At 37.5% G+C, this 130,582-nt stretch overlaps 4 protein-coding genes across 10 annotated transcripts in view; 2 read left to right on the top strand and 2 right to left on the bottom strand.

Annotated features, from left to right (window-relative positions):
* Window positions 1–4,945: 4,945 nt before the first annotated feature.
* On the top strand, window positions 4,946–81,574 carry LOC108673510 (thrombospondin type-1 domain-containing protein 7B). Its single transcript, XM_018161354.2, has 28 exons — window positions 4,946–5,228; window positions 18,087–18,451; window positions 42,041–42,199; window positions 46,203–47,019; window positions 48,191–48,323; window positions 51,273–51,400; window positions 54,174–54,356; window positions 63,869–63,972; window positions 66,153–66,361; window positions 67,882–68,077; window positions 68,616–68,811; window positions 69,093–69,214; window positions 69,694–69,897; window positions 70,383–70,589; window positions 71,218–71,878; window positions 72,226–72,361; window positions 72,878–73,050; window positions 73,329–73,482; window positions 73,779–73,937; window positions 74,415–74,524; window positions 74,905–75,029; window positions 75,447–75,595; window positions 76,081–76,233; window positions 76,716–76,809; window positions 77,213–77,386; window positions 78,023–78,250; window positions 79,112–79,196; window positions 79,502–81,574. The coding sequence occupies exons 2-28, from the start codon at window positions 18,352–18,354 to the stop codon at window positions 79,794–79,796; spliced, it is 5,454 nt and encodes a 1,817-aa protein (XP_018016843.2). The 5' UTR covers window positions 4,946–5,228; window positions 18,087–18,351; the 3' UTR covers window positions 79,797–81,574.
* Window positions 81,575–83,342: 1,768 nt separating this feature from the next.
* LOC108673498 (vitamin D3 hydroxylase-associated protein) lies at window positions 83,343–92,574 on the bottom strand. The gene is made up of 11 exons (XM_018161340.2): window positions 92,206–92,574; window positions 91,612–91,819; window positions 91,224–91,280; window positions 90,169–90,407; window positions 89,587–89,663; window positions 89,085–89,252; window positions 87,082–87,323; window positions 86,382–86,622; window positions 85,873–86,034; window positions 85,301–85,440; window positions 83,343–84,123 (listed from the first exon to the last, which is right to left on the bottom strand). The coding sequence occupies exons 1-11, from the start codon at window positions 92,310–92,312 to the stop codon at window positions 84,004–84,006; spliced, it is 1,761 nt and encodes a 586-aa protein (XP_018016829.1). The 5' UTR covers window positions 92,313–92,574; the 3' UTR covers window positions 83,343–84,003.
* Window positions 92,575–95,971: 3,397 nt separating this feature from the next.
* LOC108673522 (probable G-protein coupled receptor B0563.6) lies at window positions 95,972–98,854 on the top strand. Its single transcript, XM_018161367.2, has 4 exons — window positions 95,972–96,127; window positions 96,667–96,773; window positions 97,023–97,164; window positions 97,456–98,854. Exons 1-4 carry the CDS (start codon window positions 96,115–96,117, stop codon window positions 98,655–98,657), a joined length of 1,464 nt encoding a protein of 487 aa, XP_018016856.1. The 5' UTR covers window positions 95,972–96,114; the 3' UTR covers window positions 98,658–98,854.
* Window positions 98,855–99,000: 146 nt separating this feature from the next.
* The window catches only part of LOC108673523 (forkhead box protein P2-like), a 34,470-nt gene continuing 2,888 nt past the window's right edge, over window positions 99,001–130,582 (bottom strand). The window contains exons 2-14 of one of the 7 annotated variants that reach the window (XM_047879592.1): window positions 126,361–126,501; window positions 123,955–124,108; window positions 123,303–123,470; window positions 121,769–121,943; window positions 120,790–120,904; window positions 119,809–120,006; window positions 119,044–119,275; window positions 115,804–115,848; window positions 114,296–114,372; window positions 113,614–113,715; window positions 107,262–107,554; window positions 103,344–103,422; window positions 99,001–103,149 (exon numbers count right to left, since the gene is read on the bottom strand). In XM_047879592.1, coding sequence (XP_047735548.1) covers window positions 102,244–103,149; window positions 103,344–103,422; window positions 107,262–107,554; window positions 113,614–113,715; window positions 114,296–114,372; window positions 115,804–115,848; window positions 119,044–119,275; window positions 119,809–120,006; window positions 120,790–120,904; window positions 121,769–121,943; window positions 123,303–123,470; window positions 123,955–124,108; window positions 126,361–126,501 — 2,685 coding nt within the window. In that variant the 3' untranslated portion in view covers window positions 99,001–102,243. Of the gene's footprint in view, window positions 103,150–103,343; window positions 103,423–107,261; window positions 107,555–108,173; window positions 108,299–113,613; window positions 113,716–114,295; window positions 114,373–115,803; window positions 115,849–117,698; window positions 117,768–119,043; window positions 119,276–119,808; window positions 120,007–120,789; window positions 120,905–121,768; window positions 121,944–123,302; window positions 123,471–123,954; window positions 124,109–126,360; window positions 126,502–130,582 lie in introns of all 7 variants that reach the window. The other 6 variants (XM_047879596.1, XM_047879591.1, XM_047879590.1 and 3 more) reach the window with 6 other exon arrangements.

The following is a 130,582-nucleotide window of genomic DNA, read 5'->3' on the forward strand; positions in this document are numbered from 1 at the left end:
GACCTACGTTCAGACCAGACTACAGACCAGCATGCAAATTGGCATGAAGACCTACGTTCAGACCAGACTGCAGACCAGCATGCAAATTGGCATGAAGACCTACGTTCAGACCAGACTACAGACCAGCGTGCAAATTGGCATGAAGCCCTACGTTCAGAGCAGACTGCAGACCAGCATGCAAATTGGAATGAAGACCTACGTTTTGAGCAGACTGCAGACCAGCATGCAAATTGGCATGAAGACCTACGTTCAGACCAGACTGCAGACCAGCGTGCAAATTGGGATGAAGACCTACGTTCAGACCAGACTGCAGACCAGCGTGCAAATTGGCATGAAGACCTATGTTCAGAGCAGACTGTAGACCAGCATGCAAATTGGCATGAAGACCTACGTTCAGAGCAGACTGCAGACCAGCGTAGGCTATTAGCGCGCCCGCAGGGATCACAGGGAGGTGCTGCGGTGCCGCGAGTTTCAAACGATTCCATTACGCTGCGTCTCTCGTAGCTGCTGTGACCGCTGTAAAAGCTACGCCGGCCTCTGCTGTAGCAACTTCTAAATAATATTTTATAATATTACTGTCTCTAAATAGTGAACAATGTTAATTGAAGCTATTTTTATGGAGGATTTATGAACACAGACATGCCGACATTTTGCTGACCTATGAAATGCAACAGCGTCCATGATGCTCAGAAATGGTGCAAGCAGGTAAATTGAAGAGGCTTGTTAAAAGTTAGGGTTTGGTAAAAATTAATTTCTTATGCCATGTTTTCACAATTTTCAGCCTCTACCATTAATTTATCCGCGGAGTATGAATAGCTCGGCAATAAGTCTTCGTTGGTCGTTGTTTCGTATAAAGGCCTCAGTCGTATTCGAGGCGCGTTCTAAAGGCAAATCAGCGAGCATTTTACGCACGGAAAATGTTCCCCCTTGCGAGCGCTAGGTTGTAAAATGCAGTCGTAATGGCCGTGAAATCCTAGCGTGTCCGTTTAACTCAATTTGACTCCATTACGAGGCAATGCTTCGCTTGTGTTCACTATGCAACAATCGGCCAGCTGGAACATTCTTCTCTTCAAACGTTGTTTTTATACATTGGATCAGTTTCATGATAGGACGATTGCAAATAAATTGTCTTTTAAAATGCCACATATTTTATTGTTTAAAACAAACTTTGTCTCTTTTCAAACCTCGTTCTTCAGTTCATAAATATTAACGGTAAATGTATAACATTGTATTTTAGGCTTTTACTTGATATCACACGTGCTTTTTCTAATGCGTAACTTACTGGTATGCCCGTATAAAAAGCCTAGTAGTTTGAAAACTTCGAATTGTTTTCAATTCCGAAAAATGTTCGGATTCAATAAGATTCTGTGTTTCTGTAATGGATTACTTGTACAATGACAGAAAGCAATCCTTCTCATGGCGACACATCTGTCAAATACGTTATTGATTTAGAGTGCTCCTCTTTGGCAAACGGTGGACCGGAACAAATTTATCTCAAAAGCGAGTCCACTTTTGCCAGGGCTAACTCGAGCTCGATGGACTGGGAATTGCATTTAAAATGGCTTGCTCGCATATTGGTGCCGCACTTTTCACAATATTAGACCGGAATGTTTCACTCAACTAGATTTTCCGTTTATAAATCATTAAAAGACAAATTCATCGAAACACGTTGTTGAGAACACAATTAGAATACTCATGCTCAACCTTAATGTCAAGAATCGTTGCAAAAATTGTAGATTTTCAACAACTGGGCTTACTGATATAATAAGTTAGTGCTAAGCTTCTGAGTAACATTATTGCTAAATCGCAAAGAACAGGAAAGATATATTCGCCCAAAATTTTAGTTATTTTTTTTAAAGCAAAATTTCGACCTACACGGAAGTGGTTACTATTGAATGCACCTGCAAAAATTATGCGCTAATAAACTTTTGTCAGAAGCAGCCGTAAAAGTGAGAACTTTGGCGTGTAAAAGTGCAAGTTTAGCGCCGTGTAATTGCCCGCCAAGTTAGTAATTTATTCACTTGGGAGGAAAAGACGCCATTTTCGTGGCTTGAGTTCTAATGGAGGTCGACGAGCTTGAAATGAGACCATCTTGTTGTTGAAAAAGGCTCAAAATGTGCTGAGTAAAGAGGCTCAAAATATGCGAGCTAAATATGTTTTCTAACTGCTGGCTAAACAGTCTGGGGGCTAAACAGTGTCTAAACAGTCTGGTAGTTAAACAGAGGTTAAAACTATATTGCTATGGAGACTCACAATCTGCTGATTATCAAGGCTGTCCATTTTCTGGTTAATTAAAGAGACTCAGAAGCTGCTGGCTGAAAAACTCGCATGTTGCGCGACTAGTATGCTGGCTAAAGAACATCACAATCCACTGGCTATACGGAGGCTCAAGATATGAAATAAAGGCAATCAAGGGAAAAAATATAGTGGCTAAGGAGGCTTTCGATATATTGGCTAAAGAGGACTTTGATCAGCAAGCGTTATAAGCTCATTACTACAAAAGTAAAGAGGCTTCTGATTAGCTTGCTTAAGAGGCTTTTGATCGACAGGGTAAGAGGCTTTTAATCTGCTTTCTAAAGAGGCTTTTGATCAGTAAACTAGAGAGCCTTTTTATCTGCAGGTTAAAGAGGATTTTGAGTTGCAGGATAAAGAGGCTTTTGATAAGCAAATTAGAGAGACCTTTGATCTGCAGGTTAAAGAGGTTTTTGAGTAGCAGGCTAAAGAGGCTTTTGATCGGTAAACTAGAGAGCCTTTTTATCTACAGGTTAAAGAGGTTTTTGAGTAGCAGGATAAAGAGGCTTTTGATCGCCAGACTAGAAAGGCTTTCGATCAGCAGACTAGAGGGGCTTTTGATCAGCAGGCTAAAGAGGCTTTTGAGTAACAGGCTAAAGAGGCTTTTGAGTAGCAGGCTAAAGAGGCTTTTGATCGCCAGACTAGAAAGGCTTTTGATCAGCAGACTGAAAAGACTCATGATCGGTAGGCTGTTAAGGCCTCAACAGATTATCGGACCATATCGTTAATTTTCTACTGAGACCTCATGATAGATTGGTTTATGAGACCCTGTTAGTACATTGGTCACTGAAGTCCATGATAGTCCTCTAATTTTATGATGCCTGATTTAATTTTAGTTAGTTATTTCAAATAAATTACTTGAATTATTTAGCCTCTACGGGTTGGAAGTTCTCTTAGTATTTTTTCTTAGTAAATGATCGGAGGCAATTAATTAATTGAACTTTATTTTTTCTGTGATTCTTGCAAGCGGAGAAAATCAAGAACGAGACCTTTGAGCGTTGGCTTTGAGAGCTCAATCCAAAATGTTCACTTTATAATTCCAGACAATTAAAGTTGCCTTTAGAAATCTATCCAAGCTGATCTACCCTTTATTAACTATTGAATATAATGAAAGAAGTGCAATTTACTAATCGCGTCGTCCTGGGTTGAGAACCAAGATCGTTTCTTCCGACGACTCAGAAAGAGACGTATGATTTACGTGGATCTTTCTGGTCATTCGTCCATTCTGGGCTGCTTCTAAGCAAGCTAGATTGTGAAGAAGTTTGATGTGGCTGGCATGACTCAAATTAGAGATAATAGCTCCATTAAAATAATGGTAATCGATATTTTAACCACTAACGTATCCCATGGAAACGAGCCTAAACATACAACGAATACGAATATTGTGAACGTATTGGGTACGTTGCAGCGTTCTTGACTAAGCATCTCATTTCTCGCGAAAAAACGTTGAATAATGTGCATGCAGAATAATGTGCATAAGACGTATCATCTATGACGTATTATCGCAGCATCATCTATGACGTATCATAGAAGTATCATCTATGACGTATCATAGAAGTACCATCTATGACGCATCATAGTTTTGCTCAAGGTAAAGCCTCTATCGATTCGTTGCAGCCGCTGCGTTATCTCGCTTTACTGAACGCAATTAGACAGTTAGCTGCAATTGCCGACCAGCCAATTGAGAGCGGGAAGCCGTTAAGGCGTCTGATTTGCTCCTGATCTCAATTTGAGCGCGATATCCCTTCATCATATTTAATATAGGAGTTACTCTTTTCGCATACTTAATTGACTTTTGATCTCCATTTGAGATTGCTATCTCCTCGTAATATTAAAGTTAGAAGTAACACGTTCCATCCTCGTAATCCATCCTTTTGATTGACTTCAATTAATTTCCATTTGAGCTCGATATCCCATCATCATAATTTATTTGAAAGTTACATGATAAACCCTTTTTATTGAATACGTATATATAATAAAAATGATAACTGGGAAATTTGGATATCGAAATGATTTTTTTCTCATAAATTAGTAGACTTTTAGAGCCTACATACTTTTAAGCTAAGTATGATATTCACCGAATAGCCATAATAATCATCCATAATTCCGGAAAATAATAAAAACATAATATAACTATTTTAGCTTCATCGTATCACTTAAATAAAAGTGAAAACTTGTACGTGTCCTATTAAAAACCTATAATAAATTCAAATTCTTAGTAGTTGAGTTGAAATATCTGAGTTCACATGTGGGGTTGAAAAGAGCCTGGTTAAAGGCATGGAAAAACCCAATGCCATAAATTGATGGTAAATTGAATGCTGGTTCTACTGTCCGAAGACTTTTGCTAACTCCACAGTTGAAATTTTATGGCACGTATCTCAAGTGTTTTCGTATAGATTATATCAAGACTAACATTCGTTCTTCAATGCTTGAAACATATGACGTTCAATCTTTTATTTATATAAGCAACGAACGAATATTTTGTTACATTTTAACAATTTCGAACATCGTCGATATCGTAGTGACTTTATTCACGGTCAATGTCACAGAAATTGGAATGACACACACGGGATCTCCTTTGAAGAATTTCTTTTGAAGAACGCGGTCTCTGAACTGGAGTGCTGCTTAGTTTGGCGGTCAGTGCCATCTCAGACGCGGCAGTGAGAGGTAGCGTCGCATCGAACCTGCCGTCCTCCCTGACAAAGTGTGCTTTGCGCCCTGACTCTACCGCTCCAGTTAATTTTAACGAAGAGCTGCTTGCTCTTTTTTGCCGGATAACAGTTAGCATAGGCGTACAAGACAGAGGTGAAGTGATTTAGGTTATATCAACACGACGTGAAATCCATGTTGATGAAGTCAATTCAAGAGTCAATCACATTCGGGTGTTGCGTTGCCATGTAGCTGAGCGCTGCGACACGCCTGGCTCTACGTAGCAAGTGAGTCACAACTACATTAATACCTAAAACGAATGTCCAAGTTTAAGTTTATGCTTTATTATAGCACTTTGCTTCGATTATGGTTGTCATCAATATCAGGGTAATGTTTTCTTCGCATATAAGCAGTCAAAGATGTATATACAGAAAAGAATTTTCTTGATACTCAAAAGTGATTGCATTTAACTTAACTCTGATCATTTGCTGGTAGTTCAATACCTGAAAAATACAGCGCAGAATGTAAATTAAATTTTCGAAGTAATATCCTTAGATTTTCTTCACATCCACATTGAATAAATTTGCTGTGAATGTTCCTTTCATTTTTATTTTACAAATTATTACGAATATGTGTATATGATCTTTGATCATTAGCTAGAATTTGCCAATATTAAATACCGCAATATTATCATCATCAACTATCCTTATCAGCATAACCAGAACAACGATAAATCGCTGTCAGCATTACCAGTACAAAACATAATTTTTTCCATCAGGAAAACATCATATAATTGTCAAAACTAAAAATATAATTTATTATTAGCCTACCAACACAGAATATCTCTGACAGCATTACCAGCTCAACACATAATTTCTAAAACATTGTCTTTTGTTTGTCTAAAATATTATTCTTTTATCTGGCTGCTTAACAGCTGCGTAATTGACGTTAACCTGCCTCACAACTGAATGCTATTGAATTTTACTTTAATTTAGTCTAAACGAATTAAAAATAAATAAAATTTAGTAAATAAAAATGTAATTTATCTATTTATTTAGTAAATAAATAACATTTAGTCTAAAAATGGCGCATGATATAATTAGTTGTTTTAATTTTAATTATGTACAAGTACAACAAGAGCGCAGGTCTTCAATTCTAGCTGTTCATACCATTTTGATCAAGTGAAACCTGATGCATAAGTATAAATAAGTTTAAATAAGTGTAAATATTTTAAATCACGATACAATTCTTTCCGATTGGCTTATCTACATTGTTTTTCGGGCTAAATAATCGTTGGTAATCATTTTGACTGGTTTTCTGTTAATCTCAATAATAAATACAAGTTGCTACTGTAGGCCTATTTCCTGTAACAGGAACTATCTTATCCTAGTATGAGCGTCAAGTACTCTCCTCTCTCTTTCTCAATCTTTGCAATCCTTTAATCAAAATAATTTAAGGCCATTTTCTGGCTATGACGCTACTTGTAGAAAATTTGTTTATCCGATGCGAAATATGCGCTCGTTATTTAATCTACAGAGCAACTTGCAATGCTCTTCAACAAAGTCAATACAGCAATAGTTTAAAATTTGTCGTAATTTGATCGTGTCCCACTTTCAAAAAGGATGACAGTGTTCGGAACTCTCACTGGACTCCAACAATGAAAATTTGTTAATCTATTATTCATTAAATTTAAAATTTCAAATAAAAATGGTAACAATTTTCATGAGACTGACCATCCTGCACCACATATTTCGTTGAAAAAGTTTGAAAGACCCTGAATAAATCATGCGTCTATAATACACGGAGCTGTCTTACTTGACCCATGGCCGTCTAGTAGCCTAGCTACATCTTAACCCTTTCGTGACTAACGGGACTTCTCGGACCCAAGCCACTAGGTACGAATAGCACTTACGACGGTAAATGTGTCAGTGACGAACGGGTTTGCTTTGAGTCCATCGAAGGGATTATTTGGATTTTTGTATCAGATTAAATCATGGATTTTTTGAACGATTAAATCTTTCGTGTCAGAGTTTGAGTAGGAAGGGCGTTGAGATCAGTGAGCTGGCCTTCGATCAGCCGCCGGCTGCGCACGGCGCACAATAATTGATGATCCTGAGCCTCTGTCACTCGGTGAAAAATTGACGCGTGAGCGCCTCAATTTCCGAGTGTAATGCGCGATAAGCCGAGCGCGGCCGTGGGCTGTAACACACATTAGTGGACAAATCAAGGTTTCATCAACTATTTTTTAGCGGATGCTGGGAAGCGACAGATTTAATTTGAAGCCGAGGCTTGTCAAGAAAGATGTTATGCGGAAAAAGAGTTTTTTTTGCGGAAATTTATTCGAGTGATTGCTGTCATTTTCAGTCTAGCTTGTGCTTTATAAAATATGAGCGCGGCTATGGATACAGCGGCTGACATTTTTAATCAGAGAAAATACTATATACATAGTAATAAAAAATTACATACTTCATGTTTTGGGCTAATTTATGATGGAACCATGACATTCGCAGCATAGACTGTAATCATGACAAATATCATAAAATGGGCACAAGATGAAAATCATTATATAAAAATTAAAATGGAGTGAGCATGCAATGATGCATTTTTCTATAGTTGTTTTGTGAATCGCTGAAGGTAGTTTATAGAACCAGATCATTCATAAACAAGACATTTATATAAATTAGATTGGAGGGAGTTTAAGTAAAACTGAGAAGCTTATCATGACACGATTTGATTCTTCACGTCTACTTTAGGAAAACTTTCATCTTTAACTATTAATTTTTACATGTTGTTTGATAATTTGTGACAGAGATTTAATGTGTTATTAACAATTAATCAGCTTGCGCTATGGAGAAAAATAATGAATTAGTGTTTAAGTGACACTATTGATGCTGATGAATAGAATTAAACGAAAGAAAAACATAGCCTTGTAATTACAAATGGTAAAATGATTGTGTCAAAAATACTGTAAAACTTGCATTTTTAATGGAACACGTGACACATAAATAACTGATGTCATTACTTTACATGAGCCTCTAGTTATAATAATGCAAGTTGGTGTATTTCACGCTTAAAATAATAACGTTTTCATCTAATTTCGTTTCGAACCCGAACAGTTAAGAGCAATAAATTACACACGTAGACGCGAGTTTCGTAATGTCATGATAATGCCTTAATGGAAGCATTTTGTTCTGATTTTTTTCCGTTCTGACATTTTTCCTGTCTTAATTAATGAGTTAGAGATTCGTAACTACATATAATGATGCCTGTTCCTAACATATAATATCTAATGAATATTATGAGGCTGAAAAAAATAATAAGGATTATACTAAAATACTTCAGTCTAGCAAAGGACTTAATGCAGAAAAAAGTAAAGTTTCATATTGTCGAACTTTGAGCTGCTAATTAATACCTTAACTTCAAACTTTGTTTCCAGTTACAGCAATTATCGTATTAAGGCGATATTTTGCATAAGTTTTATGTTTTGTAACTCATCTGAACTCAGATGAAAATTTGGGTGTGATCGTCCTCGCATTTACATTTACATCGCCACTTGAAGAAAATTTGCTAATGTGCGACAAAGGCGTTGCTAAGATGCCTGCTGATATCATGGATATTTCTTCGTGTATGTAAAAATTAAGGAGATGAGAGAGCATCGGAGAAGTGTTGGTTGGACGGCATGGGCAGACACTTGTAGGGATACGTGGCATGAGTAGACACTTATGACACATGACAGAACACTTGCATGACACTTGCTGGAATACGTGGCCGGTACAGACACTTTCTATTATACACAGCCTTCAGATATTCTGCAGCAAATGCCACTCACCCTAAAGCAGATAGACTAGAGATGGGAGCATCACAGCCTGCCATTGTTTTGCCCTGAACTCTACAGTATGCACTCAGTAATAAGTAGCATGACTCTTTAGCATGCTTCCTGTATGCTCACTGTGTAGCATGCCTCCAGTAAATGCTCACTCCGTTATACGTAAGCCCCTAATATTGAATTCTGTCATTACTAACGCCTCATTTAGTAGCGCTTCAACGTTCTTTTATTTATATGTATATACTTCTTCACCAGCACTTCGTCATCTATATTACTTCTTCTGCACCTCCACAAATACATTGCTTCATCAGCTTTTTCATTTGTACTTCATTTGTACTCCATCATGTTGCATTGTCTTTAGATTCCATTATTCGCTTAGCGTGTAATTTTAATTCTTTTACTTCACCTTTAATATTCTCAGCGCTCTGTCTATTTGTTCGTCTCTCCTTCTCTCTCTTTTATCATTGACGCTCCATTCGTCAGATATTTTCTACACTTACACTTTGAACTTGCGTAAATATCTACCTATTTTATCTATCATTCCCGTAAACACAAACTTCCTTCCGCTCTTCACAACGACTTTTCAGATACTTATTATACCAGGAGTTCTTCACAGTTTATATTACAAATGAAGAGTTGTCGGCTTATCACTGAATCGCCACATGCACAGGAATTTCCAGACGACTTAGGCATGAAGTTTCAAAAAGTTTTCATTGAACAAAACTGGACGACGCGTCGCCTCTCGCTGCGTCTCAAAATTCAATTTGTGCTCAGGGCAGCTGGGCAAGAGGCTTCCTCGCTACATTGCCGGCCATTCGTCTCGTGGGGACACTAAACTAATTACCAGCGCTGCCCACTAAAAAAAGAAGATGCTTGGGTGCTCCTTTTCATTGTTGGTGGTGCTGATGCTACAGACGTTGCTACATTAGCAGCTGATGCTACAGACGTTGCTACAGAGGCAGCTGATGCTACAGACGTTGCTACAGTAGCAGCTGATGCTACAGACGTTGCTGTTGCAATCAGTAATGAAGTAGCTGTTGTTGCGCAGTTTACTAATGCAGAATAAGTGGCTGTTGTCTCTGCGGTGGTTGGTGCTCTTGATATTTAGGCAGCTGTTTCATCTGTTCTACTGTTGTCTGCTGTTGCCATCGGTACTTCTACTGTTGTTGTGCTGTTAATGCAGTTACTGCAGCTGGAGGGCGCTGATGCAAATAAAGGTCTACTGGAGCAAATTGAACTAGGGAAAAAGCATAAATCAATTTGATGTTAATTGCTTGTTGCAGTCGATTCTTCAATTCATTGAAATTTTACGTTTAACAAGTATGTTGCTCACATCCGACTCTTGTAAACTTGAGTTCCCTGCATGTGGAGCAACTGGATAAGTAGCTTTTATCGAATGTACAGTTTCAGCGTTACAAAGAAAAAATTGCCTACTTCCAAAATAGTTATCTCCATTATCACTATCTCCATAGTATATCCTAAGTTAGTTCTGCAGAGGAATAGAATTCTATTACATTTCATATCACTAGACAGGCCATACAAGTGTGCGTAGTCAGAGATCTTGAGATTAATAATAACCTGACACAAACATACTATGAATTAAGACGCTAACGCCATATACTCTATATAGTCAGTCAGATGCATTGACACATTACGTTACTCTGGACGGAAACAGAAAGTTATCTCTGGTGTACGAAATATTTTCCATCGGTATTTCGTCTAGGGCAATAATATTGAAGAAATTTTATTTCAGTGCAATATAGGTTTATAATATAGGGGTAATTTCGTTTCTCACGCAATCGTATGGCAACGCTCTAAACCGGAAATACAGAACGCAGTGGCAGCGGCAGCTGCCGGATCAAGATTGCATCTTGCCTGATTTGTAAGCGAAGTGCAGTTCCTGGGAGATAAGGCGTCTGCAGCCCACCCTTCCGCCTTAAGTCCCCTTGTAGTCTTGATAAACACGGCCTCATCCACACGTCTGATGGCTGCTGCTCTTAAGGCGGGTGATGTGGGGTGGGTTCGTACACTCTGTGAGGTCAATAAGTAACGCCATTCAAATGTGCCAGTTATACCTTATGTCTGGATAGTGGCAAGACATAGAAAGCCACTATACAGACATCCACTTAGAAAGCGCGGATGCTGCAGTTAACTTGATTGCGGTTACTGAGTGGTTTTTCATGCATCGATACATATGTTTTAATGTGCAATGATATATCATGTATTTCTTGGACACGGTTGCAGTTAATTGTACCACTGATGATGTTACTTGTTACATTTTCTTCATTATACGTAGCTCTGTTTTCTTCCTTCGCACCACTTCTGTAATTGTTGGTAACTTTGTTGTTGCTGTTTTTACAGCTGTTGGTGTTACTTGTACAATTATTGGAGCTACTTATACCTGTGTTTTAGTTGTTTTTACCGCTGCTACTTCATTCTTCCTATACCTCTATTGTCGTTATTTCTACCACTTAATGTCTCTGTTTGTACCACTGCTATTATTGCTCGCACCACTATTCTCTTCCTTGTTGCCACTATACACGCATTATTTGCATCCATGTTCTTCCTGTTTGTAATGCTGTTGGTGTAGCTGTTGCTAATACTTCAATCATGCGCACTGTGCCCCACAAAGCCGCCTAAGCAAGGCCGATTTAAGGCGTCCGTTAATGCAGTGCGTCAAGGAAAATTCTAAGCCTGGGATTGGCGCAAAGTGCGTGAGCCGATTAAAGGACTTTCACAGATATGGACGAGCAGTAGCTTAATTGACTATAAATCTGAGTGTTACGTTCATTTTAACTCAAACGAAATGTTAATTGTTTCATTCAATTTAAATGGATTTAAATTTTTTGATTCAGTGTATAACACGAAATTTTAATTCTGAGACTGATTTTTTTTTCGTTAAATATTGAAATTCTTACAAATAATTGGCTTTTCTACTTTCAATGATACAAATGATAGGTGTTTTAGTTCTCGCAAATGCATTTATTTTCCGAAATATCACCTAACGTATTTAAAGATACGCAAGATAAATGCTTGAATTACAACGATAACAAGCAACCACGATGCTTGAATTTTCCGTCCACAAGTTCGTCTCAATTTTTGGCAGTCATTGGTGTTCATCTGAGGGAACAAATAAGCTTTGAAGGCTTGGAGCCCGAGACGCTGCAGTGCTCCTTAGAGACTCAGAATCCATCCGAGCATCAATACCCTCAGGACAAATCGTTCAAGGCTCAAGCCTGGGACCGCATTTGAGGCAATAGCCTTCATGAGGAGTTTACGAGGCCGCTTTAGTTTTGATGGCTGGTTTTAAGTGCACACCAACGACTCACAGTCCGCCGTTCTAGATACTAATTGCGAATGCCCGCAAGCAAGTCTTTGTCTGCTTCTGTTTTGGACACGATGATTAAACAGCAGAACTGTAGAGTTCTTAATGAGTCAGCTTTTTGCTTGCGCTAAATATTCAGAGCGCTTGAATTTTAATTTCCGGGTTTTTGAGACGATCATTCAACCGTTTGTGAGCTTTGATGTTTGTTAAAGAAAAGCTCTCGTCGGTTAGATGATGAAAATAAAATCCTTTTCGCAATAACAATCCTGGGCAAAATACAAGGGTGCATCCCTCAGGAGTCGAGGTTTCTTTGACTGCGAGCTTTCATTTATTTTGTGCACGAATGCTATTGAACAACTTTTATTTGCTGTGGCTGTAAACGAGCCGTGCGTGAACTTGCAGCTCATTAATGGTGCACGTTAGGGAGGCTTCACCACACCTAGCATCCGCGCTTCATTTCACTCTAGTCCTACCCAGCCAACACACCACTTTTGGAGGAAAAACCTTACCTAACATCCACGCTTCATTTCCCTCTAGTCCTGCCCTGCCAACACTTCACTTTTGGAGGGATAACCTTACCTAGCATCCATGTTTTATTTCCCTCTAGTCCTGCCCTGACAACACTCCACTTTTGGAGGGATAACCTTACCTAGCATCCATGTTTTATTTCCCTCTAGTCCTGCCCTAACAACACTCCACTTTTGGAGGAATAACCTTACCTAGCATCCATGCTTCATTTCCATCTAGTCCTGCCCTGCCAACACAGTACTTCTGGAGGAATAACCTTACCTAGCATCCATGCTTCATTTCCCTCTAGTCCTGCCCTGCCAAAACACCACTTTGTAGGAATAACCTACATGCTTCATTTCCCTCTAGTCCTTCCGTGCCAACACTCCACTTTTGGAGGGATAACCTTACCTAGCTTCCATGTTTTATTTCCCTCTAGTCCTGCCCTGCCAACAGAGCTCCACGCGCGGCACTTCGATCGATAAGGGGCGAGTCTTGATTCCTACTTCTTATGATTACGTAATGAGGGGAACATCCAGTGCTTGTCTCGCGTGGCCACGTATACTTGAGGGAAGCCTCACTTATATTGCCAAGTTTGTGTATAATTTTATATAAGTAGGAACATTTCGAAATATTAATAAATATTAACAAAATTGACAATCTATGAGAAAAATTATTGTTTGTTGTCATGCAAAGCTGATCATGTTTAATTTGTTTCTTACCATCAGTTATACGGAATTATATTATTTAGACCGAAAATAATGGACTGGGTCCTCACCATAGTTTTCAGTGCTCATAATTTCCGAAGTCAAAGTATTAGTTATTTCGGCGTCATTTACCATGGCTGCAGCATCATAGTTCTCTGAATGAAGAATGGTTCATTTCTCGCTGATCAGGCCTCTGTTTCAGCTGCCGGGAGCTGTTTTGTCATGAATCCTGCAACCTTACAGCGTCCAAGTTTACACAATATTGGTTCAAAGTTCTGCCATCGATACTGCACTAAAAGTTTCATCGATGCACAAGTTCCAACGGCATGAATTATGCGCAACTTGTGCATGTTTGTTGCTTAATGTAACACAGCAAACGTTTACGAGTATAATGGTGCTCATTCTGAACTGAATACACCGCCGTGAATGCGGCTGTAATTTACCGAAAGAAGCCAGATAATATCGTTTTCAGGTCATGAAAGACCATTTTTTATTATTCTTATTCTCTACCTAGGTTATGAAACCAAAGTTAGTTTTTAATTAAGCTTCCATTACAGTACATATCCACACAGTCATTCATTATTCATTACCGCACATGTGCATAGTATTTTCCTTATTGCTGTATTTTATTTTACACTCACCACTACTCGTCATCCTCACATTCCTATTCAATGATGATCATTTTTCACCGCCTTACCACTCAATATCAGATTGAAATTTCGCGCGTCCATAACTGAACAAAAGCAAGCAATTCAGCCACCAAGCGGCATTGAGTAAAGCAAGTCGATGGATATGAGGCGAGCTGAGTAAGCAGTGTAGACTCTGTCTCTTATACACATCTAGATNTGCGCGCCTGTCTCGGAGGTACATGCTGCGTATTATTGCGCGCCTGTCTCGGAGGTACATGCTGCGTATTATTGCGCGCCTGTCTCGGAGGTACATGCTGCGTATTATTGCGCGCCTGTCTCGGAGGAACATACTGCGTATTATTACGCGCCTGTCTCGGAGGTACATACTGCGTATTATTGCGCCAATGTATCACAAGTGATGGTGACCTGAAAGCATAACGTAGAGAAGTCGATATTGGATGGGGAATTAGTACGTTTTTTGGTAGCAATATTAGTCGTGTGTAAGAAACCTGATCGGCATATAAATGAGATGTGTTATTAATTAGGGATGTTCTTTTGAGATAATATACTGAAGCGAGATACTCAAAATAATTTATACGAATTGAAAAATTCTAGGAAGATTGCTTCAATTTTAAGCTGACTATCGATATACAGTTTTACTTAAAATTGAAAGAAACGCATGCTAAGTAGCTGTCATGAGCCGCTTCATATTTCAAATTTATTTAGAACGGCATCATATTTTGCCGAAAAATATTATTTCTGATATTATTTTTGAAGTTGTGTAAATATATTGTTCCAGAAATTTGTACAACTGTTTTTGCTACATGAAAATCATGGAAAAGATATAAACGGTAAGTTAAACCCTAATTTCAAGCATTAGAAGTCGGGAAACAAGGCTATTTAGACACGTGCGTAGAATGTTGATCCCCCCATCTGGCGCGCTGAGCCAAGGATTTCCGCAAGAGTTGGTCGTGTCTGATCCATCCTTCCACGCCGGAGGAAGGCAAAGCAAACTCCGGGTCGCCGAACATTGCGATTTCCATGACAAATATTCCGGGGGCTGGGACGCGTCGGAAGCCCCTGGCGCGGTCCGCAGAAAAGGACACACAAAGCTGTTTCCGGAACGCGGATGAGGAATTGGGTCACATTTACAAGCTCCCTCTTACCTATAGGCTCGTTTGGTTACCAAATATATTACGGATAAAGATACGAGGGAATGTTTTGTAAGAAATGTAGTCGGGAAATCGAGAGATAAATGGAAGTAAAATTCAATTAGTTATTTATCGACTTTCATAAAGGCCAAAAGTATTGGGACATGAAAAATAAAAATCCCTCGCAACAGAGTCTAATAACAAAGTTCATGATATGGTCTGTCATGATGAAATTCCAATTAGTTTTTTAAAACAGCATTGCGGCAAGTGTTGCCAATACGTACATTACTTGAAAAATTATCTCTAGTATTAAAACAGATCATTGCTACAAAACGGGGCGCACATTCGTAATTATTTCCAGTACCTCACAGCGAAATTCGTACAGAAACTAGCGAGGCTCGGTGTCGTGTCGGTCAACACTTTCGACAATTGTAAGTGCAGCTCGGCACGCAGCACCGGCTGCTGGCTACGCTGCCTTAATGTTGATTACCTTGTAACCTTTCCACTAGGAAATGAACATTTTTTATTACAGTAATTGTCTGAGTGATTTTCTCCATAGTTTTGCTAATTTTATGATTATGTCAGACTACGATGAAATCAGAAATTGATTAAGGAGAGCATTGAATGTTGAGTTATCGTCATTTTCCATACAAAGTTGTAGTTTTCTTGCAAGTTCTTGTCAACAGAATGCCTAGAGATTAACTAATTTTTCGTTCGATCTAACACAAGTTAATAATAACAATCTATCGTGATTTGTAAAAGCCAGATTTAAGGTTAATTAAAATGAAATTTTGGGACATAGAAATTTCTTTATAATTTTATTGTTAAAGGAACTGTTATTGAAGTAAGAACCTGACTTTTTCAATGACGTGAATCTTAAAAAATAATTGATGAGCTTTTAATAACAGAGACCGCCAAGTCTAGTACGGGAAGCCCTTTTTTTAAGCATGGTATATTTTTTTCTTTACTCAAGCTTTCTAGATAGCTCAGGCCGAGCGGTTTTCAGAGATGGCTTAAGTTTTAATTGGAGACCATCTAATTGAGGCTCGTTTGCAAATTGTGAAGCAAAGTTTTTTTTACCAAGTCTGGCTTTTTTAACTTTTCTGTGTTAACTGCTTCTCAGAATTAGCAGGAGTGCCATTGAAAAGTTATTTTTACAAAGCCAAATTCAAAATAGAGTAGAATATAAACTTGGTTGTGTTCAAAATCTTATCATAGGATATATTTGACAATTTAAAAGCTATTCTAAATCACTTATTTAGAGTCGGAAAACGTCTTTTTTCAGCCCTCTGATGTGATGAATAACACCGAATTCGTTACTTTATGTGAAGCGGGATGGTTGATCATGAAATTTTATACATTGTAGGCACTACACATGAACCCACTATATCCAAGCTAGTAAAAAATTATATCTTGATTTCGCGGCTCTAATTCACAGCAGGAAAATATAATTTCATATTTCGATTCAGAGGATGAGATTTAAACGAGTAAAATTGAATACGAGTACACTACTTTCCAGCGAGTAAATAGCGAGAGATTTTCTGGAGGGCACTTAGATGTAGAATTAGCAGCGCGTTTCACCGGAGCTCAAGACGAGGTCCTAGACGATCTCGTTGTAGGTCTTCTTCAAGCTTCCTGTTATCACTGGCAATAAATCCATTTAATGGTGAGCTGAATTGCTGCATTTCACGACGAACTCACGCTCGGAAAATTTGTTCCATTTCCTTTCAAGTCTAAAGAAATCCCATCACGTTTATTATGAGGATGTTGTAAGAAGCACTCTGCCGCTCCGGCTTTTAGCGTAGCGGCTGAAATATTCTTCTCTGAATTGGGATGAAGAAATTACATGCCCTGGGTTAGGCACTGAATTTCGTCAGAGCGTGGCATGGTCGGGAATTTCCTTCACATCCAAGTAAGGAGAAGAAGGAACTTAGAAAAGCTGCAGCTACTTTATTCAAATGAATCTCTAATAACGTGGGTGTTGCTGCAATATTGTAACGATTATATTTGATCACTAATAGGATAAATATTATTTTTTATAGGGATCTCAGGATCTTCAAGAACTGTTTAGGTGAGAGAGACTGAAAACTCAAAAAAAAATTTTTTTGTAACTTTGAGATATGGCCACAACACTGTGCAGAGTTGTACAATACTTTAAGAATATTACATACTTTATTTTGAAATGTAACTTGTATCCGAGAAATAATGCTTGTCATACAATCATCCAACAATCTCTTGATAAACTTTTTTTTACACGAGTCTAAGCAACCTATTAGGTACTGGCTAAAAATATATTTTTATCATAAGAGTCGGACAATGCAGCGCTTAACAAAGCTGTTCAAACAAACGAAAATCATTGGGTGTATCAAATGACCCTAGTTCTTTAAGACTTGCAAGTGCGGACTTGCGATGGAGCAGAGCGCAGACGCAGTGAGTTGTCGAGAGGCTCTTGAAGACGCTAAGGATAACGCAGCATTTGCTGTACGCACAACGATGTTTGTTGTCATACAACTTGCCGTGAGAGGTTACCACAATGCAGGCTAATTTATACCGGGTAAATCATGCAGTGGTTCAATGTTCCAAGTCAACAGACAGCGGTTCAGTCAACAGACAACAATAGTTGGGAAAACAGAACTCTAGGTGTGTGAGAGGCGTTTGCGATGCAGTTCAAGGATTGGAAACACAGCATTTATAATTCGTTACAGAAGCAATCACGTTAAGTTAATAACAATACCGGCATCAAAGAGAGCACATGTTTTGATTGAGCATTTAAAGCGATTAGATACGGCATTTAAACGGCGTTGATTTGCACGCAAGCATTAACTCGATATTGTAAATAATTTAATCATTCCATGTAAAATATGCACTGGTAGAATAATGACTGTTAATTCAAAATTTAGCTTAATCTGAAATTCAGCTATCATCTTGATTGTTTCAGCTATTCTAGGAGTAGGTTTTTTATTGCTTATTTACTAAGTTCGGTTTTTTATTCCTGTGCAGAAATTTTTCCACGAAGCTGAGGTTTGATCCTGACTGGTTAGACAAGTGACCATCAACAGACCATCGACCGCCATACCACCTGAGCCTTCCTTCAGCTTGTTCAAATGAATGAATAATTGAAGTATTTATTCAATTGTTCAAAAATTCAGAACTTAACTATAGTATTTAACTATTCGAAATTGAAGTGACTCATTAATAAAGCACTGAAACCAAGTTTATCGTTCGTTTTCTAAGTGCCGGGAATGTCACTAAACTAAAGACGAACATGAAGCTCTTGCACTGGGTGATGTTAGCGGCGCTACTGCAGCAAATCTGCACAGCGTCTCAGCAGCAAAACGACTCCCAGCTCTACACGTGGACGACAGGTGAGTGTCGAAAATTCAAAACAGATCATTATTAAATATAGTTTTATAGTAATATTGAATAAATATTATTATTGACCGACTTATTTGCATTAAAACTAAATACTCTTGTCGTATAAGAGATTATGGCTCATAACTGAACATGGCTTGGATTTACTCAGGCATGTGCCTCCGGTTTCAACTTATTTCCAGCCTTAGCTCGCAACATTGATCGACATCTTCTCAAGGGTCGCGCGGGGCCTCGTAACTTCATCGTAAAGATGTAATGCGGCGTCGAAGTTGCTTATTGGGAGGAAATTATCACTTCCGGTACCCTAAAAATATTGAGCACGGCTTTGCATAAAGTGAAATTCCTAACTTCATATTATTTGCGACGTTAAATATTTGCTAGAATTTAGCTCTCAGCGATAATATATACCCTAAATGACTTGATTTTAGGAATAAATTAATTGTATTTTATCAATAGATGCATTTAGAGACTTACTGCCAAAGCCCTGTCGGAACTAATAACAGCAAAGAATCATTGGCTCTGCTTTTTTTATTTGTTTCAATAGCAACGATGAAGAAAAATTTGTTGAACTATTTACAATGTTTCCTTTCGTAATTTGAGTAGTCTTTCTCTCTTAATTAATCGATTTATTATGCGTTAGTTTATGATTGTTCACGCCTGTACCCATATTAAAACAGTTGCAAATTTGGGTAGTTATTGGGTTGTGACTAGTGTGTGTGGAGGCTCAGATGTTCTGTGTTCTGGAGGCTTCAAGGATATTCTGTGGACTTCCACGTTCTGTCTTGGGTTGCATGGAAAAGTTCGTTTACTTAATTAAGAAGGAGCGGTGACTAATTCTAAGGCGAGAATAAGATTCATCGCTATCTTCTCTTTCAAATCCAGTTGTTAAATCGTTTTCACTTTGTTCGTTCGTACATATACTCAAGTTCTTTAATTAAGTTGAGAGGAGAAAATTTGTAAATTTATCCATAAATTTAATAAATAAATACTTGCCATTGCTGGAAATTTCGAAACTTCGAATTAAATAAATGTTGAGCCAATTCCATTCACAGTGACCTTCCAAGACTTAAATTCCTTTTCGTGGCATGGCACGCACGACTTTGCAGGGCTTTCGGTTTTAGGAAACTTTGATACACGTGGATTGTAATTACAGTGAAGTTATGAACCAAGTTTTAGGGAAACAGAGCTAGGAGAACCTTGCCGACATGTGAAGTCAGCCCAATTCACTTTCCGACATTTACGGTCGATAATCGAAATTTTTAAAACCATTTCGGCGCGACAGGTAAGGATCATTACAATAATAATTTACCTTTTGTTATAAAGATTTATAAACCATTATAAATCCGTTTTCATATTTAATATTTGAGGGTGCATTGTGCGAAACATTTATTTCAATTTAGATTATTTGTTTCCTGATGAAGTGTGGCGTAAGAAAAATATTTTACATTATTTAGATTCACTTTTTCATACAAGCTACATCGTTAGAATGAAAAATATCCAGAAATTATCACTGTAAAATGTAATTGGATCAGCAAAAATTCGTGGAGCAGCCTCTTGACCAATTATTTTCTTCAAGTCGAAGTCCCTGCCGAAGATACGGAACAAGTCTTTCAGATCTCGAGAACACAACTCGACTTCTCGAGCAGCAGGTATCCTCCCTCAGCGCGTTATAAGGAACAACGTGAGAGCTAAATTGAGTTGAAGAGAAAAATTCGCTGCAAGTTAAGATATTGGGTCAAGCTCCAGCAAGCTCGTTGCTTGTGATAGAAACTGATAAAGAATGAAAATGCCCTACATTTTTTGTCTCTTTATAAATCTGCATTCACAGTGAGTTGATACTTGGCATCACGTAAAAGTGTTTTAAAAATGTTTCCTGTGTTTATTTCATAATTAATGACAAAATTGAATCTCATTGATTCGCAACATCACACTAAGTACTGATTGAGGGCATTCAATTTATACACCGTCAATGAAAGTGAAGTACGCTTTTTTGCTTGAGCTTGTATTTGCTAATTTCCTTAACAACATAAAAATTGATGCGTAATCAGCAAATGGCTTCCATCCTTTACTGCCGAGACGCCAGGCAATCTGCCTTTACTATTCAGGCAAGGAATCCTCGAGGGAAGACTCATAAATTTTATGGAAGATCAAGACAGAGTTCTCTAATTTAAGCAGCTTTAAGTCATGCTTAGCGAGATTTATGAGCTCTGCGTGTGATGCATCGACTGCCTGAGAGACATCGATCTCCCGGCCACATCATTTCGTGGGCCGTTGTCCTTCTGACGATGCGTAGGTCACAATCACACGGGTTGTTTACTCTTGGATAGCTTAATGCCTTGAAAAATGCCTCTTCTTTTTGTATGAAACTTTTATTCATGTAAAAGCTTATCATATAACTCCCAACCAATGTACAACAGCAGATCAAGCGACTGTATGGTAGTGCCAATAAGAATGACCTGGCTCCTAGAAAAGACATTATTTAGCATCTGCATGGGTTCGATAAAGTGTTCTACGTGGATTACTTTCGAATCAGGAAGTTATGTCTCTTATAAAAGGGATTTTTAATGTAATTATGGCAATAGCATCAGTGAAACTTTGATGTGTGTTAGTTTATATGTTTAAATAAGAACGCATATTTATTTGGCGTAATTTTCTTTTCTAAATTATAGAATCTTTGAATAAGCAAAATTTTGAACTAGTGAGGCTACAACTTCCGCACTGGTAACTCATTATAGAAATCAATACCGAATAGTGGGGTAGTTGTCTAGAGTTGCTTAACAGTAGGGACCAGAAGGCAAAAGAGTTAAAAAAAAATAAAGATTATATATCCATTAGATACACTCTGCAGTGCCAGGCGGATAGTTCAAGGAGTGACAGGATTTCGGTTGCTGAATAATTATGTGGTCTCTTAGGCGCGTGACAGCCTCGTGACAGCTATGACTTGTGATGGAACTTGTGGCATCCGAGGAGGTGGAGAGAGTATTTTGGTGGACAGTTTGATAATGTTTGTCGGATCAGCGAAAAAGTTCAGGTGCAATTTGACGGGTTTTGTAGACAGGTTATGATTTAGTTATTTTTCAAATAAATTGGTAAGTTGAATAAGCAATCGAATCTAACTTTTGAAATACATTTTTTCATATATTGGGACGTTTATTCCAATGAATTTTTCAAGCCTGGTAAATGAATAACGAAGATCAGACAAAAGTAGACTGACATTTGAGTGTCAGGGGAGGTTACATCTCTTGCCGAATTCAGGAACGTGTCGTGCTCGAGATTCGAGTCGGTGGCGGAAGTCATGAGATTTTCATGAAACTTTCATGGAAGTTGAATATATCGGAAAATAGCTAAAGTTGTTCAGTCGACGTCTGAAATCGAGATGAGTATTGACGTGTTCAAAATTAGTGTTACTATAATCAGAAAACTTTCACAATTTTCTTGCAGATTACGTTGAACAAAATAATATCCGAGATTTATGGAGGAATTGAGTAAATATCAGTTGATCAATAAGCATTTTGGATGGTAGAATTTTTATTTATATCTTATCGATGATATTAGGGCATTAGTTTGCTTTTTACACCATGTTGAGTGGGGAACAAGAAAAATTTCAATGATCAAGACACAAGAAAGTTGAAACGCGAATGCGAATTACGATTTTGAAGAAAGTACGAACAAGACGAGTCGGGCGCTCCACCCTCTCTCATCCGTCACAAAGAGTTCCAAAAAACGCTGGATGAAGCACATTTGATTTTTGTTTAGCAAATGCAAGGTGTAGGAACAACTGGTGCTTTTTTAGCAGCGTAATAAGCTAACAATAAATTTTGTGTTTCAAAATGAACACACATTTGTCTTTCGAAATCGGTGAACAGACCAAAGTTATGTGGTGAAGGGTATTTATTGTTCCTGTTGTGAATAACAAATGAATGCTCATTGCATTAGAATAGGATGAGCCGAAATAACCATAATGGAATGTGAACTTACGGCATAATCTGGATGCTAATCTTTGGCAAACGTGCGTAACAAAATTTGATCTTACCGACTAGTATTGACGGGAATGATAAAACAATAAAAAATATTAAGATATAATAAACTAAACATCTCAAAGCTATATCATTGCACTTCAATAAAATCTAACTTATTATGCAACTTGACCTGCAAAGGTAAAATAATAAATGAATCTGTAAGTTTTTGCAGCTCTGTTTGATCTTGTAAATGTATTTTTTCCAAGCTTCCCTATTTAGTACTGGTTAAAAAGATATTTTTATCAAAAGAGTCGGACAATGCGGCGCTGGCTATAAGCACTTATAGCCAGTGCTCATAGTTCTGGTTAAAAATTTCAGTTGTACTGTTATGTGAAATCGAAAAGTTTAATGCAACCAGTTTATCTTGCGTAAACTAAAACTCAACAGTAAATTTAGATGGTAGTGGTAAGTAAGACACATTTGCAAATCGCACGATTATTGAATAGCCAATATCAGTAAAATATCAGTAAACTCGTGCGTATCATTGAAGAAGACCCTTGTACCGCGCGTTTGATGGAGATATAACACCATATACGGTATATACCCAATAGCTTGAATTAATTCGTTGTGATAGATAAGCTTCTTGACTACTTCCACCAAACACTCATCTTAATTTTCTTCGCAGCTAATAGTGAGAGAAAATAAATAAACTTGTTTTAAGTGATTTCGCTCAAATTTCTGCAGCAGCAAACCCTTGGCTTGCGGATGTCTTCAGGGATTTAGTCTCGTGAAGACAGATTGTGGTCGTGCAGAGTAAAGTGGTGCAGAGACAGCACTCTAACGACCGACGAACAGATGCCGTGTTTTACGCTTCCATGCTCAAGTGTGTGCCACACAAGTCCGCTACATCAACGAGAATCGCAAGAAGATTTAATTTCTCTCAGTAGTTTTTAATTTCATGCGGTAGGTTAAGTCCGGTAATTATTTGATCAGTTAATTTTAAGCTCGCTAAAAATTTATTTTTTAAGATGTTGCAGTTTTAAACACAGAGCATGTATAGGATTGACATTAACGTACGCAGAAATAAGCAAATTAAGAGTTTTCCTTCTTCGAGCTCTCCTGTACAATTAAAATTTGGTACAGATTTCTGTGCCCGAAAGTCCATATTGAATAAAGCCAGGAGCAAATATATCGTCGCATGTTATCACTTCTATGAAAGGCAAATATGTCCAGACTTATAAAATTGTGTGTGACATGGAAGTGCAGAGAGAGGCTTTTCATGCAGGAGGCTTGCTATTGAAATCTACTTGCGATTGCAAATAAATGCGTCGCTGGTCGTGATATTCATGGAGGTGCTGAATTATTCTGAACAAATGTCGACCTTCCAAAACGCAGTGAGAGAAACACAGCTTGCATGGGAGACTTGCTGAGAAAAATTCAGTTACGAATGACAGCGGAATAGATCACTGCGTTATTTATAAGAAAATAAAATGGATTTGAATGCAGCGAATCATTCATTGATTCCAGGTTCAATGATAACTTGGCACACAAGCTCTTCCTATTAGAAATTTACATTTAGAACATTGATGCATGTACTGAAATAGCGAAAATTGCTTTCCCTCTCATCTTCAAAGTTAATACGGATCTATCAGTTGCAATTGAAATTTTGCGCAACCCTTCTGAGTGAGGATGACATATATTGACATAACCACCATACATCATATTGTTGCGATGCATCGCTATACAACATCCTTTTGTACAGCGAATATCACTTGAAATAATATTCAAAATTTAGATTTTGATAGACTTTTAAATAAATAATCGCAATTCAGAGATGCGGCAGACTGCAAAAAAGTAAAATAAATGAATAAAAACTAAGTACCGGTTAATTTAAACGCTGGTATTGTTAGCGGACAGGTTTGATGTCCAAATTATGCGAACTGTTTTCCTTTAGGAGGCAGCAAGACAAAAGCGGAACCTCTGATCTGATGATATTATATTTCCACTGCATAAGAAAGGCTAATGCAGTCGTTTTTATCTTTTTAAATATTTTAAATCCCATCATTTATATAAAGATGATATTGAACATATAGATCAACAGTTGTTTCCTTCGTTTGCGGCAAAAATATTATTGCTAGACAAAGATGTAATAATTTTTCAATGGATTTACCGCTAAGAATACGGTTTTTTTCATGCCTAAAATCTCGTTTTTTTAATTAATTCACCTAAAGGTACTGAAATTCTTTTAAATAAGAGGATCCATGTTAGAATATAAGTGAGGCGGGTTTATCATAAAATACAACACGCATATACACATCCACAAAAAAAAAACACCTGGAAATACGTTCTATTGTGAACTCAAAGACCTTGATCAGTTGGAACATTCATGCAAATTTTAGCCTTGCGAAGCTCCCCTGGCGTAGGTAAGAAAGTCTCCCAGGATGGGGAGCTTTGTTGAGGAAATTCAGTTGCGGTGACAAGCTAAATCAATAGGTTGTGTCAGTCAAGTGGTTGTGATATGTATGTAAATTGCTCATTAAGCGGTGCAGGAGCCTCGGGACAAAATCATTAAACTTGCTGGTCGTATCCTCGAAGCGTATCCGAGAAATACTTGAGTTTGCCAACTATTGAACTTGACTGAATAAGGTCTATTGAACTGATACCCTTACGAACCATTAAGGAAATTAATGGAGTGTACAACAGCTCCTGTTTGCCGTACCATTAATATCGAATTTCAGAATCAGTCCAGCATTTAAAATTTTGTAATACAAACGGCTTCGGAAAGAACTGTAATTTAAATTAATCTGTTCAGAACTCCATAGAAATTCTAAAATATTCCTTGCTTTCAGGAAATTTCTGGTGGAAAACAAATGTACGTGTTCATTAATGATTAAAAGTGGCCTTTGAAATTACCGGCATGCGGAATGCGTCCGCTTTTAATAAATGAGAATTATCCCAGAATATGAGATGAGCCTCCTGGTAAATCCCAAACTGTGGCTTTGCTGCTCTGAATTATTTTTACCTGATCGATCGGAAATCTTATCTGAAGACCTAATGCTGACACTAAATAATCGAATTTTTTCGTGGCTGGATCGTTGACAAAAAGAATGTTTACTAGCTAAAATAGAGAAAAGCCTGAATCATCTTTAGCGTTTACCAAAATTGTGATCGAAATATATTCGATGAGGGAAACATTTACTGTAGGATTTCCTCTCATTTTCGGCAATATGTAAATATATGGTTACATTACGCATCGAAGTCAATCGGGAAGAAAAATAGCTTCCTTCCCTGAAATTTTCATCCTTTTATTAAAACTATTGCATGCGGAAGAGCCCAGGCACAAATTCAAGCAGCGATGAATTGAAATCTGGCATTTGAATCTTGGGTTAAAGCGTTCAATGAGACGCCACTGCAAAATGCACAGTGAATTTTGCAATAGCCTCGAGTCGTACATGGAGCGGAAGAGTCGTCATTTCAGGCGACATGTTGCTCTTCAGCTTCTCCTTTCCGTGTCATGTGCACTAATGAAGCTTCTTGCGAACGCAATCAGAGCAGACAATTCAATCAGAGTCAGAAAAAGATCCAATTTTCATCCCGCGATCCTCTGAAAAGATTACGCGTGACAGGCTGATTGGTGAATCCATAGACGAGTCTATATTTCAATCACTCAGCGGTTGCTGAATACGTCAATGAGGCAAATAAACTAAGACCTTTCACTGTACGATCGCTAAATTCGATTGCTCCTTTAAAGCAGCTCAATTTCTCCAATTATTAAAGAGACCTCGAGAGTTGTTCGTCTTTTCCACGGTAATAAATCTCTTTCGCAGCACCGAATTCGCTCTTTTTGGCCAACTTTGCGCTAATGCATCATAATGAACAAAGTAAACCTATTACACCGTCCGCTTCCTTCATCCCCCTTCAATAATTTCCAATTAAGTCTTCTCAATGCATCACAAAAGTTTGGACGCTGGCAACTTGGACGATCTCGACCCACCATATCGAGCTTATACAAGGAAGACCATCCTCCTGGGCTGGTCAATATCTGACCTCTCAAATATTTCTTAATACAAGTCAGCCTACGAGCGCTCGGTAGCTAAAACCAAACCTTTTTTCCTGTTACGGGATCATTGCTGAATTCTTTATTTTCCCTCTCGATGTTACGGACGAGTGGCCAGAATTTCAACAGTTTATGTTTGAGTATATTTTTACACAAATATTTTATATAGATGAATTTTCCGATTTCTGACCGGCAAAATATTTTACTTTCGTTAACAGTGAATACAAAGATTTGCTCCGCCAAATGTCAGTTGTGCTTAGTTTCAAACTTTTATTGCTGAAACAAAATTCAAAAATTTTCAACAGATATTATTATATGGCCTAAAAGTTCTGGAAAACTGAACGGTCGTTTGAAATACAACAATAATATTGGTTTCAATATCAATTTAAACCAATTAAAATATTTATTTATATATACGCTGATGCGCACTGCGCACAACTGTATATATAAGCTGGGGACAAACACATAAAAAGAGGGAAAGTATCTTTATATCAGAAGAACGATGGTGAAATTGGTGAAATATTTTGTTATTTTTACATGACCTATAGTCTTTATTAATAAGCAACCATCAAACATCAAGTGGAGGAATTGGGTCCTGCTGAGCTATGGTAAACTTACTCATTTGTGTTAAATAGTAAGGCATGAAGCAACTGGATGAAGCTAAGAATTTAAAAGCAAAGAAAATAGCCAGAAAATTTACTATTTCTTCATGTGAGAAAACGTTTGGGAGCCCAGCTCCATCGCCATTTCAAATTCCTATAACACAAGCAAAATCAATTAGAAAAATAAAATTCACACTGAAGATTAAAACCTAAATTGATAAAAGAAAAAAAAAACAAATAGGTATAAATGAGGTGACAGGCCTATCTATTTACAATTTCATAGGGATAGGAGATGACGGAGACATTTAAACTAGGCCTTTGTTGCAAATATACTGGGATTCTAAAATTCGTAAATCAAAAACACCGGTCGTGAAAGCAAACTTTTAAATCATTATCGGACACCGGGACATTGTACTGCTCGACATGGACGCGTGCAGCTGAATGAGGAGGATGCGCCAGCAGGTTTCCTGTTCTATAACTTCTGACTTTATGTTCTGCCAGCCTAGTACAAAAATTGCGATAGGTCACACCGACGTACGCTGATGTGCACTGCGCACAACTGTATTTATAAACTAGGGACGAACGCATAAAAAGCAGGAGAGTATCTTTATACTCGAAGAACGAGCCGACTTTAAAATTATGCACCAACACTATGTGCAGATTAACATTCGGATGGTGTTTAGTTAACAATTTTTCAATCCCTTAGCCATAATCTCGGATGCATTGCCAAAGTAGGGAAAACAACAATAAATCAAGTTCTTATCGTCACAATGGGGAAAAACTTCAATATATTGGCTAGAAATGAATTTCTTAACTTGATTATACACCAATAGTGACAGAAACATATAATGAAAAGATACTACTCAAAAATTTAAGTTCAGCGTGCATAGCATGGAAAATTGAGCAAATACGGAAGACACGGTTAATTAATGTTCGAATCCCATTCAATTTGAAACGAAATGAGAAAAAAAAAACTGGATGAAGTTAACAGCATTCTAGGATATTGCTCATTTTAATCACGAATTCAGTGCTCACTATCTCAGTAAATGGCTGACAAACAACATGACAAGTAAGCCATTAGGCATGGTAATTTAGTGGTGTTTGAGTGTGCACAATCTCAAGACAGGCCCTGTGTTTGGTTACGCTGCCCCCTCAAGGATGGAAGTTACCCAGGCCAACACATCGCTTATGTCACCGGTGAGTCGCAAGGGAAAGCCACAAGCTCGCCGTAATTCTACTTATGAAACTAATGGTATAAGATTTGTACAGAAAATTTGTTGTATCTGTTTCCTGCGAAAATTACCTCTGGCATTCATTAATTAAATAGCTAATAACTAAACAAATTTATAAATTAGGAGTTCGTTGTCCGTCTGGGTAAATAACAGCGTGAGTGCAAAACATCCAGTGATGTTTTGCGCTTCTGGCGTACACATTGGGTCATGGTTCCTGCCATAACAATTAATTCAAATAAAGCATGCATCAGTTAGAATATAAAGAGTAATGAGATGCAGGAGATAATTTATAAACTTAACCTTGAATCATTATACCGTTATATTTAGCCGCCATAATACTTTTGCAAATGCAGTGAAATCCTAGAAATGTGTCTGAAGCTGGTATCATAAAAATATTCACATGCACGCAATATATATGGAATAAAATATTTAATCTAGTGGCATTAGTCTCAACGCTTGCTGTCTTGATTGAAAACTTCACATATTTTCCCCCTGCATTCCGAACACTGAGAAAAAAATATTAACTGCTTTCACAGTTCGAAATAACTAGGGTGAGATTTTTGTGCTAACATAGTCTATTGCTCTGTATTGTGCTAACATAGTCTATTGTTCTGTATTATGGTAACACAGCCTCTTGTTTTGTATTGTAGTAATATAGCCTCTTGCTCTGTATTATGCTAAACTAGCCTCTTGTTCTCTATTATGCTAACATAGCCTCTTGTTCTGTATTATGCTAACTTAGTCTATTGTTCTGTATTGTGCTAACATTGTCTATTGTTCTGTATCGTGGTAACATAGCCTCTTGTTCTTTATTGTGATAACATAGCCTCTTGTTCTCTATTATGCTAATATAGCCTCTTGTTCTCTATTATGCTAACATAGTCTCTTGTTCTCTATTATGCTAACATAGCCTCTTGTTCTGTATTATGCTGACATAGCCTATTGTTCTGTATTATGCTGACATAGCCTCTTGTTCTGTGTTATGCTAACAGAGCCTCTTGTTCTGTATTATGCTGAAATAGCCTCTTGTTCTGTATTGTGTTAACATAGCCTCTTGTTCTCTATTATGCTAACATAGCCTCCTGTTCTCTATTATGTTAACATAGCCTCTTGTTCTCTATTATGCTAACATAGCCTCTTGTTCTCTATTATGCTAACATAGCCTCTTGTTCTCTATTATGCTAACATAGCCTGTTGTTCTCTCACTGCACTACACATGCCATTATACAGGCTTGAACTGTTTGCTACGAAAACAACGCGTCCCTCACGTTTTCTCCGTCGATTTCGATCTGGCCTCGAGAAAACCAATAGATATTCTGAGCCTGAATTGCGATCGCAAACAGTTCAGAATCCGCCTCAACGGAACGCAAACAGAGGCTTCGCTCTCATGTTGGATTTATACATCGCTTCAGATTGCATTCATACTGAGGCTAGCAATACAATTCCAGTCGCCCAGAAAAACATAGGGGATGCTTTTTGCGATTTGAACTCAAGAGGAAATTGTTCCATGGAAGACTTCAATGAACTTTTCAGCTTCGACCAGACTCTTTGCTGTGTAAAAAATTGGCTCTGATATTATTTATCCTTGAAATGAAATGCAAAGTCAACGATATCGCTTATGATCTTTAAACATTAACCAATATTAAAAGATTAAAATCATGTCGAAATGAACAACAACAGGTTAAGATATAAACGCGATGCCAAGCTTGCATTCCTCAATCATTTACAAAATAATTTTTGTTTTAAAAAGTCATAGTTGGCCAGTTACATAACGTGAGTTCATTTCCACGTACATACATATGTAAACGTTTCGTTTATCGCTGTAATATTATTAGCTTCATTATTTGCTACATCAGAGTTTTTTCGGCAGTTTGATTTCTGAAGTCAGGTTCACGTATTTAAGTTCAGGCAGCAGGTTGCTCGTTTGAATAAAAATCGAATTGTCTGAAGATCCATTACTCAGCTACAAGTATGGCCAATAATTCAAGTTAAATTTTAATGAATAATTGTGTCGTTATGACGCAGTTAAGTAAATTAAATTCATTGATTTCTGTCGTTAAACCTACTAAAACACTCATCTGTCAATTTCATATTTTTTCTTTATATATTTTTCATATTTTTGTATATTTATATTGTTTGGTTTTTAAGAAAGAAATAACATTAATAAAAGAACTTGACTTCGCACCTTAGATGTTGTATTCAAAGTAAGGCTAATCTCGCCTACAAGAATTTTTGTCGAGCAGCTCGCCCCTTAAGAGGTCCAACCCAGTGAAAATTTACAGTCGCGGCAGCTTCTGATTTGGATTACCAGAAGCTGGGGCGACTCTAAATTTTGTTAGGGAAGTTGCTGCTTCTGCTGTGCAATTCAGGCATGCGTTTTTGTACTCGGTGCTACGAGGTCCCCAAACCGGGATATTAGCAGCCCTGTTTGGCCCTGGTCCAAGGGGTCCAAGTTGGGATGTGCGGAGAGATGTAAGGGAGAAGGGAGAGGAGAAGGTGGCTGTTAATGTGGGAAAAAATGTTAGGGAAAAGGGAGAGGAGAAGATGGCTGTTAATGTGGGGAAATATGTTGGGGAGATATGGAGAGGAAAAATTCAGACCAGACCTATGTTTTTTACTCTGGGTTGAGATCAAGAATGGAAGGAAATGTTTAATTTTGCATCGAGAGCTCTTCAGGATGAAAAATTTAAATCGGATGATTTCAAATCTCAATTTGATTCTAAAAATCTATTTGAGCAAATATTATTACACAATATTTGTATGACGTAACGTAACCCATTTTAGCATTGTCAGCACTTTTAGCCGTAGCACTCACGCTAACGAGTTAATTACAACAATAGAACTTCTCCAACATTTAAAAAAATAATGATTCAGAGATATTTTTCTTCAGTCATCAATATCTTTAAGCAAAAACGTTTTCAACTTTTCGGCTGGCATGAAAATTTTCATCGTTGAAACCAACAATGAATGCCACAATCATGTATTCATCCCGAAAGATGCTACTCGCACATTTGACTTCAGCCATATTATGGATGAATACCTCAATGTTATGATTCAAACAATAAGCCCAAGAGGACATACAAATGGTCGCTCTCAATCACACAAAATATGACTATAGCGCCGGACATCGCGGAGTATGGACACACATACACTAATATCTATGGTTCTCATTTGACATCATACAGAATAGTCGCCAGCAACGACCCTCGGTTGTCACGACAATGCCTGTGTCGACCGGAGTTCGTAATTGCAGCCGACATTGTCATTTGCAACGCTTAGTCTTGACAAGTCCACTCAATCGTGGCCCGAGCTGAGCACTTCACGCTCACTCTTCTGACAAGCGAGCCCCAGTGAGCAAGTGTGAGCTCGCATTGAGCGACAGAATTATAAACCAACGCAAACAATATGCAGAAAATAAAGTACAAAACTTAGTAGAGTGGAGAAATTGTGACACCTAAAAGTTCTTAGCGTTTGTGGGGATCAGATTAACTTTAAATCTTGCCAAAAGAGTAAAATTATGCTACAAATGCATCAGGATAAATGAAAGTTGGCCGATTAAGTTAAGATGATGGCCCTTGGCGAGAATGCTTGGAGTTGAATTGTTACTCTGTCGGCATGTATAGAAACTTATGTTAAATGAATAATAATTTGCAGTCCCACGAAGTAATTGAATTGTAATTGAAACAAGCCTGCGTTTCCTATAAATGAAGCAGACCAGCAGCTCATCTCTGTTTCGCCGTCCAACTGAGCAAGTCAATGCAGTCATCAGGCTCCATCTGTCCTAAGCTCCATTGTATTATCTCGAGAGTCTTTTACTTTGCCAGCGCAATGCACTGCTGCCTTATGAAGCGTCAAGAATATCTTAAAATAGTAGGTAATATCACTTCATTCTACAGCAGCTAGATTTTTTATTTTTATTTTTTTTGCGAATTTTTGCGAAGAATGTGGGTCGTCTATAATCGACTGTACGTAAAAATGCAATAAATTTTTAGGGATCATTAAGTCTCACATAATCAAGGTAAGAAGACTTTTTTTAAATTGCTAACACATGACAACGTAACATCCGAAAATTGTGGTTATTTTCGATAAAAATTTGACTTAAAAATTGATTCTCAATTTCCGCAAATTTTTTGTTCGGAGTTTAAATTAAATACTTCAGAAATTCAAAAAGGCTTCACTAAAATTTCGCCTAAAATGAAGGCTCGAAGCCGGGCTCCTCTACCTCCTGTATTCTATTTATTTTTATTTGAAGCTCTTGTGATGCTGCATAAAATTCCCGGGAGTTTTACGCCATGGCTTGGTAAAGTTGTGGCCATTTTTGGGTCATTTGCGCGTCCGTGACGGCAAGTTGTGTCGACGCTCGCACGTCTGGCAACTTCGTTACGCGGCCGACGTCCTGACACTGTTGACGGGACCGTCAACTCTGAGTCACCGGCGTGCTATGAGTGGCCGCTCTCAAGCCTACACTGCCAGATTATTTCCAAATTTAAGTGGGAACATCATAGGAAAAATTGAACTATTTATTTTATTGCACTTCTTGACCTTTCAACGGCCCGGTTATTTTCAAGTTCAGGTGAGAATAAATATGCATATTAAAATTAAATTTTATATTATTTGCTCTGGGAAGAGCGATTGGCGGTTACAGTTCTTGCGCTATCGTTTAAAATGTTCACTGGATGAGTACTAATAACCGAAACAAATTGTATTTATGACGAGCTCTTGAATGAAGATTGAGGCAAAAAATCAATGGGTAAATGGGTGAAGTTCACTCATCAGTCTTTAACATGAACACACTAGGGGCAGATCTTGAAAACAAGCGAGAATTTTCTAGAAATTAATATTGAAATAAAGAATTTGCTTCAAAGAATCTTTCAAAAGACTCAAATAATTCCACATAAATCTTGTACCATATTTGCATCAAGAAGCCTCCCATTCTCTAGGGCTAGAAAACTTCGCACCGCGTCTCTATAGACTTCTAGATTTTAAACTTTCTCTAAACTTTCATCGGCAAAAAATTAACTTCGGCCTCAGGAGTTGGTGAAAGCTTCGGCAAAACAAAAGATCGTGGACTTCGAAGATGACGACGATGATGGCCGTGGATATTTTCTTGATATCCTCTCAATATTTAAAACCTTTTTAAGTTGGTCGTTACCTCATTATTAGCTCAAGTTCCAAGGACACTACGTGATGTCATCAACGAAGGAACAAAGGCCTCAAGGGAAAAAGGCAAAACAAGAAAACCCTAAGAAAACAAAGCAAGGTCGAAAAAAAGGAAAATAAACCAAAACAATAAGAAAAAAAAAATTATTTCTGAACATGATTCCTTGCGTTTGATTTCAATCTTGGTTCCTGGAATCAATCGCTGCCTGAATAATACTATTAAAAAACGAGTCTTTCGCACTTACATCTGTTAAGAAAAAGTCGCTTGTTTTGTAACGCCATTGAAGCATTCAACTGAATTTTCAGCATGAAAGACATAAGAGACAAACTATTGAATATTATTGAAAATATCAAGTTTTGTTGAGAGATTTGCATTCCTTTTGTTACACTCACATAACTAACACAATGACGTTCCTTTACAATAATACTAAAATTAAATAAACTCAAATCTATTACAAAAAACTTCTGCCTCCAGCAGCACCAACTCCCGACAATGGAATACCATCTGCCATTGGCGATGTTTTCCTGCAGCAGCAGCAGGGATTTGCATAAAAATATTCGTCTCTCTAACGAGCTCTGCTGCTCAAAATACCCGCGCTCGCGGGACGAAGTCTTTGAGTGCCTCTTGGGTCCGGAAACGGCGGATGCCGTTGTACTGATATAGTAATATGAACGTCCATTATCATTATCAACTTTAATAATGAATGGATCATTTCATTCTGGAAATCAATTTTTAGAAAGGTAATTTTTATTTCATTTTCCAGTTAAATGTATCATTTCATTCTGCTCCAATGGGTGAGTTGATATGAACGTTCATGCTGAGCTTCCATATGGAATTATTCTGCTATCAGAGTGCGAATTGATAGTACTCAGAAATGATATGAGATAATACAGTATGCCTTCCTATATGGAATTAGATTAGAAATAATTTTTGCTTTCCATAGATATTATTTTGTTTCAAAATATAATTGTAATAAGTTTTTGTGCTGCGCTGCTCGAATCCAAGTCAATTGATCAGATCAGTCGAGAAGGCAGATTTAAATAATTAAAGTTAAGACATCATGCACAGCTGCCAAGTATCAACGTTTAGCGGAAAATATTATGTTCGTCACAGATGACAGGGGGTGATTAACTGCAGTCTTTTAATGTTTGCCATCAAATGCATGCGCATAAACTTGCTTCCTCGCCCCCAGTTCTCAATTAACTGAAGACTGCATTAAGCCATTCCTCTCATTTTTACGGGCTCTGTTTTCCCCCACCGCGAGACCTGAACGAAATAATGCGTCCGAAAAAAGTATCTGTGGAGAGGAAACAGTCTTGATTGTGTGATTACAAATGCTTACAGCATAATACATCTCACTGTATTTCATTTCAGTTCTGATAACAAAGGTGTGCCTACAGTATAATGCATCTCACTGTTTACACTATTTTAGTTCTGACAACAAAAGTATGCATACAGCACAATACATCTCACTGTCTATTCCATTTCAGTTCTAATTGCACTCAAAGGAGGGAAAAATAGGCAATTAATTAGACGAGCATCAGACGCCTTCACATTCGCGAAGGCTGACATCATGAGCATTAGTTGAAAAAGAGTCGCAAACATTCAGTTGCAGATCACGTTCATTCGAATTTAAAAATGATATTCCAAACAATGCTTTTGAACCCGTTCAGCATTATTATGTAACGGTCGTTAGCTTAACATAAATTAATAATTTGCGAATTTTGCGAAGAATGTAGATCATCTATACTCGACTGTACGTAAAAATTCAATAAATTTTCAATTTTTACAGACAATTTTGATATTATATAGAGACCGCCCATATTCCATTTTCTCTGCGATTTAATGCTCTTCTTTATCGCTGCCATATATATCAGCCCCTCTTCCCAGTAGCAGACCTCAAGTTATTTATATGAGCGACCCCGTGTTTTTTTCCGCTCACTTATTGATACATTTTTGTAAACGACTTTGTTGTAATTTTCTCTAAAAAAAGTTAAAATCAGAGCTAGTGATCGATGGAAGCTTAGAAACTGTGTACAAGGCATTAGAACAGTCTATAAGTGTATGTGAATGATGAAGCTCATAATGAAGGTTGACAAATCAAAAAGGATTTGAATCGTAATTTCATTATTCGTATTCATGTTTATTCCACGAGATATTTCATATAGGCTCAACTACTCCGTATGAAAATTTCAGCATTTATTATAAAGGACTTTTCGTCATCTTGAAGTCAAATGATCTTCTATAATAGTAGTAATTGAGAGTTTATACGACCCAAAATATGTTTATTTTACCTAAATCTGAATTGCTAGCTTCGTTTTAGCTGTGTATGAGCACATCTTTGTATTTGAAGCTATGATGTTTTATATACGGGTTGATAGCATTATCATGCATCAGCATATCCAGCCCGGCTTCGTTTAAAACATGCACTAACGCATCTGATTGCTCACAAATGAATCAAGCAAATCACGCTTCGCATGATCAATGTTAGATTGAAAGGCAAGATTCAACAATACTTATATCCTCGCATCCAGACTGTTTTTCTTGGTATCACTTTGAATACAAGACAGTACAGTATGCCGGGTGTGCGCTGCCGGCACAATCAACATAATGGAGTTGCGCCGCACTTTGCCCCGAGTTTGAGTCAACTTGAGACCGTGTAGGGGGCCTAATTAATGCAAATGATGTTAGACGAGAGCGATATGATCTGTTCAAAAATTCCGCTTCATGCGCTCAGTCTGAAGTGCCTGCCCGAAATTAGTCGCGGAATTTTAGCAGGAGAATTCTCAAAAAAATAGAATTTTATTTCACCAACAAAATTCAAAGTTCATGGAATAAACACGTTGGGCATGCAAAATTTCCCCAAATTTGTTATAAAACTCACCAACGCTTGGTTTGAAACCCTTCTATGGCATTAATTAAAAAATATAAAAATATTTTCGTGTCTGCTGTTACTGGTCTCGTATGTCCAAGCTTGAATAACATCTCGAAGACCAATACTTTAACATACAAAACCTAAACTCAATTGGAATCGAATGCCGTATATCCAGATCGTGGGTTTCGATGATCCCGCTCAAGACGATCCCAGCCCTACATCAAGAAGATATAGGGCTGGAGATAAATAGTCCCGATATATGAAAGGCAAGAGAAGAAGGCTTTGGCTGTACTCAAGCCTTCTAAAGAAGGCTGCTCTTCTGAAGGCAATAGAGAACAACGGAATAGAACCTTGCGAAGGATCTGCGTATGACAGCCTTCGCCATACTTCTCCGGACAAGCGTAAGGTTCTACACGATATTAAAAGAATGAGGGTGCAATAGGAGGCCAGACAATAGCCGACCATTAACCATCTCTAATGGACTCCGTATTCAACCGAGCATAAAAGAATGATTAACTTATTATAGCTAAAAAAAAAAACAATTGGGGCGATTTCACATTCTAAATATATTAAATCCCCATCTTGAAAGCATATATATTAAATAACCTACAGTTCTCGACAAATGCATGGAATTAATTTCAGCGTATATTTTTTAATAATTTCCTACCTTTATTATTATTTTAGTAATTAAATTTTATTAATGCGTGAGTGGTATTATGTATAATTCAATTACGGGGATAATATTAATATATATTATTGGACGGCGCTCGTTGAAATATAAATCATATTAACTGCTTTGAAGGTAAATACTTGAATTTGATTTGTTTTCTTCTTTGCTGCGACAAAGAGTTACAAAAATTACAGCTCAAAATCACAGTATTTTTTTCGTGCCAGTGCTGCCTTCGGTAGGCCGGTCAATATATCGTGGATATTTAGAATGACCTCATGAATAAAACCATCAATAATGTGTGCAATAAAGAACAGATCTCAGCGCTTCTATTCTATCGAAATATTCCATTGATATTCTGAGATTATGAGGCATCGATATAGCACAGCATTTACTTCGACTGTCGATTCGATCACAGTAAATAACAACAGCAAATTTACGACGTATGCGATTTTTTATTTTTCATTTCAAAGGTTCCTATATGCAATTAACATGACTAACTCTTTAGTGGGCACTGCTATAATTTAATTTTTAATTTTAACGCAAAAATATACGTAAATATAAATGAAAAGCTTGAATTTCAGTGTTTGTTTTTAATGGTTCATTTCCAAGCTGCAATAAGGCCGGCACGTGCGGATGGTCCGCCCGGGCAACAGCCCGCCAATTTTGCGGAACGATAAATCAGAGCGCGGCTGCAATTTGGTGCTTCCTGGTCTCTTGGGCGCGCCTCCCGAACGAACTCTTCGTGCACCACAGCAACTTCATCAAAATTTTAATCTAACATAACGACTCTTTCTTAGTAAGGCTATTTATGCTCTCCAAGTGATGTCTTTGCGCTGATGTAATTAGATTTGAATCTGGTTTTCGTACAGCTATGCAGTCGCATTCATCTAGTTTGTTCATGGTATTTTGTCTCATGCACTGAACCACTTTCAATTAATTCTAATTGCGAGAAGTTCGGAAGTATGTAAAATATTCTTTTTAATTTATTTACAAGTTATACCTTCGAAGTTTCAAGATTATGAGTTGTGGCTCCCAGTATTGCGCAGCCACAAATTTCTCGCCTAAGATAAGCAGCAACTTTTATTTTCTCTACAATGAAAATTTTCCCATTTTTGCACAACTCACTAATGAGAGTTGAACAGTTAATTGCGTAGTGGAGTTTAAAGTACATTGGCAAGTACTAAATTTATCAGTTATGCTATCACTTGTTCTTATACTGACTGCGGGCATAATAGTAAAAAATTTTAAAAAATGAGGTACACATTTTCCATGAATTCAACATTCAAATTGAACGTTAAGAGAGGCTCAATACTGAGCTCTTCTGAGCTCAGAACACTTCAGATGTGCCTATACCGAGCTCTCTAGAGCTCAGAACACTTCAGAGGTGCCGATACCGAGCTCCCCTGAGTTCAGAACACTTCAGAGGTGCCGATAGCGAGCTCCCCATGAGCTCAGAACACTTCAGAGGTGCCGATAGCGAGCTCCCCTGAGCTCAGAACACTTCAAAGGTGCCGATAGCGAGCTCCCCTGCGCTCAGAACACTTCAGAGGTGCCGACAGCGAGCTCCCCTGAGCTCAAAACACTTCAGAGGTGCCGATACCGAGCTTCCCGGAGCTCAGAACACTTCAGAGGTGCCGATATAGCGAGCTCCCCAGAGTTCAGAACACTCTTCGCTAATTCCTGACAGCACTTCCAGGTGCCGAGGAAATCCCCTGGATGTCCTTAATTTCGCCCTAACCTGGATGTCTTCTAATGATTTAGGAGTTGCGGAAAGGGCTCGTGAAGTCAGACAAATTAGCCGCCTTGGCATTTGAGAGGCTGGAGGTTTTAAATGACGTCTTGTCACGACCGTTCGTACGTTACTGCAGATCTTGCTGCTAATCTGCACTCAAAATTGCTGGAAAGAAAAACAAATAAACTTTAAACAATCCAGTAATTTCTGCTGGTGAATGTTTTCTCCGACACAGAAAATGTTAGAAGAAATGAAAAAATTTGTTCGGTTGAAAAAACCCGACTACTTAAAACTTCTTACGGAGAGTCTGTGCCCCAGCATACAAAGACATAAACAATAAACGACTATATTTTAATTCCAAGGTTTAATATTTTTTCGTTGTTTATCCTTATACTCTCGATCGAATGTAATTGCAAGGCTAAATAAAGTAACAAAGGTCACAAAATTAATGGTCGGGCGCCTACCTCGACCGAGATAAAAACAAGTTACATTACGATCCCCAACAGCAAACCAATAGTCCGTGTTCTTTGCAGCCGTCATGAGACGATAATTAAGAGGAAGAGGGACGGTGGTTCCCTTTTGTGAGGCTTTGTGAGGAGAAGGACGGAGATCGGCTCATGAGATGGGATCAGTAGATTGTTGGAGATCGAGTGGAGCCAGAGACAATGTTTTCTGGACGCAATGAGCCACGGCTGCTCGGTGTCTGAGAAATTCCTGAAAATGGGGAACGCGATAGAATCAAAAATTGTTATTTATTAGAATTGCGTAAGCGTATAACTTTTGATAACATATGTTATTTTTAATTAAAGTGAAGAACCCCGTCGATCCGTCCCTGCTTTGGAATCTGTGAACTGATTCAAATTGAGTATGCATGCACTTACCTAAATGAAAATTTATTTATTAATTATTTATTTTTATTTACATGAGCATATAATTTTAGATCTAGATTAAATTTATTTTTTTATCTACGTGATGAGCCCCCTTAGAGTTATAATCCTGTGTAAGCGTTGCTAACTCCTGTTGTCTTAATTGGATATTTGAAACAATTATTACACGAAAACAATATTCATTATTACCCCTAAACGTGGTGAACTCTTTTCATTACCCCAACAGCTTAAGAACTGGTTCATTAAAGTTTTTGTTCATTCAGTGTCTGCACTAATTCTCATCCCCTGAATATATGAAATGTTAAAACATTACAGACAAAAATCTTCCATTAATAATTAGACCGATCTCTTATTTTCAGGATTTATTAGTTTCTTCTCGACTTAGAAATGCTAATGACAAAGAAGCTCTAAACGGCAAAACCATTAAAGTGAGGTGCTTTGTCATTAATAATTAATGTTAATGTTCTTCCAACAATTACTAAAACTGGTCTTTGTTTGATCGAGGTGCTGTCTTTAGGTAATTAGAAATATTTTTTGCGGCTACGCGTAATTTGTAAACATCGTTTAAGTCTTAATTTAATTTAAGTCTCATTGAAACAAAATGTCTCCAACAAAGTGCCAGGCTCTCAACCTGTCCTCCTGTGTAGAGGCAGGCAGGAGGCTCCTCTTTGTTGACATGCACAACACTTCCATGTCAACAAGTGAACAAATAAAATACTTTTCTGAAGTTATTTTATAAAAAAATCGAGGACTCGGCAGCTCGATCTCGGTCCACCTGACGCTTTCCAGTTTGGCATCTGAGCAGAAAGCAGAGGCCCTTACGAATAGTAATTTATTTTTGAACATGCAACCGCAATTTAGGAAACTGATAATATGAAATGTTTTTTAGGAGAGAAAATTTTTAAGAGAGAAACTTTCATTACTTAAATAAAACATTTATCGCAGTTACATAAAATTTTCCGAACAATTATTTCAAAGGAAAACTTCAATATGGCGCATTCAAATGCAGTCAAACTTATTTCCATGTCAAATATAAGCACAAATTTGAACGAGTAAAGTAAGGACACAGAAAATATTCCGAACACGCCAACTCTAGCACATTTTCGTGAGCCTCGAAGCGACCGAAAACGTCTTTAGGAAGCTACGTGAGCGGAGCAAGCCTTCCAAAGCCTTCATTTTTCTCACTTGAAGCCTGTGGAAATATTGGCCCGAATGTCGCCTGAAAATAAAGCAGTTCCCGGGCAGAAGCGTTCCCTCGATTCGATCTCTTCGGCCTAGGAATATCGGGCACGTCGCAGCTTCCCTCATGGAAGAAATAGAGGGGAAAAAATAGAGGAAAGAGGGGAAAAAAGAGTGCATATAGAGGGGAAAATAGAGGGGAAAAAAGAGTCCAAAAAGATGCAGATGACGCTGCCACAATGGCAGAGGCAAGCTATTGGCAGTAGTAGCATTGTTGCAGCTCTTAGCCACTCGTATAGTTCGAGGTGAATATTTACGGCAGTCACATCCATAAAGACGTCCAACGCATGTGACGTGACAAAAGCCGGCAAAGACTCGCAAAACTAACACTCTCGCGGCCAGAACACTCCGTCGTAAGAAGATTTCCGCACATATTGTCGTATCATATTCAATGCTAGAAAATATTTCAATTATAAATGTACTTGTATTTTGTTACAATTGAATCATTTTTTATTTGAATGCATTTCTTGTTTTACGAATCAAAGTCGTAAATGTTATTTTGGTAAATGGGTCAAAATCTCAGATATTTTATAGAAGGACAAATGGTTGCTTGAGCGTTTCTGCAATTATAACGGAGTTTTTTCTAATAAAAGGAAATGAGAAACTGATTCAACATTTAGTTTTATGTATTTTATCTCCACTTAATCCGGATCAATTTCATCGTATGATAAAACAAATTGAATTCAATTGAAATCTTAGAGAAGTTCCATCCAATTCCATACATAACAAATCCAATTACATCCATTCATATATAATTCCATACATAACAAATTAAAATAGCTTCAATATAAAGGAAATAATACACTTAAAGCTAACAAATTTCATAGTTTTATATCCTCATCCATGAGCTTACTTTAAATGTAAACATTTAAATAATTTCAATAATTGCATTGACTTTCGCGTTATTTTCTGCCAGAACCGTGGTACGTGTACCGTAAACTAATTACATTGTGTATTATCCATAGCGTTTATAGAAACTGTAAAAATTAAGCAATTAATAATATAATTAATGTTATATTAATATTTATATAATTACACATAATTAATAATTAATAAGTTTTAATAAATAATTATATCAATATTAATTTAATAATTAATGATGATTAATTAATAATTAATAATAAATAATGTCAATAATTGTATCGAGTTTCACATTGTTCTGTGTCAGGCGCGTGGGGAGTGTGCTGGTCAGCGTCAGGCTGCGGGCAGGGCGTAGAGCAGCGTACGGTCTGGTGTACCGACCACCTCGCGCGTACTGTGCCCGCTGCTCTGTGTTCTCCTCACGACAAGCCCCCGGACTCCCGACACTGCTACACCACCTGCCAGGGTATAAACCGTACCGTATTTATTATCTTAGTTTTTGTTTATTATTATCTTTATTTGTTATCTTAGTTTTTTATCACGTATTTATTATCTTAGTTTTTGTTTATTATTATTTTTATTTATTATCGTAGTTTTCTTCATCACGTATTTATTATCTTAGTTTTTGTTTATTATTATCTTTAATTATTATCTTAGTTTTTTTTCATCACGTATTTATTATCTTATTTTTTTTTATTTAATTGTGAATTTTGTTTCGATAGAAATCTTGAATCAATTCCGTTGCCTCGTGCATACACTCAGCTGCCTAATTCGTCCGTATATCATTATAAATTTTTTTAATACCCTAGGGGCATTAATCTCAGTCATATAAACTCTGGCGCATTAGAAACATGAACTGCTAAAATTTTTACAAACATTCATAATGTAAGCTCGAAAACTTATTAAATCGAACTATTACAGTTATTTACCCCAATACTTAATCAACAGAGCTGGTACGGAATAGGATTGAATTTCAATTTCAAGGTGTGCATGATGCATTCATTTTCTGCGTTCATTTTACCAATGAATGAATTTATGAATTTCTTTGCTAAAGCAATCAGAATCTTCGACTGTCATTCCATTGCATGCTTTGTCGACGAGGGACGAAGAGAACTATTGTTGTTACCGACAGAGTGGCTTCATCGATCACGTCCTGTGATGACCGCTCCGCAACATCATGCCCGCGTCCTACTAACCTTTCGAAGAATCTCTTTACCTTTCCTCCCGCTAAAGAACCAACCGCGCTCGGTAGCCTCTCGTACATGTTTTCTGGGAATGTCTGCTCAGAAATTAGGACATAAAGCGATTATTTTCAGTGAAGAATTTTTTTCGTGTTAACTGATTTAGTCTTCAGGAAAGAATTTGGCAGTTACGATTTGTTATGGATATTCTTATATGCATGGGCTAGAGATAAATTTTCATTTCTATTACTATCGTGAAAAAAATTGGTCTCATGCCGCTTTGTTACGAGCATTTTCAGAAGACTTTTTACTGAAAACTTTGCATTGTTGTGAGAGTGAGAAGGCCTTGTTTTGCGAAGCCATCTTCACAGAAGCCATTACAACATTAAAGTGGTTCCAGTTCTGAATTATAATAATTTCCACGAAACCTTCGTTTTAACTTGCGTCCAACTTCTCGTCTCACTTCAAAGATATGATGGAAGGCGTCCAACCGAAACCTCTAGAATGATCTCATATTTTTAGCAACAGGAACCCAGAGCAAAGTGACTCGGCGAAAAAACATCTGAAAATCTTGGCGAACTTGCTCCACAGTTCTGTCGTTTTTCCCGTCGATGATTGGAGCGAAGTTGGGAGAGAACTCTGACGATATTATAAAGAAATTCTTTGCAGTTTCTTCCTAGGCCCACGGGACTGTGAACGAGTTATTAACTCTATCTAAGTTGTGTCGAGCTAGGGTGTAATTCTCGCTCCAGATTCCCTTCAAAATACAGACCCCGGGCTTAGTTTCAGTGCAGCAATTTGCCTGTAGATTGAGTGCGCAGGTCATGGGCTTAACGAGCGAAGTGCTGGGGTGGCAGTGCTAAAGTTCGTGCGAACTGTGGACATGGTTAGCATGAAACTTAGAAATGACGGCTTCTATATCTTGAGCAGCTCACAATTTGTACAAGCTGACGGCTAAAGAAAGTCCGGATACACTGTAGATATCAAGCGGTATATACAAGTCGTCTCAGTGCACCGTAGCACCAGCAGACTTTGTCTTTAGTGATAAATTAAGGGCTGTTAAAATTCTTCATAAACTTTTTTCAACATTTTCGAGAGATATTCTCATTTTTATTACTTCCTTCTACACGCGAACGCCAAATTCTCTCGTAAACGTCAATCGACCACAATGCTTTTCATTAACTGAAATATTTGCCCTTCCATCTTCCGGGGAAGTAATTTTTATCGTGGAATAAAGTCTAATCGTCGTCCGGCACCGGGTTTTTATAACCACGGATGCGCGACAACAATGCCAGTGCCAGGCCGCTTCTTGCCCATTTTTAAACAACTTTCTGAGTCATGTCCAACAGGCGTCGCCACGACTGCGACTGCAAAACCTTATTTATTTTTGGGCACCAGCGAGATTTTTTGGCAACTTATTTTATGCGGAGCAAAAGTTTTCAAGTATTTTCTACGGCGAACAAAGCCTTGTCTTGTCAACTGACAGAATTCGGGTGACATCTGCGCCAAGGATTGAGGACGGTAGGTCATCAGGATTAGCGCCTAAAACTCTCGTGTGTGTCCTGTGTGGCAATAGCAACAATCCAAGGATTGGGCCAATCCCAAACTGCTACTGGTCCTTTAAAGTATCAAAGGAATCATTTAATATTTTTGCGGCATCATCAGACCATTATACGGTCGTATAAAATATTACTATAATTTATAAAATATGCTTCTTTCTCGTATGTACATCTTCTCATCGAGCCGAGAATGAGTTCTACGGACAGTGCTATAATTATCGTACTTCTCGGCGTCAGTCTCCATGTATGAAAGGTGATATTTTAATTAAGACTCGAATTTGTACTATTGTGCAATTTAGTTAGATGGACAGCAAAATGAACTGCAACTGTAAAACGTAATCCATCAATCACCATTTGCATTGAAATTAAAATGTCGTGGCATCGATGTAACTGCAATACAGCAACATATTGGATAGAATTGTGAATATATTCCTGGTTCTACATAATATGTAGAATTATGCAGAGTCAAATTAACATGATATTATGATATGTTTCGTTTGCAAGCCACCTCAGTAAATATAACAAAGATATAATGCATATTTGTAGATACTCTTACATCTAATCATAATTATAAAAATCACTTCTTTCGGAGGAAATTTCGATCTGCTTCCTCATTTGCATTAAGTTCATGTAATTAAAATGAGAAGAAGAGAAGAATTTATTATTTATTAACTCCATGTAATTAAAATGAGAAGAAGAGGAGAAGAATTTATTATTTATCAACATCTTTTGTATTAACCAATTTTCAACTTAAACAACTGGATGTCTGGAAAATTTTCATACATAATTCTAAGCATACCTCAAAAAATATAGAGCTTACTTTGATGAAAGATGAAATAAGAACTCAACCAACTCCAATTATGACTGCACAGCAGTGACTTCTCTTTGTGCCAACGTTTCGCTTATTTGGTTTCCTTTATAATGACGCCGGTGATCATTGGTACATCTGAAACCCAGTAAAAAGTGCTAAATTGTCGCGATAAATCCAAAAATATCGAATCGGTAATTTAAAAGTGATTCAATTCCAATCTCATTAGCATGGCACGCAGAGAACGACTGTGGCTTGCCACAGCAGTTAATGAAGCGCCTGAGCAAACAACTTCTGCTGAAACGTTCCACTTTGATGGCCGTGCAGTGTCACCACGCGGGCTGCGTGAGTGGTCGGCCGCTGATAAATGACCAATGTACACATTCCTGATCCGCTTTGCTATTCAATTAAAATTGGGACGACATGCAGGGATCAGAATGGGATTGGCGCGCGCATATCTACAGACGAGCATCCCTGCTGAAAATTGTTGATGGATTACCATTGCGAAGGGTATTATCGATGGTTGGCCGACTGCGATTCACCAATGATTTTTGAAAGGGTAAATAAAGGGATTGCGATGAAGTGAACTGTGAGCAATTGGATTGGATGCAGGGAGCTGGATTAGGTCTTCCCTCATTGTTTGTGAGGTTTGTGGGGCTCCTGAGCTTGCGAGCTACGAGGTCAAAGCAATTGTTGCGATGATTGTTGGTGTTGGTGCCGGCTTTGATTTGTTGACTTCACTAAATAGCTTATTTCGGCAATTCCACGAACTAAAATGGAATCACGAATCATGAGAATTTATATTCAGTGATGCGATACGAATTTAAAATGGGCCTCGATTATGAAAATACCCCCAGAAAAACCCTTGCCTGAGAGCTATACAGTACTGAAATACTGAATAGATATTTATTTTACTACCAGGTGGGACATGGCAGCCTGGACCTTGGTCGGAGTGCCGTTTGGATTCCTCTTCCCCACGTCGTCTGAGTAATGGCTTGTGTCACGGCACACACTACAGGAACGTCTCATGCTTGACTCAAGCGTCTGAAAAAGTTCCCCCGTTACCATGCACGGGACCAGAGCCTCCACGTGAAGCGCCATGCAAAGTATCATGCCCAAAAGATTGCGTCGTTGGACCCTGGAGTGACTGGACCCCTTGTACAATTTGCGGTAAGCTGCAGTCCCGAAACCGCGCGGTGCTCGAGGCACCCAGCAAGGCAGATAAACCGTGTCCTCGGTTAACCGAAGTGAAGACTTGCGAAGAGGACTGCAGGCCTTCAACCACATCGACAACTACAACTACCAACAAGCCGGTCGTACCTTGGCTTCAGGTGGGGCAGTGGGGTGACTGTATGCCTCTCAAGACTCATCAAGCTGCTAAAAGCCCAACAGAAAAGCCCAAAGTCCTCGAGTTCATCAACCTTGCAGATTTTGATGATGAGGATGACGGTGGAGAGCGAAGCGGGGATGGATCACTGGAGACCTCAGCCGGAAACTTAGGTGAAATAAAAACAAAAACTCACCTTTTTACTACGGGGAAAACTAACTTTCAGTCTCAAGCGAATACAAACTTGGTACATGCATTGGATGTTCCATCCGAGTATCAAAAGAATTCGAGTTTGCAGGAGCTGTCGGATATTTTATTGGACTCTTCTCAAGATTTGGCAGCCGGCAAAGTGGGATTTCAGAAGCGAAATCTAACTTGCCATACCGAAGGTGGCAAGGCCATCTCGTTAAGGTAAGGCTGATTTCTTGACTGATTTATTAGTTACTTTAAGAAGTAATTAAATTAACTGCATATAAGGTCTGAAAAGCCTATCTGAAATCTTGGTGTGCAGCATGGTGGTTGAACAGGAGTTTTAGTGGTTATGTATCCAATTTCGTATCTGTCTCGTGTAGCTCGAACTGCAAGCGCCTATTTCAATGATCAATTAGAGAAACAAATGCGATCGTTATGCAACGAATATCCTTCGAAAAATTGTGCACAAATTTTCCATTAAATATTGATAAATAAAATACTAATAAAAAATTGATTTTGTTTATCACGCTCCATACGATGTGTCAGCACTAGCAAATATCAAAATTTGAATTAATGAACTTTTTAAATCTATTTTCCAGTATTTGTCGAAAAAAATGAGAACGTTCAATAAATTAATTTTTCATATTTCTACGGAATCGAATGTTCAATAATTCTTATGGAAATTTGTTTTTAGATATGAAAGTTTTGTCATATCGGCTGTCAAAGAAATTGAAAAAAATTCGTCTTAAACCAAAAACAAGGAAGCAACGATGCAGACTTTTTAAGCCTATTAAATAGTAAAAAAGAAAATTAAATATTTTAGTCGGCTGTTTGCCGAAAAAAATTTGATTGATTTTAGCTCGTATTTGCAATTCATCGATTCATTGCTGAATTCATTTGCGAATTAATTCACTTTTCCCTATTGGAACATTTGAATCTCTGATATAAATAAATTTAGTGAACGAGCTTCATTGAATTCGCAACAGATATTGGCAAATATTTACCAAACATAGATAAATATTCTAGTCACTCAGGAGTTCTCTTGTAATTTACTTAATAAATATTGTATCGATGCATATTATTGTCATTATTTTGCAATCACGCTCTTACAAAAGTAATTTTCTTTATAAAACTGAATAAATACAGTTGAAACGCAATGTTATATTCCAAAGACTGAAAATTCACTTCATCATATGAACGGTGAGGACATTTAGTTTATCATCTTTAATGAAGATGGCACCATTGGGTCTCTATCTGCCATCTGGTCTCTATTAAAGACGATTGTTTGTGGTCAGTGAACACAACAGTTTTAATAGTAATATTTATGTGTATAAAAGGCTACGTTAAAGAGAAATAATTAAATAAAAATGCTGCGTTTTTTTCGTGTCAGCATGTGCCTGCAAGTGACAGACTCGCTTCTTCCCGCACACACACGTCCGTGTGAGCTGGCGGTAGACTGTCTGGTCACGCAGTGGTCTTCGTGGTCCACGCTCACTCATGGTTGCATCGCACCTAATGGACAAGTTAGTTATTATGATGACAAACTAACGTAATATACCTACGTGCATTGATTTATTTAATGCTGGTTTCATTGAAGACCAGAGAGTATTTCTTATTGACAATCTTCTTATTGTTTTTCTCTATTCGGCGAATTAGGCTCTTGATAGGAAGTGAAAATCCAAATATCAGTAAGGTTTGTTCATATGAAAATACGAATACGGAAAAACAATAAGAAGATTATCAATAAGAAATACTCTCTGGTCTTCAATGAAACCTGCATTAAAGAACAGCTTATGCCAAACTACACAAATGACATACTGTATATATGTAGACATTTGTGATATTGAAAAGGGTCAAACAAGATTTTATGAGTAAGAAATGCTGGGAAGATTCTCTTTATTGTAGTGTTAGTAAGTTAGTTAGTTCAGTTAGTATAAATTGTAGTAGTTACAATTTATTAACACAATAACCGTTCTGTGCGACACATGGCTTTCTAAAGATGTTACATAAATATTTATAAATAATTATAATATACATAAATAAATATAAATAATTATAATATACATAAATATTTATAGATTCGCGCTGCACTGGCACGTCAAACTGTGTATACGTAAGTGTGATCGAAAGCAAAACTTTTTCTCTTCCGATGCATCAGATTTTATAATTTACGAATCCCGGGATATTCTTAAGCTGAAGTCGTGTCTGAATAACGCTAATGTTCTTATGCGCTTGTACTTGGAAATTGGTCTAATCTTTCGCGACCTCAAATTTTGTTGAATTAATTTAATTTGATTTCGGGTTCGGGTTAATTTGTCGTTCATTTGATAATTATCATAGTTTAATGTGATAAATGTCTACTTATAAGTTTAATGTCTCCTCGTGAAAATTAGAGAAAAACAGACATTAAATTGTAAATCAAGGTTCATTGAAATATGTACTGGCTTCAAAATTTATCATGATTTTTTACTAAAATTGAACCAACAGGCTAGTGCGCAGCTAATCTATCCGACCAAGTCAGGATTTGTTTTAACGGTATTATTTCATGCGGTAATTCGCATGAAGGTTATTGATCTCGGTCAAATCCGTGCTCGTATCATAAACAGGCTGCACAAAATAGTCTAAAAGTGATTTTGGCTATAAACATATTAATAAAACAGCGGTTAAAATGAACGGAATTCGGGTGCTAGAAAAATTTTGCTTCAGTAATCAATTGATGTTTTTAAGATCTTCAGGGAGTAAAATTCTGCTGCCTAAAAATAAGATTTTTAGATTCTACGAGATTGTATTTGAAATGTCAGGAAGCGTCCACGGGTTTCTGGTCTGATTCGAAATCACGAGCGGATTTTCAGAGGCCACCCCTCGGCCGACGTTCGGCCTCCCTGACAACCCGCGATGTTTTCTTAGGACGCGCGAGGCTCGGGAGTGAATACGCCCCAGTGAAGCTGTGAAGTCTGCGTGCATAATTCAACAGGGGACGCGTAGCTCTTGTCGCTACATTGCTGCTTGTTGCTGCTGAGGGCAAACGTTCCTTTGATTTAATCTGGGAAGTTGCATTTTTCATGAAACCAACATGCAATGACACTTTTTTGTAAACGTAGATAATTACAACGGCTGCACTCGATTGGCTTCAATATAATTATGAAAGTACAATCTAGAAAATCTCTCGGTTTCATAAAAAAAATAAAGATTTAAACAAAAAATTATAATTCTATGATCTCGCACTAATCTACTAGGGTAAATATCCCAAGAATTACAGTAGATGAAGAACTGGCGGCCTTTAAACGTTGATTGCCAGGAAACCTGCTCTGAATTTCAAGGAGTCTTCATCAAAGATTTGGTCTCTAATTAAGGCTCAAAGTGCTATAATTACCCGAGGTAAGTTGAAGAAATCCTACTCTGCCGCTGCCTGACGTTCACGGGCGGAAATTTTTGATGGGTTGTGCGGTTATCATGGGGTAGATATTCTGAAGTTGTTTCGCTAGCAAACAAAAATGAATATTTCGGCCGTCAAGTTTTATTCGCATTGAGAATAAAGTACAGGAAATGTTTCTTTTTAATTTATTCTCATTTACATTTATGGATGATGTATGGAAAGACGTTATGAAAGTTTGACACATGAAAAGCTTATTTAACTTATTCATTCATGCCAACTGAAAATGAAATTTATAGCGCCAAAATGTAATGATTTTCGCTACACATAAAAAATTGTGAAATTTATCGGTCTTAAATACAAGCCAGATCATCAAAAGGCATTGAGTGTTCGTTTCCGGGGAAAGAAAAAAAGCTGCTTTGTTGTCGGTGCTCTTTGTAGTCGCTCGTCTTCTGCTGAAAGGAGCTCTGAAAAGTATCGCCTGGGGCATGCCAGAGTTTTCTGCGCCAGAACTAAGAAGAATTTCTTGCCATTATGAGGGAAAACGGCTTTGCCGGCAGCCAATGAACTTCGAGGTGCCAGCCAAGATACCGTCGCCGGAAGCTCAACTGGAAAAGCGTCGACGACTTGCAATGTCCAGTCCGGAAATCCAAGAAAAAACGAGAAGTGAAAGAGCTGGAAAGCCCACGCAAGAAATGGCAGCAATCTATACAGGACATATTAGAAAATGCTAACAATTGTAATAAAGGTTTTACGCGCAAATAAACCAAAAAAGTGACGAATGCTTACAGTCTCTTAAGTATTGATTACTATTATTGAAATGATTATTGATTGATGTGAAAAAAACTAGCTCAAACCCAATTGAACAGCTTTCTGCCTTAAAATCTCGTCGATCTTAATTCATAATATTTCGAAGTCGCAAAAACACGCAATAATCTCTTGTTTCCATAATACGAATTAAGTGATCATGTTATTATTAGATGCTCATCCAGTTTATCTCTATACTAATTTAAAAGACAGCTAAATAGAGGTAGAACAACATTACGTATTAAATGGGAAATGTACTTTATTAAAAAGAACTTCTCCCCTCGCCCTTCAGGTGGTGCGCGAGGTACGCGAGCGTCGCCGTGCAGCGCTGGTGCTGCAGCGCGGAGCCGGCCGTCCTTGCCCTCATCTGCTGGAGACTCAGACACTAGCACGACCCCGGCTAGTGCCTTGTGACTCCAAGTGAGTTTTGGGATGCTTGTGGCATGTGAGTCCAAGTGAGTTTTGGGATGCTAATGTCATGTGTAGCTGACTTTTGGGATGCTTGTGCCTTGTGAGTGTAGCTGACTTTTGGGATGCTTGTGCCTTGTGAGTGTAGCTGAGTTTTAGGATGCTTGTGCCTTGTGAGTGTAGCTGAGTTTTAGGATGCTTGTGCCTTGTGAGTGTAGCTGACTTTTGGGATGCTAGTGCCTTGTGAGTGTAGCTGACTTTTGGGATGCTTGTGCCTTGTGAGTGTAGCTGACTTTTGGGATGCTTGTGCCTTGTGAGTGTAGCTGACTTTTGGGATGCTTGTGACATGTGAGTCCTTGTGACAGGTGAGATGCTTATGTCAAGTGACTCCAAATGGTTCGCAAGATGCTTATGTCACGCGATTCTGGAAGAGTCGTGTTTCTATGGCGCACCTGATTTCATTTCATTGATGTGTTTTAGGACGAGAGTTAAGAGGATATTGTAATGCGATATCCTGAAGATAAATCGTCGTGCCATCCTCACGTTTTGCGTTAGTTGATTGCCATGCACGTGCTTTTTAGCGCATTTTCGCATTGATGGAAAAAATACACTATTGTGCTCGCCATGTCCGTCTGTCTGTCTGTTTGTCCGTCTGTCCGTCCGTCTGTCCGTGACCTCAAGTTTTCGTCAACGAGAAAATGCGCTCTCTGTCACCCACTGCAGTGAGTACTGAGTTAAATTTTAAATTTTTTAGCTCTGCTTGGACACTGTGACCCGGATTGAGTCATATGACGTAGAACACATATACAGGAATTTATGTTTTGAAATATTAAATAAAATAATTTCCTGCCCTATATATATGATACCAGCAATGTTTGATTGAACCAAAAAGGATGCCGGGCCATTGTTTGTCCGGTGGTGAGCTTAGAAGCAATGATTCGACAACTGTGAAGTCCGTTCTACTTTTCGCTGTACACTCATAAAAATGAAGGGATCACATTGTCTAAATAATGACAGACTAAAATAATGTAGCACATAAATGTGTATTTTTTGAGTGTATGGTGCCTAATACTTACAAAGACGATCAGAAACTTTATGAATTTTACATATTTTTAATTTTTTGGCCTCATTTTTTCATGTTGGAAATTATTTTCAAACAAAAGGTATTAATAAATCTGAATTAAGATTACAGTTTAGTTTTGTTTCATTTGTATTAAAGTGTCGCGACATCAAAATGCTTATGTTAATATTATGAATTGTAGTACGAAAAGATTTACAAGCAATTGATAGATTCATTGATTAACATTAAATTTAAGTAACTTTCCGAACTGTCTGACCGTTTGAGTGGTAGAATAAGAACGAGGCTCACAGCTATAATCTTTTGGCTTCACTTAAATTTGGAATTTTTTAAGCCATGCAAAATTTTCAACGCACGAGTCTATCGTTCCTGTCAATATTCCGTTTTTCTGAATATTGCTCAGTTGCACTAAAAATAAAAGGCGGGTCCGCCAAATCGGAAGCTTTTTTGCGCTCAATGGAAAGTTTTGCTGTGGAAGCCTCGCTGTTTTTGTTGCTCTCGGACGGAGGTAGCGAAAAATTTATTTTTTTAGTAACAACTGTACAAGTCTTTCCTTCCTCGCCGGGTACCTTGAGTGCGTGACATTTCTAACTAAATACAATATATCTAAAATTTATTTTAGAATTGTTTTTGGTGAAAGTGAAGAAATTTCACTGATGAAAAACTCTTGATAGTTAGGGAAGGATTTTGTTAAGGTTGCCGACCAATAAAAAAATATTGTATTTATCAACTGGTGCCAACTTATTTGCTCAGCAATAAATTAAAAACGCATTCTTGCCAACATAATTTCAAAAAATTCTTCTTCTTCTCTATCCATACAGAACTTCTTCCTCCGATTACGATTACAGTGATGACGAAAAAAGATGATGTCAACCAGAAACTTGAAAAAAATTCCGGTTGAAGTGAAATTATGACTGCGATGAGCTTTTAATTAAGATTTGATTACCAGCTTTGAAGTTCACCGATCAATGGATGTACGTGGCCAGCATCGATATAATATTCAGAAATAAAATTTGATTCGGAGTAGATCATTTTTAAAGTCCGCTTTAATAATATAGTGGATCTACTGAAACATTTTATTTCAGTTCGTATTTTTAATGTTTGTCATTGTGTTTCGGATAAATGCTTTAAAGAAAGAAGTTTTATTAAAAGCTACAAATTTGTATAGGGTTAATACTACCGCTCGCCTAGCGATACTTCATGAATGTAAATTATTTTATCAACAGCTATGATGTTATCAAGACTTGAATAATATTAATATTATAATAGTTAAAACCTCACTTGAATTAATTCGAGATTAAAGTCTCTTATGATAATCACAACTCGAGTACGAAATGTCGAGGATCTTTAGAATTATGTTCGAATGACACATAATAATGTAGGCTCAAACCACAGGTTAACCTTCTTGTATTTCCCAATTTGGTAAAAATTTATTAAGTGCACTCATGAAAAGTGCGAGGTGATGAAAAAATTTCTTATATCAGTGTAAACGCGTAAGAAATTCCTTTTACCTTCAATGTCTTAAACCCAATCAATATCCCTCAAGCGAGAAAAAAGAAAATTCAGACGAAACTGTCGAGTTCCTGTAGAGCTCTCGTCGCTCAGAAGTTCCTCAATTAAATTCGTTAAGTTAATACACTATTAATACTATTTATTCTATGCTATTGAATTTTTTTATATATATGAGACACAATATTCGCCCGTTAGGTACGAGTGGGTGCCGACGTCGTGGGGCCCGTGTGTGTCGACCGTTGGGCCCGACACACACTCACCCGTGGCATGTGGGGGCGGGGTGCAGAAAAGACGGGTGTTCTGCGCACGGGTGCAATACAAAGCACCCGTTGCTGACGCGCTCTGTGCACACGTCCAGCCTCCGCCAATATACCAGAGGTAAAATTAAGAAAATGTGTAGTTAAATAATGTTATTCTATGTCAGTACATTTTAGTAATTTTTATTTCAGAAATGTATTCAAAATTGCAAACAATTATGTATGTAAAATAATTTTTATTAACGATATTAGATTTGAATGCAAGTATTTCATGTTGATTTTTTTAGTTTTATTCAAAATTCAGGCATGAAATAGATTTTAAATTTACATACCTACTCTAAGCCACTTTTTCTTGAAGAAATTCCCAAGTTGTCTTAAGAAACAGCCAAGTTTTTCTCAAATAACTTCTCAATATATCTATGTTTTCTGGTCCCGATAAATAGCAATGCTGTCTCAAGTTCACAGCCTTCACCTGCGTGAAGCAGATTTTTCTGACATTATTTTGTCGGCACCTGGGATTCTAGCTCTCGAAGTTTAGCAAGAGTTCCAGCCTTCACCATGAGTTAAAACTTTATGATACAGAGAAATTCTTGGACTGGCCAATTTTCTGCGAGAAAAGTTCATATATGTCTGGCAAACAATCCACATTGTTCAACTGTATCAGTATGTCAGAATCCAATGAAAATAGATTTGCATGCATTTAGTAAAATTTATGAATGCTTTCACGTTCTGATGTATCGCCGTATCCAGCCCTTCTTTCGCGATTTAATTTATCTATACAATAAAATTTTGCATGGTGAACATTTTGTAGAGGATTTTGCACACAGAAATTCCGTGTTTAGTCTCAAAGAGGGAGCAGCACAACGCCTATGTCATTCTTCTACCAGAGCAAAGTCCCGTTTGACGAACAAGCTTGGCTAAGGGGCATTAGCTTGCTATATTGAAGTGCTTACACAAAGGGGAGTCGGCATTAAAATTGGAGAGAAAATCTCAGTCGAATGGGGTAACCTGACGGTAAGAATAGCGTATCAAACTTCTGAACGTTTTCCGAGTGACATCAATGCTTGAGAAAAGAAGTGGAAGGGCTGGAGAAAGAGACGATGTTCCGACGACGCGACGATGTTTGCTCAAACTCTTAGCTGAAAAAGTTGCGACAGCTACAAAAGCCTTTGCGTGCTTCTTCAGAGTGCTCAAGTCTTAAAAATGTCGCTAAAACATTATAAGCGCCTCGACTTTTTTTTTGACTTTCAGTATTGTTTAAATTATAGAGTCAAGCTCAGCAAGGATTTAAGGAAAATTTTTATCATTGCACTTCATTGAATCTGTTTAAACATATTGCATTTTGGTTACTTCTGTACGAGTTCAATTTAGTATGTTTTTACAAGGTTAGGTAACATGTTATAACGTAAGAAAGACTTAAATGTCGTATAGTGCGCTAAATGAGATGCGTAACTTCAACAGAAATTAAATAATAGAATATTTCTCCTATTATTCTATAACACGCGGGGTAATGGCCAGTCTCTTTCGTAGTTTCCTCTATTCGTTATCTTCAGTGCTATTTGTTAATACCGACCTCATTTATACTACATTGCGAACAAAACAAAATAGTTATTTTTTTATTATCAGCCTAAAAGTCGAGCAAGGTATACAGACAATAGATACAATCAACGACAATCTACACTGAATTAAGCATCACATATTCTCATTCAGATTATATATTTTTACCGCTCGGTATAACGAAGCCTCATTATCTTTATCCAAGTAATCGCGCCATTTTAGTTTCCAGGAATTCGTTTTAGCTCTCGTTTGGAATTCACACAATCAATGTTGATTTCTTACATTATTTATGATTAATCAAACAAAAAATTTCATCGGCAAGCCGAGCTAATTTCTTGAAAATAAATATTCATCAAAGAAAGCGGCTCAGTCCATAAGGTTTTACTAAATAAAAAGAAAATGAGAGACTTGAATTTAAGATCACAAAGTGCGTAAGGGTATTTGACTGAAGGGCAGTTCGCGTGCTAGATCTTCTATCTGAATATTAAGTATTATTCGGATTTGATCCTGATTTTAATAAAGATTTAATCTGAAATTTTGGTCCACTGCCGTGACCACACCAGAGCGGTAATACTGAAGCGGCAGTGGCTTCAAACTTATTAATAACGCTATTTAATCTCTTAGTCAGAAGTAAAACTTTCTACCCGAGGAAGATCTAGAAGCATATAGTTGTTGCAAAATGATAAAAAAATAAAATAACGTGATATTCGCACAAATAAAAAATCGGAAACTAAATTTACAGGTTACTAGTTTGGAAGTACTTATTGATCAGCGAATACGAAACTAGTGAAAAAACAGCTTTGTAGATGGCAAATAATTCAGATTGAATTTTTTCAATTTCTAACAAGACTACAACTTGGAACTATGTTTAGAAGAGCAGAGCTATACACTTATGATGTACGCTTAAATTATCCCTCACATTACATAAGAAAGGCAGGCTGTAATGCACCCTCTCAAAAAAGGATCCCTCTTTATGAGTCTTGAATAATTCAACAAGACAAATTAATTATTATTATCCTCACCCTCGCCACTCAGTCTTGTTCAGTCAACTCCACACTTATACCCTGGGCGTTTTATTCTTCCCCTATAAGAACTCTATCGTGCTAATAATCTCTACCACACATCACTCAATCGTGCTCTCCAAACAATCTCTAACTCTTAGCATTATATCGTGTTATCCAAACAATCTCTAACTCTTAGCATTATATCGTGTCATCCAAACAATCTCTAACTCTTAGCATTATATCGTGTCATCCAAACAATCTCTAACTCTTAGCATTATATGCATTATATCGGGAGATGGAAGACAATTAAATAGTGGAAATCATGTATATAAATCCAGTTCTGTAAATAAGGTTAAAAGTTTATTCATACATCAAGATGGAAGTGTACAAAAAGTTTTGAAATGTTTCTCCACGAACTCTGATTCCGTTTCGAACAAAAGAAATGAACTATTAACTGTGATCGAAAACGAGTGTATAGACATTATTTGTATTACAGAGACACTCCCCAAAAATCACGGGGGGGAAAATTTTACCAGTTGAATTTCAGTTGCCAGGTTTTGATTGCTTTCATAATTTAAACGAAGAGCAGTGTAGTAGAGGGGTAGGTCTGTGGGTTAGAACCTTTTATGGGGCCCAACAAGTCAAGTTATCAGCAGAGCACCAATCAGCTAGAGAATCAGTGTGGTGTGAGCTTTCTTTAAAAAGCAGGGATAGCCTCCTTATAGGTGTCCTGTATAGATCACCCAACAGTTCCTCTGATAACGATCAAGTACTGAACAGTCTTCTACCAAGCATGACTTTCAGCAGGTCGCATACGTTAATCGTTGGTGACTTTAACCCTCCAGAAATAGACTGGGCACATGAATCCTCTCCAAGGGATGAGAATCACCCTTCATCCTTGTTCATGGAGTCTGTGAGAGACTCATTTTTATACCAGCACATCACAAAGCCAACCCATTTTAGAGGTAATCAGACTCCAAATACTCTAGACCTAGTGTTTACTAGTGAATAATCAATGGTAGAAGAGCTTCGCCACGAGGCTCCGTTGGGCAAAAGTCACCACCAGTCATTGTTTTTCAGTATTAAGTGCTATACAGAAAAGACGCCTCGGAAGCGTGAACGTTTCAACTTTGCGAAAGGCGACTATGTTAAACTTCGTGAATCAGTGAGTGCAGCGAACATTTCGGACTGTATCATGAACATGAATGTGGCGGAGTCTTGGTCATTCATCAAGAACACCGGTTATGTCTGCAGTTGATGGGTGTGTACCTAAGATAAAGCTCGGTGGAGTCAGAAAAACACAGTGGATGGACAATACGGTTAAAGCAAAGAAGGAAGCCTACAAGCGTTATTTACGAACTCGTAGCGATGCTGAGTATAACCTGTATGCTAGAGCTCGAAATCAAGCTAAAAAAGCTTGTCGCACCACAGTCAAAAATTTTGAAAAAGACGTTGCCAAAAACTCGAAAAAGAACCCGAAAGTCTTTTTCTTGTATGCTAGTTCGAAGTGTAAGACAAGGGACGGTATTGCTGATTTGAATGTAAATCAACGGAAGATATCTTCTGACGAGGGCAAGGCCAATGTTCTAAATCAGTTCTTTAGCAGCGTCTTCACAGATGAGGACTTGAACAGTATTCCAGCTATTGAGGAGCGACCAGTGGACTCGAAGTTAACTAGTTTCGAGATACATGAAGAGGAGGTTCTCAAGCGCTAGGTCTCCCTGAATCCCAACAAGTCATCTGGATCAGACGGTTTCCACCCTAGATTGCTCAACGAATTAGCAACCGTCCTGAAGACTAGACAAGGCCATGCATGAGCATATGTTTAGTCTTAAAATGCTTCGTACCCTACGGAACAACTGATATCTAGAAGCGATTTTAAATCTACCGTCCGTAAGGCCAGTCTAGTCAAGAAAAGTACAAGAATCGGTGACAGGCCTATCCAGGCCTATTCTTTAATGCCGAAGATACTATACTATATCGTGTTATCCAAACAATCTCTAAATCCTAGCACTCTATCGTCCTCTCCAAACAATCCCTAACTCTTAGTACTCTATCGTGCTCTCCAAACAATCCCTAACTCTTAGCACTCTATCGTGCTCTCCAAACAATCCCTAACTCTTAGCACTCTATCGTGCTCTCCAAACAATCTCTAACTCTTAGCACTCTATCGTGCTCTCCAAATAATCTCTAACTCTTAGCACTCAATCGTGCTCTCCAAACAATCCTTAACTCTTAGCACTCTATCGTGCTCTCCAAACAATCTCTAAATCTTAGCACTCAATCGTGCTCTCCAAGCAATCCCTAACTATTAGCACTCTATCGTGCTCCCCAAACAAGCCCTAACTCTTAGCACTCAATCGTGTTATCCGAACAATCTCTAACTCTTAGTACTCTATCGTGCTCTCAAAACAATCCCTAACTCTTAGCACTCTATCGTGCTCTCCAAACAATCCCTAACTCTTAGCACTCAATCGCGCTCTTCAAACAATCCCTAACTCTTAGCACTCTATCGTGCTCTCCAAACAATCTCTAACTCTTAGCACTCTATAGTGCTCTCCAAACAATCTCTAACTCTTAGCACTCAATCGTGCTCTCCAAACAATCCCTAACTCTTAGCACTCTATCGTGCTCTCCAAACAATCTTTATACCTCAGCACTCTATCATGCTTTCCAAACAATCTTCACCTTTTTATCTTAGCACCCTCAAAAGACTCCATTGTGCCGCCTGATAATTGCCGTCTCTTTGAGAAGGCCATCGTGCACTTCAAGCCATCTCCATTTCGCTTAGCACTCCACTGTTCTCTCCGGGAAATCTCCACATCACAAAGGACCTCACCATGCTCTCCAGGCAATCTCTACCACAAAAAAAAGTCCATAGCGCTCTCCAGGCAATCTCCAGAACAAAAAGGAGTCCATAGCGCTCTTCAGGCAATCTCCACAACAAAAAGGAGTTCATAGCGCTCTCCAGGCAATCTCCACCTCACAAAAGACCTCACCATGCTCTCCAGGCAATCTCCACCGCAAAAAGGAGTCCATAGCGCTCTCCAAGCAATCTCCACCTCACAGAGATGGGCTCAGATCACGAATGCATAGCAGGATGGCGCCCGTCGGCCCTCCGTGACTGGGATGAGGATAGAAGCAGCCTGGGTTGGCACTGAGCTCCAGAATACTAGCTAATTTCACTGGAAATTCCCTCGGGATCTCATTTCCTCCGATATTCTACCTGCGGACTCAACGCAATATTCAAAGGCAATGTTCAGCAGTAAAAATCTGCTGATAAGCTGGGGCGTTGTGCCATCAATGCTAACTTCATGATCAAGACGTGAGGTGTTCGCAGCCAGTGTGTGTTGCGCGTTTTATGAGAAATTAGAGACTGGAAATGAGTTTCCTTTGTGGAAATATTAGATTGCAATTCAAAAAGAACGTAGTTTTATCTCCCCTTTAACGTCAACAATGTTAACAATCAGAATATAAATATCAACATTTCGATAATATTCATATAATTATAAAAAACTTTTTAACCATTTAGTGACCCTTCCAGTTCGGCCATTTAGATTGCGAGGCCATTTTTTAAGCACAAATGTAACTTTAATTTTCACAAGTTAGCCAATGCATCTATAATTCATCCCAGAGTGCACCTCTGCTGCTCATCCTTATCTCTGTTCCCTTAAGACCTTAAATTATCTTAAATGATTCAGCAGTCGTGGCATGATGCTGACATTAAGGCACTCTTGGCCCGGCAGGACATAAAGTTTGGCTTCTGCTCTAAAACGTCGAGCTTAACGGGGCGCGAAGCAGCGGTAAGCCAGTGCAGTATTTATCGGCAAAGCTGTAATGCGGCAGACGCTGTGGGGACGCGACGTGTGGCCTGGTGGGCTTAATTACGGCCTGGGAGAGAATGGCTTGAGAGAATTATTTTTGCTTATTTTTTCAAGAAAAATTTCGCTGGTGTCGAACATAAATTTATTAACCTAAGAGATACGATGGAGAATAAGTATATAATAATAACACGAGGTGAGATTCGATGATATGTTACATCACAGAAAATTCGCTCAATCAAAAATGGTTGCCAAGTAATTAGGGACCATAATGAGTGCAGAAGGAGAAAGCAATGGTGAATCTTTAAGAAATGAATTTGAAACTATTTGCTTCGTCGGAAAAAGCAGTTTTCATAAATCAAAAAACGAAATCATTGATGACATCTTCGAAATGATATGTTCGGGAAGTAACTTCTTTATTGCCGACAACAACGCTAGTACCAAACAAATCGTAACAAAAATTATATTGAATTAATTTGATTGAAAATATTGTCGTTAAAATGAATAAAATACACGAAAATTTTTTAATTTAATCTATGGAAGATGGAGGATTTATTCGCATCGGATTTTAAAAAATTCAATATTGATGGAAGCGGCCGATTCTCTCCTGAAGAATGAATTTTTCAAGCCCGCCCTATAATTTTTTAGCGATTAAGCAAATTTATTCATATTATGGAAGAATCGCTCTAATGCAGCGTTTGAACCCCTCTTAAAGTTCTTGATTGACCCTCTTATCAAGCTGGTGCAGTCGCCGACTTACTGTTTTTTAACCCTCCAATTTTTCGCCATTCCCCTCTAACGCCCTCGTATGCGCACCCAATCTCCGGTCGGCTACATGAATTCGACCGTGAAGAAGCGTGCAAATATTTTGCTAAATGGAAGAAAATTTAAAATTTTCAAACTAGATTCACAAAACTGCAAAAATTATAGAAGGATTTCTTATTTTGCTGCATGATGTTTCGCAATCCAGGTACCATATTCTGAAAGCACTGGACATCGAAATTTTCGTCAACACAGAGAACACATTGGTACACAATTTAGTTTTGTGACTTGTGGACAATTTGAAGAAATTCGGTTAGTGTGCAATCAAAGTGCAATTTCAATTTGTAGATTTATTAATTTATTCTGACAAACACAATCAGCCATATCGGTAGCTGTTAAATACATTCATGAGTGTCAGTATAAACATTCAGCATCCCACAAATTGGTCAAATTGCCAATTCACAACATGAAGAAATTTGCAACTCATCTCACTAAAACGAAGAAAAGTGCAAATTAAATCTGCATGTTTCTAAACAAATTTGTGTGACTCTAATTTCCTGGTCCAGATCGCGCTCGTTAAGAACTTTGCCGATTCTTCCGAGTAAAACTTGCGCTGCTGGAAACATTAAGGATCTTCTAATTAATGAAGCAAACTTCTCCGACGAGTACGACAAATCTTGCCAGGCGATGCGGAACTTCATGGGGTTAAATTCATTCTACGATACAGGTTTCGAGTGGAAATCAATTATACGAGAGAAAATAGTTCAATTGAGGAATAAATTTTGTCAAGCTTTTACCTATCAGTCCTTATAAAACGAAATTAAAGTGCGATGGACATTTAAATGCATGGCTCAGTAGTCTAAACTGCGCGCCGGAGCCTTTTCTAATTAGCAAAAAGTTGAACAATTTCGAAAGCCAAAGCAATTACTCGCAGAGATTTCACGGACTTAATCGCGACAGTCACGATCCGCGGAGCGAAGAGTGCAGATCCGCGGTATTAGAAGCTCGGACTATTGAGCAAAAATTACCATCGTCTCTACTCCCAGGTCTGGATCCCTAAAATAATTGCAACGGCTCGAGCTGTTCATCCATTTAAGAACTTTGATTTCGGCCAATCAAAGAAATGGGAAATAAATTACGATCACCATAGAATTGAAGATCACGAGTAGCATATTTTTGAATCGCAAAATTTACCAAGGAGCCACTTACGACATTTCAGAGAATCAGGCCTTTGTTGAAATGTTGCGTAAGAATTTCTTCTCGGCAAATTTCTTTACAGAATAAGCCTCTAAATTATTGAGCTGAAAGAAGTAGGTAATCGCTACTATCATTTTATTTTATGTACAAACGTTCAGAAAAAGTTCCGGTTGTTCTTAGCCTTAATAACTATTTCCACTTCATCATCGTAGGTCACGATTTTTATTGAAATAACTACATTTTTACTTTACTTCACATTTTGCATAAACAAGGATTCTTCCAAAATCAACCATTTTGTGATCCTTTTTGATCCTTTTGAAATTTTGTGATCCTTTGTGATCCTTTTTGAAATTTTGAATAAATCAATTTTTTGAAAACTGGAGTCGTCATGGAACATTGATTGATTTTTCATTTAAGGAGAGAAGTTATTGGTGGAATCAAACAATGTTGACTACAAGAAATCGAACTTTTGTACGAAAAAGAGTGTCAGACAAAACTGAAGGTCTAAGGAAGTGCGGGAGTGCTGGCAGTTTCCGGGTCAAGTTGGTCGGGAAACGAAGTGCGATGCGAGGCGGCAAGTCTCGCGCGGCGCGTGACGCGTCTCTGGGGCGGTAAGTTGGGCGCCTGATCGCCCAAGTTAGGGCGCCGCCGCCCGAGAACTGCGGTGTGTTAAACAACGCGCATCGTCGGCTTCTTGCTCTAATTCTACCTTTTTTACGAACAGAGATTTCGGATGATTTTTATATGTATGAATTGGGTTAAATTTTGTAACTTTAGTGTTACGTATATTCGTTTTGCGAAGGATTTGAATACATAATTTTCGTTCCGTTTCCTTTATAAAATCAGTTTCTGCCAGAAAAAACATTATATAAAGGCAAAATTAGATAGCATAAAGTTTGCATTGCACATAAGGTATGACCGAGAAGTAAAATAATTTATTTCGAACATAGAACATGATAAAAATAAAGTATACATGGCCATACGGTTATTCAGAACTAAAGTACACGTAGCAAACGTTTCCTTCTATTCACTCCAGAGCCAGCACTGAAACTGAAACTCTAGATGCTTATTAAAGTGAACACAAGTAAAGTGTCGATGACACGCATGCTTCAGACGAACGAAATATACAAGAAAAGTGGAACCATGAATTTTCCACTTTTTATATCTCTCTTAGTTGTTTATTCATCTTATTTTGTCCGTTTCAATATCATATCAGCAATGGCTTTCACATTATTTAGTAAATTAGACAGGCTATGAATAAAACTGTGTTGATCATTGAACTGACTTCACAGGTGCGAGATCGGGTGTGAAAGAGACTGCCAGCTCGGCCCCTGGTCCGCGTGGGGGATCTGCACCCCCGCCGACTGCTCCCTCATGCCTCCCCCAGCATCCCCCGGTCAGTTAAAGTAAAGTTTATTATTATTATCAACTTAATGATTTTAAGGAATGAGTTCAAAGCAACTAAATTAGAGTTATAAATAATATGATTGTGGAGTTTCCCTTGATTCAGTGCTACCAAACTGTTGACTATATCACCCTTCACAGGGCTTGTTGTTAATTACGATATCTTTTGGCTCTCCTCTCTTTATTAACATACTTCCTTTGTTTATTGATGTACATTGTCCCATTGTCATAATTTCGTTTATTATTTCTTACAATTGGCTTGCTTTCTCGAGCACGCCATCCATTCTTCTGATCAATAAACTATCAATATAGTCATTGTTCCACCAACCGTAATTATATAAACTGAGATAATCACATTTTAAATCCCTCCAGCTTGTGAAGCAACAATAATAACGCTGACTTGAATGATAATAAATCATGACTCAAGGATAGCTTCTTATTCGGTCATAATTCCATCATCACGTTTATTTTACCATTGCGGCTTGCATAGTACAAATGGTTGTCTCACATCGCTGGCTAGAGCGCAACGTTCAATTACTAAGTAGTTATCAGGATGGAAACATGACTTTAACGTAAATGGAAATGCATGTAAATGAAATGTAACGCCTCATGAAAACTGTTATTATTCATCCAAATACTTTTCTATTTGATTCGGATCAGTTAATAATTTTTTCCTGATCGTATTTGATAAAATGAAGTTTAAATATGTACCTCAAATTATATTGCGTAAAATAGGACGTTATTACCTGAAATAAACGACGAAAGGTTCATGTAGTTAAAATTGTCAAATTTTTCTGTCATGACGAATGGCTGCCGTGTTTGAGTTAAGCTTAGGGAAGAAATTTGTTTAAGTTTTATAGTAAAATTAAAGCGGTAATTCCTTGGTTTTTGAAAAGTAATAGACTGATGTTTGATGCTCTAATTGATGCATTGTTGAGTAATTTTCCAATGAGCCATTAATGTTATTTGAAGTTGATTGATGATGAACGCAATGGAAGTCATTTTGTTCTCTCTAATTAAAGTTATTATTATATGAAACCGAACTGAGAGTGGGAGATGTTCTAGTTTGCAATCTCTTATAACGATGTTATTGGATAGCCAGCTAAACTTCTTTCAAAATCTGCCATAGTTTTTCAAAAAACAAACAGGTTTAACGCTTAAATGATCCAATGCGCCACAATATAGTGACTTTTTTCATTTTAATATAATCTATTCTGTTTTATTATTGATGCTTTTTATGAGTACATTTCAAAATACAGGGTAATTCTTGGAAACTTCCTGATTTGAAAGCTCAATAAAAAAATAATTGGTATAGATATCAGTACAGTATGATATTATTGAGAAGATATTACCTGAATTCTTGAAATATTTACTTTTAAAAATTACATCGGACAAATGCAGGCCTCTTTTGTCAATGCTTTCAGTTAGTCGCTTTTTTGAAGTTCCGAGCAACTCGCTAAAGCATATTGACAGGTATGTGGGTGATGACTTGGCGTACGTTGTTCTTCAAATGAGGCAGGGTCTTTGGACAGGCATTGTAAAAAATTGATTTAAAGTAACCCTAGTAAAAAATCACCCGGAGCCAAATCAGGAGATCTGGTCGGCCATAGAAGGAGATGAGGCGATAATGGAACGGACATTAGAAAAGTACGCCTCGACAGCAAACGCACGCTGCTCATAGGTCCAATTTCAATAAAATCTGAAAACTGACTAGGCGGGACACGCAACTTCATGACCTTGCTTTTTATATGAAATACTCTCCGCTATTTTCCTACAACATCTGGCTGCTTGGCGCGAAATACAAAACAGGATGTTTCCGTGAATCACCCAGTATATGATGATAAATTGACTCAGGAAATCATTCGGTCCCACAAAAAACATCATTTAACGCACGTGTTAATAATTAACTTGAAGACCACACCAGTCCATATTCGCAACATTGTTTTCGAAATACAGTTGTCAACAAATTAGCCCCTTGCATATAACATCGATTTCAGGCATCTTGGATATAAACTTTGATTGAATCTTCACCCAAACAGTACCTTAATATTCATAAGTTATTATTAAAAATTTGAATAAACAAAGGTGTATTTCTCTTCCAATATTAATGATTTTAATGTTATAGTTGCATGGAATTTGTGTTGCGACTGACACCAAGCATCGGTGATCCAGGTGTCCGGCGTCGACGTCGCGAGGTGTTAGTGAGCGCCAGCGCTGGAGGCCGTGAGTGCCAAGCTCTGGAGGAACAGAGCGAGTGCCATGGTGCTCAGTGCCATCAGTGGGTGCTGGCACCGTGGCAGGAGTGCCTCGTCAATGATCCCGCACTCAAATGTGGGCCTGGACATATGACTCGCAATGTCAGCTGCCTGGATGCATATGGGGTGAGTGTGGTGACAATTAAATATAGGCCTACACGGGGCGGTACTATCAAATATATAACGAGTTCGTTACTCTGTCAGTCAATTACTGGCGTCTTTTAAAGCTAAACCCTTCAACCAAAGACGAGAAATCAGTCGCTATGTGTATTTAGACATGTTTTGTGTACATGTCTAAAAGCGAGCTTTGATAATACTGCCCCTGAACACATGAGATGTAATGTCACCTGTTTGGATGCATACGGAGTGAGTGAATGACATGACAGTTTAATATTACATAAACACGTAAATTTAATGTCACTTGCAAATAATTTTTGATGAGTGCACGATGTGGTATTTTAATGTGGCATAGAAATCTGGCTGTGCGTCTTATTAGAGTTTAGTCTTGGACCTTGTAACACAAAATATTGGCCCAGACACATGGCCGGCAATGTAGCATTTAGAGCCTGATTTGTTTATTTTGTTTTTACTTTTAATGGACCCAAATTATACTTACTTTTATAAAAACTGTAGTAACCAAATCTATACAAGCTGGAGTCTCGTATACATATTCAAAAAACAGTCATGTCTCCAATTAAATATCAAGATTGCTGCAAAATTTTAATTACGCAAGGAAGATCCTGTCGCAACAGTAAAGGCTTCGTTAGCGCAGCAGTATCATGAAGCAGTTCTAACAAGCGTAGGGCTTCTCAATGGTAAGCAAATCTGCCGCAAGTTTGTTGCTCAACATCAGGCGTGTGTCTGCTCTCAACTTCTGTCTCATTCAGACACAAGCCCCAGAACTGCTCGTATTGCTTACTGCTCTGCACGCAGTTTGTCGGAGCTTTCACACGGTCCATAAAGTAAACTCATTAGTTTAGATATTAGTTTAATAATAAAATTAGTAGTTCGCGCAAATGGATTGAATGTGTATTACTCTGATTTAAAGGAATACTTATTTTAGAGTTTGTAACTTAAGTCATATAATCGATCATCAGAATGCATTTTTCTACGTTTCGTTTCTTCATCGCTGATGCCAGTCAACGAGCTCCATGAGCTTTAAGCTTTACAAATTGAATTATTTTGAGGGTAGAAATTCGATACCGAGCAGATTTAGTACAAAATTTTAACAACATTCTTAGACTCGTGGTATGCAGACTAAAATATTTCTATGCTTCCTCTTCCGAAGTAAATTTATTTCGAAGCTAAAATACCAGTTAATTATCAGAAGTTTCCGCCTTAATATATTTTCGTGAACAAGATGAAAGTATACGCACGGTGATGGCGAACTGTTACAATTCTATGTATTAACCGTCTATTTATTTCTAGAGGAATTTAGTAGGAACATGGATCTTTATTTCTATGGAACGACTCAAATTTATTTTAATTTTCGTTCAATACCTACAAAGAGTCACAATAAATATAGTGCTTTATATACATTCTCGGAAATTCCCCAGCACATATCGATTTCCACAAATAGTATTGGTACAACACTTGGTTCAGTAGAAATAAGTTCCATTGAACACTTGTAACTTATTTCCCCACAGATCCCAAGTCCACGAGAGGAGTGCGAGGGCGAGCTGGGCCACGTGTCCACACGGAAACCTTGCCACGTACCCTGCCCGTACGACTGCGTGTTGGCGCCGTGGTCTGAGTGGTCTGCGTGCTCCAGGTCCTGCTCCAGTGAGCACCAAGTGGGCTACACCCGCCGCAACACCACCATACTCGCACCTCCAGGCCCGGGTAGGTAGTTTAAATCTATTTTTGAGAATTCTCACAGTCCAAAGTCCTCAGGCTTTGGTAGGAAATCGAATTTAAATTTAATAAAAAAAATACTCACATACCGAAGTATTGAGAACTCGCTTCAATTTAATTGAAACCTGTAAACATTGTAAAAACATATATTTAATGCCATACTTACGATATGGTAATGTATGGGAATTTATTAAAAATCACCCGAATATGAATGTTTCATCTCTTTTTCGTCTTTTTTTTGCCCTGTTCTGATGACGAAGAGATGAAGGAAATGATGAGATGATGCAAATAATGATATTATGGGGGTGGTGAGATGATGGAGGTGATGTGAAGATAAAAGGGACACGATAACGGAAGTGATGAGATGATGGATGGATGAGATAATGGTGATGATGAGATGATGAAGGTGATGAGATGGAGGAAATATTCCTCCATCTCATCACCTACATTTTTTTCATCGTCTCATCAAGGTACGATGAGACAATGAAGGTGATATGAGTGCGATAAACTCCTGATGAATGCCTAGGAGGACACCCGTGCCCCGACCCCGACGAGCTGACGGAGGTGAGCACCTGCAGGCTGGAGCCGTGTGGAGGCGCTGCCTGGAGCCCCGGCCAGTGGAGCGTCTGTGCTCCAGAAGGAGGGGCGCTGTGTGGATCAGGAACCCAGACGCGCTCTCTCAAGTGCGTGGGCCCTGACGGCAAGAGTCTGTCTCTTGAGAGGTGAGACGTCTTATGTGTCTTGTCTGGCCGTTCATAATCGAAATTTCTTATAATTTTTAACAGGAAACATTTTCCACTTTATAAAAACCAATATTGTAATGAGTGATACGCAAAAAGTATTCGATTTTCGTCATTAAATGTAAGGAGTAGGTAAAATGTTTCGGGGGTGAAATACTGTTTCAAGTTTTGAGTTTCCATTCAAATATATTGTTTTCGTATTCTGAAACTAAAATTAATACAAAAATTTGGAACTAAAACTAATACTACATTTTTCCTTGGAGGTGTCGTGGGTTGCAGCAACCTACGCAAGAGCGTTCGTGTGAAGTGGAGTGCGGTACGCCGTGCTCCGTATCTCCATGGAGTGACTGGAGTGATTGTGGTGCAACACAAGGCTGTTCCAAAGGTTTGGGAATGCACTGAATACCTTTTTTTATTAAAGACTTGGATTGTCGTTGAGAATTTTGTTATCTAGCTAAAATAATAGAGTCCAATGTTATTCCTTAATCTTGTCATCCCATTCTACATATCCGTAGCTGACTCGCTCATTTAACGGAAGCATTTATTTATTATAGTATCAATGTTCGCGACTAATACGCTCATTATTATCGTAATGCCTATGCGATCGTAGCCGACACGCTTATTATTATTGCCATGCCTACGCATTCGTAGCCGATGCGCTACGAATATTATTATTATTGTTATATCTATGTATTCTATGTATATATACATATACATAGTACATAGTATACATATACATAGTACATATATATACATGTATTCGTGTTATATCTATGAGAACACCCATACATGATTTAATTTTTCCGTTTGAACTTATTTCATCGGAAAGTATGTATTGCAATAAAAAAATTAACGTCGCCGCAGGTGCGGTGTCGTCGGTCCAGAAGCGCTACCGTGAAGTGCTAGTCGAGCCCCAGGGGGTCGGTGAGCCCTGCCCCCCGCTGTCCCAGGACCGGGCCTGCGCTGTGGCCCCACAGTCGTGTCCCAAACCCCAGTGGCGACCCGGGCCCTGGAGTGCTTGTCAACTCAACCATGGGGACACATGTGGGCCCGGTATTAGGGTCAGAGGTGAAGTTCTTCTTTAGATTCTTACTGCGAGTGACTATTTTCGCTATATAAGCAGAGATCTGTCTAATAATTTGGATTAAAGAACATCAACGCATGTATTGACTGTTTACGCTGTTTCGTAATTTAATTTAAAAAAATTGCTTCAGGAAAAAATTAAATGATGTATAAAGTAATAAATATCTTCTGTTATTGCATTTTAATAAAAATTCGTTTGGAAAGATCTAATGATGTCAAGGTTGCGGAAAAAGTGTTGCATTAATCCATTGAACTTTAAAAAGAAAGCCTTCTTACATTTTAAATGTTACTTAAACTTTACTCCAAATGCGGTTCTTGATTTGAACCTCTTATATTTGTATATTTTCCGCCCATTATCTCCTAAAAAACTATATCCAATAAATTTTTGAAACATTTCACGCCGTGAAATAGATTAAAATGACGGAGACAGGACTGTAAATCCTTGTGCCTGTAACACACATCTTCTCCAGACGTGTCGTGTTCGGACGAGTCCGGCAGTGTTCTGGAGCCGACGTCGTGCCTGTTACTGAACACGGTGGTGCCCGACACGGCCGCGCCGTGCGCCGTGAACTGCACGACGGGCTGCGCCACGTCCGAGTGGTCCGAGTGGACCGCGTGTCCGCAGGCTGGCAGAGCCTGTGGTGACGTTGTCAGCGAGCGACGCCGTAGCCTCATCGGTGGGTTGCTTCGAACGCGATCGAACAAGTGCTAGAGTCGATGTGGTTACTTTCTATTCTGATGTCGTAATTAATAATTAAATATATCGTGATTAAATAATTAATGATATCATAATTAAATAATTTATGATGTCGTAATTAAATAAATAATGATATCGATATTTATTAATTAAAGATATCGTTATTAATTTTAATTCAGTAACTTTATTTTATTCAGTATTTTAATTCAGTATACTTTATAATACTGAATACTATAATATACTAATAAATACTATGAATACTAATACTGAACATTAGTACTATACTGTATAAAGTATAATACTAATACTCAGTAAGTATAAAGCAGTATTAAGTATTATAAAGCATATACAGTGTATATCATATAGAATGTTGCCTGAGATCGCAGGCAGGTAACCATTTGAAGAAGAATTTCTCTTTTTCTTCCTCATCATGTCCGCCGCTAAAATTAAACATGTGCTTTATCAATAATTTTTTCGTAGAGCTAATATGTTCAAATCGTTTTGCCGACAATGACCATTGTTCAAAAATGTTCCTATACATATTTTGCATACAAATGAAATTATTCGAGTATATTTTTCACAGGTACGAAATAATTATTATTTTCCAGACGGCAGTCAACTCGACCCAGCTTGCACCAACACAAGTCTTGTAGAGAAGAAGTCGTGCCCATGCCATTCGTTCTATTCATCGCCCGCCTCTGAATGGTCTGAGTGTCTAGTCGGAGAAGGGGATCTGCAAACGGAACCTCAAAAAAGCCGCCGACCTAAACAATCAGGAATAACAGTAATGAAGTTAATTAAAGGAAACAAATTTAAGGGCGCTAAAAACGGGTTGAAATTAAGAGGCAAAAATAGTAATTTGAATGGTATTGTGACAGAGCGAGACGAGTACGGTTATGAAGACGAACTTGCCACTAGAAATGAAGGCAAGGAATCCATACCCCTTTCCTTTGGCGAGAGCATTAGTTTTCTGGGTGACCTGGATGAGTTTAAAAACTACGTTTATTTATCAAGTCAAAAATCGGCTGACTTGTCTTCGGAACAAGAATTGCCATCCGGAAAAGAATTAGAGTGGGAGATGCAAGAAGAGACCAACAATGAGATAACGTTCAAAGAAATCGATGCTTATGATTATGGTGAAGATCTTGAAGAATATAGTGAAGAGATTCACCTCGAGACGCTCCAGGGGCGGGACCAGCTCTGTGGAGTAGGTGCACGGTACAGGGCGCTGAAATGCTTCAGGAGCGATCACGTCATTGTTCATCCCAGGTATTGCTAGGTCTTTGCTCATGCTTTTTGCCTAGTGAAAGACGTACCGATGACTGTAGGTAAAAATTTCAAGCTACAAAAATATTTGTGTTCGATAATAGCTTTATAATAAACCCAGCTGGAGTGAGGATTTTATTGCTCAGCTCAGTATTTGTTCGAATGCTTCTTGTTATGTAATAAATAATCAACGTTTTCAGGTCAAAAAATAGCTAAGAATATTTACATTTAGTTATTATTCTTTACAAATAGTTTGAAAAACTTGTGTTCAGGTGGTGTGAACACGAGGGTTAGGAATATTTACATTTACTTATAATTTTTTGTAAGTAGTATGAAAAACTTGTGCTCAGGTGGTGTGAACACGAGGGTTGGGAGTGGGAGCCCTGCATGGTGGAGTGTCCGGTTGACTGCCTGGTGGGGGCGTGGAGCGACTGGTCTCCATGTAACGCCTCATGCGGACCCGGCATCCAGACCCGCCAGAGACCCGTCCGTGGAGAAATATTTTTGTGCTCGTTCCGTTTCAGGATGAATAAGATTTTTTGATCATTTTACTTTAGCGGTTGGATACATTTCTCAATGTAAATATCACAAACCCAATTTATATTTACATTTCCTGAAAAAGTTAAATAGCTAGAATATTCCAGTTTTCTACATTCTATGCAGTTTTTATTTGTTATTTTAATTATTATAATTATTTCCTTTAGTTATTTTAGTTTTTATTTTAGTTTAGTTTAGTTATTTATTTTTTATTTTAGTTTAGATTGAACTAAATAACTAAATAAAAACTAAACTAAATAAATAACTAAATAAATAAATATTTACTTATTTATTTAGTTTAAATAAATAAATAAATAAATAACTAAATAAATAACTAAATATTTAACTAAATAACTATATTTAGTTATTTTAGTTTAGTTTTTAGTTTAGTTATTAAGAAGAAAGTTTGCTATTATATTCTAGTTATTTTATTTATTTTGTATAAATTCTTGCCGTCCCTTCCAGATATTGAGTCCCCAGCTGTGGGGAGGCCGTAAATGCCCTGATGCGCAGCAGACGAGGGTGTGTTGGGGGAGCTGCGCGGGGCGATGGTTTGCGCGAGGCTGGGGAGAATGTGAGGGTGAATCTGGGGCCACACTCACCCTCGAGGGGAGAGGGAACCAGACCAGACATGTTGGGTGAGCGTCGACTGAGAAAAGTGATTATTCTTACATTATTTTCATATAAAAATCTTTTTGAATCGTCAGAAGAAATAAGTAAAATGACACATTTTATTTTGATTTTTCGCGGCTAACTCTCCCAGATTTTCCAGATGTCCCTTAATGAACAAAATCGTTGTAAGTGTGTGAGATCTGAAAAATTTCATGCGTGTATAATCGTACATTAAATTTATTATTTATTGAAGAAAGAGTTAACGAAATAGGCGCTATAACTGATAATCCGCTCCCCGCTACAGGTGCTCTAGGGAGACACAGGAAGGGCTGCAGGAGGAGGCCCAGGAGGAGGAGTGCCAGGGCCTCCCCAAGCCTCATAGTGAGCAGCCCTGTCGTGTGGCCTCACCAGGCACCTGCGTCGTGGGCCCGTGGTCCCAATGGTCCCTCTGCAGTCCCGTTAGTAGAAATATTCCTGAATTTTAACAGGCTTTCATCCAAAAACATTGTTTTTTATTATTGGAAAATTATAATTATCAAGTAATTATCATGATTTTTATTTGTATGGAGCCACACCAGTGAATTTTGAATTTGAAACTTGTTTCTATCCCAAAATATTGTCGTAGGACAGCATAATTAAAAAGTAAGTATCATGCGTTTCATATGTGCAGTTCGTTCTGTTAATAGAAAAAAATCTGTTATTTTAAAAATTCTTTTCATTCATTCCAATTCTAGCTTAAATTTTGACTGGGCAGGGCTGCGCCATTCACAGTTCGAGGAACCGCACGCGGGAGATCTTGCGTCACCCAGTGCAGGCATCGGCGGCAGCGGCGACGTCGAGAGCGTCGTGCCCGTCCCTGCTGGAGACCGAGCCTTGCTTGGCGGGTGTCTCCTGCTGGTGGTACACCTGGCAGGTGACTTGAATTAGATTTTTCTACCTTAAATTCGGGTGTAAGTTAAAGAAAAATTGACAAATCGAAAATTAAAGCTCATGCCTCACGATACAGAATATACGTAGTTGCAATAAATGAATCAAACAGAAGATATTTATGCATCATGAAGCCTACGATTATAATTTTGATTATTCATTAGAATTGCACGATAAAAGAACAAGAGGAGAGAACATAAGCTTCCCCATCTATGCTTGAATAGAAGAGATATCCACAGGCTTCTGAAAAAATACTGGCCAATCGGAATGAGAAATGTTTCACTTTTCAATTCATTTGACCAATTTTCTGAACATATCTTGGATACCTACTGAATCAACATTAGTTATTTCTTATTTGATATATAAAAATAATCAATCATCGGAATTTTTTTTATTAGGCTAGAGAACGGAGTCAAGTTCCGGAAATTACCTTATAATAATTGCCGAATTTCATCCCCATTAGGTGGGGAACTGGACGTCGTGTGTGCCGCTGGGGCAGTCGTCGTGTGGGGAGGGCGTAATGAACCGTCCAGTTGCTTGCGTGCGATCAGATGGTGTTAAAGTTCATGACCGGTGAGATGTATATGTATACTAATTAAGTAACACAAAATAATTCCTATTATAGCTCTGTTTTTTATGTTATTGTTAAAAATAGTTGGACCTAATACCTGAGCATTTTTTTAATAACATAGAAGAAAATAATTCCAATTATAACTTTGATGGTTGTTATTTTATTGTTAGAATTAGATGGACCCAATATCCAACAAATAAAAAAATTTACACCGAAACTGTTTATTTTCTAATCACGAACAATGATTTATGATGAATAGAAAAGTCCATAAAATTGGGCGAATATTACGACGATTTACTATCAATATTTAATTAATATATACGTGTAAGATAATCTAAACAACTTTTTAGTTAAGAGTCGTAAATGTATTCTGTTTCTGTAGTTGGTGTGGTGAGGAGAACAAGCCGACGCCTCGCGAGACCTGGTGCTACGTCGACTGCCCCATTGACTGCGAGGTGTCGCACTGGACGGCCTGGGACAGCTCCCAGTGCTCCTGCGGCGACACAAGTTAGAATACCACACAAATTTAAGAAAAATATCGGTGAAATATGTGCTGATAAAGTTGCGTAAATATCAGTGAAATATGCGCAGATAAAGTTGCGTAAATATCAGTGAAATATGCGCTGATAAAGTTGCGTAAATATCAGTGAAATATGCGTTAATAAAGTTGTGAAGGAAACTTCATTTTTTGATGTATCGAATGACCACGAAGGTGTAAAAAGTTCTATTTTATTTATTTCAACTGACTAAAAATGTATTTCACCAAAAGAAATTTCGCTATTTTTAACATAATAAATATACCCCGTATATTGGGTTGTTCTAAGATTATCACCCTCATTTTGCAACAAAATACTGATCATTTTTTATCAGAAATATTTATCACTCATCAACAAGTTTTCCAAACCTTGGCGCTTATTTGAACAGCGGGCAACATGACTCGTGACCGCTACATCGCCGTGAACCCCAGCGAGAGCGGGCGTGCGTGTCCCGTAGAGTTGCAGCAGCGGCGTCCCTGTCCCTACGTGCCGTGCTACACGTGGCAGCGCGGACCCTGGGGAAGATGCACTCTGCAGGTGTGCAGACATGAGTTGCAGCGAGGCTCTGAAATTTAATTTTTCAAAGTATCCTTAAATATTTCAAGTGGTTCTTGCATTACAGAGAGTAGGTATAAGATTGCAATGTATTCAGCGTGTGTACAGGTACAAGTTGTTTCACGGCTCAGGATTTGTATGACATTGTGATATGTATTCAGCAAGTGTGCTTTTATTACATTGAACATCGCCTAGAATAAGCATAAGATGATTGGGATGTGTTCTACTGGTATGCAGCACTATCTTTTACCTGGAACCATCGCAAATAGAAAATATGGATGCTTGTTTTTCTTGTATTATTTAATAACACTTATACCACTGAACGTAAGTCTTAAGTAAGTCTCATCTAATCTAACGCTGAAAAAAAAAACAATCAAATTGTATCATTTTCTAAAAATCTGCTGCGTTTTTGGAAGCACATCACTCATTGCTAAAATCTCCATAGAAAACCGATGTATTTCTTGCAGGGAGGCTCTTGTGGTCACGGCACAGTGTCTCGCTCAGTAGCTTGTGTGGGGCCTGGTGGGGAACAAGTGTCCCCGTCGCTCTGCCTGCAATTCTTCCATGTTGGAGGGCATTCCTGGTCGTACTTATCCCATGCTCTCGACCTCAACACACACGTAAATTGTTTACGTTTATTTTAAAGAATGGTCTGTTTTCTGTTAAACCCTTACTTGCATGATTGTCTTTTGTTCCGTTAAATTAATTAGGAAACAATATTGCGAAGAAATATTCGCTGTAAGCAACAATTTTATGCGGCGTAGCTGTAAAGATAATCAATTTCAAAAATAATTAAAAAGCAATCTCAATCTACAGAGTTGTCTAAATTATGATAGATTATTACGAGTAACTGTTTTCATTGCAAAATAATGTCATGCGAGTGTTAGATCAAAAACATAAGTCCACGCTTATTGCAACCAATATTTAAGTAACTGTTTCAAAACAATTTTGAACACTGAAGACTTTGCAGATTAAATACTTCAGATAATGTTATAGTATGCGCACATTAATATTAAATTTTCCTATGTACGCTATAAAATTTAAAAAAGTCACACTATTTTTCCAAGTTAAGCATTAGACTTTCGCTTGCAATTCACTACAGGATAGTTGCCTGGTGTCGTGCGAGGGCGGCTGCGAGCTCACAGAGTGGTCCGCTTGGTCGCACTGCCACCGAGACTGTTCGAACGGAGCCGCAAGTGAGTACAACTGGTATTTATGTAAAAATAATGTAAAATGTATCGTTTTTTTATTGCGTCTTCCGATTCACGGCAATTTTGGCAAAAAGTTAGTGATTATTTGCAGTAAATTAATTCTTGAAGCGTGGGTTCTGAAAATTAATCCCTGAAATTTATCAATATACAATTTATTATATACAATTATCGCATTTCGGTCAAGAGATGCGAATATTTTCCATTCATCCCAATTTTATTTATTTTCTTTTCACCCCTAACACCAGATTGATCCAATTTGCCTGATTAACGCACCAGGTTAACCTGTAACCTATACCACAAAAACTTTCTAAAAACGGCTTGTAAACCTTCTAGTTTCATTAAAGTGTATTCTAATTTGAAATTACTAATTTTGTTAACTAATTTTCAGGCGGCGTTCAGACCCGGAGCCGCGGTATCTTGTCCCCGGGTCAGCGTGGGTCAGAATGTCCCCATGAGTTGTCCCAGTCTCGGCCGTGCCTCACGGGCCCGTGTCGCACGTACTCGTGGCAGTTCAGGAACGGCGAGGCCATTTGTGTCAGGGACGACGGTGCCACCGTCACGTGTAAGTGATGTTGGCTAAGTATTAAGTAAGTTAGGAATAAGTATAAGTGATGTTATCGTTAACGTTATAAGCGAGACCGAAGTCCACGATACGTTATGATATACAGATACTACTAGCTAGTCAAAATAAATTATATTGGCCCGCTAATACAAACTTTGCTCTCTTTCTGGGGTTTACTGTCATGTAAACACCTTCGCTTTATTCAGTGTTTGTCATTTGATGAATAAACCTTACGAGAATACGTTTAAAACAAACTTTTAATCATTGTTCATTTACAGGGAAGACGTCTATTCGTTCAGGCTCTAAAAATTGCTGAGATTTGTTTCCGATATGAGTAATGATGTACTTATACGATTATAAGTTATTTAAGTTATTACTTTTTTATTTTTGTCCATTACAATTTTGCCTAGAAATTTTGCTACTTTTTGCTCCGAAATAAAATCTGCAAATCTCTACCGAATGAAAAATACGAATCCGTTATCCAAAACGTTATTGCTATGATTACAATAATCTGAACGAACCTACGAAATGGAACTATTCACTTTGAGCCTGAAACTCTAGGGCGGAAAAACGTCACTTTAAAAGTTTAATTATCTCAAAAGCTGTCGTATTAATACTCTGATATTTTTATTATAGCTGGATGCAACGAGACTCAGCGGCCCTGCTATCCAGGGTGCTCTCTTCCCAACTCGCGGTGCTCTGTACTGGGATGGTGCGTGTGCAGAGCTGGGTTCAGGGCCGTGTACTCTGAGGTACACCAGTACACTCTGAGCCGTTGTGTCTCAGACGCAGACATGGACACCAACGGCAGCCTCAGCGCCCTGCCTGTTGCTCAGCGTCTCATGGCTGATGGGAACCTGCCAAGTACGATCACTGCATCCAAAGACATTAAAAACGGGATAATGGTTCCGAATTTAATGGATAAATTATTGTTCGAAGTAACTTGTGAAAATGTGTATAATAAGGTATGTTACAGGGAGTACTTGGACGAGAAAGAGAAAGTGTTTGGTTGAATATAGGGACAATTTAAAAGAAAGGGATCTGATATGTTGTATGTCTATTAATGGATGTCCAAGACGTTTTGAAGTTTGTGTACTGATTTATATTCATTGTGTGGTGATAAACCTCAGAACTGGTTTGAACTATCCACATATGCCGAACTCAATCTTACATAACATCAATGAAACTTCCTGGAACGACTAAAATCAGCATAAAACAAGTTATAAATCTGTTTAGTTTGCAAATTAGTCATAATGACCTGTGACATAATTCATTAGTCATAATGACCTGTGACCTGTGTAGATAATTCATTCGTAAATAATTAATCCGCTTCATATATGCACAAGTTATAAGATCAATATATAATTCTGTGAAGGTACGAGCACATGAAATATTTGCAGCTTGACAAGCGAGATTCGGGCGCTCGAGATGACACTTGCGTGTTCATAATCAATACAAGAGAGGCGGATGAAGCATAGCTAAAAAAAGCAATAAAATACTTGTTGAAAAAACTTTCAGAATTTTCATAAAAGTAGTGAAGATTAATGAGAAAAGACGGGATATGTTTAAATATAAGAGCGTAAGCTAGCCGGTTTGGTCATCACGTGGGTTAATGAAAGAATTACCGCAAAATCAAAGGAAGTTGAGGCCTTAGGGCTTAAGATATAAGAGTGTAGAATGTACTAGTCATTGTAAGAATAAAATAAATAGAAGGTTTATTCACAGATCAACTGAACGTGTGGATGTTTGCGGTGCTGGGCATAGGCAGCGCCTTCGTTAGCTTCGTGGCCGTTTCCCTTTACCTCCTCTGGTGAGAAAATTTCAAAATCGTTCAAAGTTCTGAAATATTTTTAATGAGAATTGGACTGTTGCCTGCTCATTAGCTTCAGCAATAAAAGAAATTGTTGAATTGTATGCATGGGTAGTTGGCATGGTTCTTGTAAAATGACTTTATTGTATTTGGTTCACAGATACCGCTATGTTTTCGTAATAACTAAATAAAAATAACAAATAATTTAGTAGGAATTAAGAAAGCTGCCTTGCTCTATAATTCATTATGATGTATTATTTTTGCTCGGGTTTTGTATTCTAAATTAACTATTTTTCATTTCATAGCCGCCAAAATCCGCGCGAAGAGTTGGCGCTGCCCCTAGTGTCCCCTCACCCAACCGGCGAGAAGCTCCCTGGACCCCAGCCAGAAATACGACCCCGAGCTCGTCTGCAGCAGAATCCACTGTACGAGCTCCAGCCAGACCTGCAAAAGACCGTAAACCTGTCAGAGAATCAGGATTGTGAGCCGGAAACGAACAACGATGGGTCCACCAACAACGTGCAGCCGCAATTGATCGGCAGAAAAGGAAACGACGACGTCGGGTGTCAGAAAAATATTATTGCCAGTCTGGAGACGTAAAAACATCCCGTTGCCGTAACTCTATTCCTAAGAATCTTTATTAACTAATGGCACTGTGAATTCTGGAATAACTTAGCGGAATAACTTAATGGCTTTTCGGCTTTCTCAGAATGTGATTACGCCGTCTTTGTGCCGTGATAATAAATCGCTTCTAAATGGCTTAAGAACCTTTAAATAGCATAGTATTTAACACGACTCCAGTCATTATTGCAATATGTGTCATTAAGAACTTATTCACTCCAGCGTGTCAATGTAAACATAAACATTTACCTTACCGCATTGAACATATATATGCCCGTTTGCTCATTGAATGTAAATCATTTAAATTTAGATGTTAAGATGACATTAGAGTATGAACTAAAATTTCAAATGTATGAGTGTGGAAAACCCGTCGAAAATGAATTCAATGATGTAAATTGGTTAAAAAGATATTAGTTTTCAAGAGAGTTTTCGTCGGTTAATATTTCCTAGAGATTATCCAAATGACTTATTTATTTTTTCATTCTCTTGTATGTTTTATTCTTGATCTTCTGAGAGTGCGGTAATTTCTTAGGTATCAAACTGACAATAAAACTAAACTTGCGATCTTAGAAGTCCACTCAGCACCGCGCTCAAGGCAGTCATCTGCAAACGCAATTAAAAATTGAATTTTCTGTAAATGAATAAAAATATTTCGCTGCTCCAGCAAATTATTATAAACAAATCTATCGATAAAGCATAGGAAGTTATTAGATAAATTGATTAATAATTTCAAAAACTGCTAACATGGAGGACACTAGGCATATTAATTTAATTTTTTCATAATGGGATAAGTGAATTAATATCTTAACATTAGGGTTCATGTATTTTATTTGATGAATTTAGATATATTGTTTTGGAATTAAAATAAATAGCGATTTGGATTGCTTGGAATTAATACTGATATAATGAGTGTTTTCTTTAATATAATGTACATATATCCTGATTTTTCTGTCATATTGTTTACTGAAATGTATGCACATTGATAGTGAATATTTCAGCAGTTGAAGGATGAATAATCACTTATTCTGCTCAGTGTAGAGCTGTTTTTTTACACTGAGCTTAAGTCTAGATGGTAGGCAGGGTTCGCTGTAGATATGATAAAGTAATTTCTCATTAGCTTTGTATTGTCGATTGATAGCTGCTGATTCCTAATTCAAAATCGTGAAATTTAACCACTGGCTTATATATTTAAATAGGTGTCTGGATTACATTAATAATTGAATTAATTCAGCCCTATATAGTTATTACAGAATTCGAGTGATTTCTCAAAATTTTTTACATATAACAACTAATTCAATTTTTCGAAAATCTCGTCTCTGTCAGTATTGAAACTAATTTTTTGTACGCTCGATGTATTTAACACTTTAAATTCACCCCCATAAATATCAATGTTCAGTACTGTGTTCCTAGACCAACATGCTTCTCATGGCTGTTCACAACCTTATTCTGGTTCCCTTGTGAATGTTTAGTTTCGAATGATAATACCACAGGAAACTATTATTTCTGATATTTAATTTTCCTTCAGAATGCAAGGGAAATTTACCGGTGGTATAAAAGACTTCGCTTTAGTAATGACATTCGGGTGCACCTTTGTACTACTTCTTAAAAATATTCTCACTTCTGTTTTTCTGTACATGTTAATCACCTGATTTTCAAAATTATATTTACCTTGAAAATTCGATTTCATGGATGGGTATAGAAGAACAGAAAATTAACGTCAAAAATCACCGGATGAATTTTTTAATATATATGAAATACAGTGGTGGGCACAGTTCCGCTAATCCGCTAACCGTTAATTAGCGAAGCTAACTTTTTCCTTGTCGGATTAGCTGTTCAGCTAACTTTGAAAACCTTTAGCGGACCAATTAGCTTCCGCTAAATTCAGTTCCGCTAACTGGAAGTCCGCTAAAAATGTTTAAAAATCTCTGATTTAATGCTAAGTATCGTAAGCCATGTGCCACGCCCACACCTATACTTCAGTCCTCTGGTGGACGCAATGCTGGCAGGCATCACGAAAAGGTTTGGGCCCCTCCTAGAAGACAAGGAGTGCCAGCTGGCAGTGGCCTTAAACCCTAAGTTTCGCCTGTTCTGGCTGGAAAAGCATAATCACAGCCATATCAGCAGGGTACAGAAGGCCATGGAGACCGCCGTGGAGACAGCCCTATCGAGGGAGACCGTTGAGGAGGGCAGCAGCACCACCAGCAATGACGAGGATGGGGAAGATGACTTCTTCAGCAGCATTACTCAGCCCATGGAGTGCAGGAGGAGCCACTGGTCACTGAAGTCCAAGGCACAGAATTTGGTGAAGACCAGGCTGAAAAGCAGCTCGAAGGAGGAATTGACTGACGTTGCCTTCTTGGGCGAGCAGGTGTTGATGAACCTTTTCGTTGAGTACAACACAGCCATCCCATCCAGTGCTGCAGCTGAGCGCCTGTTTTCCATAGGCATGGACATCTTGAGTGCCAAGAGAGCCACCCTGTCAGATGCCAACTTTGAGAGGCTGATGTTCATGAAGATCAACAATCATCACCTCGAGGAGATGAATGCGAAGAGCAAGCCAGAGTAAAAGGAGTGTGTAACCCTGGTGTAACCTTAATATTTCTTATTCGTTTAATAAACTGTATGTTGAATGTTAACTACTGCCTAATTTCATTTGTTCATTTAATTATTTATGTTACGTACATCTTGATCATCATCTGATCTTAGCATGCTACATCTTTTTGGAAAGCTCCTTTTCAAGGCTGAAAGTTCAGCTCTCTAGGCCTGTTTTTCAGAGTTCCCCCCCAAAAAAAAATTAAGCGAAATCTAAATTTATATATTAAAAGTTAGCGGTTAGCGGCAAATTCCGCTACATTTTTTGATGATTTATCGGTTTATCGTTATCGAAGCTAACTTTTCAGTTAGCGGATTAGCGGTTATCGAAGCTAACTTTTAGGTTAGCTGTGCCCACCACTGATGAAATATTAACACACTAAAGTGAATAAGTTAATTTATTAACACCACACGCGTACATGTGGATTCACTCTTGTGGTGAATGCTTGACAAACACCACGTGGATTCACTCGTGTCAAGCATTCACTTGTTTCATTTGAAATTTGAACGTGATCCATTCCAAATAGAGGCTAAGACAATGATTTGAATTAAAATGGCGCACGAAATGCAACACCTAATCCTGCTCAACGTAGCAAATCGTCTTGTAAACAGAACACAGAAAAAAAAGTAAAATAGGGCAAAGCTCATTTTGATGAGGGCAAGTGATTCATTTCATTATAATTATTTGATAACGGGGTACTCACGTGTTACTACAATATATAAATATTGATTAACGTTGCACTTATAATGCTGTTTGAACAATGTCACACTAGTATATTGTTATGATTTTTATTAACATCACGCGCACAACACTACAATTATTTATTATTTATTAAAGATATTATAAGTAAAATAATCTTTAAATTCAATAATTTGTATATTTAATTAGAAAAATGTAATGAAAATAAAATAAACAAAATTAATATTCTTTATTGATTCTTCATACAATTTTTTCGGCAACAGGCCATGGGCCTATTTTTCCAGCGCCGAGTCTACTATTATATTAACGTCACGCTTACTTCCCTTTAATTTTTTATTAATGTCCATTTCGCTTCACTATAATCTTTTATTATCGTACGTTCACATCACTATTAGCAAATATTGACGTCATTATAATCATTGATTAACATACACGCTGGCATTGCAATAACTTTCTAAATTACGGCACACTAACGTTACAATAGTCATACGAATAATTAGGAACCACTCACATAACAAAAAAAAATTGAAATAACGGCAAACTCTCGTAATAATACCCATCTGAAAAACGATTCGCTGAAATAACAAGAAACATTTAAATAAAGGCTTAAACTCAAAAAAATATTTGGCTGAATCACGGCTTAAACTCTTGAAAATGACTGGCTAAATAGCACCACACTCATAATACAGTAACCAGCAAAATAATGGCACACTCACATCAAACCAAATCCTATTTCGCATTTCCGTTAAATCTAATTATCAGCGCATGACACATTATTATCTATATTATCTAATTATCACTGCAAAGGGCAGTCATAGCAGGACTATAAGGGACTCTATCCTTGCCAAAGACGATTAACATCCAGTCATGAATTTTGTTCAGCGACGTCGCATTTCAGAGCTTGAAGTTGAGGTGTTCGGTGATCTCGCCCACAGCCCGGCAGAGTAGCTCTTCGCTGTAGGGCAGAGCGACGATCTGCACGCTGAGCGGCAAGCCTTCTGCACCAGCGCCGCTCTGCACATCGTATGAATAGTTACATGATCATTGACGTGCATCACAGCTTTCTTCGTGGGAAAAAACTTCTTTATTTGGAATAATGAAGATTAGTATTATGAATGCGCGGAAAAGAGAAAAAATATAAATATTTAAATATGAATTTATTTTCCTGAGCTAACTGGACAATTTGACTGTGATTTTAGTTTAAAAATAAGAGTTATATTCTTCTATAGATAGATTGTTCTCTTTGAGGTTTGATCAACAAGTACCCGGACTGATAGTGTGTAAATTCTGTACACTAAGGTTGATGAGAAAATCAATGCTAGTTTTGAAAATTTTCTTGCTCTGAGGCTCTTGATTGTCTGGGTAAACTATAAATGAAATTTTATTTTTATCCTAAAATTAATTCCACGTCTATCATCATACCTTTGGATAAATCTGGTATGAAAGTTATCGAATGTTTTAATGCTGCGTGAATGTTCAAGGTAAATTCAAATAAACATTTTTAGATTTCGTGTTCGAAAACATCGACCGGCAGTATAATGGACAAATAACTTCAGTATATTTCCTATATTCTATACCGTTAAGCTCTAATCAATTTGGAACGAATTAAGAAAATGTGAAACTAGTGCAGGACGATTTTAACTCTTCGAAAAGGAAAAATTTCGCCTTTTCGAGAATAAAATATTTTACCTTCTTCAGAAAGAAAAATCTCACCTCTCTGTGAAAGAAAGATCTCTCCTCTATGAGAAAAGAAGATCTCACCTTTTTTGAGGAAAGGAAAATCTAACATGTTTGAGGAAGAAAGATTTAACCTCTTTGAGAAAGAACCATCTTACATCTTTGTGAAACAAAGATCTCACCTCTCTGACAAAGAATCGTCTCACCTCTTTGAGAAGTAAAGATCTAACCTCTTAGAGAAAAAAATCTCGCCTCTCTGATAGGTTCGAAGAACTTATCACTTTGGGAAAGTAAGATCTCACATATTTTTAGGAAGGAAGATCTCACATCTATGAGTAAGAGAGATTTTACATTTTTTGAATAAGGAAGATCTCACATCTTTGAGGATTGTTGATCTCACCTATTTGGACCTTATGACGAGACTTTAGGACTTCTTCGTGGTCAAGCTGATGCTCCGCCTTTGTCGTCCTCCGAAGTAAGGAAGATCTTAACTTTTTGAGGAAGATTATCTCACCTCTTTGAGTAGCTCGTGGATGTAATCTGTGGCTTCATACTTGTCGATGTTCGTCTCGTCATCTTGCGTTTGGCGGCAGACTGGCACGGTAGCGACTGGGTAGTCAAGGAGGTTGAACAGAAGCGTTGGTAGACATGCGACTGATCAAGAGACAGTGTAATGACATGTGAACTTTAACATTTTTAAACGATACACACAAATAATTACTGAACCATTTTGACGCTATAATGGTCTACATTTCTTGGACTATAGGACTTGTCAGGAACTTGTATAATGTGTGATTATGAAGTCAAAACATTTATATAATGTTAAATTTTTATGCTACTTGATTGTATAATTGCACATCATGAATAATAAAATAAATTTCAAGTCTCGTACTAAGTATAGTCTAATTTCTGTCACCTTGCGTCCAGTATACGTCTACCTAATTTATTCTATTGTATTGTATGTCGTTTTAATCTATAATTCTAAATTAAAATTGATATAGCTTAGCAATTAAAGTAAACTTAATATCTTTTGCACTGAAATATCACATATAAGAAGGACATGAACTAATATATCATCTCATATACTGGTTAGTTTGCCGCAGTGTTCCTTTAGCGCCGCTGGAGAAGGGAAGACTGGACACACAAGCAAGTCAAGCTCCTCTTTCTTCCAGGCCAGCAAGAAGCGGTTGCAATATTCCTGCCTCTCCGCTAGCTTCTTCCAGAGGTCCGCGATGGAGTACAGCGAGCCTGGGTTGAAGGGATTTTTCATTGATCTATTGCATATGAACGTAGATCTTGAGTTCAAAGCCTGTATTTCATGATTGCGTTCCTCAAAATAACTAAATCCTAAAAAAAGCTTCTTCCAGATTTCCGCGATGGAATACAGTGATCCTGGGTTGAAGGGATTTTTCATTGATCTATTACTGATATAGGTCTTGAGTTCAAAGCCTGTATTTCACTATTGTGATCCCCAAAATAAGTAAATCTCAAAAAGATTTTCAGTGAAAGTATTTACAGATCGCTAAGCTCTATTTTAAATATTTTCACAGGTACTACGTAAACCTTCACAGTTGATACGCAAAGCTCTCACACACCCAGGCTGTGATTAGCGACGATGTCTCCGAACTGCCTCCTGATGAGGGGCTTAGCGAGGTGCCTGAGGTGGGGCGGGACGGCGGCGCATTGCTTGTACCACGCAAGCCCCGAGTCGACGATCTCCCCCTTCAGGAGTGGGTGCACAGAGTGCCCTTGGTCTGCCATAAGTAATGCCATGAACAAGTCCAGACCTTCTTCCAGCTCGGGGGGACTGAAATGGATAACATCGTGTCCTTGTTCCTGCACAGAAACAGAGTAATGAAATCTAAACATTTTGTTATTGATAACTGATGATGTGGTAAAATAAACACTTAGTTCGACTAATTGAGTTTCAACTTGCATTTTACTTAATTAAGAAACATCTTGGGATATTATCAAAATACGTGTTAATATTTCACGCAATTTGGCCTGTTTACTTCGTTAGAATTATTGTTTACTGAGAGTGATGAATAAAAATGTACGGAGTCACAGTTGAAAAGTTTTGATTATTCATTACTTTTAACTTGCAAGGAAAACTTCGCTGATACAAGAAAAATGTATTGAAATTCAATTTTCTATGGGTTGTTTCTCACTCCTTCAATTTTAAACGAGCGAATCTCATGATTTTATTTAATAAGTTAAAACTCCAACTTAAACAGTGAAAAAATTCTACAGTCTGATTTTTTAAAATTTCTTATTTAAAAGCAATCAAATCCTCACTTTGCAAAGGTTGACGACATCTCGAACGGCTCGTTTCACTCCAAGTGTGCTCGGCAGAATTTCAATGCTGTCGAAAAAGCCAATGCGAAGGGACTTCTTAGCCTTGCCGATGTACAGAGCGTCGTTCCACGGTAAAGGCGCCAATTCGGCCTCGTATTGGTGGAAATCCGCTGAAAGTATTGCCTTGATGGCCTCAACTACGATGGAACTGTCCCGACCCATTACGCCCACCGTGCTGTGAACTTGGGGGTAGAGAAAGTTTAAATGAATAAATAAAGGAAAGAGCGATAGCTTGCTGAATTCTGATCTTATTGAAAGTTTATTGTAGAGGTTTGACACGCAGGTGTTCTCTAAACGAATCTGCCGCGAGGTCACGAGCGGGCTGAGCGGTTTTAGGCTGGCCATTTGGTTCGTTGGCTTCCGTGGATGAGGTGAGGAGGTGTTAGTGTCCTGGTTGTGATTGCCGGTTAGGCTCGGCTTGTGTGTAGGAGTCGTACATAGACGCTGTTAATATTGCCGGTTCAGAATTTATATGAAGTTCAGTGAACTGTGAAGTGGGGTTTTTTCCTATTTTTGCTTGGGAGATTTAATGGCATATTCTGCTTCCCAGGTGGGTGGGACTGTAGCGGTCTAGTTTAATATTTAAGATTTTGTATTAAGAAATGAAAATATTTAGAAATTTAGAATTAGATTTAATTGTAATATAAAGATTTGTTTATATCTGAACGTAACCACAGCTGAATACGACAATAGCCAATTTCATTCCAGCTTTTAGTATTTTCGATATATTGCACTAGAACCTCTTATTAGAGTAAGTACTAAGTGTTGCAACAGTCAGCCTGTACTAATTACTTTGTTCAATAGCTGATTTGATTTATACTGTTTATAATCGTTTTCTATGTATTTGTATTTATGTAACTTGTAACAATCTGTTATTTATACAGGGTTCTATACTGAGACCAGAAAAGCGTCTATTATTTCCCTCAATCCTGATCGTGAGATGCTTTAGGACCTTTTCTGGTGTGGCGTCGGCTTCTGAGATCCGACAGTGTTCTTCTCAGACGTTTGTTCAAGGGTGTTTACCGTGGACGTGCACCGTTGGAAGAAGCCGACTGCCTCCAGTGTTTACCTGACGTGGGAGCTGACTTGACCAGTCTGCCCCTTAGTTTCCCGTGTGCTCTGCATAGCCGAGCCGTGTTGGGCGCCTATCGTCGTACCCTATTGGAGCGCCTAATGACGAGTTAACTAGTCTTGAAGTTCCTCGTGGAGGCGTGACCCCCCTAGGCTTGCCTGGGTCGAGCCATCGTGTTCTAGGCCCGGTGTCTGTGCCGCTTGGGGTGGCCCATTAATGTATTAGGGCTTCCCCTGAAAGAGATACGCGGCTCTCAGGAAGTCGGCGCGTCTCGTGTTCAGTTTTGTGTAAAGGTCAATAGGTTTTAGAATTGTCGTGGGTCGACTATTTGAATAAATTTTTTTAGCTTCAATTAGCCAATGAAGTAGGTAGTTAGTATTTATATTTGTGTCCAAGTTTCTTGTCTAGATTGAATAAAAGTTCGGGTTGAATTTTATTCATGTGCCTTAGTAGGTTTTATTGTATGCGTTCTCCCTCGTACCAGTAGCGTCTCCTGCCCGGGGACATTGAGCGTTTAGGCAGCCCTCTTATATTTATTAATAGTTACCCGCTCTCCCGTAACATTATCAGTCGAGAACCCTTTTACAAATTGTACATCGATATTTTATAACTGGCTGATGACATAGTATTACATTTGAGCGGGAGTGCGCAACCTACGACTCGCTGACCTCATGCGAATCATCAGACCAACACTCAGCGCCCAAGATTCTCGTAGAAACACGTGAAATAAGTTTAATAGTCAATAATTGATATTCTCGTCTTAAAATCTTTAAAAATATAGGATAGTATTCCTGTTGGACAGTTAGCCGCTGGCAGGGTCGAATAAAAAGTCCATATATAAAATTAGGAAATTTCGGACCACAACACTCACTGCCCAGTGGATCAATGGCGCTGACGCAGCCTTTACTGGACAGACGTTTGGCGGTGGGCTTGAGGCTGACCGTGCCGCACCAGCCCGCAGGGGTGCGTAGCCCCCCGCTGATGTCGGTGCCTAAGCCCAGCATTGAACCACCGCCCGCTATCAGCGCGGCTTCACCTCCTGTTCGTGAATTTTTAAACCAACTTTTACAATTTTCAATCTTTGCCGTAACTTAACTTTTATTTTCAGCCATAATTTCTAACCACTATCTTAAAGCTTCGCGATTGTGTAACTTCCATTTTTAACCGCCGTTTTGTAATCTATAATCCTTCACGACCATTTAAAATTTTTCTACGAGCCTTGTAAGCTGAAGGTAAATATGAAATAAAATGACTTCAGTTTTTTATTTCGCACGAAATAAAATTTATAAAGTCACACACGTTACTAAAAATATTGGGTGAGATCTCGTATGATTTTTCAGGCCTTCATGAATCACGAATGTCAAGTGACTCACCTGAAGCTCCTCCTGAGGCCCGCGTGGGGTCGATAGGATGCACCGTCTCGCCCCACACGGGGTTGGAGCAGCCTGGCCTGCAGCACGCACAGGAAAAATCTCACCCAAATAAATAATATCAAAGACAATAGTGGGAGAAGCAATGAACGCACGACTAACTAACCTGACCTCGAGCTGCTGCAAATTGGATATTATTATTATTTCAAATCCCTATTGAAAGATAAGGTTGCAATACTGGAGGAATTACAAAAGTTCAGTGCTAGATATAAATAATGCAAGAGCCCGATCTTGTTCTTCGTAAAGCTGAGGCAAATATTATTATCCTGATTACTTGTCAACCAAATTTAGTAATACTGACATCCATGCCAGCTCGAATACTTAGACCCAGTGAAAATAATGCATATTGAAATGAAAGTGCTGTGACAAGAAGATTGCGTTTTCATGTCAAGTGACATCAGCAATCAGCATTTAAAGCAAATTCAAATAAAAATGCAATTTCCGTCAAGAGAATCAAGGCTACGTTAATCCTGACTCTATGTATAACCGATCATTTAAACAAACTCGGACGTTAACACCGCTCACGACAAGCACAGTTGGGCGGTGTTGGTCTTGACGAAGGGGATGGCGCCGAGCCTCTTGATGACCTGCACGATGACGGCGTCGTGGTCCGCAGGCTGCCGCAGCCTCTTGCGCAGGCCGAGCGAGCAGTCCAGACCCTCGATGGAGATGTTGTCGCTGACGCTCACGGGCAGGCCGTGCAGAGGTAGAGTCACGTCTGACATCTGGCCCAACTTGACCGCATCTAAGCTCTCCGCCCACCTCTAGTAGATATCCAAGGTGTATAGGAGATTTAAAATTTTTGATATTAAAAAAATGTATCGAAATTTAAAAAATTTAAAAATTTCAATATTTTAAAAATTTAAAATTTTTAACATTTTAAAAATTAAATTTTTTTGACATTTTCAAATCCTAAAATTTTTGACAGATTTAAATTTTCTCGATTTCTAGGTGGATATAAAATTTTTATTAAAAAATTATTTATAATTCTTTGCTAACATTTGGAAAAATTTATGAATTTACTTACTAGTTAATTTTTGGTTTAAAAAAATTCAACCATCAGTCTATGTTCTTAAATTTCTTTGTGATTTACTCCATTAAAAGTTGAATAAAAAAAATGACCCTTGCAAGTCACAATGCGTGACTCACGCGTCTCACACCGACAGTTGAAGGTTCAACAAGAATAGTTCAGTGCGAGCTCAAGTGTGATGGCTGAGTCATGACAAACAATCCACGTTTGCTGCTGCCAAGCCCATGTTGCACCTCACTTTTTTGAAGCCTATTGAACTCCCTCTGTGTGGAATCTATGCACCTTTTAACTCTGTTCAAGGCAGTAACTCTGGTCCAATAAAAATTATGAAATATTCTTTTTGATTGTCATTTTGTTTTTGGGAGCGACCAAGTTTATTGCTTGACCCTCTTAATTGTTTTCATGACATGAACGAATCATAATAATGTTCATTTTTATTTACATATTTTAAAAATTTATATTCATTTTTTACCAACGACTAACGAATCGACATCTTTTTTATATCCATTCACATTATACCGAACAATAAAATGAATTTATGAAGCCTGACCTTGGCATCTGGAATGAATTCGGTGACGCAGTTTGTGCGTTTCGATTCTTCGATTGCCTGCGCAAAAATTTTTTCAATTAGTACAAGGAATCATGCCTCTTGAGACCTTTCGAGTTATTTTTTTAAGGGTTTTGCTATGTTTGAAAACTTTAATTTGCAGAAGCTAAATGAATATATTTCAAAATTGAAATGAGTTCGACTTCTATAAAGTTTTAAAAATGCTCGCCATATGACTCGCCATGTGAAAATACTTGGATATTAATAAACTAGAGCTTATAAAATCAGCTTATAAAAATCTTTGTCATTCGACTAACCACATAAAAATTTGCGCATTTATTTTAAATAATTTTAATAGTTTGAATTACATCCGCTTTATTATCGGACTGACCATGGCCTGATATGACTGCAGTACGAGTACCGCTGATATGCTCCCCTCTCGCAGCTTCTGTAGGAGGTCGGTGGGCTTGTAGGCAATGACTTCCTTACGCTCCTTCGTCAGCAGCATGCCACTGCCTCCTGACGCGATCAGCTCCTGCTCCAAGTCTGAACGAGCTGCCACCATTTGCTGCTTGTAATCTCGATCCTTCACGTTTGATCTGTAGATTATCGGTGAAAAACATTCAAAGGTATTTTTTGATGTGAAGAGGTAAAATTGACAAAAAATTATCAATCATATAAATTTATAAAACCATTTTATCAGTCTGCACAAAGCTGTCTTGCAAAAATCTCCTATAATAATTAAAGTTTGTAAAATACATCTGTGCATAACGAGGTTCATTGCATCATCAATTCACTCTGAGTTTCGGTATAAAAAGCGAGGAAATACCTGCACAATATTTAATATCACTTAGTTTGAAACTAAGAAAAAAGTTTTTTTTTGCCTCGGACAAATAAAAAATAAGGGAACAGTGAGAAATTATATTATCCTAAATACTTAAGACTGTGCAGGAATTCATCAAGGAAATCAGTCGCGGCTACTCACAAAAGCGACGAATCTTTCTCGATGAGTCCATAGGAGCTGAGGACATCGTTGATGTTCTTCAGTACACCCTCTACAGTTTTTGTCCAGGTCGCTTCCGCCTTAGCCATTTTTCTTGAGCTCAAATTAATATGGATAAAAGTTTTGATTTTTATTCTTTTCTTACTCACTTAATTTTCAAAGATCGATCACTGCAATAACGTTATTCGAATTGATGCACGCGTATTGTTATCAAATTCGTATTATTGTCTACAAATTTCACTGAGGTATAAGATTTCGTGGCTATAACAATATAATCCAAATCACTGTTACGCCTAATTAAGAATAAGTTTTTAATTGAAATACTACTTACAGTTTTCTTTATTTGGCATTAAAAAGCACCACAAATATTAAATAATGATCACGTTGATAATTTTAGTGAATGACTTTAATCGCAGTAACCTCAATTGTCTACGTATGGAAGAAAAATTTGCGTCGTTGTTCACATAGACGCACGAACAAAATGAGCGATATTGGCACTCCTCAAAAACTCTACTATATTTCCAGGTCGTGACTCGGCAACTGACATGGCAAGGTACGTTCGAGCAGGTATCGACTCCAGCATATTTGAACAGGTGAGCTGGTCTGACAAACTTACGACATTCATCCGAGTCCCTCTTGCTTTCCAGTAATCGAAACCCTCATAATAATCGTATCATTTGAAAATTTTTAAAGAAAAATTATAAGGACGAGAATGATTATTTTCAGAAATCAATTGTTCGAGGTCAAGAAACAACAATAATTATTTTATAAATGAATTACTTAAATTTGAGTATACTAAAAAATTTCATTACTACTCTTTTTCAGACCAAATGCCCTCCGAACATCAAGACTGCGTTGGTGTTCGACGCTGTTAATGTGAGAACAGAGAAATATTTTGGTCTCGAAATACATACCATTCCTCTCTTATTGAATGCCAAAAATTACCTTTTCATTATAGTTTAATCTATTGTAATTGATGATTACTCTGTGTTGGCAGTATCGATTTTGTGCAGCCTTGCTCGAGGAGTTTGAAATACTTCCATAGTTTTCCTTGTGATTCAGTTAAGTAGCCAAGATTCGTCCCGATCGAAGTGCTAGTGACATACAATGAACAACTCGATTTGGTCATTGTTTCAAATCATTTAAATTTGGACGAACAAACGTTAGAGTTTTAATAATTGTTCCAAAATCTCAAACAATTGGAAATTTTACTAAAGATTATGAAGTCAGAAGCGAACGAGTCGTCATTTTCCAAAGAACGCTGTTTCATTCCTAGAATGGCTGCTACAACAACGAGTTACCGGAAAAGACATCGCTCAAGTTTTATCTCGTAAACCTGTCATCGGAAGACAAGCAATGAGAAATTTATTCTCGCAGTAAAAGATTTCTACTGTGAATCACTAAATTCACGCGATTTATGTGGCTAAAGCATCTACGAGTCTTATAATATATTGATTTCAAGCACTAAACCACAAAAACCGATCAAAGAGCTATTCTGTTAATTTAAATTGATATTTCCCCCAAAAATTCTCTTACTTAAATTTCCTTCAATAAGAAATACTGAGAAATGTCAGCAGAGTTTGTAAACGTTTACGTGAAGGCGCTCGTTGTGACCACATGGCGGTCTTTAAATCGAGCCCACGCCCAAACGGCCTGTGGTCTATCTTTAAATTGAAGCTACAAGGATACCTATAGGGCTCAGATCCGACCAGATTCTTTCTCTGATCGAGAAAATTTTCATAAGTCATTGTCATGTCAAGGCTTTATTTTATGCACGTACTAATCACTTTATTTTATGCACGTGCTAATCACTTGCTAATTTACATGCACGTGCTAATCACTGCATATTTTAAATCTATGTGCAAATCTGTGAATGTTTTTATCGTTACGTGGGAATATATGCACATACTTATCCTACGTTCAAATCTGCTTGTGTTTTTGTTACGCATAAATCAGTGATTCGTTTGTGTGAACGTGGCGCATTTATTATAGCTCACAAAATATGTTCCTATATCGATTTTACTCTACTTAAACTTTTTGTTCTTTTTTCCCTTCAGAGATTTGTCGCAGCATGTGTATCAAAAGGAAGTGCCATAAGTGCCCATTCTTGTACATTTATGTCGTCGTTTGGTAAATACTCATATGTGCTATTCCTCTTCTTATCCATTACTTCGTCAGCTGTTTTGTGAGTCTGTTAATTATGCAACTGTAAAATCAGTGTCACAGCAGTTCAGGAGTCGCACTTTCAATAATTAACTACAGGCAGTTATACGACCGTCGTTGCCAAAAGCTGTCATGATCAGCAGGCAGCTACAGGCCACGTGACATTGTCACCCTAGCTGTACGCTGCCATTCAGAGTTCAGTCGCCGTCTGGCAACGTGCGTAATGGCAGTGCTGGTGTCCTAAACGCTGCCAAAAACTGAAAGTTTTTGAGTGAATAAGTGAATAACAAGTGAAGTGAATAACAACGGATGTTTTATTCTATGAATGGGTGGTTCAGTTGATGTGTTCATTGCAGTTTGTTTCAAACAAGCACGCCAAAGTGATCTAAAAAATAAATGTTTTTTTGCGTAAAATTTAATAAACATCGTTGATGTTCGTTATATGTCACTAGATATAGTATATCCATTGTCAAATTTAAAAATTGATGGCTATTTTATTTTTCTAAAAAAAATAACGTCTGTTGACTATTTTATCGTTTTAATCTATGAGGATTAAAAAAGTTTTCATAAGGTCAATGTGTTTTCTCAGGAATGTTTAAATTTAATGCCAAATGAAGGTGAACTCTAAAGTTATTGCTTTTCGAGTAGTTATAATATTTTCATATGAACACAGTGAACAGGTTGAGGAAGTCGGCGTGGTATTGATTGGCTTATAAAACAAAAGGAAATAGTGCTCGATGACAATGAATGTTTAGCGCACATCTCCCAGATAAGATAAGAAAGGACATCAATAGACGTGACTAGTCCGTGTTTGTGGACGAAAATTTCATGCCAGTCTAATTCTGGCTGTACTTATTTACGTGGAATTGATATGCATTTAAAGAACCGAATATTATTTTCCATTCACACAATTTTGTAAAATTTAGGCCATAAACTTATTTAATGTTCTTCAATTGGTATATTTGCTCCGTTAGTTACCAAACTTCCGTTAGGTTATAATCAACAATAATACCTGCTAGCAGTTCGCGAAAAGTTTAGTTTGGCTTAGAAAGGAGAATCAAGGCCGGCCAATCATCTTCTGCTGCGTATAGCCACTGATAAAGCGTCCATAGTTTCCAAATAGTGAATTAATATCAGAATACGAGGCACAGGTGTGGGCAAACACTTGTGTGATGCTGCCACAGTTCAGCACATGTGTTGGGTAGAGCGGCGTCAAGTGAACAAGCTAATCGCCACGTCATTCAAATTGCTTACAAATGCATCGATGACTATCACAGTTATAATTAATTTTGTGTTGGTTGAATTTATCGAATCTCATAATTTTTGTTTCATGCTGAAATTCGAGATTTGTTTCAGTTGAAAATGTACTGAGTGGTCGAAGATAAATTACGCATTTTGCTTCTCGTGGACATTAGGTCACAGTTCCTCGATATTTTAATGATATGATTAATTATTTGCATTTGTGCATTTGTGTCACTGGTTCATCGCATTCACTGAAATGTTCCGATTAAGCGTAATTTTCAGTCCCAGCCTTTATATTTTTGTTTATGAAACATTATGTCTTATTTTTATCAACAGATTATTATTACTTTATAACTATACTCATGGATACATCCTTCGAGTATTACATTAATTACACAGGATATCAGTGCATGCGATCTTGCATGTTCTAAACTGTTATATAACTCGGCCCCAACTTTGAGGCTCGTCTTCGATAACCGGGCTCCGATGTATATTGAATGTAAGTCGTAATTTCACATCAAACATGAGTGAGAAATTTACAAATCGTAACAAATGATAATATCATGTTATAAATATAGCAAAAAAATATACGATGCCGAGAGTCGAACAATAAAAAACCACTGCCCAGTAATTTTTGCATACACCAATAATCTGGTGAATTACGAACTTTAAAATGTAAACGTGCCAATCAGACTTAGAAATATAAGTTTTTTTTCAGGCCGCTATAAATTCTAAAAAAATTGATAGTTCCATGAAATGACCTGCTATTTGAAGGATTGCCAATTTGAAGAATGATATTAAGCAGCATATAATTAATCAGTGACAAATGTAAAGAAATTGAAATATAAATTTAATTTCTTATTCAATCTTTTCCTGTAAAGGCTATTTGTATGCCATTAAAACCGTAATTTAGAATCTGATATGATTTCATGGTTCGAAAATGATTCTATAATTACTGATACAATGATACAATAATAATAATAAGATACAATAATAATAATTACGATAATATGAATAATAATACCCATGGTTCCCTAGACTGGATACCTCCCCCCACCACACCTCCCCCCACCCTGAGTCCTGCTCTGGTCACTTCACGGACCAGGAAATTTATACCCTCCTACACCCCCACAACACAGGCTCCTGTGAGTGAATAACGCCCATGGCTTATTTGCTCACAACAACTTGCTTTATAATGTTTTGGCTTGATTACATATTGTGAATGTTTGATCTTATTTGATTCTTTTGGAAAAATGTAGTGCAACATTTGAGTATAAATTGGCTTACTTGCACGAAATATTGAAATGTATATTTAATTATAGACTTTTCGTTAATTTACATGTTGAAGTATATCTATTAATTTGGATTTGAAAAATTTTCTATTACATTGTCAGGATGTTGGAGTATCAGCGGAAGAGCAACAGATATGGAAGACCCGACAGATAGCGTACGGCTACATCGCTCCAACCTTCATTTTTGTGGGCATCTTGGGGAACTTGCTCACCATTCTCATACTCAGGCACACTCGCTTTAAAGGTAATAATTATTCATTATATATTCCTCGCGAACAGTCTACTCAGAATGTGAATTTGCAAATTAATGTTACGCTACACTCACAACCGAACGGCTTCTTATTTCTGTCTAATGCACACTTCGATTATGATAATATTAACAATTACTTCACTAAAATCTTCGAATAAATTTCCAGAATATTAATTTATTATAGGATTTATAGTCTTGTAGTCTAGCGAAAAAGTTTACAGTCTTGTAGACTATTTCGCTTTATAGTCTTGTAGACTAGCGAAATTTTTGCTCGCATTCTTCTAGGGATGACGTACACGTTCTTCCGTATCCTGGCCTGGAGTGACCTGGTATCCTTGCTGTTCTGCATTTCCTTCGTGGTCCATATGCTGCAGCCTCTGACTCCAAGCTACGCAACGGCCTTTTGGTACGCGCATTTCGAAGGATTTTGCGTCAACGTGCCCATGACTATATCAGTTCTTACCGTGGTGCTCATAACCATAGAGCGATACTTCTCAGTTTGTCGACCAACTCATTTCAAGCAAATTCATTCCAATAAGTATGCCAAAATCGGCTTCGGAGTGTCGGTTGGCATAGCAGCTGTAATTTGGCTGCCGGTATGCTTCATGAAAAGCGTGCGTGAGTACACCGATTGCGACTCTTATAATTTCGGTCGTCCTCCCAAAAGTAACCAAACGTATTACGTGGCTTGCATGGAAAGGAACACGCTGGATTCTGTAGCATACATGTTTTATTCGTGGACTCGGCAAGTTATTGTGTCGTTTATCCCTATAGCGTTGCTTATAGTCCTTAACGTACTGATCATCAGGCGTTACATCCAAGTTGCCAAGAAACGCCACAGTTTGAGGCAAGCTTCTCCTGCAGACGATGAAGCCAAGAAGGATGGCGCGTGGAGTACCAAAGAAGATCGCAACCTGATCAGGATGCTGTGCGCGGTTATGATATCCTTTTCCATTACTATGTTCCCTCCTGGTATCGCCAACGCCATCTATACGGAATTTCTTTCCACCAAACTCCAGTATGAGATTTTCCGAGCTGTTGCAAACGACCTAGAAATATTGAACCATACCATGAACTTTTACCTATACATGCTGCTCAGTAAGCCAGTGAGGGCAGCAGTAAAAGGTTATTTCAACAAAGCCTTGAACTCGATAAATGAATCTTTGAACTCAGTCGAGCATCGAACCAAACCCGAGCTTCAGCACCAAGTTGATGCTCCTAACTCAATGACACAAACTTGCACAGAAGTTGGTGCCAAGAATCCATCAGCAAGTAGCGGATATCAAATTTCACCTCGTCCCATCAGCCAGGTGTGTCTTGTCCAATCCGACTCCTCGACGTCACCCATTTCGTCTTGTACTGACGAACTCTCCGAAAATCTCACCGATGATCGAACAAAATGTCCTGCTCAAAAGGAAACCTTTGCCTTTGCCAACAAAATTCTTTTGAATATAGAGGAAAGTGTCACACCTGAACAGACACCGTAGGTCGTAATAAACTTGACTATTAGGATAGTGCTCTCAGTGTTCAAATTTGTGATCAAAACGAATTACGATAAGACTTGAAAGGATTGAAAGAAGCCTAGTCTCTTTACTGTTGAAGTAGAATTCTAACGGTTGATAACAAAAGTTTCATGTTACTTAATATTTTATTATTAAGGCTTATTATTATTTAAGTGATATGTTTTTTATGGTCATAAATTTTAATTTATTTGTAAAAAAATGAATCAATGTCACTGGAAAATTGAATTGTTAATAAAATGTCTCGCTCTCAGTGGCACACAATAATTCGATGCTTCTATACAAAAAGTAAGGATAATAATGAAGAATGAAATGATGAAGCTCTTTATCTTAGATTACGTTTCACATCTGCATCAGAGTATCTACAGACTAGCTTTCGTCGAGGAACACCAGAAGAATCCAAAGTCATCGCCCTAATTATGAGGCTTGGTTTTGTTAGCCCAAATGGATTTTTTCGGTTGGTTTAGTAAAAAAAATTTTGAGCCTAACAGGAACACAGAGCAATTTCTAATTAATTCGCATGCATGTAATTTTCTTAGTTGCATTTCCTATTTTTCTAAGCATCAGGTATATATTCGTGAAAAATGACAAATTTCGGCATTCGATCCAATGAAAGGAAGTGATTTCATTAGCAGTGCGTTTTCCAGGTTGCGCTTGCTTAATGTGGTAAATCAAAGCTTTTAACTCTCTTCAGAAAAATGCGAAAATATTTTTCGAGATAGAATGCGAATATCAAATTTGTATAGCATGTGTAAATTCAATAAGAATTCGAAACTGAAAAGAAATTAAATAGTAATTTTTCAATGAATCGTTTGAAATCCCTTGACAAAAATTTCCATCAAAAATTCTTTGGTCATCAGTTACATGTTAGAAAGATTTTACTCTGCTTTTCATTTAGATCGAATTACTTAAAATATTTGTGTCTACGCAATACTGATTTATCAGCGATCATGTACAATTAGGTAATAAGTAATTTCTCTAAAGTTTGAACGGTAAAAAGCAGTTATAAAACTGCTGCGTCGGAACCATCTAGTGCACATTAGTGGGTACAGAATGTTCTACGTCGGGGGTAGATACATGGATTCTACGTCGGGGGTAGATACATGGCCTACAAATGCCTACACAGAGACAAAGATATGTACAATTTTAGGAATTAGTCAACAGAGCAAATGGTCAAACTAGAACTTTATACAATGAGAACAAGTACGTACGTAGGATCACATGGAATTCAACGAATATTTTGCAAACTCAACAATAGCGTGACTGAATTATTACAATTATTGACAAAAATACCATTTATCAATAAAGTGAACAATGGACAAGTGGAATAAAAACAATAGTATTTTTAGTGGTAGAGGTACGGCCATTGAAAAGAATCAGTGCACTGCAAAGTATGAAAGACGACTTGATGATATAACGGAATACTCGGCCAGAAAAGGGCTAAATTTATGTACGTATATAAAATCTGAATGAACACTAACATCGTACTTAAATGACATATTTTTGGCGAATTCTATGATTGATACTAATGATGAAAATTACAACTGGCTCAGTAGAACTTTTGACATAAAAAAGTATTATGCGTAGTTGCAAAAATTTAAATGGTATGGAGTTTGAACATGGCAAGATGCTTCCTAGTCAAAATTGTTCCATAATTTCCATTACTAAATGATTAATCGCACAAAATGAAAGTTTTCTTTTTCCAATAAAATGTAAATTAAAAAGACTGTGCGGAAGCATGAGAGTAAATTGCAATGAATAAATAGAGACATATTAAAATTGAAAAATGTTGGAGACAGCGTCATCTAATGTAGAATATCTGAACACTACGTGACTCTAGGAGCCCTTGTACGAATTCTAAGTAAGCTAAAGCAAGACTCACGCAATACATACAGCCTCCCTACACATGCGGCACCCGACTTGTAACGAATAGAGTAGTTTGTAAGACAAGTTCTTCGCTGGTGTTTATAGTTTACTTTCATCGCAATTTATTAGAAATTCTACGCTCATCAAATGTTTCGGCCAATTGAATAATCCCCACCAATGATGTAATGAATATTTTACTTTAGAAAATCGTAATTGACAGTGTACTTGACATCAGCTGAAATTACTTTAAAAAATTAAATTTTTCATTCTATCTATCCGGTTCAGTATCATTTACAAATCCTGTTACGAATCTCATATTCGGGCTCTATATATAAATGCTTTATTAAAAAATATAACTTAAAAGTTATGTCATTCAGGCTGCTTTTCCATGAAATACTCGAACAGTTTAATGAAAAAGCCTATGAATTCGATTAAGCTTAATTATGAAATGAATTAGAAATTTGGATAGGTAGGCGGTTTCTCTGTATAATGTGAGTCAGGCTTGAGACACCTAATGTGAGTCAGGCTTGAGACACCTAACGTGAGTCAGGCTTGAGACACCTAATGTTACTGGAACGCATCTGATGGGTCGTCGCTTTGTACAGGATGATTAATCTTCTTAATCGCTACACGATAACACCTTAATATTTACTAGAGATGACTTTGTGAATAAATCTAAATAAACTCGCTGTTCTGTTTTCTTTTGACTTCTTGAAAATCAGGCTATATGCTTATCTATTCTTCTTTTTACCAAGTTAAAAATTTTAAGGAATTTTATAAATGTTGTGATTTAAATTGTTCACCATTTAAAAGCAAGGTTTTACCTAGCAAGATGATAGAATTGTGAATTAGTAAAAATTTTCAAAGATTTAAAACTATTGGTTCTGTTGAATAGTTTGAAAAATTGAGGCGCGATACGTTCTTTAGAACAGAAGCATCACTGAAATAAACAACTGACGCCGGAAAACCGCCTGTAGAAGAGAATTCATTCCGACTTCCTTCATAAACGAGTGAAGTTTCATAACATAAAATATGCGGTCTAAAAAATAAATAACGTTTCATTTACACGTGATATCTCTTTGTTCATAAATAATAACGAGTATTTACAAATGTAGCAGCCGAGCGACAGCATGCATATCGAAACGCAAGCGGCGAGTGTCAGTGACAACCGACGGTAAGTTTTCATCATAATTTTGCAAATTACGAAGCAATCTTTGCAAATCTCACGCATAATATTCTCTACAGTATTTATTAAGAGGTTTTATTCAAGAAATAAATCAAACAGAGAGTTAAATCAGCTTTCGATTCAAATCAGCCGCATGATATGTTCCACAACCTGCTCTTGATAATGTAAAATCTTGGTTGCATCATCCATGTTAGGTGCATCTTAAACGTAAGTTCAATTTTCTAAAATTTTTCCCAATCCAATAAAAATTGCATAAGTATTCTTTGGATTTTAAATACTTATGTTACATATTTGTGAGGCTACACGGCAGCAAAAGAGAGCCTGCACCTTGAGTATGTGAGAAATATATAGAGTTTGTATCGTACAAATATTACACGCATTAGAGGTAACTTTATGAACGATATACTATTGAGGGCATGCTCAATGTTAAAGGTGTGGTTAGATTATTCGTTTTGAACACGTTCCAGCAGATACAGTAGAACGGGATCCCAGGCTTTACATTCAGCCGTGCAGCGGGGAGCTGTTGCGTAACTGTGACTCGTGCACCAGTTGTAGGGAAGCTGGTCCCGCTGAGTGGGAGCTGGATGTGGGAGGCGGTGGGACTGATCCCGACGAAGAGGTGGTGGTCGCGGGCACGGGACTCGCGGTTACGGGATTAATAGACACCGGTGAGTCATGGGACCGGGACGTGACGGTGGGCAAGTGGGACTGTGGGGTACTGGAGGGAGACTGAGACGGGCGGTGAGGAAGGTAAAGAGGTTTTGAGCAAGGAGATGGCGACCGAGACCCGGAGCGAGAAGACCTGCGGTGATCTTGGACAACCTGGTGGTGGTATGGTCGGTAGTGGAGCTGAGGAGAGCCTGATGATCCAAGCCTTGAAGGATGTACTCCATGAATAGAAGCTGGCGGAGGGGTCGCAGAGGCCGTTGATGCAGGCGGGTCGTTCAAGTCATTGCGCTCATTGATGCTCGTGTTCATACTTGACTCCGAATCACAAGGCTCGTGCTCCATGGAGCGCTCCTCATCTTCGTGCAATTCCTGCTTGACGTGGTGCGGCTGATATGGACTCCTGAGGTCATCGCGGTCTCGAAGCGACCTATCCGTCTCCATTTCATCAGCTCTCATACGTGCGTTGCGGTCATCGCGTGAGTCCTGATGGCTCATATGGTCATCCATGCGATGATCAGGTCGCATGTGATCCTCAAGACCCATGTGATCACGCCCGTGCTCACCGGACCCCATATGGTGATCGACGGATCCTAAGTGAGACGCGGCCCTCAGCACGTCCCCGAATGTGGCTGAGTTAGGTGGTGGGGACTGCTTGGAGTCGTGACACATGGCGTTCATGCCCAGCGCTGTATTTAGCAGCGGGATATTGGAATCAGCGAGCGCAGCCTGCAAAATAATCTGGAGGTCAGAAAACCAAACACGAACATTAGAATACCGGCGCTGCACTCGATTGTAGTACCGGATAAACGAACGTTATTTAAATCATTCCAGCGGTTCATCATATAACCAACTATTGCTACATGCGACGTCACTTCCATAGTGGTTTGGAATCAAAGGAAATAAATGATTTAGATAGTGAAGGGTTGACGTACCTGCAGACTGGCGTTCAGAGCATCGCCATAGAAAGTTGGACTGCCAGCCAGGTTTGGGCTTTTCGTGCTCGCTACTCCCCTGTTCAAATAAACATCCCAAATTAACATCAAAAAAGACTACGATTTATGGCAATCTTTTTCCTTCAAATGGAGTTGGTTCTTATTAAAATTTATCAAAGAATTTCGGATGAATTTATAATTCAATCAGAAATATTAAATTTATATAACGATTGGATCTGTTGAAATTCATGTACATTTGAAAAATTCCCGGAGAATTTAACACTTGCAACGAACTGAAATATTGAAGTGCCTTCACTTTTCAGTATGCCGCTGAAATCAAACTGATAATTTGAAATTGTGCCGGGAAAAGTAATTACAATAGGCAGAATACTTTCGTGTGTAAGGTTAATATTAGTTAAACATTTATTGGGAATTTTCCTGTTGACAGAAAGGACGATTCGCAACGAGGTCAGCAAAATGGATGTAATTAATAAAAGCGACTCGGTTAAAGTAATTGAATGTTGAAGGGTTTCAAAATAGACATATATATATTATTTATGATATACACAAACATTTGATTATTATTTAGGGATTGACAATACATGTACTGTAGTGAGAACAATGAACACTGTTGGAACATATTTCTGTTTAGAACTATGGATAACAATTATGTGATTATGTACAGTGTCATTAGCACATAAAAGAGTAAGTAATAAAAACATGCAAGCTGTAAAATTGAATAATCTTGAAAAGTGTAGCATTAGCAAGAAAATAAGTGTTCGGAAAATGAACTCCATGCAAATCTCACCGACTTGAGCCGGTGACTGTACCTGATAAGCTGTATTACCTCATCGCTGTAGCCCGTGAATCAAGAGGTACATCTTTGACAAAAATTATTACTTACGCAACTGCTGCCTTTGGTAATATTATTATTAGATTTTTGGTATAAAATTAGCATTGATTGAGAAGAAGTTAGAATAGATTATACCTTGACACAAACCTTGTGTTGATTCGCCGCGCGTTTTGATTTAAGATGGAGTACACAGAAATAGAGAAAAAGACGAAAAAATATTTAAAAAGAGATTTGAAATTGCCGCTATTGGTTCTATGGAACAACTAGAGTGAACTATTTTAAGCGAGAGGGTAAAATTGTACATATCAAGCCGATGAAATTTTGAAGAGCGTTGAGTCTTTTTAGTGTATTAATTGAAGACACAACAATCATGACATAAATTCATTATAGCCAACGACTCAATTTGGTCTAAAGCAACAAATTTGCAATATCAAGTCATATACAATCATATGTAGGAAAACATGGTTCCGAATGCATAATAAAGGCGAATCGATAATCTTTATTTCGTGAGAGAAAGTGAAAAATTGAATTAACGAGAAAACGAAGAGAAGCCGCGCATACTTGCCGAAAATGCCGCATACCGATGAGGCCAGAGAGGACTTGGTCTTGCATCAATATATTATGCTTCATTAAATACTAGTTATTATACCCCTTGTCTCCACATCCACAAGTGTTCCAATATAGATAGTAAGTTCGCACGGACTGCGCCTAGAGCGTTGAGCGGAAATGAGTGGAATTACATGGAATAATCATAGGTTAAAGGTAATACATTGAATGTAAAATTATAAGAAGAAATTCCATTAAATTTAATACCTAAGATTGTGCCCAAAAACTAATAACTTTAGTGGAAAATTAGACCGTCACATTAAAGGACCAATTAGGGCGATTTGATTGAACGATTTTTTAGCATCAAAATCATTGCGGCTGAACTTTAAATTTTATGAACACTTGTGAATGAGAAGTTGTTACTGAATTGAACAAATTACTGCAAGGTTTCACTTAATTGCTATAATAGTTAAAATGTAAAGAGGCAAATTAAATATCAATTGGACGTTTATGTGAATGCATGAATAAACTATCAATAAAAGATCGTAGTTCAGGAAGAATAAGTGAAACTTTTGCAGTAATGCAATTCTTCGGAAACTGAATTAGTTGTGTGTTATGTAGATAATTGTGCGATTGAAAAGTATTCAAAACACAATATTTTGTAATAAATAAGATACCGAAATCAGACGGAAGAGATAGGCTAAAAAAAGTAAAATATGTTAAAGTCAGAGTTATTATTGTAAGACAATCTTCGAATAAACGAAGATTGTCAGATATTCTATCCTTGATTCGTAGCCAAAAATCACAGTGTAAATAAACCCCGATAGAAAAAAACAGTGTTTTTATTAAATATGAAATTGAAGAGTTAAATAGTAAGCAAGATCACAAGTCTCAATAGAAGAGTCATTTACGAATAAATGATCCATAAAGAAAATAAACAAACGTCGTAATAGCCTAACTGCAAAAGAATAGCTTGGTAGTTAGTGAATTTCAGGAGGCTCGACTTCTAAGAAATGTACCGAAAACAGATAAAAGTAAACGAAATGCACCGGAAACGCACCTTTCAGATAATAGGTGCAGCAAGATAAAAAATACTATTGTCTTATAAAACTTTCTTGTATAAAAGTCATACGAAAAAAACTCGTAGAAGTAAGAATAGAAGAAAAAATGAGATATTATTTAAACAGAGATTAAGGCATGAAGCGGCACGAAGAAACATGGAATATCGATCATGGAAGAGATAAAGGTAATAAAATCAGATAGGGAATGACCTAACTAAAAACTGATAAGATGTCGGTAACAGATATTTAAAAACGATAGTGAATGGTTGAAAAAGAAATTGAACAGAAAATGTTGTAGTAAAGTAAAAAATCTATTAATATAGTATCTAACTCAAGGAAAATTTAGGAGAAATTTAGATTAAAAAAAAAAAGAGGTAGATCTTCAGCATGTATGTGGGATTCAGAGAAAAATAGTGTCTATGTTTTAGGTGTTCGAGCAATGTAAAGTCTAAAAATTGAAAATGTAAATGTATTTGAGTCAACTCTTGTTAGACAAAACATTTACACTCAGAAAACATGGAGTTATAATTGAGTTCTTATCACATAAATTCAGTGTGTTCATAACGCTGATGCTTGTCAACATATAACGTCTCTACTGTCATGAGTGCTCTTGAAAATATACGTCGATTTTAATTGGATTTGCGAATAAGGTCTAGGAATGTGCGTCACACTAATAATTTTATAAATAATTGAATTACGTTGACCTGAATGTTATATGTGAATAGTCTTCCAGAAAAAGAAAAACGATAATGCAATAAATAAGGTCTAATATTTGATGTTTCAGTTTTGTATTAGTTTGTTTGTATTATTTTACTGACATATCCTATTCATTTTCATGCTCTCAAATTAAAATTAATTTAAAACTTTGATTCCGTAACAGATTTTCAAGAAACTATCATTCCCTTTGATTAAGAAATGATCACAATTCTTACAAAAAATATTTAAACTATTTTCAGTTTCGAGATGAAACATAGGCAGACTGAACTCTTTCAAATTTTTTCTGTTATAATATATCTTTTATTCATTTTAAAAATTGATAGTAATAAATTATAAATATAATAAAAATGAATTATAGAGGTAAATTATATTTTATAATATATATTATATGTCTAATAATATTTTTCTTGTGTATTTTCGAATAAATTCTTCATGCAGGACGCATTGTGGATTGTTTTCCAAACCAAAAAAGTGGTGATCTTGTTATCATAAATATATTAAAAAAAATCTTAAAATTTTGCATCCAACTTGTAAAAAAAAGTCCTAATGTTTTTATGGCATAGGTTTCTAATTTACTGTATTGATGAATTATGTGTTGTATTGAATAGAAAATCGCGTATCTGGAAAAGTGTTAAGGAATTTGTAAGTTCAGTTATTGTATAAGTATGTTTCCAGGTGCATGTGATATGTCTTTCATGATTTAAATCATAAAGATTTGGATCCCAAAGCAGAAATGCTTACTGTGGGATCTGTGGAAGCCCGCCAGCCCCTCCACCCCCACCCCCGGGGGAAGTGAGCGAGTGGGGAACCCCAGAAGATAAAGCTATGGAGGTGGCAAGACTATGTTGGGGATTGTGGAGGTGGGAGGTCTGGGGAGGCGGGGGTGGGGTGTTAGGATCATATTTCCTGGGGCGCCCCCTGGCGAGGTGACGTCTCTTCACAAACTCTGCGTCGTCGACCATCCAGAAAGAGCCAAAGTCATCCTCGTAGCGTACAAAGCACTTGTGCAGCGAGAGGTTGGTGCGGATGGCATTCTGGACACCCAACAACAAGATGAGAAGAGCGAAAAAAGAGAGAGCATCAAATCCATAAGCAGGAGTACGATCCTTCTACGGAGGAGAACAAGAGATAAAAAAGAGGAACAAAGATCCGAGTAAATGCACCTTGTGCCCATAATAAAGTCTTCTGGTAGCCATACATACAAACATACAATAAACGAAGCCATCACTTTACCCGCATGCAATGCTATTATTTAATCTGAATTTCGCTTAAAACGAATTTTACTTTCATTTTCAAAATAAGAAGCAATGGAATTGACACTGGCAAGTTTATAGTAAAAGTGTCAAGTTAATAACAAAAATTTCAACAAGCAGCAGGACGTGGATGGCGTCGCGTACAAGAACCAGAAGGGGCACAGGCACAGGTAAAGGGTTGAGGGAGGGAGTTGTGCAGTGAATGACCATTGTCCTGAGTGAACACCGATGCATGTCCAGTGAAATAATGTGCGTGTGAGTGAGGGCATGGGACCAGAGTTTGCACATATCATAGCATAAAGTCACTGGGCAATGACCCGTTTTTATGCTATGGTACAAAGTGCGTGTAGGGATGCGCGGCTCAAGAGAGAGTGAGCCACGACGGACATCTTGGACATACCCTGTAGTCGCACGCTGTGGTCGCCTCTTGTAGAACTCTACTTCATCGACTGTCCACACGGCGCCCTTGACGTTCTCGACGCGCATGAAACATTTGTGTAGGGAGAGGTTGTGGCGAACTGCATTCTATACGGAACAATACACAGAACGAATAAGCAAAAGCAAATCAAACGAGACCAAACAACTAATGCAACTCCAAAAATAAGGCCAGTGTGAGCACAGGATTCAAGGGCGCTCGGTGGAGTGTCAAAATTATCTGATGATGGATTATTTTTATTAATTCGGATTCAAATAATGAATACAAACAATTAAAATAGATGCTTTATGGGCGAAATTAAAAGAAAATATCTATTTACTCCTAAACGACATCCAAATTTCAGCAGTATGTTTTCAACTGATTTTTAAGGCTGCTAATGGAACATAAAATATAGACTGCATTTATACTTAGTTTGTAATGTTAATCTTTATTGCAAGAGCGTAAGCCACGAAATCTGTGCCTCACACCGGCCTTTGTAACTGAAAAAAGACCACAAGTCAATATCATTAGCAGCCAAAGCGATCTAGTCTGGGTTAACTCCTACAGAAAAGTCTCGTTAGCAAGCCAAAAGGTGCTGCCTATGAATGGTTTGCATGCCGGAGCGCAACAACACTACTTCACTATGATGTCTAATGTAAGCCACAACACTACTTTACTAGTAGCCAAGCTAGGCAACAAGTCGACGGTCTGAAGGTCTTTTCTAAGCCAAAAAATCACGTCCTCAACTATAGCGGCTATAGCTGCACAATATCGGACACTCACAGCTCTGATATGCTCCTAGATGAAATAGTAAGGATTTAGGTAACCAAGTTATTTGTGATGCAGCTTCAACGCTCACATTTTCGATGTACTGATTTTAAAGTGGATATGATGAATGCAATCACAGCTGTCATAATTATAATGTATTATGTTCTAGAGATAGAAATTTATCACAAAAGAATTGTCATTTGAGTTCTTTGCAACGTTATATTTCATCAACAATTTCTTAGAAATGAATCAAATAAACAATTGGTCATGTACATTTATATTTTTGTCCGTACGACCATATAATTAGAACTATATTATTAATTGTTGATTATGATTTTCCGGTTTTGAATAGTTCTATGAATATGCTAGTATTTCTTGGCTCTATAAATAATTTTAAACACATGCTGGTATTCCAGCGGTACAATTATTCTTTAAGACTCGAATCAAGCAAAGCTTATAGCAATCTGTAGATAAGAAGTCTAAACTTAAAGCAGTGCTGGTAGAGAACTGTATTAAATGCACCTGTATTTGGTGTGCTACGCTTGATTTTCTGCCTCGAGTCAAACAATACTGGTAGTGACCATTGTGCCGCAATTTACTGCTACACGAGAAGCGGCAAGAAGCAGGACTGCCCATGCAATGAGTGCCAGCGACGCATGTAAACTCGGATCTAAAAATTAACAGTGAGCCAAAGAAATACAGGCATATTGAACAGCGCGTAATTTTTGTTGGCATCATTGAAAGCAGTCATGCACCGCAATATGGAATACGGGAACTCATTGTAATAAATTTATTAAATGACTTCGAATGTGGACGTAGATAGTAAACAAATGCGAAAAATATTTTTTTATATGTTCTTTTAGTTAAAAGATTGAAAAATTCGATCGACTGCACCTCATTTTAAAACAGATTGTGTCTTGTCCAACGAATAAATTTGACATCGGCAATGGCATTTATTCTAATACAGACTATAGCATAGGGTTCGGCATGAGTATTCAAAAAGAACTGCAATTGATTTACATATTTCCTATCGAAACCTCGTGTGTACGACAATGCAAATACTACATTATAGACATCAAGTTATTAGATCCAAAACCATTGAACTGAGAGGCATGGACGGACTACACATTAAATGTATTAATTAACTTCTTACGCCCAAATTCCAAGTAGGCAATGGGTTCGATAAACGCGTGCTGATTTTGTTGGCTTCTTAATCCCGTAGACCCAAACTTATTCCGAGATTTATATTGATTTCCTGTAACTTCAACGTCGAAGCCTCACGGGTAAAAATCAATTGAACTGCTTGTAAAAGTCGAATGACAAAAATAACCATTGAAATTATTTGCAAACATCGAAAAAACTGCTGTGAATCGATGTTTTGTGTTGGATTTCGACACTTCTGTTTCTCGATTGACTAATTTGTATCAGTTCATTTCGAATGAAATTGGAATCGGAAAACGATTTCATATCAGCATTGAAAGCTTGTTAATTCAAACTAAATAATCGCTGCAAAAATAATTCAACTAGCATGAAAATAAGCATACATTTAATAAATGAAATTCATGAAAATTATCAAAATTAGATTTGCCAGAATTAAAGCGAAATATGTTTTGTAATAGTTTTTGAATTCGTTCAATGCGCGTGCCACATCTAACATCCAATTAAAATAATAGCACATCTATTGTAAATTATCAATCGCTTAATTTCAGTTAGTAAAATAGATCTAAGTTGGAGCAAACACACAACACGAGTTTAATTTTCGTTAGTTTGACGACGTTTAAAGAAAAAATACGTTCAAAAATTACGACCTACTCGTTCCCGAAGCTCTTGTTTTTGCTGACAACTTTGTAGATAAATGCTGGACTGAGGGACACTCTTGACAATACATTTTTACTTCGACTGTACAAACTGTTCAACTGAGACAGTGACTTTTACTTCAACAACTTTGTGCACTAGTTCGAGTCTTTGAAATAATTAGTAGTCAACGCAGACAAAAACAAATATTCAGAATAATAATAATGAAAGCTATATAAATGAAGAAAAGTTTAGAATTATCATTGGTCGGAAAAATGATTTACATTTTTTTTGTCATAGGCCATAAAGATATACCAAATAATAATGGAAGATGTATTTGCTTTGAACTTGTATACGAGAATTACTGATCGCTCTGCAGGCGTGCACAAGGAAGCAGGACTAAGTGAAGCGTGTCAAAGTCGTGATTGACTGGGATGATTTTCGATGCACAATATATAGAAAAAGTCTATATAATGGATACGTGCTCAACTACAGGATGGAATAACTCCAGTTGCATCTATTTCAAATGGATACTAAGTACAAAATATCCAGTTTGCAATGATTTTTATGATAGTATATCGTATCAGATAGTATGATGGTATTCATTTCACTTCATTAGAGTGATCATTTGTGAAAGTCTACTGACTCGGTAGAACTTTACATAATGGAAGACGTATTTAAACCAGTAGATTATGACAGTGGACTTACGAAAGTAGATATGAACTGTGAACATCTGCTAGATTAATCTTCAATGGAGACAAAAAGTTTATGGCGAAAATGTTTAGATGTAAACTTTCCTTCGAACTGAAATGCAACTGGAGTGAAAGATTTGGACTAAAATCCGTTGAAGCTAATCTAATAGCCTCAGAAATGGGTTGGGAAGACGACAAACCACTTTTTCTCTTCAGTAACTGGTGACACGAATTCTAATTTCTATTCACATTATTCCCATCATTCTTCGAACGACAAAGAATGAATTAAATTCGGTAAAAATTGAAAGAATAAATGAATGAATAAATCTTTAAATAAGTTTGAGAATATTTTGAAAACGAGGTCTGAGCCTAAAGATGTGACTCTAACAAACTGTACAGACATCCAAACAATAGCGCTTTTTTCCATAAATGAGCAAATGCGCTGACAGAGGTGAGAAAGAATATCAAAATATTTGTCGCGTCCCCTCATTCCATATCTGAGCGAGCGGGTCAATGTTTGTGTACAAGAGACGATGTTGCTCCCATCAGATTTTAGCTTCGATTGGAGTACATTATTGCTTAAAATTTCGATTAAATTCAATTCACCTTGTAAGCACTCTTTGATCTAACGAAAATAATCATCAAATGAGGCAGATCTAAGTGACGGATTTTCATTTCCGTTTTAGCTCTTTCGTAGGTTGAGACATTAATTTCAAGTATGTTACATCAGGGGCTTAGAAAAGAGCAACAACGTTTCATTAGACACCAAAAGTGAATAAATCAGGCCCACAATATAAAGTCAAGTAAGCCTGAATTTATTCACCCGTGTAGTGGATCAGATTTGAAAAATCATCGGTGAATCAATGACGATTGGCCATGCATCGGCCATCAAACGGCTGCAAACAATCCACCAATATTTTTTAATGAATCTAAGTAGGTTTAAATAATCATCCACACCAGCAACTTCATTTACTTCAACACTCAAAAATATTTTAAGGCGATTGTTTGTTACTTTTTATATACAATTTGTTCGTGAAATTAGTTTAAAACATTTGCTAAGTGTGGATGAAGTTGACCTTCTACAGTCCGTATCATTCGCGGGTCGCGAAAAAGAAACTTTGTCACTAAGGAACGAGCTCATCTTAAAGGAGGTAAAGGGTCAAAATAACGTAGGAAATTTTCTTTGATGCAGAGAACAAGGCGTTAGCTGACGTACAGTGACAGTCGAGATGGAACACCCATGAGGTACTTAAGTCTTATAGTCTGAAACTCATACTTATAACGACCTGTGCTACACAACTCATATTCATGTCCAATCATCAGATAAAATGAATCATAATGATCGATTCTCTTCATAATATCGATTGGAACCGTGAATATACCAAGTTATGAGAAGCAGGGTATTAAAAAATGCACAATACTGTATCAGCATCGTAAAAATGCTCAATTTTATGATTGTGAATGTCAAGTCTAGGAGTATAAGAAAATATTACAACGTAATCTCTATGCACAATGCAATTATAAAGTGCAACGACATAAATTCATATACATCGTGAATACCTTAATTAAAAAGGACAATTATCACTTAAACAGCAGAAAAGAACATAATTTCCTTATGACCAATTGTGAAGTAATTAAAATTGTACTTTAAATCTCTCAATTTGAAAGAAAATAAAATTCACATGGCTCTGTAAAGAACCGTGCAAAATCGAACACTGCCTGTAACCAATTAACAAAATAGAGGAGAAAAGCATGAAAAAGTTAAAATGTTCAAACAATTCACTAATGCAGATATCCGCATCAGCTTCAAAAAATGTTCCTAAGTTTCAACAGAGATGTACAAAATATTCATATGTGACGAATAAAAAAATAAAAAAATATTTATCAAGGTATTCAAAATTTTAACGTATGACTTTAAAGTGTGAATTCCCTCAGGAAAAATAGTTTACAGTAAAATTTATCAGGTACCGAAATTTAATATTTTCTTGTGAACCTGGAGGAAAGATTTATAAATTTTACCAACTACATTAGGATTAATCTACAGTCTACACCAAGGTAAGCTGACCTTGAATTGATGAAATCTTAACAATAGTGATAAAAATTTCATATTTTAAAATATGGTAATTAGTGAATAATCTGAATGAATCTAAAAGACGGACTGCGGATCTGACCTTCCAGGTTGCAGCGTTACGCCGGAAGTACGCGAACATCGTCTGGAACCAACTATAGATCTCGTTGAGCGTCAGCTGTTTGTCTGGAGACTCGACGATACTCTGTCGAACACCAAGAAATACTTACTGATAATCATGTAAATATCAATGGACAGTCGTGTTATCGCACTAATTTTGTAAATGGATGAATAAAATATTATATGCGTTACAAACATTTTGCTCTAAGGTCGATTCATCAACACATTTTTTCAGGCAAATAACCTTAAAAGAAAAGGACTTAAGACGGATGTGTTATATTACTGATTTGTTGAAACTCGTCAAACTTAGAACTTCTAAGAAATGCATTCAACAAATGAGAGCAGACTGGAGCAGTGCTTACCTGCTCATGGCCTCATATATGATTAACTCATGTTTAATTCTGTGTGGTATATTAATTATAATTCTATAGTTGACGTTATATTATCTTTCTTACCCAACTGCAATACCTACAAGACTGCAACTGGAGTTATCACACCATTCATGAAATTAGTCACGGTTGTATTTAGTTTAGCAGAGTTAGCCATGCAAATATTTTCTGCAAATACTCAACAAAAAATGTTTTACAGGGTTGGCTGCGTAATTGCTCATTTCTCGATCACTGAAAATAGATTTTTGACTAACAAGAAAATTATTTCCCACTCACCTGTCTTATTAAAGATGCATATGTGAAGGGCGGCCGCACTTCGTTGGATTTATAAAATTCTCGATTACGCTGCAGTTCTGTAACGATAAATAGCAACTGTTTAAATATACTGATATATGTAATTGCAGTAACATAATCGCTCTTGCCTAGTAGAATAACTTTGGCTACAGTAAAAAGTAACTAACACATGAGTTGTACCTATTTCAGCATTTGATCATATAAATATATGACAATGTCCGTCCTATTCACACTAGTTCAAAACAGGGATGCTCGTTTTAATCGGAGTCATATTTTAAATTGATTAGTTTTTCATAAATTCTTCATATATTCAGGCAAGTTATCATTAAGTTATAACATTATTTCAAAGAAAAACAGAAATCACTCCTATCATAGAATTCATATATTGACCCTCAGTGTGACAGAGAACTATTAGAAGCCGTCTGATTCGTTCATATCAAATGGCATTAACGACAAGCTGCGGCCACTTGAGCATCAATCTCGGTAGCAATGTTCAAGCGGTACTTAAAAGTTGAACAAAGTAGCAATAGTTCATTGGCTCATGGAATAAACCAATACTTTGAATATTCCTATTAAATTTGTATGGTTTACGAATGAACATTTAAATGTGTTATTTTTTTTCACTTGGGCGAAATGTGACATTATAGGAAGATCACAACTTTTATCAATGCTAGCGAAAAGATTGAATGAATTTTTACACGTATTGAGCGTCTCCAAGCTCGCAAATCATGTGTAATCGAGAGACTCGTTTAAAATTAACAAGGAATGTGAAAATAATACTCTGCACAAGAAAGTTTTCCTTGCAGTTTCTTTGATATTTTACTAAGCTTATTTTCTATACCAAAAAATGCGATGAAGAAGCAGTCAAAATTAAGAGAAAAATCACGAATCATGACAATCCTGGATTTATTAATGCAATTAGATTTAGTAGCGAGAATTTCAAAGCAAAGCGATTCAGCTCGAAAAGCAACCAAATCCAAAGAAAGGAAGTAACACCGAAGAAATAGAGGGTAAGCAGAATTAAAGTTATAAGAATTGGAGAGAGTGAGGTAAGCAAAATTTATATGGGAACAAATTAGAAGAGAGGATGGTTCTAGGACTCGACTCTAAAGTATCCCACAAATCACATTTAGGAGTATAGAACTTATGTTCATATGGACACAAATTAATTCGGTGAGAACTGGAGAACTGTGACGCCAATCATGAGGAGGAACGGATTCTTTTACCAATATTATTACCAGAGCTAAAATTTATGAAGTATAGTGACTCCAAATGATGAGCATAGTGAAGCATATCCGAATAGAAGTGAAATAGTTCTGCTTTACCGATAAAGAAGGCGTTAGAAAATTTCATATTTAAACAAAATTTTCACGGGATCGATTAGAAATCATATCTAAGTTAACATTGGAAAAGTACCAAGTGTCAAAGAGAGATACATTTAACGGTATTTAACTTCTACAGGTTTGAAGGAGGAACAGAAACGTACGGACCTTGTTGGATGTCGAGGCCTGCGCGATCTAACATGTACGACAGACCTGGGGCACCAGGGCGAGAAAGAGAGAAAAATGTCATTGCACGCACATAACCGGCGAAATACAATGCAATTCTTGCATTAAGTAAGGAACATTTTAGGATAGGGAAAAGAGATCCAACGGAAAAAGCCTTAAAATGCTGCCTCGGTTGAAAATATTCGCCTTAAATTGAAATATGGAGAATAAGTAGAAGAGATTTTACTGAAAATTTTGAAAAAAAGCAAAAGACTGCCTCGGATGAAAATCTGAGATGAGAAAATTTCATTACATACAAAGATAACGTGAGAAAATGAAAACAAATTCCGTCTCGGATTAAGATCTTATGATAGACAAACTATAGAAGAATCAGAAAAGATAAGTGTCGAAAACAATGGAAAAAACTGTTGACTCGGATGAAAAGTTTAGGATAGACAAATTTTACATTTAGGAGAGGAGATACCGCATAGAAATATATTACGAAAAAATGCAATAACACAATAATTAAAATTTGTAGTAAGGACATTGAAGAGGTTTTAGCTGTTAGGGAAAGATAAGGAATGGATGACTGAAAATGAAAACAATTTTTAAGATATTAATGACAGCTTATCAAGTAGGTTTAGGAAATTTTTTATGGAGTAATGGCCGTTTATTTGGAAGATTGTTTTCTTAGCCGCGCATTATGAAGGTTTGAGAATGTGATTTGTATAGCAGGAACTATTTTCCCGGCACAAATTTTGAAAATATCTAAGACATCCAAGAAAATTTGGAAATATCTTGGAAACATCTAAGATTTATTTTCTCATGCTGGATCATTTGATTTAATTGATATAGTTTGCATGGGCATGTAATGAAATGATGCCAGAGAATGGACAAATAAATCTCAAGAAATTAATCTTGTCCTCAATAAATGGAGACAAAGAGTTTTTCGAAGTCAAGCCTCAAGATCCAAAGAAGAAAGAATTAAAAATTTTCCTTGTAAGAAAATTAAGTCGCAAAATCAGCTAATTCAGAAGGTTTAGACACCAAATCTGAACAATTCAATCAAATTCGAAAGAACGAAACGAGTGATTCCAAGTGTTTACCAAGCATATTCGTGACCGCAACCAACACAAAGCAAACAAAGCTAAAACAAAGCAAATGGCACTAATGAATCGATTGACCAATTACCGACTATATGGTGAGGCTCCTGCTTTGGCAAGGGTGCTAATCACCTAAGCTACTGATAAACAACTACGATAAGGAGCACGCAGTGCGTCTCAACACATTGCGCGACGCCACGTATTAGTGCGTAGCAAATCAATGCTCCGGCCTCGTTGAGACTCCTGTTAAAAGAGATCTAAACGCAATGAAGTCTTTGCTACTTATTTCTTAAGTACAGTAACTCGATTGCAGGTGAAAATGTTAGATTTACGAACGATCATATTTATTATTAATAGACGGAAAGAAGGCTCAGTTGTGGTTTGCCGAATGCCAGTAGAAATTTTTCGGACGTCACGCAGGAATGATAGTCTACGGAAATTGAACCAAACATTTAATTTACTTTAAACTATAATGAAAAAATTCAATTTTCGTGCACAATATTATTGAAAAGTTGCACAAAATTGAAATATTTAATTTGAAATAATTCAAAATCAAAATGTGCACTACGAACAATTAAAATCTTGTTCCAATTTTAACTTTTCATAAAAAGTCGATAGGACGTTGAATTCTTCACTGCGACTTATTCGTCAACTGAAGACTGAAATTCACGAATCATTACACGTCTCCATAATTGTTCCATCCTTGCACACTGAGGGCCAATTGAAAGATATATCTTAGCACGATCAAGAAAAGATTTATAACATTGAGACTTATTAATTTCGTTCACGCATTACCTTCAGTAATGTCAAGAGCAGCACGGTCGGCAAGCCGCCGTCTAACGAGGGCTGTATCGTCTAGAACACCTAAGACACGGTGGGCCACAGTTACACGGTGGAAATACGAGTGTCCCAACAGCTATATACTTGCACTGATAAACGCATTGCCAATTTATTTCGATATGTATTGAATTGGCTGTAAACGTGGATCACCATAAGATTGATAATCTAAATATCGAAACAATTTTAAAAATCTGTATCATTCTGTTCTTTCAAAGCAGTGAAACAAATTAAATTAAAGTTATCACTGAAAAAATTTTACAACTGAATATACTAATTGTCTATCGGTATATTCTGAATATTCTATTCTTCAATCTTCATGATAACTTCTGAGAGAAGAAACAAATCGATTGGCGTCTTATCAGCTCACATAAAAATTTATAACAGCTAGAAAATGACGCAAAGACAAATGAAAAACTAGTTGATTAAGCTTAATGTAGAGCAGAGACTAGAAAAAAACTGTAGGATTAGGGTTAATGTAAAGCATAACAGAATAATGGTTAGGAAAATCGTGATTACTATCGGCCACACAAGACTCAAGACACAGGGAATAAGCACAAGAATGAAACAGTATGGGATGTACCAAAATTAAATGTGATTCTCTTTATACTGAAGCATGTTGAACCGACTTTTTATACTCAATTAAGGTTACGTAAAATGCAGACAAACAGAGCAGGAATTATGCTATGAATCATAATTTTAGTAAATAATGTTTTGAAAAACTTGAACAAAAATTTATGAGTTCTTGGAATGCAAAGAAATAAGCAAACGAAAATTAATGGAGTGAAGCTAAGGAAGAAAAGCGAACAACAAAATTTAATGTCATTGGTAAGTAAGTTGCGTGTAATTAAATGCAGATCTTGAAATTATTTAAACGAACAAGCATCAAGAAAAAAACAAAGGCTTTCGCTAAAAAGAATTATTTGCCCTCAAGTGTAATGTTATGTATTTGATACTGCCCTTATTTGAGGGTGACAAATGAATTGGGTAAAAAAGAAAAATATTAAATGTTAAAACTTAAATTGGTGTTAGTTAAAGGGAAGCTCATTAATTACTCGACTCCGTTAAATGTTTATAACTTGATATACAAAGTTGATTTATAGGGTAACATGTTTAATCTCACATTTCATTGATATTTTTAATTACATTTAAAGCTCGAAAACAGGTAATACTTCAATTTTCCGGGTCAACAGGGGTTATCGATTTTTCTCTCATTTGAGCTCAATAAATGATGGCACTTTTATGTTCTGGGCATAATAGGGGTTTTTATTGGCGTTTTCTCTGTGGTGTCAGCTCGACTCACCCGGTGTCAGGAGCGCGGATTTCTCCGTCAGCCGCCGCCTGATGGAGCCGCACGCGTTGGGTGTTGGGGGCTGCATCATGTGGGGGGGTCGGGCCCCCATCCCTCCAAAGAGCGACACGGGGGGCAGTGGCCCACCCAGTGGGGAGTGGGCCAAGCTTAGGGGGGAGGCCCCAAGACCCCCACCCATAAGACCGGGGCCGAGGGGGAGCTTGCCTAGCATGCTGCTCGGGCTCTGTCCAGGAAATGAAGGCTCATTAATCACAAAGTCGACATTTTATTTAGTAGATCTGTTAAATATATTGAGGGTCATTTTTTGAAACAGTGAGTCATACTTCGTGAGAAACAGGAAGTTTTTCGCTAATAATAATATCTATAATTTTCTGCTCCAATTAACGCAAGAATTTTGCAGAAATAGGAAAGTTGACGATGAAATGAAAGCTAAATAATACCCCGTTTCAATGTTAACTGGGTGTTTTATTTAGGACAATAGGTGTAGTAACGAGAGTTACCATTACAATTAGTGGACAAGGTCATACCATGCATACAACCAGAGTGGGTATCCTGATCCCATGAGTGTTGGTAGGAACCATTAACCTCTCCTGAGAATATTATTGTGGATTAAGATAATAAACACGACATGCTTGAAGGTTCAAGAAGCTCATTTGCATATAATATGTTATATAAAACGAGTATAATAAATAATGATAATAAAAAATATACATATATGTATTCATGGAGCTGATATTTTGAAACTCAAAACCCCACCTGGGGAGGCGCGTGCTCCAGTTTGGGGAGGGAGGGGAGCGGAGGCTCAGGAGACAGCGAGCGTCCCGACGGGGCAAACGGGGAGGCTTGCTGCTGATGTTGTCGTTGTTGTTCTTGCTGTTGTTGTTGCTGTTGCTGTTGTTGTTGGTGCTGTTGTTGTTGCTGTTGTTTGTTGACGTGAAGGTGACTCATCATCGCCTGGCACAAATGAGCAGTTAAAACATAGAATAAAATTAAAATGAATCCAAAAATATTATAATATTTCAGTTCAGATTCGCGCTCGGTCAATCGTAATTAAAATTATGAATTAATTGTGGGTTTAATTGTAAGATTTTATGATTCATTGCTCGTAGTACGACTCCAATGGTTTGTTGCATGTTAAGCAAGGCTGGCTTTATTTGCTACAATTATTGCTTGAGGCTTTCCATTCACTGCCTTATCATTTGAGTTCATAATGCGATAATCAACAAGCTCATTAATTATCTGACAAATAGCATCCCGGAACGAGCGAATGACGTTAAATATTATTATTGCAGTAATATCAAGTCAGGTTTATGTTCCAGCAAGCACCAGCACACCGGCGATGATCAAGCCCTCAGTTACCACCAGCGACATTACCATCTACAAGCGCAGTCCTCCCAGTCCTCGCATGAACTGGCCTTCAAGTCTCCTTCACGCCACTCGCAGACCCCCAGTCCCCAACGCTGCATTCAGGCTCCAAATCACCTTATTTTCACACTTAGGCCTCCCAGTCCCACTCTGAACACATGCAGATACTCCAGTGGCCCTATGCTGTGTACAGTCCAGTCTCTGGCAACTCAAGTCGCTTACATTCCTTCTCATGCAGCACGCAGTCCCTCAGTCTACCCCCCCAGCTGCACACAGTCCACCAGTACCTCATGATGCACACAGTCTCCCAGTCTCCCCTGCTGCTCCCCATTCCCGCCCTTTTCTGCCCAAAGTCTCCATCCCCCCTCGCACCTGTAGGCGGTCTCGCTCCTTGTTCAGCTGCCGCTCGAGCTGACTCACGACTTGCATCTGTACGCGCGCCTGTGCCGTGCTGCGGTCATCCAGCGTGTGCTCTGTGTTGAGGTGCCTGCGGGCGACAAGAGTTACCAGAGTGTTATGTTATACATAACAAGGATGTGTTAAGGAATGAGTGAGTTATGGGCGAAACATGGTGTGTTATAGGAGAATCATGGGTGGTTTATGGTTATAATATATAACCATAAACCATGGTGTGTTATAGATGAACCATGGGCGTCGTATGGTCGAAATATGAGCGAGTTATGGGCGAAACATGGTGAGTTATCGGTGAACCATGGGTGGTTTATGGTCGAAATATGAGCGAGTTATGGCCGGAACATGGTGTGTTATTGGGGAACCATGGGCGTCGTATGGTCGAAATATGAGCGAGTTATGAGCGGAACGTGGTGTGTTATAGGTGAACCATGGGCGCCGTATGGTCGAAATATGAGCGAGTTAAGAGCGGAACATGGTGTGTTATAGGTGAACCATGGGCGTCGTATGGTCGAAATATGATCGAGTTATGAACGAAACGTTGAGCGTGTTAGGAGCGAAACACAGACGTTTTAAGGGCGGAACATGTGCGTGCCATGAGCGAATGTTATGGTCTAAACCTGCTCATGTTATGGGTGAAACATTAGCGTGTTATAGCCGAAGCACCGGCGTGTTATGGGTAGCGAAATAACATGGAAGGAGTGATGGCAGGGACGAGCAAGGTTAGGGCACAGATGGGATGAATCAATTTCAAAGCTCTCACTTATAAAATAATTTCGGACTCGAGTTAATAAAAGTGTTCCAGATATTCAGGCATTAAGGGGAAAACGAAACATCTTAAAAATTCTACGTGAATAATATCATTAACAGAATAGCAAAATTTACGATATAAGAAAGTTAAAGCATGAAAATATCAAGGCATCCATAATAAAATTCTTACTTAAGGAAGTAATGAAGTTCGTCGCAGACAGCCTCACAGCCCGGCCACTTGCAGACGCCGTGGCCGTAGAGCGGGTGGTGGGTGACGCCGCCGTTGCTGCGACGTCCGCCCCCACCCGTCTCCTCGTCGTCACTGACCCGTCCACCGTAGCCGTTCAGAGTCTCGCTGCTGCGGCCTGTGGTCACGTCATAAACAGATAATTATTTACGACTTAGATAATTATTCACAAATATTGAAACTTAGTATTTCGGGAAATAGTGAAACTTAGTATTTCGGGAATATTGAAACTTAGTATTTCGGGAAATAGTGAAACTTAGTATTTCGGGAATATTGAAACTTAGTATTTCGGGAAATAGTGAAACTTAGTATTTAGGGAATATTGAAACTTAGTATTTAGGGAATAGTGAAACTTAGGATTTCGGGAATAGTGAAGCTTAATATTTCGGGAATATTGAAACTTAATATTTTGGGAACATTGAAACTTAGTACCTATTTCGGATTAGAGAGAAACTTAGTATATAGAAATATCGGAAGACGCAATATACCAAATAACGTCAAGAAAATATGCTGTGATAATTATTAAATCATAAGGATTTGAGATATTTCTAAGTATTTCTCGAATATTGAAAGACTCCATATATGAGACTCAAATATGAATAACTTCTAAATGTATTTATTAATTGAAAAGACATTGTTCATTTTCATATGAAAATGCGAGTTCAATACGAAAAAATTTTCCTGGCCTATTTTAACGCAACCGAAATTTTGAAGAACTTTAGTACAGAATTTGGCCCTTTTCAGGGCAGTAAAAAACGATCATTATTTTTATTAACTTATGAGCCAAGTTAAAGTTCTCAGGTATGAACCTTACAAATCCTCACTCAACAAAGATTCTTAATATTACCATTTTTTTATTATGTAAATTATCAAATTTATTCCACCTGATTTCACATGGAAAAACCCAGGTTACATATCCAGGCAATATCCCAACATTATTTAAATATTATAGATACACGCTATGTATTTACAGCACAAGTCTTCAAACAGTTACAATTATAAAGATAATTAGCTAAAGATAAGATACAATTAAGGTAAACCAACTAGCACAATTCCGCAACTCATAATCTCATATAAATTTAGTATCAATGTTTTTATAATATTTGAATGATCAGAAATTGGAGATGGGAGGAAAATTGGTTAAAAATTTTAAAAGTGATTTCTATTTTAATTAAGGTCAGTGAAAAAATAATGTTCCCTTAATGGGAATTTCATGCCAAGTATGGGCATAACTATACTTTATGCATAGTTAATTTAATAATTTGTTAATTATTAATAGTTAATAGGTTAATTCTACAGATATTATCAAGATTAGGTAAGACGCGATTTGGTTAAAAATATTTCGGGATGTCGGGATTCTATCTGATTAGTTACGGACTAACGTGATATAAATATGAATAAATTTCTTTTCTAGTAAAAAAAATATGTAAATAAAATATAGAGAGAACTTTCTTGTAGTTAAAATATACGGACTGACCGTTGGGTGTAGGAGGTGGATGAATAACAGGCTTTGAGTCGCGGTCGTTATTATTGTTGTTGTTATTATTGTTATTGTGTGATAACATGAGGTGGGGGGGGAGGTAGCCGGGGGGTGAGGGGGTCTCGCTGCGCTCACCCCTCTCCTTCCAGTGCATCCCGCCATCTCCTATGGGATGAAGGTAATTCAAATAGAGAATAATTGCTGAAAATTAGAAGAAACATACAATAAAATAATATGAATCTTAGAAATATATCAAGAAAGGATAACTAAAATGGCTGGGTATCAAATGTTTTAAGAGAAACATATAATAAAATAATATGAATATTAAAAATATGTCAGTAAATGATAACTAAAACGGCTGTGAATTAAATGCTTTAAAACAGAAATGATGTGAAGAAATATGATTGAAGAACACCACAAGAAGAATTTCTGAAAGTTTTACTCCCTGACCCAAATATGTAATAAATATACCTAATATACACTTAAAGAAGTTATATTAATGTTAACAATAATTATAAAAAGTACTTTTCTTATCAATGATTGTAGGCAAAATAATTACCTAGAGCTGTGAATTTTCGTTCCAAAATTAAAAAAATCGTAAAATTCATAATAAAAAATCAATGTTTTTTATATTATTTTTGATGTTCACCATTAAGATGGGAGTGCTGCTGCAGTAGAGGATGCAGTGCAGAGTGCTGCAGAGCTGAGTGCTGCAGCAGGTAGTGGCGCTGCACGGCTTGTAGCTGCTGCACGAGCTGCTGCTGCTGCGCGTTCAGCTGCGCCAGAGCACCGCTAGCTTTACCCTGCAGCACAAATATCAATTGTGAATTTTATAATATTTTATTTTTATATTTTTATCTTATCTATCTCAGATGTTTAAATTAAATTTATTCATCTAAGTAAGAATTAATAAATAATGTGTCGTTAATATTGGAGTTAATTTAGAATAATATTATAATATTTTATTTTTTATATTTTTATCTTATCTATCTCAGATTTTTAAGTTAAATTTATTAATCTATGTAAGAATTAATTAATAATGTGTCGTTAATATTGTAATTAATTTAGAATTATATATAGGTTTTCAGCATTATTAAGTGTCATCACCAAATAATTGTCATCATGTTCTACAGTATTTACTACACTTCTTTTTAACTTCACTTCTTGTTTGTCAGCTACAAATCTTATAATCGATATTTAACACACTTAATTCTAGCTGTTCAATCGATCTGAAATTTTGCACAGGTGCGTGAAGTTGGAGACAATGCATGAATCAATTGATAGAATAAATAACCTTGAATATTTAATTTTTTATTATTAAAGGAATTAAAAATTATTTATTTAATATATGAAAATAAATATAGAAATTTAATGCACATGTGTAACATCGGAGACACTGGATTCTTTAGAAGTGTTGTCTTTAAAAGGTAATTTTTTAACGCATATTATTTTAGCACTGCGACTGCGGAGTTCTGTCTGCAAAACACGGTCGGTTATCGACCCTAGTGTGGGTAACTATGAGGATGAATTTCCGAAATACAATAGAAAATGTTTATAGGAGTTATCGGCTGAAAATTACTTGAAAAACTCCATATTCACGCAAATATTTAGAAGCATACTGATTTATCATGATAAAAACAATTTTTCGTCTTTTTCAATGTATAAATTAGGCAACTTTCTGTATTTCTTTGCTTCCTGAATAAGTTTTATTTATATGACTAGAGATTAAATTTTTTATCTACCTACAAATGTCCCAGCCTGGTAGGAATATAATTGTGAATGATCCTTCCAATTCGATAAATTTCCCCAAAAATGATAGGAGACTTCCGTGGACTTATTCATAGTCTGCGTGTCTTGCCCAGCAATGGCAATTCTGCGACCATCACTCAATAATGATTTACAATTCACACAATCAATGTTCCTATCATGCAACTGCCACTCACACTCACCCTTCTCACGATCAACAACAAAATGGCCACTGAATATAAAACTTATTCAAATTTAAATACTCTTGGCAAATAAAACACGTCAAACAATCGGTCAATTAATGGCCACCGCTAGCGTGCGCATTATTTTTAAATGAATGTGGTTCAAAGAAACAGTCTTGACGTGCAACTTGAGCGACGTTTACACAACTTGAACAGTTATGAATATTTGAACTGAAATATACGTGGTCACCGGGAAAAAATACCCTTTAGAATGAAGGTAGTCAACAGTAACATCGGAGTTGAACAATCTTGTTGTTTGCCTAGTAAATGTAGCAACAACGTAAAACTTTATTTAACAAAACTCAATCGCTAATTGCTAGCCAGGACACAAAATATACAATCAATGTGGCTTAACAATTAAATTCACACAGAAAACTGGAACGGATACCTTAGTGCGAGTCAACAAACTTGTCGGGAATCTAAACTCAGACAAGTTTTTTTTTAATTTAAACAAGCAAACATCGTAACTTTTGTGATCGATGTCTAAATATTGAAGAAAGTGGAGTTAGTGTCACGTAGGACAAGTGGAGCACGTAGCAAACAACTCGTGGAGCACGTGGCTTGGAGAGCGCGTGGAGCACATGGCTTGGAGAGCGCGTGGAGCACGTGGCTTGGAGAGAGCGTGGAGCACGTGGCTTGGAGAGCGCGTGGAGCACGTGGCTTGGAGAGAGCGTGGAGCACGTGGCTTGGTGGCTTGGAGAGAGCGTGGAGCACGTGGCTTGGAGAGCGCGTGGAGCACGTGGCTTTGAGAGCGCGTGAAGCACGTGGCTTGGAGAGCGCGTGGAGTACGTGGCCAGAAGGGCTCAACTGGCACGTGGAGCACGTGGTACTTGGAGCGCTGGCTAACGACGCGAGGGACACGTGGAGCCATCTTCTCGTAGATCGCGTGAACCCATAATCTAAATTAATCCTTTATTGAAAATTCATCATACCAAGCACCTCCAACTTAATTGGAGCGCATGGAGCCACTCGCCTCAATAGCCTCATTTCCCCATGGAGTAAATAACCTTATGAAGACCTCTAGAACTATCATATGGAGCACATCGACTCCTTGATCTGGAGTTTACCTTATCAGAGGCCTGGAGCAGCTGGGTCTGCTGGATCATGTTGAGTTGAATCTGTTCCTGGAGCTGTCCCAGCGCTTGCTCCAGCTGCTTCCGACCAGCCTCAGCCAGTTGGTGCTGCTGCTGCTGCTGTTGTTGCTGTTGCTGCAACATAATTGGAGACAAATTATCAACTGATGCTAGTCAATTTATCTTTTGATAATATTATAGCCTTCAAAAATAATTGCCACTATATAATTTATGTATTGATAATATTCTTGCTTTGAAAAATAATTACGTTCATATTATCAAGTGATATTAAACTTGATTTATAGAATCCAAATTCAAAATCAGGTTCGAGAAAAATTCTCAAAGCTTTTGGGATTCAATCTTGAACGCTAAATTTTTTCTAAGAAATTCTGTAATGGTTTTGTTCACTGAAAAGTAATAATATCAACAGTTCCAGATCAAATTCTTCCATTCGCACGAGGTGTGGTTTATAATATAAACAATATATTAATGCAATTTAGGGCGAAATAGTTTAATTTAAATTGAATAATTAGTGCGAGTAAAAAATTTTCAGGTACGTAAGTTGTTAGGTAATTTAGGCCGAAATATTTAATTCGATTGAAAATTTTTCATGTACGTAAGTTGTCAGAAAACCACATTGTAATGAGTTCAAAGAATACCTTGCTTCGTTATTCAATGCTTCGATGTAACTTCAACCCAAAACTCTCGGCATGGCTGTGAAATTACCAGAAACGAATGCACTATTTGCAATTTCAAACCACAAGTTTTGCGATATAAGTTTGGTTGTTTACAAGACGCGTACGTGGTGCGTTTGCACAGCTTTTGTTTGCATTTGCACAACAAGAAGACAATGTAAGCAGAGCGCGAGATGCGGTGATCGCAGCAGCGCAGGCCTTCTCTTCGCAACCTTAAACTCGATTTTTTATTTCCATCAACAACGAAGTCGGAGTTTTCCAGGCGTACTTCGTATCACAAACTTTATAGTATCTAATTAATGTAGGCAACTCCGATATACTTGTCAGCGCGAATGGGTAAATAAATTTTTGGCTCAAATGTTCATAGAAAATATGAGTATTTTACAAGTTTCATGTAAAATAAGGACATGCACTGAATACATTCATGACAACCCAGGCTTAACATTGCTACCTTCTTTTTTACAATGACTATCTTCACAAAGCTAATCTCATTGAATTATTATTAACAATCAAATTATTCAAGATGTCATAGTACATCATTTCTGAAGCACAAAACATATAAATCATATAAATTTACATGATTTTATACATATAACATATAAAACAGAGGCAGCATGAAAATCATGCGGAGTGTTCAGCAGGCGCAGCTGCGAAAACAACATTGCTGTGTAAAACAAAACAAAAAAACAAATGTGGAAAAGGCAGGCAAGTTCGCTTCTTGCACGGCACCAAGAACAAACAAATGAGGAGAAGTGCATGGAGCTGAAGAACAACAATAACAAACGCGGCAACGACAGAGGTAGCAACTGCAACAACAACTGCAGAAGCAAATTCGGCAACAACTGCAGCAACAACAACAACTGCAGAAACAAGAGCGGCAAAAACAGCAGCAACAACATCAGCGATGACAACAGCTGCAACAATAGCGATAACAACAGCGATAACAACAGCTGCAACAACAGCGATAACAACATCGATAACAACAGCTGCAACAACAGCGATAATAACATCGATAACAACAGCGATAACAAAAGCGATAACAACAGCGGTAACAACAGCGGTAACAACATCGATAACAACAGAGGTAACAACACAGAGGCGGAGAAAACAACACCGTGTGTGGTGGACAAACAACAGAATTAGCAGATGGAGCGCTTGAATAAAGGGCTTATATACGAAATAACATTAATTATATACAAAAATATACATACAAAATTGCAGCAGCGGTTACATAAGCAGCTATATATGACATTTACATAAAATAAATAAAAATATTTACTGCGATCACAATCTTTGAAAATTTATATAAAATATAAAATAAAATAAAAAATCACCACATCAACTAAAGAAAAGACGAAAACAACGTTGGAGACGTAGAAGTAATCAACAACAGCACTAATGACAACAAAAATAATGGTAACAGTATAAAAATAATCACATTCTCATTAATAGCTGCGAAAAGATTAATAACAAAGGGAAAAAGATTAAAAGACTGATAATAATAACTGCGAAATGAAAAATAACAGCGCAAAATCACAACAATGAAACTAACAGTGAACACAACGGCATCAATAGCGGCCACAAACAACAGCAGCTCCAACCACAGGAATGTCAACAACACGGAGACTGGTACTGTGAAAACAACAAAAACAACAACGGTTACGACGTAAACCATAACAAAACTTTCCACAATGCTAAAACAACCGCAGCAAGAACAACAACAACAACAAAAGCCGCATCAAGAACAGCGTAAATAGCAGCAACAACAAAAGCGATAATAGAACAACAACAACAATCGGAGCAAAAACAGCAACAGCAAAAACAGCCGCAACAACAACAACAGCCGCAACAACAGCCACAACAAAAACAGCAACAGTCGCAGCAAAAGCAGCAGCAAAAACAGCAGCAACAACAACAGCAACAGCCGAAGCAAAAACAGCCACTGCAACAGCAAAAACAACAACAACAACAGCAACAAAAACAACAGCAACAAAAACAACAGCAACAGCCACAGCAACAACAACAACAGCAACAGCAACAAAAACAACAGCAACAGCCGAAGCAAAAACAGCCACAGCAACAACAGCAACANCGGGTGGACTGAGAGATGGCAGACAGGGACTGGCTGAGTGGCTGACAGACGAGTGGGCAGACGGGTATGGACGGACAGTGCTGCAACAAGATTGCCCTCAAATGCCCCGAGTTTTTAAGATCAGTTTTGCACAGCATTTTTAGGATTATTACATCTATTTTTTAGGAATATTTTTCCTGGAACATTTGAATTTAAAAGAGTATTCACTTTCTAATTTGTTTGAGTAACAAAACTGTTTCAACGTTCGTTGACTGGTATCGATTTGGATATTAAATTGATTCACTCGAGTTCTTCAGTAAATACCAGATTAATTAAAACAAACAAATTCGATCAGTCTTCATTGATCAAGATTGCATTTATTACGACGACAAAAAGCTACTCGAGGCTACGGCTCTTGTTCTACATCATCGTTTTGGCGTCAGCATGCAACACGCCATGTGATAAACTTATCTTATTTATAGCTTTATAAAGAAATACAATAATGATACTAACGAAATAATAAAAACGCTATTTATTAACGAAATTCACAGCACGCCGAAAATGGGTGGCAAACTCCAAAGATTTTATGATATTTCCACAGCATCTCCAGTGCAAAAACAAGATCCGGGCCTTCAGGCAGGCTGAGGTGCGGACCTTCTCGATTGTTTAGTAAAAAATATGTCTCATTAACATAAAAAAACGTAAAGCTTTATGACAGAACTCAGTTGAGTTTAATGTATCACTAATTTACGGATTTAATCTTACAAACATTAATAATTTTTATTATAATTTCCTCGCTTCAAGGAACATGTATGTCATACTTTTGTCCAGGTCATAGAAGTGTAAATCATCAATCAATTTATTTTGATTTTGATTAATATTTTTTTGCTGAAAAAGTCGTAATCTGAAAGTTCGGATACAAATAAAATTTATTGTACTCACTTTTATCCCGAAATTGTACTGTTACTATTGTCAATGATTGGTCCCAAAAAATATTTATTAATTATAATGATAATACTTAATAATAATACGATCCCTTATAGAGGCATATCCTAAACACCATTAAACATCTTTACCAAATAAGACTTCTCATTATACAAATGCATTTGAAAATATTTTCTTTCAAGTGTTTCATTAGACTAAATATAAATCAAGTTATAATTATACGTTATAATATAGTATAGTATTGGTCAAATTTTCCGTAACTGAACTTTATACTTATACGGAACACAGGCCGGGGGACTTTAAACGTGCGTTTGCCTTGTTTATTTGAACAGACGAGAGTCGTGGATAGAGCGAGGGATGGAGGGTGAGGGATGTAGGAGCGAGGGAGGGAGGGTGAGGGATGTAGGAGCGAGGGAGGGAGGCTGAGGGATGTAGGAGCGAGGGAGGGAGGATGAGGGATGTAGGAGCTGTCTCTTATACACATCTAGATGTGTATAAGAGACAG

This window comes from Hyalella azteca, unplaced genomic scaffold (genome assembly GCF_000764305.2).
Source record: "Hyalella azteca isolate HAZT.00-mixed unplaced genomic scaffold, Hazt_2.0.2 contig3384, whole genome shotgun sequence".
Lineage (NCBI taxonomy): Eukaryota > Metazoa > Arthropoda > Malacostraca > Amphipoda > Hyalellidae > Hyalella > Hyalella azteca.

What these genes read in the sequence shown, in the direction of transcription:
- LOC108673510 (XM_018161354.2), top strand. Translation starts at nt 18,352, where the DNA reads ATGAAGCTCTTGCACTGGGTGATGTTAGCGGCGCTACTGCAGCAAATC. An exon ending in ACTCGCACCTCCAGGCCCGG is followed by an intron (nt 68,078 to 68,615) that starts GTAGGTAGTTTA and finishes ATGAATGCCTAG; the next exon opens with GAGGACACCCGTGCCCCGAC. An exon ending in GTTTCCCTTTACCTCCTCTG is followed by an intron (nt 79,197 to 79,501) that starts GTGAGAAAATTT and finishes TTCATTTCATAG; the next exon opens with CCGCCAAAATCCGCGCGAAG.
- LOC108673498 (XM_018161340.2), bottom strand. Translation starts at nt 92,312, where the DNA reads ATGGCTAAGGCGGAAGCGACCTGGACAAAAACTGTAGAGGGTGTACTG. An exon ending in TGCAGTCATATCAGGCCATG is followed by an intron (nt 91,281 to 91,611) that starts GTCAGTCCGATA and finishes ATTTTTGCGCAG; the next exon opens with GCAATCGAAGAATCGAAACG. An exon ending in ATGTCGTCAACCTTTGCAAA is followed by an intron (nt 86,623 to 87,081) that starts GTGAGGATTTGA and finishes GTTTCTGTGCAG; the next exon opens with GAACAAGGACACGATGTTAT.
- LOC108673522 (XM_018161367.2), top strand. An exon ending in CCCCCACAACACAGGCTCCT is followed by an intron (nt 96,774 to 97,022) that starts GTGAGTGAATAA and finishes TTACATTGTCAG; the next exon opens with GATGTTGGAGTATCAGCGGA. An exon ending in CAGGCACACTCGCTTTAAAG is followed by an intron (nt 97,165 to 97,455) that starts GTAATAATTATT and finishes GCATTCTTCTAG; the next exon opens with GGATGACGTACACGTTCTTC.